We start from the raw sequence: 128,159 nt of genomic DNA on the forward strand, positions 1-128,159 counted from the left end.
GCGAGCGGCAGCTTCCGGCGCGGGCGCAAAAATCCTCCACGCCGCCGCGCGTCGACATGCGAAGCAGCCTCCACGCCTGACGCCGTACGCGCTCAAGCTGGAACGGCATGGCGCGTTGCGGCCGCGTACCTGAGCGTACGTCTGGTTGGGGCCGCTTACAGCGTACACTGTGTGCACCAGGCGGGTTTTGGCAGTCAGCCAAAACATGCACTCGCGGTATCTCGCACGCTGTTGACAAGCGAATAATGGAGGTGTAAGTCTGCAGCCTACAACAAAGGTTGTAGGCTGCAATCTCAGTACGCGTTAGCACTTTAGGGAGCGGCAGCCGTCCCACCCCAGCACATGCTAGACGCAAATAAAATCTAACTTCGTTGAAAACAAGCTGCCAGAGTGAAGTTCTGAAGCAGCAAAGAAATTAGAATTAGATTTGCGTACAATGCAAACTGATAGACAACCAGCAAAGGTACTGAAGCCAGCACACTCAACATGGGTCACCTTGGCCCGTTATATCTTGTGAATAAAGCAAATGAGGAAACATATAGTAGCACCCACGTTTTTGTCAACATAAGCGGACTTCCATCCAAATCTTTTTCAAAAATTGAACCCGGAGTTTTTGTTATTTCTTGAAAATAGAAAAAAAGCTTATTTATTTAACTATTTCTTTCTTCTCTTGTTTTTCATGTAAGAAGATATTTTGCATAAATGTTGCAAAGAGAACGTTCTATGTTTGACTTTTTTTCAAATTTCTGTGTGAAATAGAAAACGCATCAAGACGCATCAAAGCTGCAAAATTTTTCTGATTTGGGCCATGTTTGGAACTTTTTTACATTTTTCTTTTTTTGTGTACAGAATAAAAAAAACTAATTGAACTAATTTACTGAGCAGCGCATAAAAATGAACAAAAAAGAGTTTCGGCACAACGTTTTTAGTTTGCATTTAATTCGGCCGTGAAATCGGAAAATATTGTAGTAAGCAATTGGAGGACGCTCGCGCCGCCACCTTCAGATATGTTTCTGGCTTGCTGGGAACACTTTCAGGAATAAAATTTTCGGTTCCGTGCAATTTGAATATTCTTACATGACATATAAGAAGACAGACAAAACAAAAATATCAAGCGGACATGCATGTTTGATCTCGTGTTGCAATTGACGACGTGTGCTCCAGTTCAGCTAGCGTGACCTCGGGCGAATCCACAGGGGTCGATTCTGGGGTCATTATTTTTCCCTAATTTTAATTAAGAATATTGTTCATGAAATACCCTATAATATCGGGCTGTTAACAGACGACTTCATATCATATTACAAAAGTTGGAACCATATTGACCAAGTACACTTCAATAATTATTTCGTACATTTGGAAAGAAAGTGCGACAAATGGAAGATGAGAAAGAAAACTGGTGCAATGAAAAGTAACAGAAAGCGTATTTCATTGCGTTTCTCCTATAGTATTAATGGCTCTCCTTATACCAAATACAAATACCTTTATTTCAACATCAGGGATGTTCGGGGTGCACCCAAAAAGCCTATGACTGGCTTTACAGAGGGGCGCACCCCCGTAGAGTCAACTTTGTCACTGCGACTTTGTCAACAGTGGACAACTACAAATACTTAGCTGTAACCTTCCCGGATCTGAGATGGTATAAGCACTTATCCTACATTAAAATAAAGTCGCAGTATCGTCCGAAAGGTGAAGCATAAATCGCGATAGCAAATTAGTGGTCATATAGCTATACAAAGTAAGGAGAGTAATTTTATCCGCCGTGAACTTGCCAACATAGGCATACTAACTAAATTAACAAGTACGATGTCACGCGCGCACAAGCAAACATAACACATCTCAGAGTGAGGAAACGCGGCAGCAGCAGCGAGCGAATTGACCGTCGTGCTGCGTCTCGCATCAACGCGAACTAAGCCGCGAAAACACAGCGCGCGGCGGACGCTGTCCCAGACACAAATGGCTTTCAAGATACAGCGGCCCGGAGGCGTATTTCCAACTGCTTGTAGGTACAGCGGGGCGTGGAACTTGCGGAGACGACGGACGTTAGCGCGCATGCGCGAGTAAGAGCGGGTGCGAGAGAGGAAATGTGGGGAGTTTCGCTCCTTGAAAATACGACTCTGCCTAGGTACTACGGAGGAGTTTCTTGGCGCGCGGTGTATGCGCTTGTCCCTAGGAGTGCCGGCAGAAGTCTTGGGGCGCGGTTGTGCTGAACTTAGCATCGCAAGTTGGCGACTCGACGCAATCATATTTATTCGATCATGTTTTTACTAATGAAAACAATGTGTCATTATTTCGCATTATTGGCGGCGCCTCCAGGACACCAAAGCGGCAACGGGGACATCAAAGCTAGAAGCCGGACTGGTCCGTGGGTTGGGGCTCGCCGAGTCCTGCGCGTGCCAGAGGTGTATTAGATCGGCTGTCCGCTGCGCGGCAGCCAATTCTTTATGCGGACACCCCCTGGCACGATTCGGCCTCTGCTGCCCCAACCCACGGGCCGCCCGGCTTCCAGCTTTGATCCCCCCGCTTGGGTGCCCCGGAGATCCTGCGCCGCCTGCTTTAATATAACCTCAGGTGCTCTCCTGAGGCCTCCGTTTGCCGGTTACATGTGCCCTCCTGGAGCAGTGCTTGTAAAAAATCCGATCTATCGTCGCGACGAAAAAAGCGACCCGCGACTTATACAACACCAGTCAGAACATTGTCCCTTCAGACACAGCGATCACCAAGCGGCGTCCGCACCCACTGCCTCACCGCGCGGGCAGCCAGCGGCGGAGCGTATAAACCAACTCGACCGCACTCTGCGGCATGTCTAGGGGACAAACGAATACAACGCGCTTAAGGAACCTCTTCCGTAGTGCCTAGGCTGAGTCATATATTCAAGGAGCAAAAGCCCCCAGATTTTCTCTCTCGCGCCTGCTCTTACTCGCGCCTGCGCAGAAACGTCGAGTTCCGTCAAAAGTGCCACGCCCTGCTGTACCTACTATCAATTCTAAAAACGCGGCCCGGAGTAGAACGCTACCCCCCCCCTCCTACCCTCACTCTGGATCCTTGCGCGCGATGGAAGACGGCACACTTTCTCCCCGCTTTCCTCGCTAGCGTGCGCGAGATCGAGCCGCGATCGCCGGCTCACCCTCGCACGCTTTCACTCGCACATATAGCACACGGCGAGCGGCGACGATTTTATCGCCCTTGGAGTTTACACGGAACCTCACGGCGATGGCAGAAATGCACCTGGAGTGTCCATATAATTGCTATCGCAATAAAAATAAGACCATGTGTAAATTAAGCTACTTAAGTGTTTCCTTCCGCAGTCACCACAAGGCATTACGTTATTAGCTTATAAAAAATTTGTTCAGCCTATTCTCGAATATGTGTCTGTAGTATGGGACCCATCCACGAAGGACAATGTTGCAAAGGTTGATAGCGTTCAAAGAAAAGTCGTTAGATTTGTTTGCCTTTCTTGCAGTCAGCTAACACGTTAGTAAAAATGTCGCAGTTTCGCCCGAAAGGCGCAGCATCTATTGCGTTAGCAAATTAGTAGGCAGCTATACGAAGTAAGGATAGTAGTTTTATCGGCCGTATAAACTTGTAAGCATTCGCTTACTAAGTGAATTAACAAGCACGGTGTCAGCACGCACAAACAAGAACACATCACACTCGATGAGCGCGGACACTCGCTGTCAAAACGCCGGTGTGAACAAGCGCGGCAGCAGCAGCGAGCATTTCGTGCGGTCATGTTAATTTGAGCGATCGCCCTACGTTAGTGTGCAGGCGCGAGAAAGACAACACGAACGCCGGACCGGCGTTCATGTTGTCTTTCTCTTCTCGTCCGTGTTCAGTTGTGCGCTGGAACGATGTTTCATAATGCTAATCACCACCAACTAGCCCAGCTGTCCATACTTAGCGACATACTTTCTAGTACATTGGGCCCTTTCTCCCCTCCTCCTTTATGTGCAAACCCTTCCTCGACCCTTGTCAACCCTTTAGCAGTGACCACATGCCGTGCAAGAGAACTCACATTTGCTCTGGACCACCGTCTTGTCCTACCTGGTGTTCATCCCCTGTTTGCGCCGTGCTTCCCATCTGCCCGACATTCAAGAAGGATAATGAAGATTATGCGCTCCGAGCTGTGGCGACAGATCAGACACCTGCAGAACTGCCTGCGCACCTACTCCGCTTCGTTAGTGCCTGGATAGAATGGTGACCCACTTTTCCGAACGCTGAACCGTGAGGCTACAAGGACTTCCGAATTTTTGTGGAGCATGTGTCTTACAAATCTGTGTGCGTTGAAGAAAGCGCAAGTGCGACAGCAAGTTGCACCAAAGCAAGTTACCCGCATCGGTGAGTGTGACTTGCCTGAAAGGGTTGTTGCAGTGCTAAGCCGTGATCCTAAGTTTTGTATTGAGCCTAAAGAAGAACCGGTACGAATGCTGTCTATAGTCAGAAATGTGGCCGCGGCAGCCAGTTCAGATGAACACGAGCGATGTATAGCTGAAGGCGTAGAGTCACTGCAACATAGAGGTGCGCCTTTTGCTCCAAGATTACCTGTAAGATTCACTGTTAACTACTTGAAGAGCAAGGATCTTAACCTATTAGTTGGGGACAAAGAGGGCGGCTTTGTTGTGATGCCAAAGGTTCTGTTCCTACAGAAGGGAAATGAGGCTATCGCAAAAAACTTTGTCCCAGTGAATGTGTCGTTAGCTAAAGTGAAGAAAAAGGCTATTGCTTTATGTGAAAAGCTCAACCTAGAAAAATTAAGAAAGAGCATCAACGCTGCTGACATTGTGTCTTTGAGTGTTTTCTTTACTGTAAAGACCCACAAGGAATCTGTTCCGTTCAGGGCTATTGTCACTGAGAAGGGCTCCTGGCAGGGCATCTTGTCAAGGTATCTGCAGAAGCACCTTAGTACCATTCCGTTAGAAGACCCTTTTCTGGTAAAACATTCTACAGAGGTTATCGAATATTTTTTTGGCTGTGAAACCTCGTGTCAAAAGAGGTTTGCATTTTCTATCGATGTAGAATATTTGTTCTACTCATTGCCTCATCCTGAGCTTTTACGCGCGGTTAGAAGCCACATTGAAGACATGGCACCAGTGGCCTTCCAAAACATGACGGGGTTATCAACCGACAATTTTTTAGAGCTAATATCCTTTTATCTCTCATCCACCATTATCACTTTGAATGACAGCTGCTTTATCCAAAAAGAAGCAGTGTGCATCGGCTCTTGCCTAGCACCACTTTTAAGCGATATTTTCTTAGCAAGTATTGACAAGCGCATTCAAGCGTCCCTTTACAACGCAGGCGTGCAGAAAGTTTTTAGATATGTCGACGATTACCTCGTGGTAATGAATACCACTGATGCTCAGGATAGAGGCAATAGTATAAGCAACGTTCTCGATATTTTTGCTAGTAACGCCTTTGGAATGAAGTTCACGCACGAATTGCCGCAAGATGGTCGCATCCAGTACCTCGACTTGTGTCTTATTTTTCATGGAGCGCGTGTGTACTGGCAGTACAAGCCACGGTCGAAAAAACAAATTCTTAATTATCAATCGGCCCACTCCAAGCTCGTAAAAAGAGCTATAGCAAAAAACTGCATCCGCTCTGCTCTAGAGAAGTCATGCGAACTTCAAGTTCGTGACAGCGTCGACGCCCAGCTAAGGCGTCTGGAGAAGGCTGGGTTCCACGGAGAAATCGTGGCCTCGGTGGTAGAGAGCCAGATTCGCGAGGTAAAGGTTGGTGGGAGGCGCAGGCTGAAAAAAGACGCACGCCCGCTAAAGCGCCCTGTCGTAGTGCCCTATTGACACCAGGTTTCTCACCGCCTCAAGAAGGTTGGCGACAGGTGCGGGGTGCGTGTTGTGTTTTCAACACCGGAAAAGCTGGGACGAATGTGTCGCCTAGTAAACGAATCCCAGAAGAAGCCAGCCTGCAAAATAAAGCACACCAAAGCCCTCGTTGAATGTGACGTCGGTGTTGTGTATAGTATTCCCCTCACCTGTGGGAAATGCTATATTGGCCAAACCGGGCGCTGTCTGAATGAACGCTTGCTAGAGCATCGCAGGAATGCTACTTCACTAAGTGGCTCTGGTCATTTAGCCGACCACATTCGCCGTTGCTCGCACAAGCCAGCATGCAAGGCGTTTTTCGAACGAACACGTGTGTTGCGCAAATATAGCAATCAGAAAAACCGGGAAATTTTTGAAGCATTTTGTATCTCCAACGAAAACGATTACTGTGTCAGTGCTCCTTCTGTTGTACTCGGGAAAAAAGAACTTGATTATCCCAGGACAAACGGGTGTGTCGAATCAGCTATATAGGTAGGGCGGGAGATGAGCAAGATATTGCTACGGAACAATATATGCGATCACGAAAAGGCGAGCAGTGTGAAGACGACGACGACGATTAGAAGCTAGCGCGGGCTGTTGCCTCTTGGCCAAGCGCAGCGTATCTTCTTGTAAATATACTTGTACATAGCTTTTCGTCTGCGTCTTCCTACGTAACATATCTGGTGGAGGTGGACGTTTCCTGTACCTCATCACGGAGCTTCGCAGTGGACGGTACGCCGAGCCTTCCTTCATGGCTCCCGGCGACGACAACCCGACTCCGCCGGCTCCGACACCTGCTGCCACTTCGACGACCTACATCACTCTTCCCGCTCCCCGTGATCCTGGCGTATTCTCGGGCAAAGATGGGGAAGACGTCGATGACTGGATCAGCCTGTATGAACACGTCAGCCGCAATAACCGGTGGGACCCTACTATTATGCTCGCCAACGTAGTCTTTTACCTCGGTGGCACACCTAGAGTTTGGTATCGCACGCACGAAGATGAGCTCACCAGTTGGGATTCACTTAAGACACAGCTTCGAGACTTGTTCGGCAACCCCTACGGTCAACAACTTGCCGCGCAGAAGGCGCTTTCCGGCCGTGTGCAGACCTCAACAGAGCCCTATGTCACGTACATTCAGGACGTCTTGGCTCTGTGCCACAAAGTTGACACCCACATGACCGAGTCAGACAAGGTTGCCCGCATCCTCAAAGGCATTGCCGATGACGCCTTCAACTTGCTCGTTTGCAACAACGTAGCGACGGTGGATGCTGTTATAAAAGAGTGCCGCCGCCTGGAACTCGCTAAAAGCCGACGTATTGACCAGCAGTTTGCCCGTCGGCCCAACACCCCAGCGACATCTTCCTGTGCCGACACTCCTCGTCCCAACAACACTGCCGATGTTACCAGGATCGTCCGGCGTAAGATCGAGGCCGCCTATCCGGCTGCCTTCGACTCCAGTCACACGAACACATCTGCAGTCACGGTCTCACTGATCCAGGTAGTTGTCCGCCAAGAGTTCGAAAACATGGGTCTTCACACCATCTGCTCGGCCCATCGTCCTGATACCCGCCCGCCTTCTTCGATTCCGCCCCGTCCCGCACCTTCTTACCCACCACGTTTCCGCAACCCATCTGAATGGCGCACTGCTGACGACAAGCCCATTTGTTTCCACTGCCATCGAATCGGGCACATTTCTCGGCACTGTCGCAGTCGCTGGAGTTCCCCGACCCGGTCTACTTATACCGCCTACTCTCGCCCCCCAGGTGGCCCTTCTCGTCCCTATGCCGCACGCTCCGATAACGCCGCCGCTGATTCTCCTGCACCGAACCGCTCCTATTCTCGTTCGCCTTCGCCCCAACGACGACAATCTCGCTCTCACCAGCCCCGTCGCTCCTATTCGCCGACTCCCTTCGGACGCCGCTCCCAGCCGGAAAACTAGACGATGCAGCGCCTCGAGGTGACGCTGCATTGCTCCCTACGCCGCCAAATCCTCTACTGACGTTGCCCACTCATCTGAACCTTCTTGACGTGCAAGTCGACGGTGTTTCTGTGTCTGCACTCATAGACACTGGGGCGCATTTGTCCGTAATGAGCGTTGACCTTCGTAACCGGCTCAAGAAAATTATCACGCCCGCCACGACGCCTGTTGTCCGTGTCGCCGATGGCGGAACAGCCCCCGTAATTGGTATGTGTACCGCCCGCGTCTCCTTTGCCGATCGCTCAAGAATCGTGCTATTCACAGTCATCGCCCACTGTCCCCATGACATCATCCTCGGCTTAGACTTCCTCTCCGCACATTCTGCTCTCATCGATTGTTCCGCCAGTACTCTCCGCCTTGACCTGCCTGTTCTGGATCCTGTTGAACCACACCCCAGTCGCCTCAGTTCCGTCGACTTCGTTCGCTTGCCACCTTCGGCACTGACCTACGTTGACCTAGTGTCATCCCCACCAGTCCCCGACGGTCACTACATCGCGGCTCCTATGCAAGACGTCCTCCTTACACACGGGATCACAGTACCTCATACAGTTTTATCTATTACAGAGAATTGCGTCTGCCTGCCAGTGGTCAACTTTGGCTTGACGACACAAGTGCTGCCACGCGGGATGTCTCTGGCCCAGCTTTGCTCATTCGAGGATCACTCAGTAGCATCCATTGCAGTAGACGACACTTCATCCGATACTCCTCTACCATCGCAGTCGGCAAATTGTACCATCGCTGACTTACGGAAAATGATTGCCCCCGACTTGCCCTCCGAGCACGCTCGTGAACTCTACCGCGTTCTGTTTTCCTACCACGATATTTTTGACTTTAACGATCGTCCTTTAGCCCAAACTACAGCTGTCAAACATCGCATTAATACCGGCGATGCCCCTCCTATTCATCGCCGCCCGTATCGAGTGTCACCAGCTGAGCGTCAAGTTATTCACGCAGAAGTTCGCAAAATGCTTGCCAAGAACATTATTGAACCATCATATAGTCCATGGGCGTCACCTGTAGTACTGGTCAAAAAGAAGGATGGCTCATGGCGCTTTTGCGTGGATTATCGGCACCTTAACAGGGTTACCAAAAAGGACGTGTATCCCCTACCTCGGATTGATGACGCCCTTGACTGCCTCCACGGTGCTCGCTATTTCTCTTCTATTGACCTTCGCTCCGGCTACTGGCAGATTGCCGTGGACGATCTCGACCGCGAGAAGACTGCTTTTGTCACACCCGACGGTCTTTATCAATTCAAAGTGATGCCGTTCGGTCTATGTAACGCCCCTGCCACTTTTGAACGCATGATGGACTCCCTTCTTCACGGTTTCAAATGGTCCACGTGCCTGTGCTACTTGGACGACGTTATCGTATTCTCCCCAACGTTCGCTACGCACCTCGAGCGCCTCTCACCAGTCCTGGACGTTTTTCGTCGAGCCGGTCTGCAACTCAACGCATCGAAGTGTCAATTCGGCCGTCGCCAGATTACCGTCCTTGGACATCTCGTTGACGCGAACGCAGTGCAACCGGACCCAGGCAAGATCCATGCTGTTGCGCACTTCCCTGTTCTGAAGTGTGTCAAGGATGTGCGCAGCTTCATCGGCCTTTGTTCGTACTTCCGCCGTTTCGTGAGAAATTTCGCCGCCATAGCACGACCACTAACCGAGCTTTTGAAAAAAGACGCCCCTTTCCAGTGGGGCGATAATGAGGCCTCTGCATTCTCACATCTAATCGACATTCTCACAACGCCTCCCGTTCTGGCCCATTTCGATTCTTCTGCGCCTACCGAAGTCCGTACGGTCACGGAATTGGCGCAGTACTGGCACAACGCCAGCGTGGCCACGACCGTGTTATCGCTTACGCCAGCAGGCTCCTCTCACCCGCGGAGCGCAACTATTCCATCACTGAGCGTGAGTGTCTGGCCCTAGTTTGGGCGGTTGCGAAATTCCGCCCATGCTTATATGGCCGACCCTTTTTCGTTGTCACAGACCATCACGCGCTTTGCTGGTTATGCTCGCTGAAAGATCCTACAGGAAGACTTGGTCGCTGGGCCTTACGCCTCCAAGAATATTCGTATATTGTCACCTATAAATCTGGCCGACTACACAAGGACGCTGACTGCCTGTCTCGCTACCCGGTCGACGAGCCTGACGACGCCGACAGTAGTAGCGCCAACGGCATCTTCTCTGTGTCTGCCTTCGCTAACATCGCCGATGAGCAGTACCGAGACCTATCGCTGCGAGCACTTATAGAGCGTCTGCGCTCTACACCTACTGACGCGTCCGTTCGCCGATATGTCCTCCAGGGCGGCATTCTGTATCGAAGGAACTTCCTCTCTGACGGCTCTGATCTTCTTCTTGTCCCAAAAGGACTTCTTCTTGGGCAAGTTGGTGCTTAGATTTCCTAGGTATACTTTGTGGCGCAAAATACATTTCTGGAAAAGGGACAGAAGAAAGGGAGACAGACTGTCTCCCTTTCTTCTGTCCCTTTTCCAGAAATGTATTTTGCGCCACAAAGTATACCTAGGAAACTTCTTCTTGTCGTGCCAAAACAGCTACGACAGACTGTGCTCTTTGAGATGCATGACGCACCCACTGCAGGACATCTTGGGGTAACCCGCACGTACGACCGCGTCCGTCGCCGCTTCTATTGGCCTGGTCTCGATCGCTCCGTTCGACGCTATGTTGCTGCCTGTGATCCCTGCCAGCGTCGGAAAACACCTCAGGTGCTACCTGCCGGTTATCTCCAGCCGATCACCGTCCCTGTGGAACCGTTCTTTCGTGTTGGATTAGACCTGCTCGGTCCCTTTCCCACGTCATCCTCTGGGAACAAATGGGTAGCCGTCGCGACTGATTACGCCACCCGATACGCTATCACTCGGGCTCTCCCTACCAGTTGCGCCACTGACGTCGCGGACTTTCTCTTGCGTGACATTATCTTGCTTCATGGCGCCCCGCGACAGCTGCTTACTGACAGTGGTCGAAACTTCCTCTCGAAAGTTATCGCTGACATTGTGCGTTCCTGCTCCATTCAACACAAACTGACTACCTCATACCATCCTCAAACCAATGGCCTGACAGAGCGGTTAAACCGTACTCTTACCGATATGCTGTCCAAGTACGTTTCCAAAGACCACCACGACTGGGACATTGCCCTTCCTTACGTAACATTTGCGTACAATTCTTCCCGGCACAACACCGCCGGATTTTCTCCATTTTATCTATTGTACGGTCGCGAACCTACCTTGCCCCTAGACACGGAACTTCCTCCTGCTGCGATCTCAACAAGCCAGTATGCGCGCGACGCCATCGCCCTCGCCGACCATGCACGCCAGCTTGCCCGTGCTCGACTGACGGCCTCACAAACCACTCAGCAGTGTCAGTACAACGCCCGCCATCGTGACGCACAGTTTTCGCCTGGTGCGCTCGTGCTCCTGTGGTAGCCCTCTCGTCACGTCGGACTTTCCGAGAAGCTCCTTTCGCGATACACAGGGCCCTACCGCGTGCTCCGCCAGGTGACGCCTGTGACTTACGAAATTGCTCCTGTGGGTTCAACCTCGTCTTCTCCTCTGGCATCTAGTGATGTCGTGCATGTCAGTAGGCTCAAGGCCTACTACACTGCTTCCGAGTCCGATCTTTAGTCGCTCCGGGACGGCGCTTTTGCAGCCGGGGGTAGTGCTACGGAACAATATATGCGATCACGAAAAGGCGAGCAGTGTGAAGACGATGACGACGATTAGAAGCTAGCGCGGGCTGTTGCCTCTTGGCCAAGCGCAGCGTATCTTCTTGTAAATGTACTTGTACATAGCTTTTCGTCTGCGTCTTCCTACGTAACAATATTGTACCGAGTGATGTACTTTTTGATTTACTTTTCACTTTTTGCTTTTATTCCTTTCTTCTTTTGGTTTGACATTTCTGATGACTGTTGCCTAGACCAAGGAAATATTTTTGGGTGGTCCTGCGCACTAGCAGCCCCCCCTCCCTTCCCCTGTGTGCATAAAGCCCTGTTATCCATGAATAAAATTCAGTTGAAGTCCGGCGTTCGTGTTGTCTTTCTCTTCTCGTCCGTGTTCAATTGTGCGCTGGAATGATGTTTCATAATGCTAGTAAGGGCGGGCACCAGAGTGAAAATCTGGGTGCTTTTGCTCCTTGAATATGCGACTCTGCCTAGGCACTACGGAGGAGGTTTGTTAGCGCGCGCTGTATGCGTTTGTCCCTAGGCGTGCCGGCATTGCGTAGTGGGGTCGAGCTTGTTTACGCTCGGACGCTGGCTGCCGGCGCGGTGAAATAGGTGAAGCAGCGGGCACTAACCCGCCATTAGGCGACCGCTGTGTCAAACAGACTGTCTCGCACCTGCGGCGCTCGTGCTATGCAATTCAGTCGTGCCGGACTATAGCTTTCTCGCGCCTTACGGCGATGTACCATGGAAATAACATTACAGATGTTTCCGTGGAAGCAGTAGGGACCGTAGTAGAGGCCGGGCCGCGTGTATTGAAAATCTAGAAGTCAGAGCGCCTTAGCAACTGCGTTTGAACGCACGTGGCTGAAAGGCTACCGGTGACGCTCGACGCCCAAGCTAGTACTATGAGAATACGTCGTCCTACCCTAACGCCCCTTACGCTAACCTAACCTAGCCTAACGTTAACCTTTGCAAACGTAGCCGAGGAGAAAAGACAATAATCCTCACGGCGTAACCTCTGCGAGAATACGCCGCGCCATCCTAACGCCTTTTACGCTAACATAACCTAAGGTAGGAGGTGCAGCGGTGGCGTAGAGGTAGAGCATTCGCCTCGCGTGCAAGAGGACCGTGGTTCGAATCCCGGTGCCGCGCAATTTTCCACCGGATTATACAAAAATAATCCGCGTGTTGATAAAATTGCATAAACAGGCCTGCAGTGCGGCCTGGTCCCGGTGACCAGAACCGGTAACGTACTCCCTCACCAGAGCAGGATTGGCCAATCTGGTGCAGTACTTGGCCACAACCTCCTATATGAATACAACAATCAAACCCCGGCCCCTCAGTCCCCAGCAGCTGCGAAGCAACTGACCACGGCGGCGGTCAGAACTGTGACGCAGCAGAGGGTGCTAAGAATCCCTGGATCCGGACAGGCCGCCATTGGAATCTGAGCCTGGCAACGCTTAATGCTAGAACGTTATCTAGTGAGGCGAGTCTAGCAGTGCTATTGGAGGAATTAGGGGGCAGTAAATGGGAAATAATATAAGGCTCGGTGAAGTTAGGGCAAATGAAGCATATACAGTGCTAAAAAGTGGGCACGTCCTGTGCTACCGGGGCTTAACAGAGAGACGAGAAGTAGGAGTCGGATTCCTGATTAAAAAGGATATAGCTGGATATAAGAGACAAAGCCGGCACTATCATTACTAATATGGATGAGATAGTTCAAGTGGCTGAGGAGTTCTATTGAGATTTGTACAGTACCAGTGGCACCCATGACGATAATGGAACAGAGGATAGTCTAGAGGAATTTGAAATCACACATGTAACGCCGGAGGAAGTAAACAAAGCCTTGGGAGCTTGGCAGCTGGGGAGGATCAGGTAACACCAGATTTGTTGGAGGATGGTGGGCAGATTGTTCTAGAAAAACTGGCCACCCTCTATATGCAATGCCTCATGACTTCGAGCGTACCGGAATCTTGGAAGAACGCTAACATAATCCTAATCCATAAGAAATTTAAGGGGACACCAATGACTTGAAAAATTATAGACCGATCAGCTTACTGTCCGTTGCCTACAAAGTATTTACTAAGGTAATCGCCAACAGAATCAGGAACACCTTAGACTTCTGACAACCAAAGGAGCAGGCAGGATTCCGTAAAGGCTACTCAACAATAGACCATATTCACATTATCAGGTGACAGAGAAATGCGCGGAATATAACCAACTCTTATATATAGCTTTCATTGATTACGAGAAAGCGTTCGATTCAGTCGAAACCTCAGCAGTCATGGAGGCATTACGGAATCAGGGTGTAGATGAGCCGTATGTAAAATACTGAAAGATATCTATAGCGACTCCACAGCCACCGTAGTCCTCCAGAAAGAAACAAAATCCCAATAAAGAAAGGCGTCAGGTAGGGGGATACGATCTCTCCATTGATATTCACAACGTGTTTACAGGAGGTATTTAGAGACCTGGATTGGGAAGAATTGGGGATAAGAGTTAATGGAGAATACGTTAGTAACTTGCGATTCGCTGATGATATTGCCTTGCTTAGTAACTCAGGAGACCATTTGCAATGCATGCTCACTGACCTGGAGAGGCAAAGCAGAAGGGTGGGTCTAAAAATTAATCTGCAGAAAACTAAAGTAATGTTTAACAGCTTCGGAAGACAACAGCAGTTTACGCACTGGAAGTGGTAAGGGAATACATCTACTTAAGGCAGGTAGTGACCGCGGATCCGGATCATGAGACTGAAATAATCAGAAGAATAAGAATGGGCTGGGGTGCGTTTGGCAGGCATTCTCAGATCATGAACAGCAGGTTGCCTTTATCCCTCAAGAGAAAAGTGTATAACAGCTGTGTCTTACCAGTACTCACCTACGGGGCAGAAACCTGGAGGCTTACGAAAAGGGTTCTACTTAAATTGAGGACGACGCAACGAGCTATGGAAAGAAGAATGATGGGTGTAACGTTAAGGGATAAGAAAAGAGCAGATTTGGTGAGGGAACAAACGCGAGTTAATGACATCTTAGTCGAAATCAAGAAAAAGAAATGGGCATGGGCAGGACATGTAACGAGGAGGGAAGATAACCGATGGTCATTAAGGGTTACGGACTGGATTCCAAGGGAAGGGAAGCGTAGCAGGGGGCGGCAGAAAGTTAGGTGGGCGGATGAGATTAAGAAGTTTGCAGGGACGACATAGCCACAATTAGTACATGACCGGGTAGTTGGAGAAGTATGGGAGAGGCCTTTGCCCTGCAGTGGGCGTAACCAGGCTGATGATGATGATGAACCTAAGGTAACCTAAACCTGACCTAAGGTGGGCGAGACGCAAAGCCAATAATCTTTACGGCGCGACATCAGGCAGTGGCGTTTAACCGCGGTTGCTAAGGCGCTGTTCATTTTCACTCAAAGGGGACCACTAAAAAAATATGCAGATCCCACGCACTGTGGGAATCGATGTAAGCGAAGCTTTCCGTGCTGGATGCTTTGATTGACGATGATTAGGGGTGATGTTGACGGCTAAAGCTTAATTTCTTCAACGTTTTGTCTAACATGAGAGTGGTGACTTGATGTTAAACGTTACCTTGCGTGTACCAGTGCTGTTTGTCTACGTACAGTACATAGCACACACAGGGAGAGGTGTTTTCTTCAGGCGTTGTTGTGCGCCATATTTCATAACATCCGAGAGGGTTGAGAATAGTCATTGCCTCACATGGCACATCGCATTCTGGCAGTATTAAACTGGAATTGGATTATGGGGCTGTACGTGCCAAAACCACAATCGGATTATGAGGCACGCCGTAGTGGCGGATTCCGGATTAATATTGACACCGTGATGTTCTTTAACGTGTCCCAAAATCTAAGTTCACGTGCGTTTTCTATTTTGCCCCCGTCGAAATGCGGCTGCCGCGGTTGGGATCAAATCCACCGCCTCTAGCAATGCCATAGCCGCAAAGCTAGCGCGGCGGGCACAGAAGTGTTGATTTGACGGTCGACCGCTTCCGTAGTGTCGCCTGGACCCTGTGGTGCGCTTTAAGTAATGCGGCTCTGCTTATGCACGCCCTGCGTAGTTTGTCCGCTTGACATATTTGTATGGTGTTTATTTTTCAGAAATAGCAGCAACGTACTGTACCGTACCTTGAGCTTATCCAGTTTTCCCGCAACCGCTGTCGTATAGTGGTCGGGTTTCTTTGCCTTCTCACGTCACCCCCCCCCCCCCTTGTATGGTGCTGCTTGTATGGGAACCGCCTCTTCTCCTCCCTCCTTCCTACAGTTCATGAACATCGGGGTGACGTGAGAAGGCAAGGTTGCGGGGAAACTGGATAAGCTTAAGTTTAAGGTACGGTACAGTAAGTTTCTGCTATTTCTGAAAAATGAACACCATGCAAATACGTCAAACGGTCAAACTACCAACAAACCTTCGACTGGGGCTGGTTGGTATGGCATCGTTCTGCTTGCTGCGCTATACTGCTTATACGAAGGACAAAAACGAGACAGACACACATGTGCGCAAACTTTCAACTGTTTATCATTCACTAGCGCACGTCAAATATATACACAAAGGGTGACTGTAACTAAAAAGAAAACGAGATGAAAGACGAAAGAGAAGCCAATCTACGCACATCTTTGACAATGACAAGCATGGTTTGATCTAACATCCGTCTATGAATTTAAAAGCTGCTTCTCCCAGCGCCACAGAAGGTGTGCTAACGCGGTCTCCCGAGTCATTTTTGCGCATAAAATACGCTTCCAAAATTTCACGTGCTTTTTTAGATCTGCATCTAGCCAACGCCTTGGTTTCTTTGAATCGCGGCCGCATCGTGCGCAATGCGTCGCCAAATGTCCTGGTGACTGTAGCATTTTTGTTGCATGCGTGTGTTCTCTTAGCCTAATATTAATACATCTGCCTGTCTGGCCTATGAATGAATTTGGTTTCAAAGTGTTTTTTTCAGCTCCTTTAAAGATGAAAGGCTTATCTAAAAAATTAAATGACCAAACAAAATCTGACAAAAACAAATGCAAAATAAAGCACGCAAAAGAAAACAGATTTTTGGATTGTGTAGACAACCTTGCGTACAAGATACCTTTCACGTGTGGAAAATCTACTAGCAATTGTAAATACGCCGCCACCCGCCGCGGTGGCATAGCAGTTAAGGTGTTGCGCTGCTAAGCACGAGGTCGCGAGATCCAAACCCAGCCGCATTTCGATATGGGCGAAATGTAAGAACGCCCGTGTCCCTTGCATTGGAGGCAGGTTAAAGATACCCTGGTTGTCAAAATTAATCCGGAGTCCCCCACTACGGCGTGCCTCATAACCAAATCGTGGTTTCGGCACGTATTTACTCCAACCGGGTCGTCTGCTATGCTGCTACATTGACCCTCACAACTAAAGCACCTCCATCCACTACTCAGAACGAGTAGCAGCATAGGAGGCGACAGAGTACACGGCAGCATGTCAAAACATCTGCATGTCCTGCTCACACGTGACCACTTTCCGAATCATAACACAGTAGCCTCCAGAGACGAAATTGGCTGTAGAAAAGCCATCGTACATTATTTAGGTCGCTCTGAGGTCGCTCTTTGTGTCAGGGGGCTAGATGTCCAGGACCTACATTTAATGCAAACAAGTCAAAATTGTCAGTACTTATTCCTTGAAGTCTTTTTCTTTTATTGCGAAGCAATACTACTTTAGGTCGCACTTCAGCCCGTTCCGTGGCGAGGCGGTGGTAGGCACCATTGACCTTTAGCGTCACCTTGCTGCGTGACGTCACACCACGTGACCTAGAGTGACGTCACATAAATAACGTCATTTCATAAATAAAAACATCTTGTAAGCTGGGCTGGTGGGAATCGTACCAGGGTCTCCGGAGTGTGAAACGGAGACGCTACCACTCAGCCACGAGTTCGCTACTTCAAAACGGGACAAAATCGCCTCTAGTGAATGCGGTGTTGCCTTAGAAACTTGCCGTAGAAAGTTATACTGCGGTATAAATCGGTAATTATGACCACGTAACTTACAGAAGTCGCAGTTTCACGAGTAGCGAAGTACCTTTCCACTACATTTCTTGTGCGCTCTGCGCACACGCAGAGCCATCTTGGGGCAAACACAGAAGACACCCTCCTCGCAATGTACGGAGCTGCCCCGACACGTGACGCACCACTCGCCCCATGATCGCGTCCGCCTTCATGGCGCGTTGGGGCCCGGCTATCTTTGCCGATCGCGACGTTTGGCTGGCGTCGCGCGTTTGAGTAGGCGGTGCGAACGGGGTGCGATAACGCTATCGCGTTCCACTCTTGAAGGCGGCCTAACTCCCGAACAAGGCAGCTCGGCAGAATGCAAAGAGGAAGCATCAGCGAGCTACGGAGACGGAAGAACGAGAAGAACGACTTTCTAAGCGGCGTGCCCAGGCTCGGCGACACACTATTGCTTCGCAATCACCAGGCTTAACCAAGTTAAGCCACGGCCGTATTTTTTTTTTTTTTTCACATCTTTCAGATTATTGTGATGCAGTGCCACGTTCTACGCATGTCAGAAACGTACATTGTAAACAAAATTTATACAAGTGCATATCGCTGGCTTCATGCTTTTCAACTTCAGCCAGACTTTTTGTAATGTCTTTTCGATGCCGTGTCATTATATACATTTTTCTACTCGCGCTCCTGCTCAGCTTTAAGGCGAGTAGTGCTGCGCAAACAAATAATATCGTTAAATAGTGCCAAACGAATGTTTCCATTCTTTCAGTACCATCATATCGCTTATCATTTTTGACTGTGGCATAGTTCCATTTTCACGACGTCGGTGCTCACATAGGTGCCTGGACGCTAAAAGCGAATCGCTTTTCTTCACAAATGAGTCTTCGTTCTACGGAAACAGGATCGAGCGCGCTACAAATTGACGCACATGTGTGGTCTTTTTTTTTCATATTTTGCAGGCTTGCTTTACAGCACAAAAAAAAAAAGCACCTAAGTTCATTCAGTGGTGCCTAGCTGGTTTTCCACCAACATTGTGAGGATTATAGCCGGGCAGGCTCCACTACCACTAGTTTGCCCCACCGCACGCTTTTGTTTTTCGTTGCTGCTTCGGCATTTCTTCACTAATATTCAACATGCTGACCAACACGTTGCTAAATAATTATATTCTGGGGTCTTGCGAGCCATAACTACTATCCGATTATGATGCACGCCGCGGCTGGGATCGAACCCACGACCGCGTGCCTAGCAGCGCAAGCTATGTCATAATGCAGACACCAAATCAGGCGTCAGCGAGATGTCGAAGCAGCGATACCGGAAGACGGGGGCGTTATGCGATGCTAGTGCACGACTATCTAAATATATGCAAGAAATATATACCTCTGGTGTCACTTTCCATTCTGCAGGACTGGCTAAGACCGGGCACATACCCAGTCGCCGAAGAATGGGGCACCGCAAATATAAAAAAGATCAAAGCTGCCACTCAATATCTGCAATTCCCTCTGTGCGCTCTAGATACGAGCTGACATATGAACGTTCCATGTCGTGATTTATTTGATTACGCTCATTTGCACTATGCCAACGGGCAGTGCTATTTAAACACGATTTGCTGGAGCCTGGCGCAGACGCCTATCAGGCAAAAAAAAAAAAAAAAACGTACGTTGGGCTGGTAAATTATTTTAAAGTGAAACTTTCTTTGCCTAACTTCGGGTGACCTTGCCGTTTTGAAAAAAAAAAAAACTTTATTCAAGCTTAGTGAAGCACCCAGTTACAGAAACTATAGCACAAAACAACCCAAATATAGAAGTGTCCAAATAAATTACCCCTGCCACCTCTACATCCCAAGCAGCGAAAACACGAGGCTCAAGCAAAACGTTTGATTTGGTTTATTTGGCGGAAGAGTTGGGTTATTAGAGGCAAAAATGGACAAATGTTCATTTCAAAAGTTGCACCTAACCTGAAGCTCCAGTATGTATGACGTCCTTGGTTCCAATATCTTTCCTATTGGGCCACTTCTCATGGAAAAAAATTATTGAAACTCACTAGATTGAGTCTGGCTGCTTGAGGATGCAACGCTATGTCAGGGCTTACACAAAAAGAGCAGACTCGCACCAATCCTCTGTAATCCATTGCTGTGAATGATACAGCACAGAACTATTCAAAACTTGCTCCAACAAAATTTAAATACATTGCCAGCACAGTTTGAACCTATCTCAGTCATGCATGGGGATTGTTCTCTTGTTTGCTTAATGGAAATGAGGGTAGAGTTACTTGTGTGATGTCAGTTTGTCTATATCCTCTGATAAGATGCACTTCCATGAATTAAAAAATATGCCAATGCTAAAACGTCACTTGCTTATGGCACAATATGGCCTTGTTCTACATGGCAGTTTTAATTCATACACACAAAATGCGACAACACTAATATACAATTTTATTTGGATGTCAGAAGGCAGCATTGCAAATACAAATCAAAGTTCGTCAATGAAGCTGCTCTGGCATGCATCAGGAATGGCCAAAGACTAACAAAGATACCATTAGAGCAGTGGCTTTTCTTTTGACGACACTACAGTACAAATATTAACAGGATTCAATGGCTACATGGATATAGCAACAAAACTGGCACTAATATCCTTACTGTACAGTCATGCTCCAATAAAACGGCAGTCACCAGGTAAAATAAAAAATTTCAACACAAGCACTAACATACAGAAAGTCTACTTTCCACAGTGTGCAATGCCCAAGAGCCGCTAGCCTATTATACAAGTCATTGTAACCAAGGATATCAAGGTACAATGATCCATATGGTACTCATGAAATAGACCTATCACTGATGAGATGCTTTCACATCATGGCAGTTTCACCACCACAATATGCACCGAGTCACAGTCACTGTTCAGTTCTTTTCTTCTTTCTTCTCAGCGCTCTCTTGGCTGCTACTGTCACTGGAGCCTGAAGACTCAGAACTGGCCCTCTCTGATGCCATCTGCAATGTGCATCATTTTGAACACATGGTATCAGAGCACAACTTCAATTCCACAATTCCAAAAAATTACAGGCAGAACAAGCATGAGGAAGAGATTAACATTTCTGTCACACTCAATCACATGGTTCCTTGACAATGTAAAGCCTTTGTAAAGCAGGTACTTTAAAATTAAAATGAAATTATGGGGTTTTATGTGCCTAAATGTAAATCTAAGTGCACTGGTGTTTTCGTATTTCGCCCCCATCGAAATGCAGCCACCATGGCCGGGATTCGATCCCGCAACCTCGTGCTTAGCAGCTTAACACCATAGCCACTGAGCAACCACGGCGGGTAAAGCACATACTCTGCGTGTGCATTTGTGCAGTGAAATGGCTTTGCAGAGGCAGTCCATACGACCTTGTGTTCTTCAGCTCGCAGTTTTTTACTCTGCTGCCAATGCAGGCTACCCGTTTGTGTAAGGCATGCAAGGTCTAGGCTGTGCTCAAGGATGAGCTCATCTTTGAAGAATCAGCTTCTTGAAGAAGTTCACAAATGTGGGAAAAGTGCAGCCCTTACACAGAACTCGGCAATATACAACTAATTATTTCAATTGAAATGCTGCACCTGCAGAAAAGCTATCAATGTCAAGCATATACAGTAGCTCTCTGCCAGATAATCTAACGAAAACAGCTTGCAACAGCCGAATTTCCTTTCTTTCATTTTAGATGGCAATACCAGTACATTTTATAAAATTCATTGCATTAAAATGCACGTGACATGCAGAAATGGTATAATTAGGTAACAGCTGGGCCAATTTGAATGAAATTTGTTGCACTCAACACTTTTTTTATTCTAGTGCTGTACGGTGTTCAGAGTTAAATATTTCCGTAAATACTCGTCACAATTGGAGAATGTTTTTTTTTTTTTTTTTTTAATAGACAGCTTTCACCACATTCAGAGCACAGCGCAGCAGCCTTGTTGGTACCAAGATGACAGTTGTCCTTGCGGCTTTTCCACTGTACTTTGGGTTCATGGCAACATTGACTACAATGCTACAGACAATGCCATTGTAGATTCTTCCCAATAAATTTTAGGGTAAGTTGAAGAATGCATCTCCTAAACCCCACTTCTATTGTAGAATATTTTTATTCTCGCCTGCGTAGCTTTTGATTCATAGTACAGATGTGACATGCTGCTTACCATAGTTGCCTTTAAACCCGCTTAGGTATACTACTTCCGACATGTTTAGCAGCAGCAGTGGCATAGTGAAACTCATCATGAAATTAGTCCATTAATAATTATATGTCTCTGAATTATTTTAGAGCCAGGTACACTATGATCTTACACAAAAGAAATAGCAAATCAGTATTCTAGCCCTGATCGCATTCAAGTTTTGATACAAAGGTGTCCAGAATTATTTGTCAGTAGGTGTCTACCGTACTTATTACTTTATAAAGCAGTCATGATTATAAGGCAAGGTGGTACATCAGCTTGAATCCCATGAAGAGTGAAGCATTTTGTACTATCAATGTAAATTGAAACACAAACAACTTCAAACAGACCAGAAAGTAGTTTGTTGGTTCTGGGTTCAATACCTTGTCACATTGGCGTGAACTAAAGTATGGCATGCACCTTTGGGGTACACAATATTCAGTTGCAGGATAAGGAATGGCACAGTGCTGCTTTTTCATAGTTTCATATCCAATGTCTTCTAGTTATCAGCTCCAATCACACTTCGATATACGATAACAGTACAGTCCATACGTTACGAAGGATCCCCATACAACATACTTTTGGATATAACAGACCACACTGTTTGCTTAGTTTGGTCTACCAATATTATTCCTGTAATGAATTCCACCTATAACAGACCTGGATATAATAGACTAGCACAAAAGACAAAATCTGACAGATTTTGTCTAGACAAGGCATATATAATTTATTTTGCTGCAGTGATATGTGCTTGTGAGCAGTGCACTGCACACTTTTTGTGGCAGCACCAATAAGGACATATAATGGCTGCCCGAAGCCCATGAACTGATATGGAAGCAATACCTTTGCATTAATACCGTATTTAATATAATCTAGGTTGATAACTTTTTAAAAATAATCATACCAAATACAGCGCATAGCTAGCGCCATCTAGAAAAAGTATCGCAGCCGCTACTAGCTGTGCCAGTAGCAAATTAAGTACACGAGCAATGTCATTATGTTGACCTGTGTCATATCGGCGTGCAGCGTGGCGTTATCGTAGTGGAACCAAATAGGCGATGCCACTAAGCTGCCACTTTCAAATGAAAAGCTGTGCTAGCTGCAGAGGCATTGTCAAACGTTCAAGCCGGGCGGTACTGGAATGATAAGCAGGAAAAATGCCTGTTGTTAGAGGGGCAACGGGAGACGCTTTTTGCGTGTGCCGGCCGCAACGAGGAGATGACAATGATAAGGAAGATAGCGACGTAGAATGGGCTCGGCATGTTCATGTTCAATAAAGGCTGTTTTCATTTTGCGAACAATGTTCTCGCTTTTTTTGTTCGGCCTACCTCCGAGGCAATTCTTTTCGCCTCTCGCGCTCTCTCTGGTTTTGACTTTCAGGGGTCGGCTTAGAATCGGGGCCGGCCTAGATTTGAGCAAATACGATAATTGTTTGGTGTCAGTGAATAAATGTATGCTTGTCAAGACGCGACGGCTTGTCCAACAGGTCGCTTCATTAGTAGTGTCCCTGTAGGAAATTACACTGCCCCTTTCGCAAATAGTAATACCATTATTAAAGTGCAATGAATGTACACGACAGCCACACAACCTGTGGCTAACATATTTGAAAACACTCTTCAAATGTTTACTTCACTTACCTTCTTATATGCCATTTCGAAAAGTTTGAGAGAGGCTTGTTGAAGATCATTTGTGGCCTGCTTTATAGATTCGGCCGATTCCTTGTCCTTGTTGCTAAGAATCTCTCGTACCTTAGTGATCTTTTCTTTCAACTTGTTGCACTGCAACAAAAAATATCAATTTCATTATGCCCTCCTTCCAAACAAAACTTTATTTCCTCAATAATACTGAGTATATGTTACCATCTAGCTATATGTTTAAATGAAAACATCCTTGTGTTTACCCACAGTTCCAAAACACCTCCCCTGGGCAAATCCACTAGCCCGGCATACAGCAGCACTGTATGCAGGACTCATTAGAGAGACGCATGCATTCAATTCAACCTCATGTAAAGTACAAGATTTTAGGAAGGAACACATGCTACCACAATGCAAGTTCTTTAGCTTCCCGTTTACTAATAGCTCCAGTATTTAGCAATGTTCAGACTAGTGTAACAGCAGCCACACCTTCCAATTTAAATAAAAAGTTCTCGAAACAGTATTATTAGAGTTCACCAATGCATCTTGAAGTTTACCCCAGCTTTAAGTCATCAAGTGAAAACAGTCATCCTTGGGTGAGAAAGCAGAAATTTGTGGTTATTACAGCATAGTCATATACAGTAAAACCTTGTTAATTCGGATTTCATGGGACCTAACTGAGTGTCAAATTACAGAGAGTATCAAGAAAAACAAACGCTAGCTACATCAACACACTTTTACCTACTCAACGAATCAGTAAATCCCATTTCTAGTTTGCACAAAAGCAGTGCGGAAGCTGCAATTCTCTTTATCTCGTGAAATGACAAGCGCTTACAGCGGCGAAGCCCTTGCGACTTCCTTCACCACGCGGCCGCGGCGTGAGTCATCCGAGACATGCTTTTAAACTGCATGCACGTCCCAATTATTTTTTAGCCAATGAGCTGACCATTAACACATCAGTCCATCACAATGTAGCCAGTGCTCTTTATCCTCCACAGCTTTGCACAGAATTAAAACGGAACTACTGCCTGCCACAACCGCAGTTATGAAGGCACACGGCCGACGCAGTGTTATGTGCGGCAGTAAACTCAAGAATAAAGGTTTTAAAGGCACAGATAGGGACGAAGCATTCCGGTGTTGCTATCATTCATGTACGATTTCCGCTTATTGTACGATTTTCGTGATACGGACTCTGCCACTTCATTTCCATTGGACGCTGGTGCCGTTTTTGCTGTCTTACATCTTACATTTGTGTTGCTCTATGCTCGCCATGCTCCAAGAGTTGTCCAAATTAACCGATGTACGGCCAAATAAGCCCAAATTAATGTGAGTTTGATTGCACTATACAATGCATACGCCTGCTGAGATCAGAAGGGTCCAAATTATCAGATATACTGAATTAATGAGGGTCGAATTTTACATATTATAGTTGCCCATTTCATCAACATGCACAGTGGTGGCGACAAGCTTGGAAATGATGCAGGGCAATCGGTCGGTTTTGCTCGTACTGTCGGTTGTCTGGCTGCCCAGAAATTGTCACTTTTTCCACAAAATTTTGCGCAATGGTTACCATCAGTTATTGTAATTGTGCAACATGGCAGCACCTAGGCACCCCAGTTTGATCAAAATTCACCCTTGCTGCTTGCTCTTTATCGTAGCAGCAAGAAACAAATGAAAAATGTTTCCCTTCTCTTAGTATCACCTCAAGCTCAACTTACGTTTTGTCATTAGTGATATCAGCTATGTTGAGCCGAAGAGACTATCAAGGAGCATAATTGGTAATTTATACCTGCCAGACGGCATCACAGCATTTAGAATTTGTCATGCAATGGCACTGCAAAACGCTCCTCGACTGCATCATTAATTTGTTTTTCCCCTTAAGCGAAGTATCCGATGACGGTATAATAAAACTGGATTAAGTCTTGAAAACTCAATTTTTTCATGCAGCCTTACTTGCACAAGCCTACCACCTCACAGTAACATATCAACCTAAAGCTAAAACATTAATCTGAAATGTTCTTTAAGAATTCAGTAATCCAGTAACCCCCTTCCCTGTAAATCTAAAGCAATTCTTGTAACAGATGGCTCGGAACTATGAGAAGAGACCGACATGCACCTGTAAACAGCATACGAGACTATAGGCTGCCATGCAGTGTATCAGACAAATAGCATCTGCGAACAATGTTGGTGCCAAAACTTTCTCCAGTTCGCAAGGTGGTTTGTTGGCTGTCGTAGCGTTGCGAGGCCGCTGAAAATACAACTGCACGAGTGAATGCATCAATCTGGATACGGAGGACTTAGAGAGTATCGGACACATGTCTTGGATACACTGCGTTTCGGTGGCTAACTGGTCCAAGCTTCGCACTTTTAATGTAAAAGCATTATATGCCCCATTACGAGAAAATCCAGTGTCCTAGTCGGCAGCGTGACTGAATGATGGTACAAAAATGGCCGATGGCATAGTGTAAAACCACATAATAAAATACTCAAATTGATGCCAAATTTCTCTGGGAGGTTCCCGTAAGAAAATGCTAATTAATGCAGTTGAAAACAATATTAGGTAAATTTCGGTCTGGGTGGGAATTGAGCTCGGTCGTCCAGGGTGCGAAACGAGCATGCTTCCCCGATGCGACGGCGGCTCCACAGTTCTGGTCAACTAAACGTGTGCCTAGTGCATGCGTCATTGTGCACGTCACGTCAGAGCACCCTGGCTAAACGTGTGGCCTAATACATGCGTCTTTGGGCACACGACGACACAGCCAATGGGTAGGAGGTGGCACCATGTCACGAGTGTACAAAATTAGTGTTTAAATAAAAAGCATTAATGTCCAACTGAATGCCGCTGAGCAGTCGTTCAAGTTATGAACTCCTCGTGGACAAGCGAACGCAATGCGATGCCTGGCGCATTTTCAATTGGCCTTACCAAGGCACAGTTAAAACACAGGCAAGGGCTTGTGCAGACAAGTGCACCAAAAAACATTTCACCAAAGCAACTATAATTCTTTCGCATTCCCCACAAGTGTCTGAGAAATTTTTTCTTGCTTTCAATACAGTAAAACCTCGTTAATTAGGATTTCACGACAGACAAAAATGTCCGAATTAACCAAATGTCGAATTATTGAGGCTATCAAGAAAACAATAACAAATGCTTACGACATCAACACGCTTTTATTTACTGAATGAATGCGCCAATCATGCTTCTATTTTGCACAAAAGCAGTGCAGAAGCTGCAATTATCGTCATCTTGTGGCCGATTAGCGCTCGCACCAGCGAAGGCCACACAACTTTTTTTACAACTGCGCGCACATCCTGACTATTTTTTCGCCAGAGCTAATCGCCATCCATTACTTTGTAGCCAGTGCTCTTCATCCTGGAAAGCCTGTAATAACGAAACTGTTTTCCGCAATTGCTGTGGACGAAACCGTGGCCTCTGTCGACGGCAATCTTGCAATCTTGCAGTATTGATGGCACGCGGCCGACACACACAGTAAGTCAAGGTGAAACTACTGTTTCCTGCAATTGCGGCCGAAACCACGGTTATGAAGGTACGTGACCGACGCACGTACAGTCAAAATGAAACTATTGTTTGCCGCAACCACTGAGGGTGAAACTACGGCCGCTATCGAAGCGATCATAGATGGTGACTACGCAGTCATGAAGGCACGCGGCCGACACGTGCACGGAGTCAAAGTGAAACTACTATTTGCCACTGCAGCAGAGGACGAAACTGAGGCCATCATCGATGCGATCATGTATGGCAACTACGCAGTAATGAAAGCATGCAGCCAACACGATGCTGTGCACGGCAGTAAACACGAAAATAAAAGCTTTAAAGGGATAGTGAATAAAAAATTTGTCGCCGAGATTTCTGTCTCCAGTGATAGCTGTCGCACCGCGAGCGACCAAAACAATACTCTTTCTGAGGAGAAGTGAGCGAAAAGTAATTATTTTAGTGAATATTTCTCAAATCACAGCACCTACCGGCCTCCTCCGAAAGCTCTGGCAAAACCGGATATCACGTCACGCTTACCCACCTCGAGGCCCACTGCGAGCGATCGTCCACACTGAGCGCGCGAAGGGGCGAGTTGACGTTTGCAGCAACGCACTTTCGTTGTTCGACCGTCCTATTCGTACCGCTTCCTCGTGTGAGCTGTTCGAAAACCTAGTCTTTCATCTCATGGATTTGTGGTTTGATGTGTGGAGCAGCCGTGTCAACGCCGCAAAATGCCGAGGGTCTGGTGTGCGCATGTGAAAACGGCAGGCAGCGGTAGTCTTTTTCTCGCGTACTTGTTCACGCTGTAGTTTTGCGCACAGGTGCCGTTTGACCGTAATCTGTCGTTTGTACGACGTTCTGAGCCAGATGTTTGGCCAATTCTGCCAGAATGAATCGAAATCCGCATCGTCTGAAGCGACAACTGACGAAAAAAAAATTCGCAGACATGAGACTGGTGGCGCCATCTCGTGTGCACCAAGGGAAGGAGTGCTCGGCTGCGATGAAACAACGGCACGCTGAAACCGCTGAGCATGTACTCGTTCACTCCGTGAATAACAAGAGGTTCCCTGCTCACAGAGGCGCATTTCAGTCACTGCACATGCCTGGATTCAATCCTCACCCGTTGCTTCATCGCATCTATTGTCAAAACAGCTACTTGCGCGCATCAAACACCTGCCGCGCGAGAGTCGGCAGCCGACTGTTATGCTCACGCCGCCGGCCACACCTGCTCCGATGGCGTAGGTACAGGGAGGTCTACACGCGTCAATATCTTCAACGATTTCTACGTTTTTTTTTTTTTTGTACAGTGTGTACTCACGGCACCTGTATTGTGCATTGGTGGCTTTCATGTTTTACGCGCTAGCAGCTACCCATCCAAGCGGGCGGAGCAAGCCGCTTTGCGCAAAACGAAGAGTAAATTCCTTACGTCGCCTGACATTGCATAGCCTGAGGCATAAGCGTCCTCGCTCTGTTGAAGCCAAACATGGCAAAGCGTTTGCGTGAGTGAATCATGCTGGGCGCATCGCCACGGATGCAACACTGTCAATGAGGCGTGCGCCTTTCGTCTCGCTAACTCATTCGTGACAGGTGCGAGCTTGCGATCCAAGCCGCAGGAACCGTGTTTATATCTGGTTTCCACCTATGATGCCGCCCCTGATCTCTCGAGGCGAACGCGTGTACATGGAATGCACAGTATAAACACCACTTTGCTGGTCCAGACTCTCTTGGCACCGCGGAGGGGGACTGCTGCGGCGGGTCGTCGTCAATTTCGCTTGACGACGCGGACGGATCGTAGGCATACGCCTTTATCGTTCGTGGTTGTTCAGTTGGCCGCTCATCCAAGTCGCAAAGTTCCGCTCATGCTATCGCTCTCACTAGAACTTTGCATTTTGCACTGTGCAGCACGAGGAAAACAAAACTGCGCAGCCGGCCAGCTCGCTCCGCGGCTGCTGAGGGTAGGTGTGACGTCAGATCCGCCGGCTTGTTGTCGGGAGCGCTTTGCGAGTGAGGCGGTGGCCGCTCATAGAGAGTCAAAAATAAAGCCATCCGCTCAAAAGTAACCCGACTAATGACTATATACTGTAGCAATCGTGTCTTAGGAATGCAATTGTGGGGCTTCCTCTATATTCTTCCGATTTTTATTCTGTATCCCTTTAAGGGCACAAACAGGCACAAAGCGTTCTGGCGTTGCTGTCAATCACGCAAGCTTTCCACTGATGACTATGGCGATGCGGACGAGCAATGCACTAATGCCATTTTTGGTCTTTTGCATCACACGTTTGCGGTGCTCCAGCGCTAGCCGAGCTCCAAGAATTGTCCAAATTAACCGTTGTGCGACCAAGTACATCCATATTAACGAGAGTTTAATTGCATAAAAAAATGCATATGCCTGCCTGGACCAAAGGACGAGTACGAATTATACGATTTGACGAGGGTCAAATTAAAGACTTTTTACTGTACATGCCGTTTTTTTTGCATCATTCCCTGTCTGCGCTGAATTGTTTCACTCAGTTCTGTCGACCTGCACAAACCTTGCGCCAAAAAAAGACCGCCACGAAACGGCTGCACGACGTGCAAAGTCAACGACTTCACCCAGGTTTTTTTCAATACGTACACATATAGCGAATAGTAGATATTTGCTTTACAAATCGAATTATTCGAACGATCACTACTGGATTTGCATTTTGAGTATCTGCACACCCCTAAAAATACAATAAACATGAATGACAGCATCCAGACCAGAGGGGCTTACAAAACTGCAGACCTATTTTAGCCTCCATACAACAACAGCCTTTTCCACCATTTCAGGGAACAACGCAACTGCGATTTTTCTTCGTGAACACTGACAAATTCAGCAATACTGCATTAACAGAGAATGAGATTATTTTTTCCAAGCATTCTGAGGCTGAAAGGCACTGTAAAACCCAAAGCAGCAAATTGATTAACTGTTTTAGTATAACCAAATTCCCCTAACATTAATTAGATGCACTTGTATCTGGTTACAATGAAGTTGTAAGGGGTTTGCCCTTTACTGCAACACACCAAATGATGTGCACAACTTCTAACAAGCAATGAAGATTACGGCTCTATGGCCTACCAAACCCCTACACGGCCACGTATGCTATGAAATTTTAATTAAGCAGCAAGAGAATCTCCAGTGTGTGCAACACAATTTTTTAGCACCTCACGTGACAGCCTTTACGACAGCCTCCTCCTGTCCCAATGCGACGGGTCATTCGCTTCTTTTTTCCACTTGGCTCGCTCATATTGTCATGAAACCAGCAAAATAGCGATGCGGTTGAAGCGAACAGCTAGCATGGTATGACATGAATAAGGTCTGTTGTGTTTCAGCAGCATGAGGCACACAACACACTGAGCAGACTATGCAGTTGAGGCAGTATTCTCGGGCAATCTCCATGACTTTCAGAAATAGCTTCACTATCGAATCAAGTACTAATCCATTCAAATTGAATATTTGCATGTGCCTAATATTTAGGTGACAAATGATGACATCTTTAGTCCTGCATTTACCTTCATGTTGGAAAGTTACAAATACAGTCAAACCTCGATATAACAAAGTTCTACTTGCAGCAAAAAACTTTTGTTCATTCAAGGTTTTAAAGTTTCAGCACTAAAATGAACTTCACAATTTCCCAGCGCATTTCTGATGGATAATACCTTGTCAGGCACTTACAAACAAATCGCTAGGTCAGGACATAATAGCACGGTTATAAATGCCAGCCTGTGCAGTGCAAATCACGCCCAAAGCACTGCATCCATGTGGCTCATGGCATCAAAGATTGGCGTGTGTTGCATCACGCAGCGGCGTAAATCTTGGACACCGCAGCTGCCCACGCTTAGTGCCCACAGTGATGCCCATAAATTAAATACGAAAATGTACAGAGATACAGAATTTCGTCCCGAGCACAAAAAAAGAAAGAAAAAGAAAGAAAGAGAGTCACTTTCGAAGGCATTGTAATTTTGTCAGAAAATTTTAAAAGCAATGTTTAGCCTTAGTGCATCCACTATTAAGACCCCTTGCCCCTCATCTAGCTAAACAAATGCAGGATTACCAAAAGCAAATTCCAATGCAAGAAATGGCCGTCCTTAAATTCAGCATTCTAGATAAGCATTCACAAACATGCTGGCAAGTGTTCAGACTTTATACATTTATACAGTCGACTTCCATTTATTTGATCCCGAGAGGACCGATGAAATGAATTATCTGGTGGGACGAATTAAACAAGATAAAAACGCCATAATACACTGATCATTCATTTGGCAGCATATGCCCAATTCTAACATGCCCTGAATCAAGTGCATGCCCGCTTTCCATGTGAAGAAAGTAAAAAACGACCAAGAATAACATTAAAGCTCATAAACACAGCATAAATCTTACATGCACCCAATTTTTTTAGGGAGACAAAAATGGGCAAGGGCCAAATATGTACAGCACAATGGCAGCCGTTTTCCTGAAGTCAGCTTCGCTACAATAGAGCAACGTTATGAAATTGGTTTTGGTTTTATATTCAATTACACCACGCAGGCAATTTTCATTTAAATTTTCAAGTAAAAAATCAGGCAAATGTAATCGGACCTTGCGAGTTACATTATTGTTTGAAAAATCTTCCTAAGGCAGCTAAAGATAGGCACTTTGAACATGAGATGCGTGTTCAATACATTTGCCATCTCTCACTCTCCGCTAAGAATGCTACCACTAAAGGGGCCGCTATTCGGGTCACCATAGGACATTACACATGTGCATGCTGAGAGGTCAAGTTAAATAACATTAGGATCCAAATAACTAGCGTTTGGGCTCGTAGAAATGCAATGGCGCTGGCCAGGACCTTCGCTTGGGATCAATTTATCTGAAAAATCTAATTATTCGGAGTCTAATTAACAGAAGTCAACTAAGCATTTACACACACTTTCACCACGAAGGAATACTGACGTAATAAATGGAAAGTGCTACGGACACAGATGGTCAAATGATTCAATTACATGAGGCTGCTTGCGAACGCAGAAGAGCATAACTACGACAACATGCATTACAGTAGCCGACCGATTTTCCGGACCTGGAGGGGACCGAAAACTTGAGTAAAAACAGTCCTAAAAAATTGTGAGTCGTAAAACCAAACTTCATTCCAGCTAAACTGCACTGAAAAAGCAGCTGACGGCCACTTATTTTAAATTCCTGCTTTTTCTAACGACGTCTGCTTGCATCTGTGCAAGCGTCATATTCGCATCGTACACACTAGACAACAATATTAGAGCGTTGATAACATCTTGCGTTAATGGCTGCGGGCAGCCAGAAATGTCGTCGTCAGAGTCCGAGTCGCTTTGCAGCAGTGCAGTCACCTGGTGCACACTCTGTCCATCGCGGCAAACTCGTGAAAAGTAACAGCGGCAGGAAGGTCCATTCCACTGCTGCACACATCGGCAATCAGCTGCTCGCTGGTGTCTATGTCTTCAGCGGTGCCATTTGCCTCTCTGGTTACGGGCTCTTCCGAGTTGCAAAATGCAGCATGCCTAAAACAATTTGCAACCATCGAAGGCTGAACAGCTTTCCAGGCATCCCATAGCATACCGAGTGCGGAGACAGGTTAACAGAGTACATCTTCCCATTGTCAAAGCACGAGTGTGCAGCCAAGTAAACAGGCCCGGTAGTGCACCTTGAGGTTTTTAATGACCCCTTGGTCCATTGGCTAGAGCACACTCGTATTCGGCGGCAAGAATTCAAGACGAATAGCTTGCAGGTTGTTAAGGCACTGCGCGCACCGCAGTTGTCTATATGACTATTACCACTTCTCTCTTCTGGAGCTCAAACATACGGTCCAGACGACGGACGTAATCTTCAAACAAGCCTTTTGTAATCAAGGCCTTTGGATTGCTGCTGTACCATACAGGCAGGTTCTTTGCACCATTAAAGCAACGTGAGTTTTTCGCCTTCCTTATCACTAGAAGGGGCAGCTTCTCGGTGCCCACCTCATTTGCCCAGAGTTACCCTCTCCTTACAATGCTTCCCACCAGCGCAGGCCTCATTAGTAAAGGAAAGTGACCAGTCCAGCAGCATTTTGAATATGCCTGTCTCGTCACAATTAAAAATGCCTGCAGGAGCATACTCTTGTAGCAGAGCCTTCAACTTGCTCGTCTGTTAATCCATGACAGTAGATTAATCCACGGCACCACAAACTTTCTTGAAAGAGACTCCATGCCTTTTCTTAAAGCCACGGATCCACCCATCGGTAAACTTGAAGTCCTGAATGCCCGTTTTTAATACGAGCATCTCGGCTTTCTGCTTGAGCCCGAAACGGAGAGGTTCTTTGCTAGGACTCCTTTCAAGCTTTAGATGTCGGCCTTTCCGGTCATTTTTTTGTAGTTTTGCAGCGCAACTGATTGACTGGAGACAAGATCTTTTCTTTGTTTTTCCCATAATCAGACAAGGTCTGTTTAGATACATTAAACTCCTACGGGGCGTCAACTCGGGTCTGTCCTTGCTCGATAAGCCTGATGATGGCGGCCTTCTTGTCCAGCATCATGGTCGAATATTTTCCACACTTCGACACATTCGGTGGAGGCGGGTGAAGAGCAGGGACCATCGCATCAAAAACACGTCAGCGTTGCGCTGAATGAACGGCCACAACACACTGAAGTAGCGATGATTTGTTGTATGGCGGCTAGTGGTGGCAGGCGATGATTTGAATTGCATTGTACAGGATAAAAGCTCGTGGATCACTGCTGGACGAAAACTTGCACGACAACACCTATGACACAGAAGCAAAACTGATGATAATGATGGTTATCGTGAGCATCACCTGATGTTTATAGGTGGTGTCCAAAACTGGCCGCGCATGACCGGTTTCCGTATCTCAAAACTGCTCCCGCCGCAGGCTACAGGCAAAAGCATGGCATAGATCGCCGTTGCTTACAACAGGCGCCACTGTTGCCGCATGTATTTGGATGCCTCCTATACTTGCTAATCAAATTACTGTACTGATACAAGCCACTTCACATTCGATCCAAAGCTAGTCAGGCCGCTCAAGAGTCAAATTGGCGTCCTCGCCTACTCGTAGCGCTGGTCCGTCGAGGCAAATTTTGTCCAGAAAATCGAAGTTCTGGCTTTATGTTGTCCGAAAAATCGGTCGCGAAAATGAATGAGCTCTATGGGAACCCTGATGGTGCATTTATGAAGTCCGGAATATCCATCAAGTCTGAATTTTTGGAATCCGAAAATTCGGTTGGCTACTGTAGTCACTACAATGTACTTTGGCTTTAGAAATAGCACACCCAAGTGCCTTTGCATACCTTTGCAAGTCACATGCCCTGCTTGAATTTTTCTGAACCCACTTTGATTTCTTTTGTACAGTTGAACCTCACAATAACGAAATCGGCGAGGAAGGCAAAAAAAATTCACTTTCACGAGAATTTTGTTCTTGCAAAATGACAGCACAAACAGAATGCATTGTGGAATGAAACTTTACTGTCAAAATTCTGTTAGCCTACTTTGGCAAGCCTTGCGCAAGGATATAGAACCACACTGCCAAGAGCACCGAGTGCGCCTCCATGCATTGACCAGCAGTGGTGACACTGCCGTGGAGCAGCATTCTTGGTCGATTGCTTTAGGAGATGCAATCACTTTTGCAAGATCTTGCACGACTTGGCACCGGACACAGAGCAACAGTGAACCATGCAAACAGCAACGTTTCTCCAGCGCACGCTGTTGCCCTTAGACGCCGACACGTTCGGAGCCGAGAACGGAAGTGATTATAATGCATATCTGCAAAGGCGTTCGATAGAGATTTCAGCCCCTTCACGCAAATCTACATCCAGCGCCGAATCTGCACGCGATGCCTGCCAGGTCCCACCAAAACCAGTGTTCTTGAAACAAGGGTCGCATATTCCCAGTTGATCGCTCGATGACAGCTTGATGCATGGCAGTTCACACCAGTGGGACGTGATTTATTTGTTTTTGCTGCACTTTTCTCAACAAGCCACACATTATGCACTGTACTAGGTCTGCAAAAACGGTCGTCGCATGGCGGTCTCTATATTCATGCCACTTGAAATGAGCTATCAACAAACAATATGGCGGCCATGATATGTTTCTGGTGCATGCGATGGCTTCCTGCACTTGGTGGTTATTGTGAACAAAAATGGTGGCGTCTATGTAAGCGTAATGCGGTGGCATTTTACACAATTTTAGTGCAAAGCAAACACACTTGAGCACATTCTGGAGGAGCCTATTAGCTTTGCTTAGGTAGGTAATATGCAGGGTTATGTTCTGGCAAATTTCGTTGATGCGGGATTGTAGTTCAGCGACATTTCATTGTCGAGAGATACAAAATGCATTGAATCCTATGGGTGTTCGCAGGGGATACACAAATACAGTCGAATCTCATTAATTCGAACATGCTTAATTCAAACTTCCGGCTTATTCGAAGTGACACCGTGGTCCCGTCAATGTGGCAATTCAAACGCGCAAGCATTTGCAACAGTTAGTACGAACATGCCGCGCTCCGACAATGCTCTCAACAGCGTGCCAAATCACACGGTGGTGCCTACAACCAGCATTGCTCTGACCCCACCATAGAGGAAAGCCTTAGGAGAAACCCCTCAATGCTGCATGCGAAGAAAAAAAAATACCTGCGGTGGAAATTTCATCCTCTCTCAAATGGCAAGGTCACCGTTTCTGTGTTGCGCCTTAATGCCCCAGCCACACTAGCGGCAAAATGCACGCCACAGGAGGGATCAGCCCTGGGACGATTTTTCGTGGCTCACCGCCGCGGCAAGCGAGCCACGAGCGGAGGAGATTAATTAAAGAGTGGCCCCTACAGTGACGTATGTGCGGGAAATTGGTACCATGTGGACCCGCCAGACATATCTATTCGTACTTGTGTCTGGTTGAGCTGGACTGCTTGTACCGCACTATCATCTGCTCGCGTCAGCTCTCGCTCACGCTTGCTTTGGTTAGCTTTGTTCGTCTTGTTCGCACTTGTTTATTAACAATGATGCGTCTAAACCGAGACGTCCAGATGGAAAGGTTGTTGGAGACAGTGCGCCATATCCTATTCTGTACGACAAAACAGACCCTGAATACAAGGATGCAAAGGTGACACCCTGTACCTCATTTTCCTCGTCTTTTGAATGCGGTGATGCTGCAACAGAGAGAGCACACCAACATGATTACGATCAGCGGCGACGACTTCATTATTTTCATAAGACATGACGAGTTGAGAACGCTGGACGAAGAAGGTAAGCACAGCACCATCTGGCAGCAGACGAAAAAAACACATGAGCATGTAAAGGGAAGCAGCCGCGGAGGCCCGGCCCCACCGGCCTGGCACCAGCTTAGCCTGCTCCTTGAAGTTTCGTTTTCTGCCGTTATAGGGAAGCGAATGTTGGCCGGCATTGGCAGTTTCGTGGCCCTCGCTCGCTGTGTGCTTGCGCGCCGCAATATTTCACAACTCGCACCATTCGTGCATCGTGTTATGGTGCAAGAATACTTCAAAAACAAGTCTTTTTAATTAAACAAATTTTCAGGCCCCTTAGAGTTTGTTATCGTGGGTTTCAACTGTATACCTTTTTGCATTTTGTACGCCTGGCAGTTTGCATCCTCTAACTTGGTGCGCAAATCCTAGAACGCATAATGCACAACTTACCTCTTCCTCTGGCAACTGATCCTTGAACTCATCCATTTTTGACTCAGTGTCATGAATGATACCCTCAGCCTGGTTCACAGCTTCAACTGTTTCTTTCTTCTGTCTGTCAGCTTCAGCATAACGCTCCGCATTCTTGATCATGTTCTCTATCTCCTCTTTGCTCAAGCCACCAGAAGATTGGATGACGATTTGCTGCTCCTTGCCTGTGCCCTTGTCCCGTGCTGACACGTGAACAATACCGTTGGCATCAATGTCAAATGTTACTTCTATCTGAGGCACTCCACGAGGAGCTGGTGGAATCCCAACCTGCAAGATACAAGATACATAGCTGATTATTGTCTAACACAACCAGCAGGCTTGGTCTCCTTTACACTTTCTCAAAACCTGGAAATTAAGTGAATTGCAAGTACTGAACTAGCAAACACATTGCAGGCACTTAATTGCAGGTACTATACCATTCTTACGCAAGTCTACTGCATACCTCTAGAAAAAACAGTTCGCTGCAGCACATGCACTACCGTGAATGCGCATAAAATACAGTAGAATCTCATTACCGTATTTACTCGAATCTAACGGGCACATTTTTTCCGATAAACAGGTCCAAAAAATTGTGTTCGTGTTAGAATCGAGTATGACCCTAAATCTACGTTACCATATCACCATCGGCATTTCAAAATGGCCGCTTTGTACACGCTTCGAGTCTAGCTGCCGTAGCTTCCTCCATGTGCTGTAGTATGTGTGCTTAGGTTAGTACACCGTCCGTCTTCTCATTTTCGGTTTGCTCTGTCAGCATGAAAGTGCTGACTGCGAAGACACACGATGCCGCAATTAAAAGGAAAGTGATCATGTCTGCGGAGACTGACGGAAATCAGGTCGCATCATGGGCGTTCGGAGTTCCCAAAATTTGCGTGCAGGACTGGCACAAACAGAAGAGGCGCCCTACTCTGGTAGCTGCTGCGCATGGCACAGCCACGCGGCCCCTATCTTGAAATCAATGTGCAATGGAGACAGCGTCTACCCATCTAGGCGCCCTGCGCTGCATTTTCGTCGCTTAGTTCGCATTGAAGCGAGAGGCCGCACAAAGGTCAATTCGCTCACTCCTGCTACAGCGCTTCCTTACTCCAGTGTTTTGTTAAGAGTTTCTGCGGTCACTCAGTGATACGCATTAAGTGTTTGCTTGTGCGTGCATGCTGCCACGCTTGTTAATTTAGTTTAAGCGAACGTTTAAAAGTTTATACAGCCTATTCTTACTACTACTATCCTTACTTTTCATATAGCTGTCAACTAATTTGCTATCGCAATCGATGCTTCACCTCTAGGGCGAATCTGCGGCTTTTTCTATTTATCACAACTTAAGTGTATTGGGAGCAAATCTGTTTTTCCAAATGAGAGAAAGCTGTATTTCTGTATGGAAGAGCGAGGTGCGGGGTAAAGGACTTCTTTTATTTAGGTCACGGCAAACGGGTGCGCGTTACAATTGAGGACCCTTTTTTTTTCGCCCCCCCTTTTTTTGGTCACGTAAAACAGGTGAACGTTACAATTGAGTAAATACGGTAATTCATATTTCATTAGATGGGTAAAAATGCATGAATTATCGACTAAAATAAGAAAACAAATTTGTAATGCATGAAAGTCCCATTATTTAATGAAGCAATACTGAAATTTGCTGAAGCTACCATTGCCAATGGAATCAGCCATTAGGCACAACACATAATTGAAAATGAAATGCTACAATATACAGGCCTGGGTCTAAATATTGAGGTTTACATTTTATTACAGATGAAATGCTTTTTCACATAACGGTCACCAAACGATTTTGCAGACATAAACACGGCCTAAATAATGTGACTAATGGGGCAGTACAGAAAAGCCAATTCTGATGGTAAAATCAATTTCGCTGTTTTTCCAAAATGTCAGCAAAGCCAAAAATTTTTTACTGACTCTTACTCAGTGTTAAGACTTAATTGAAATAATATCTACTTAAGATTTCCTGGCAGTTGAGGCTGTGGGTGTGTCATGGTTTCCCATCACACAGTTCAATGTGCATTGACACAAAATTTAGATCAATGCATGTGACCTTACTTCCACAACACTCGGTATAGGCGGTGCTGCACGAAATCAGTTTGGAGATTTATTGCAGGCCCAGCCCTAAGCCCACAAGGAAGCTTACACCAATAGGTCCAGCAAGCACATACACAAACGTGGTAGACGTTTGCATGGCAGTTACCAGCTAACCGCCCACGAATCAAACTCCGCCTCACACGGCTGGCTGCCCGTTTAGTCCATGCAAGTAATCTCCAATGTAGTCTACAGGTATACTGCTTGTCACAAGCCCCCACTGCCTGTCAGGTCTAACCAGAGCTGTTTTGTTAAAGTCTGAAGTGGGAGTTTGACACCAAATTGATAGAACTGTGTCAAGACAAGGTGCCCAAAATTTCGATCGTCCTTACACATTCCTATCAGGCCAGTGGCAATGTTGGGATGATGATGATGTGTGGTGTTTTATGGCGCAAGGGCCAGGTTTGGCCAAAGAGCGCCATGACATGTGGTAATGTTAACGATGTATTGTGGATGGTATGCATAATGAATTCCTCATGGTAGATGTGACATGGCTGTAAAAGGACCTAAAACCTGTCGCTGTAAGTGGCGTAGAACATATAGGCACTAAAATAACGACGCTGACTAGGTAGTGATGTGGGCTATGGCAATGGGCTTTCGTTAAAAACATGATGCAACAAAACTTAACAGTCACACCATAGTTTCAAGAGAGCCCTTGAAAGCAGGGCTTTTAGTCATGTGCTAAAAGTTGCCTGGCCAAATGATTTTCAGGGTGTCAGTTTCGGCTAAGAAATCTAAGACTATTTGAAGATTAAAAAGCGGTTCATCGCTAAGAAAAAAATGCAGGGTGAAGACGTATATTTTCGCGATATGCAGAAGAATATGCAGAAGAGAAATACTTTTTTCTCACCATTTATATTGCAGGGCACTGAATAAGAATATGGAGGACTATCGAGTATTGCCTCACTTACTACAAGTTGGAAGATCGCCCCCAGTCAAGAGATAAGAGCGAGTACCATACGTTTGGCCTATCCTTAATCAGCAAAGTACTTCTTGTACCGTGCTGTTTTCCCACTTATCCAGTTCCCCAGTTTTGGTTGTATTATGAGAAGCTTATTGATTGCTTGTGTATCCCAATCGCCTTGCCAATGATTCCTCAATTTACGACGTAGAAAAGGCTTTAGGTCTGTGGCAGGCAGGGGGATATTTCCATCTATGTCGCTAAAAGTTACTGACGTAGCGCTTTCATCAGCAGCTTCGTGGCCTTTTATACCTTTGTGATCAGCTACCCAGCATATGACAATCACTTGATAGGGAGCACAACAGACTACAGTTCACTAAAAACTGAGTTCTTATATTTTCTCCGACTACACTTAATGAATCTGTAAACAAAATAGCCCTAGCAAGGTTTGGGAGCCTTATGTTTTGAATAGCCGAGAGTATAGCGTAGGCTTCTGCTGTAAAGATACGTGTGTGGATTAGTGCTCCGGATACCGAAAATGAAGGCCCAGAGCTGCGTAGCAAACTCCATTAGAGGACTTGGAAGCGTCTGGTTAGCATTCTGTACAGGAGTTCTTCACTTGAAGTTCATGAAAATGGAATTGTATATGTGCTTCTGGCGCCCGCTTAGATATTTCTACAAAAGAGATGTCGCATTCAATGATCTGCTATTCCCACTGCGAGGGCAGGCGAGTGGGTACCATTAGGACATTCCCTGGGACTAAGACACCTGTTTCTTCAAACAAAGGTTCTCAGTCAAACAAAGGTTCAACGGAGCCCTAATAGCTGGGCGGTTACGAAATAGCCTGGCAGTAGACACGTCACGATTAGACGAGTGACATGCATGCTGCACGTCTGATTTAACCTTGAGTGCATAGGAAAAACTTAAATATGTCCTTTGGAGATGTAAGGACCATTCATTACACTCCACATACAGGCTTTCTACGGGACTTGTCCTAAAAGCACCTGTAGCCAGGCGTCTACCTAAGTGGTGAATCGGATCTAGCATCTTCAAAGCACTAGGCACAGCAGAGCTATATACTAGATCTCCATAGTCAAGGCGGGACCGTATAAGGCGTTTGTAGAGGCTTAAAAGGCATCTCCTGTCACTTCCCCAAGATGTGCGGGACAAGAGCTTCAGTAAATTCATTGTCTTCAGACATCTCGCTCTCAGATACCTAAGGTGAGGGACAAATGTTAGTTTTGAGTCTAAGATCATTCCTAAAAATTTATGTTCGCGGCTGACAGATAGCTGCTGTCCATTTAGATAGCAGGTTCAGGTAATACACCTCTTTTTTGAGACCCATACAATATTTCTATCTGTACGTCGTCCACATACATTGAATAAAACATTGTTCGTGGTATGACCCTACATAGGGAATTCATTTTTACGATGAATAGGGTGCAGCTCAGCACACCACCTTGTGGCACACCTGTTTCCTGCGTAAATGGACGAGATAACACATTACCAACCCCGACACAGAACGCACGATTCGAGAGGTAGCTTTGAATCACGTTCAAGAGGTTGCCTCTGACACCCATACTATTCAGATCACGAAGAATTCCAAAACGCCAAGTTGTGCTGTATGCCTTCTCCATATCTAAATATACATACCTGCCAACCTGGCGAGATCAAAAAATCTGGAGACTTTTTATTCGTGCCGGGGGGGTGTTGCATTTACTGTTTCAACTTCCAGTGGGACCGGGGGGGGGGGGGGGGGGGGGGGGGTCATTCAAACTTTCGGGCAGTGTTCAGCGCGTCCTTTTGCAGGGACCTTGCAGTAGCAGACTTTGCTCGCTTCAAAAATTTATCAGAGTAGCTTTGCTCAAAACATGATCCAGACTAACGGCCCTTCACTAGCAGCAGGTGTTGGAGGGTTGTGTTGCACACTGATGCGCAGAATTCAGTCCTAGTTTTTCGTGCCATGCTAAAAATCCTCTCACACTCTGCCTTGCTATGTGGTATCACAAGTAAATCGAGCATCACCTTGGCAACTCGGTGAAACATGTTTTTCATCAGTGTTTTCATTTTTCCAACCATAGACCACTGCACGTCCCACCTTTCTTCATTCAAAATGTCCTCTTGAAGACTGTACGCCTGTAGTGTGGCAAACTCAGCTTCGAGAGCATCTAAAGCGTATTCAGCAGATTCATTGGAATCTCGGGGCAGCAGTTGAGGGAAACTCTGAATAAAAAAACAAAGAATCGAGAGCGATGCCTGTGAAATAATTTCAGGATGGCCACCTCCGCATTCTTCAGAGTTGCGTTTCAGAATTGCGTCCACATCAACGCTTTGCCTAGTCGCATTTCGGAAACATTTTCCGTAGAAAAGGCCCAACGTGGTCACTGACACGAAGGGGTAGGTTGTGTTCGGCAAGGAATCCCGTAAACAGGCACTCCACACGGTATGACACTGTCGTCGCAGTTGTTCCAGAGAAAGTTCACTACGTTGTCTTGCTGCTCAGCGGTGCGAACATAGCTTTGATGCTTTGCCATAGAAACGTGCAGTTTGAAGTCGCTTTTGCCACCATGAGGCACGCTGACGTCGCATCCACACACTGTACAAAATGAAAAATGTTCTCCTTTTCTCGATGCCAAAAAGCATGGAAATTCAGAAGTGCAAGATCGCTAAAATTTCTGCTAATACCTTTTCTTGGGCTTTGATAGCGCCATGGCATCAAGCACTTCGAGGTTCCTAACTTTACATGGTGCACCGCAAACACGGCCTAGCCAACACTAATACACACAAACAGCAGTAACAATGCACCATGGAGGAAGGCATGCATGAAATGCAAGAGCTACATTGGCTCTGGCTTTGGTCGGCTTACTAAGTGCCGTAGTCAGCTGCTTAGTCGATGATACCGATGGCGCTAGTGCACCTGTTGTTGGTGATGCTGACGATTACGATGTGGCTGCAGATTCCGCGGTGCCGGTTTCGCAAAAACCATTACTGCGCGAACAGAGACAACTTTTCAAGAGATATAAGAAAGTGATCGTACAATCACTTTCAGTTCAGTCAAAAATCGGGAGTCTCCTGTGCGAATCGGGAGGGTTGGCAGGTATGAAAATACCGCTAATAAAAACTGCTTGTACACGAAGGCATCTCGGATATTCGCCTCCATGCGGACAAGGTGATCTGTCATCTACCCTCCCTAAAACCACACTGCAGGGGGTCTAGTATTTTGTTGCTTTCAAGATAATGAATAAGGCATCTGTTTACCATTTTCTCAAAGAGTTTGCATAGGCAGCTTGTCAGGGCTATAGGCCTGTAGCTGCTGGCCAAAGTTGGATCCTTGCCCTCTTTGAGAATAGGAATTATGACTGCTTGCTTCCAGGCAGACGGAATATAACTGGCAGAGAATATGGCCTTAACCCTTTCGCTGTCGGACCTTTCTGGCCATGACGCACCCCCAGTGTCGGCTTGGTTTCAGGGAATGAGCATAACAGGGAATGAACATAGCAATTTATTTTTGATTATGATTGGTATACAAATAACATAGTCAATGCAATATGCACATTTCAGTGTTCTGCAGCTGTTAGTAAACATCATCATCAGCAGCAGCCTGACTAAAATCCGTTCAACATCCGAATCTGACGATGCGCAACCCTCTTCCTCGCATGAGACTCTCTCCGAGTCCGAGCTCGGCTCGTATTCTGAATCGGAATTGAGCCACCGCTCCAATGAGCAGACGAAGGTCCCGCACGCGCAGGGAGGATGCGCTTTCAGTCGCCCGCACAACGGAGAGAAATGGGACGTTGCGTGATCAAGAAGACAGAGGGAGATGGAAAAAGGCTAAAACAAAGTTCGAAGGGCTTTACGTTTACTGCTGCAAGTCGGAAGCGAGGGGGCGGCGAGAGAGCGAAAGCAGCAATAGAGTCACTCTTTTCCGAGAGGCAACGGCGCGTGCCCCTGAACTTGACGCGCCCTAGCAAACACACCAACAGAAGAAAAATAAAAACCTTCAAACCAGCCGAGATGGCAGAACAACCCTTGAACCCATAACCACACGCTTGCGACGCATGATCCAGCGAACGCGGAGCCACCACGCCACTCAGCAAAGAGAGAAGGGCGAGTGGCAGTCCCACAGTACTCTTCAATACATGTATAACACAGGTCAGGCGCGAAATTACTAACTTGTAGAAAGAGGCAACAGATGGTGTGGCCAGTCCAGGAGCGCCAGCTTTGCGCTCAGGTGCAAAATTTTGAACGCACGATAGAGAACGTACCGGTACGTCAGTGACACTGTGGGGGGGAAGCGCGAAGACGTACCGGTACGCCCGTGACAGCGACAGGGTTAAAAAGTGGCAGTAGTTTTGTGTGTTTTGGCGTGTAGGTATTCGATCATCTCAAACTATTCGATCGTCTCCAGGAGCCGATTTATTGCAACAGTTCAATGCAGCCTTAAATTGCACCATGTTAAATGATCGGTTGTAAGGTTCATCTTCATCTCCTTTTTGATCCAGAGGCTGTCATTCCGCCTTTCGCTGATATCTTAGGAATGTATCTGAGTAATGGGATGAACTAGAAATGTACTGAAAATGTGCCCCTAGAGAATCAGCTTGGTCCTCAATAGTGTCTCCTTGTGTGTTTACTAAAGGTAGAGGATGAGTTTCGCTGCCTTTTATTTTGTTCACCCTGTTCCAGGCTTTCCATTTGTCTGTATATGAATTGATGCTACTGATGTATTTTTCCCAACTTTCCTGTTTAGCACGGCGGCGTGTTCTTGTACCTAGTGACTTTATTTTATTGAAATTCATCAGGTTCTCAGCAGTTTGAGATTCGCGAAGGTGACTCCAAGCCTCATTTTGATTTCTACGAGCTTCCTTACACTCCACATTCCCCCAAGGAACAGGTCGTTTGGAGGGCGGTCCATTTGATTCCAGCACCAACCATAAATGCTGTCAGATATGCCACTGCATCATCAATAAGAAGTGTAGAGATGTCTTCCCAAGTCATGCGGGTGAGTTCTTTATAAAGTTTCCAGTTGGCTGACTCTACTTTCCAGTGGGGGATGCATGGAGAGCATTCATCACGTTTTATTGATTTTATGACAATCCGAAAATGGTCGCTCCCATATGGATTTTTAAGCACGTTCCACTCTATACGGTACAAGTGTACCAGATGCAATGCTTAAGGGGGGCCATGGCAATTAGACATATCATACTTATTTTTAGACCACATTCAATTAACGTACATAGACTTGTTCAGGTTTTCAAGCTGATTTCAAAAGTGCAATTATATATTTATAGGTCAAGTAATTATGAAGGTAATTAAAAGTACACTACTATTATTTGTGGAGACAATAGGTAAAAAAAATCTGGACAGAATGTTATAATTAATACATGAGTGAACAGCTGAACGTTTAAGGAGTGAAATGTTGCAAGCAGTTTTCAAATCCAACAATAATCAGCAATTTAGCAGTTCATCAAAGTCCACTGTTTACACCATGGCTACTAGGTTACAAGAACAAAAGGGAAAAAAATTTTAGGAAAATGAAAAACAAAGATATGCTTGCAGCACTTCAAGCTTTATGCATTTAGCTTTATATTAAAAAAAGATTACAGCTCTAGCTGTCCTATATCTCGAGATATTGTTGCCACAAACAAGCAAGGTGAATGAAAAGCTCGTTTTGAGAAAATTGCAAAAAACACACACAACATTTATTCAGGAATATCACGAAATACCAACCATAACAGGCTAGTATGCCTGTTATGGTTGAACAGTTCCCAGCTTGGGAACTGTTCAACCATAACAGGTTGAACAGTTCATAACAGGTTGAACAGGTTATTATGAACAGTTCCCAGCTTGGGAACTGTTCCCTGTGTGGTGCTTTTTCAAGGCTCGATTCATGTTTTCGACAGATCCATGCTTTCGAGCTGAAGCCTTCATTCGCCGCTGGTCTTTCTCATTCATGTGATCATTGCTTACTCTGCTGGGGTTGAGGCTCACTTCTTCGAGTATAGACGCCGACACTCTGAAGTTGCCTGCATTAAACTTCAGCAGTGCCTCCGCCACAGCTGCCTCCACAGTGAAGAGAGAGGCATGGCGCTCCTTCATTGAGTGCAAGCTCTCGTTGCTGTTTTGGGTCTTTTCCCGTTGGCACCTTTCAAGCAGTTTTTCATCACTCAAGCGCTCGTATATGGGGAGTAAGGCCTGGCAAACATGAGGAGGCAAGTTACGAGGATGTTTCGGTGCAAGCTCGCACCTGGCCTGTGCAGCATTTTGACGGCACCAGGAGTTGGGGGCCTGTTAGGCAAAGTGTATGGTTTGCAACAGTGTCGTTCGAGGTGATGTGATGGCACGTAGCCATCACTGCCTTCTGCATGCCATCCACATCTCCTTTGTGCATTTTCAGCACCCACCCGTAGTACGTGCTCAGCCTTGTGATAAGGTCTGCTGTCAGTCGTCCCTTGCCACCAAGGCTCTGAAAGCCCGGTGCTTTGTGCTTCGTTACAAGATTGCGCAAAGCTGTGCCCATGCACTTTTGCACTTGATTTACGCAATCCTCCTTGTCAATCTCTATGTATACATACAACTTTTTCTCTTGCAAGGCAAGGTATGTGCGACTGTCCCCATCACTGAGCACAGTGGTGTAGCGAAGGTTGTGCCGTTTGAGAGACCTCCTGAAAAGAATAAGAGCGGCTTCCACTTCCATTTCTCCCGACTTCTTGTCAGTGTTGTTCTGGCACTGTGACTGGCCTTCCAATCTTTAAGGGGGGACGCGGGGATCAGATCGCGAAAATCGCAAAAAAGATCGATTTTTGGCAACGACGCGTTTCGGCATCTGCAATGCCTAATCTACATTGTATCAAAATGGTTTGACTGAAAACGCGCTAAAAGTGCCCGAAAAAAATTAATTTATCAGTGCGTAGGGCGAGAAAACAGCTTTAAATCGCGTAAAATCACCGCAGTTCGCGGAGCCCTAACTCGTCTTTCCCGCCACCGAACGCCGCCATCTTGGTATCGTTCGAAAGCTCGCAGTTTCGCCATTCCGTTTCTGAATTCTTCGGTCGTCGCCATCTTGTAACAAACACACAAACACAAAAGAAGCGCGGGTCTGCTAGAGGCGGTCACACGGGCCCTGCGATGAAAGCGGGCCTACGATTGGTTGTCGTACTGAAAGGCGTCTCGCCATTGGTTGCTGCTACAGCAGCGGGCAAGCTGGCAACCACAGCGGACCGCAGTTGTCTGCTTTGAAAACCACGCCGGCGTCGTTCTTCGTTTGACACTCGCAGAATTCGGATTTATGAAAGCTCCCAGGTCAGTGATGGATCGTCGCTCATTCGAAAAGAACTTTTAAATGAAGCATGCCTTCGGAAAACGGAAGCGCAAGCCTCCTACGGTGAGAAAAAGACGGCGGCCAACGGGGGAAGCGGAGAACCCGACTGAACACGCGGATAACGTGCCGCGTTATCTTGCACCGTGCGATTCCAGCAGCGATGCCGACAATCGCCCTGTGACATCGACACTGATAACCAAGCCACCGGAAGACGTGCCAACGGAGGCTCTCGCACCTGTGCGTACGTCCGCGCGAGTCGGCAACCGAGATCGCGTTGTTGGAGGCGATGCGGATCGAAGGTCTCCATCGCCGGCAGAGACGGTGTGCGTTTCCGATGCATCGTGCGACAGGGACACGCAGCCTGCGAGTAAGCTTCAACCGTCGACGAGCTACATACTGTTACATCGACAGCTACATACCAGACGAATCGTCGCACGATTCAGACGCGCCTTGGGCCGCGTTTTGTGCCAGCGGTGACTGCAGAAGCGCAGGCATGCAGTGTTCGCGACTCCCTTCGCGCAGTGTCCGCGACTGAGCGGAAGCAGCAATGCCAAGAACAAATTTCGGCCCCTTGTGACTGAATTCATTATTATGCCTGTTTCCGCGATGAACTCTTTGATCGCTAAAACTCTGTGCCCAAGATGCCAACAGCGTTCTGTGGGTGTGCAGTGCGATACCAGGCTCGGTCTGGCAGTGAAAATGGTGGTCATGCATTACTCAAGACGGCGCAAGAAAAGGATAAAGAACGCCTGAAGAAGGCATCCAAAGCCCACCAAACAATGAGGCAAAGGTGTAAGATGCCTGACAGCAATGATTCAAAATATTACAGCCCTGGTGCTTTTTAATAAATTTGCAGTGCTTTTAAAACTTTGCAGCCAGTTTTCTCAATTTCATTTTTTTGTCAATCACCTCGCTCGTGGAAAGCGTAGCACAACAATGGCTGGACCGATTTTGGCCCAGTTTGTTTTGCTGTGATCCACAAGCTGTGCTGCACTTAAAGACAGTCCTGAAATGTTTCTTTATCTTTCCATTATTTAATTATTTCACAATTACTACATGGCTCCATGCAGTGAAGCACAGTCATGTGCATGTTATGTTGAGCAAAAAATTATTAGCGTACTAAAAAAAAAAATCGAACACTGTCTTGATGTAGATTAGACACCTGGGCAAACATGCAAAGTATTCCCAGCTCCCTATCATGTTTCGTTACTGTGCCAGGCTTTCCACAAGCAGGGAACTTATAAATTCTTATAAAACAAAAACTAATTAAGATATCCTAATGAAATTTTAGATTTGTCTCTTTATTGCAATGTGCAGTGTGTGTGCCAAATTTCAGCCCTTTCTGTCAAGAAACAAAAAAGTTAATTCTGATCCCCTCCTCCCCCCTTAAGGGGGGACGCGGGTTTTAGATCGCGAAAAATGGCCAGAAAACAGATTTTTTGAAAATCACATTTTCAGTTTCTATAACCCTTTTTCTGTGTGATACCCAAATATCATCCCTGTAAACCACCTAGAAGTGCTCTAAAAAATTCGTTTCATTAGCCAAGGTAGCGAAAAATCTCGCGGAAATCAAGAAAGAACAGCGTTTTTCACGCCACAATACCTCCGGAACGGCGCGACCGAGCGCCGCCATCTTGGTCTCGTTGGAAAGCACATTTCTCAGTCTTCAAATTTGCCGCTTCAGCGATCTCCTCGATACAGAAACAAGCGCACAAAAAGCAAATGATTGAAGGTCGTGCCGGAGTCTGCGATTGGCCGCGCCCACCACGTGACTCCAGCGCGGTTCGCCATTGGTCCGGCGCTCGCGTCGTCTGCTCGGCTCTTTGCACCTCGCGAGTTTGGTGTCTCCACTCGCCGTAATCTCGACGTGTGAAAACGGGCGCTACGCGGACATCGCAGTAGCGTGGCCAATCCCTACGCTCGTGGACGTTTCAGACTCGCGGCTAAGCATTCCGAGTGTCAGCGACGCGGACTTCGCGACCAAGATTCACGCGCGGAATCCTCGGACATGCGGCTAAGCCTTTCAGCACTCGGTGTTTCGAATTCGTGACAAATTCGTATCGCGCACGCAATCCTCGGAAACGCGGCTAAACATTTCGCGTATACAGAGCCTCCGACTCGGCGATCATGCACATCGCGCGCGGACTTCTCGGACCGTCACCTAATCATTTTGTGCATCGGCGCCTCCGACTGCGCGAACCAGCGCATCGAGTGTCGACTCCTCGAGCCCGCGGCTAGGAATTTCGCGCGTCGGCACGTAGGACAGCGCGAATGAGCGCGTCGAGTGTCGACTCCTCGAGCCCGCGACTAGGCATTTCGCGCGTCGGCAATTCGGACTGCGCGAATAAGCGCATCGAGTGTCGACTCCTCTAGCCGCGGGAATTTCGCGCGTCGGCACGTAGGACAGCGCGAATGAGCGCGTCGAGTGTCGACTCCTCGAGCCCGCGACTAGGCATTTCGCGCGTCGGCAATTCGGACTGCGCGAATAAGCGCATCGAGGGTCGAGTCCTCGAGCCCGCGACTAGGCATTTCGCGCGTTGACTCCTTGTATCTGCAGCTATGCATTTCGGACATCGGCACTTCGGACTCGCAACCAAGCACATTGCGCGTTCACTCTATTATCATATTGTCACGATAGCTCGTAACAATATCTATCATACCACCCCTTCATAAAGAGAACCTCATCATGAGCTCTGTTCACTAGGCCCCTTGGGCTGGTACACACCTGGCTGCAGAAGTGATCGAGGCATCATACAAAAGTAAAATTCTGGAAAGCACCTAGCAGCTGCATATCTATCACTGACTCTCTGATCCTAAGTTCCACAGCCACTGTCAGGTGAAGATGACTTGGAAGGCTACTTACACTCGGAGCCTTCATTCAGTAACATGGTCAATTCTACCAAATGAAAAAAAAGTGCCTCACTGATTGTAATGGAGACTGCTATCAATCAGGCAGCCTGCATGTACAACACTGGAACTATATTCATGCCCACACATAGTTCTACACTTCGGTTTGAAACCCAGGCACCATGCTCTTTGTAGAGCGTGGTGCCTAATAAAGTTTCTTGTGCTAGTTCAGTGGCCAGTGTGCTATTATTTTGAGAGTGTGCAGTCACATTTAGTATGGCCATTCTTACAAAACACAGCTTCGAAAGGGTGCCATTTGTATAGCTGTAGATTTACTTCAGCAAAAGCTACATTTGTTTGAAACTTCAAATGCGTTTATTTCAGTTCGATGTTTTTGCACACTGTACTCCGCCTTACGGGTGTTTTATCTGGGTTGTTTTTGGCCAAAAATGACAAGGGTGGTATCATTTTATTCGTATTGAAATGATCTGGGGGGTGATGCTATTTTTATTACTCTTGCGCCGTCATGAAAATTACATACAGGTATAGTAATCGCTGCTAATTAGAAAAAAATTTTCATAATAAATGCAAGATTGTTTTCTTGTCCGCAAAATGCTTCCAAATGAATAAAAATAGCATCACCCCCTACAGTAGGTCATTAGCAATGGTGTCATGCATTTAGTTTTTGGTTTAGCAAGACGGAATCATCAAAAAGCCCCGTAAAGAGTTTGAAATTAATTTGACTTCAGACCTCAATATTTTTTGAACTGCTACAGCTATCAGAAATCTAATTACAGATCTGAAATCAGCACGAAAAATTACCCCAGACAGTGGAGTTTATTAAAGATTCACCCAAAAATAAGAAAAAACTTTTAAGACCCACCTCCCCCCTTAAAAGAAGGATTATCTTCTTTGGGGCCCCGCTCGCATGCACCGCAGAAATTGCTCAAGACAACATAGTCAATAACAAAACCAGTGAACAGTTCAATCACGGTGCCGACGCCGATGTGCGAGGAATGTCCGCGGGTCCTCCATGATCCACTGTATGACACCGCAATGTTTCCAGGATTGCTAAGGAACAATTCAGTGTAAAGATCGCGAACCGACCGCGCACACTCGCTTGTCAGGTTGCGGGCCGCGCGATCGGCTGCAGGTGCCAGCTTTCCCTTGACATAGCTTTGCCATGTCTTCATGTGGAGTCGGCGAAGGCTTATGTTCATTATTGAGAACACATCATTCAGGGCTGTTTGGCGATTTCCAGTTGCCTGCATAGCACGAGCGGCGAGCTCCACTTCGATGACACCACACCGCAGTTCACGCACGTAAGCAGCAACTTCACAGCAAGTCCGTATTCATGCTCCTCTCTCACTATATTTAAGCCCCCAATACGTATGTTGCAATTGGCCACCGCAATCATAGTGTTCACTGTATCTAAACCGACAACGGTAAACACAGTCCCGTCAACGAGGTGCACCGCGGTATCGGTGCTATCACCTAGTAAATCTCTCTTCCTCTCCATCAAGGGAGTTGATGAGGCGCTGCAGTTTTTCTTGCATTTTCCTTTTGCCCTCTTCCAATATTGCGGGCTGCAGAAACTTTGTGTCGTGACGCACGCTACCTCCGGTACCTCTGGCAGGCGAAGAGGGTGAAGGGTTTGTTAGGCCTAGGCCTACATCGAAGTTATCGGCGATCGGATCGGCGATAGCGTCGGCGGGCGCCACGATTTCGACGCTGTGCTGGGTTGCGGAGCGCTTCTTGCAGTTCTGAATCAATGTACATCGCACTTTTCTTTTACCAAACTTGTTCCTCGTGTGGAATTTTCTTCCCAAATGGGCCATCGCACAGCAGACACTGACGCTAGGGCAATATGGTGGATGGCGCACGGCCAACTGGAGTGGGGAGCAGACGACGAGAAAGAAATTCCGCCGATCATATGGCGCCCTCAAGTCAAGTGCGCTCAACAACGAATAAGAGAACGGGCTGGGACCCTTCTTTGGCGGTAACTGAAGGAATCCAATGGCTGCATAGAGCCTGCGTTGGCGGGAAATTGAAGAAAAAAAGACCGCTCTTTGAAATGAGACCAAGATGTCCACACTACGATGCGTCAAACAGCAGCTGCGTTTCGCAGAAGTGCCCTTTTAGTATTAATTTCAGCTTAAATATTGCTAGTATCAATGAAATGAAGCAATGCTACGGCTAAAATACTGATAGAATAGTTTATAAATTCGGTCTGGTTGTGTAAAAAGGGCTGTAGATTTCAGTAACACCATTTTCAAAAAGTCAGTTTTTTCGCTATTTTTTCGTCCCAAAGACCCATGTCCCCCCTTAAATCGATCGATGAAAATGTTTTGTTTGCCATGCTATAGAATGTAGGCTCTTTATTGTTTAGTAAGCATGCACATGTAGTGAAGAGGAAGTTTTCTACTAAGCGTCCCCTGGCATCACAACGATAACCTCCCCAAAGGGTGTTGTGTGCATCAAAATCTCCCATGACAATATAAAGTTCAGGCAGTTCATAAATAAAGCTTTGAAATTCTGTTTTTGAAAGATGGTAGTTCGGGGGGATGTATAGGAAGGTAATTGTTACCAGTTTATTAAACAGTACTGCACGTACAGCAACTGCTTCTAGGGGTGTTTTAAGCTGTAGTTGCCAGTAAGCACCATCCTTATTTACAATTATTGCCACACCGCCCGACGAGGCAAGGGCCTCGTTGCAGTCTTTTTGGAAAATGGCATACTGCCAGAGAAAGTTTGTGAAGGTTTAAGGGGAGACACTGGTGTTTGATACATTTTTTTCATTTTTGTCAGATACAAATGAAATTTTCAGGCAAGGTATACTTTAGCCTGCTAGAAGCATATCTGCAATCTATTTCTTTCTTATTTTAAGTCGTTTTTGAGATAATTAATACCTTCTCAAAATCAATTTGCCCAACTTTTCAACAATTTTACCACTGAATATCAGAGAAAAATTTACATGTACACATTCTAGAACAATCAGAGATCACAATTAGACGACCATCACTGTAATTTTAGCTCTATTGTTACAAAAGTTATTGCCATATCAAATGTGGTGGTTATGAAGCTCAAAATTCTTATCTGCTGAACTGCTGTGCTGCCTTGGCTCAAGTGTAGCCCCTTCAAGATGGCCTCAAAGGCATGTTTCTCCCCAGCATTAAACCTGGTGACTGCTTCAGCAACAGCAGTTTCCACTGTGAAAAGCGAGGCATGTTTGCTTTTAGGCACAAGCGACCAGATTACAGAATAGAGGCCCTCATTTGCGTTTTGAGTTTTCCCTCTTTGACAGCGATTCAACAACTCTGTCGCTGCAAATGGCACAGTTCACCACTAGTTTCACGGCCACTACATATTACCAGTCGCCCTTTAACACGTTCAAAGGGCCACGGCAGAATTCGCATTTCGCGCACCGAAGCAGATGATTTAGAGCCGCTAGGCTTAGAATCGTAAACACGGTCCCGATCTCCGCCGCTTCTGAGGAATCTCCGATAAGTAACTGCTTTCGGCGGATAGCTGATAACGAAGGCAGGTTCTGTCGTTCCTCCTCCGCGCGACGTTCAATTGCCACTTGTTCGGCTTCTGTGATGAGAAGCGTGTCGACACGCATTGCCCTCGACGTGTTGCTGGCCGCAGGCATCGCATGCGTGGTAGTAGCTTCGGTAGCTGCTGTATGCTCGCTGGCGCATGTCGCTATGCTGGTCGCCATCACTGCCAATTCATCCGATGCCACTTGGGGTATCCGAGAACGTCGCTTGCGTTTTTTCCCGAAAGCATGAGCCGTCGCGAACTTCCGTCGACCGCCAGCCATCGTCGCGTCGCTACGACGCACTAGACTGTGTCCAAACCACGTCTAACATGGCGTCTCGCATTGTTGGAGAAACTCCCGGTCGTCCAATCAGAGATCAGGATTTATCCCACGTGATACAAAGGCGCCAATGCCGTGCGAGTATTGCCCTTTTTCGAAAGTGTGTATCTTCATAGTAGCCAGACTTGGTGCCCTTTTCCCACTAAAAACGGAATGTAGAAGAATCCAGCTTTCGAATGATTCCAAAATGGCCGCGCTGCGGGTAACGGTTGGCGCAGACGAAGGCATTGAATTCGCCTCTTTTCGAGGGGCGTTTGCAAGCGAAAGCGGTGATGAAGCTGACTTTAGAGCGCAATAACAAAATAAGTACTCATCAGAACGCGTTATTATTGCAGCAATAGCTTCTCTAGGAGGTCTAGATGGCGAAAAAAATTGTTACAAGTCGATTTTTTAAAGATTTTTTGGGCCAGAAGACCCGTGTCTCCCCTTAAGATGTGTTTCTTGGACACACAGTACCTTTGGAGTGTACCTATGTAAAAGTTCCTTAATGTCGTCTAGGTTGTGGAGTAAACCCCTGACATTCCACTGTAATATCTATGTGTCCATATTATATGTGTTTTGTGCTGTGTCTAAGAGATACAGCTTAGATAGCACATGAGACATTTCCAGGCCCCGTGATACGGGATTTTTCTTTCTTCCCGGTGCACTCAAGGGAGCTGCGCTATTCCTTGGGAGTCTCAGACACCGGAGTTGTACCGTATTTACTCGCATAATGCTCACACTCGTGTAATGCTCGCACCCCCCACATTGGCTATCAAAAATTGGAAAATTTTTTTCCCCGCATAATCATCGCACCCCCAAAATTACTGCCGCGAGCCGTCTGCTTGTCGTAGCGATCGCCATGGTTGGGCGCGCATGCTACTAGGCGGCGGTACTGTGCTATCATCCGCTGCCACCGCCGCTACCGCTCATCCACTCACCACCGCTACGCCATTTTGCGAAGGTGTCTCCAGCTCTCCGGTGTCTCGTAGGCCTCGTTTGCTTTGTTCGCGTGTTGCACCGTGCTCTTTGTGCCACTTCGCCATGGGACGCTACGCAAGCTACACAGCTGCTTTTGAGCTAAAAGCTATTGAGTATGCGTTGGAACATGGCAACCGCGCCGCCAGCAGACACTTCGGCGTCAACGAGTTTTGCATCCGGTATTGGAGACGGCAGCACGACGAACTCAAGACGACTGGTAAGACACGCCGGGCCTTCCGTGAACCGAAGACGGGGAAATTTCCTGCCGTCGAATCCTCTTTACTGGAATATATCAAGGCTCGACGAGCGGATGGGTGTGCTGTGTCGTTTGATTTAATACGGAACCAGGCGCTCGTAATCGCAAGAAATGAGGGCATCCCGGTGCAAGACTTCCGCGCTAGTAACGGGTGGGCCACACAACTTATGCGGCGCAATGGGCTCTCGCTCAGGAGGCGAACGACGCTTTGCCAGCGCCTGCCCGCAGCCTATGAAGAGAAAATAGTGGACTTCCATCGATTCGTTATCAGGATCCGGCAGGAGAAAAACTTCTTGCTCTCCCAGATAGGGAACGCGGACCAAACTCCGGTGAATTTCGATATGCCCAGCAGCAGGACAGTCGAACAGACAGGCGCTCGGACTGTGCACGTCAGGACTACAGGTGCCGAAAAACAGAGGTGCACGGTCATGCTAGGCATGACGGCGGACGGACGGAAGCTCCCACCGTACGTCATTTTCAAGCGGAAGACCCTCCCGAAAGGAAAGCTCCCTCCTGGTGTACACGTGCGCGTCCAAGAAAAGGGGTGGATGACCGCGGACCTTATGGTGGACTGGGTGAAGACTGTGTGAGGGCGGCGACCGGGAGCGCTTCTTTTTCCGTCGCTCCTCGTGCTTGATAACTTTCGGGGCGATCTTCAAGAGGCGGTTCGGGCGAACTTCAAGGAACTGCGCACGGACCTGGCTGTTATACCCGGCGGCCTCACATCAATGCTACAGCCTCTTGACGTACCTTTGAACAAGCCATTTAAAGATAATGTCCAGAGGCTGTACACAGAATGGATGGCCGAAGGTGAACATGCTCCGACGCCGGGCGGCAAGATCAAAAGACCGTCCGTGGAGCTGCTGTGCAGCTGGGTATCAGAGGCATGGGGGATGATTGATGTAAACATGGTGGCCAGAAGCTTCAAGAAAACAGGAATTTCGAACGCCCTGGATGCGACCGAGGACCACCTGGTGTGGTACGACGAAGAAGCATCGGAAGATGAAGAAACCATCGATTCCAGTGTCGACACGGACTCTGATGAAGAGTACAATTGCCTGCAGGACGTACGCAACGCGAGTAGTGACGGGGAGGTTGCGCGCGGCAAATAAAGTGCTTTAGCAGCTTGAGCTTACGTTCACCCTGTACTTTCATAACGAAGGTAAGTTACGCTTGAAAGTAATGTTTTCGTTATATTTACAATTGCGGACCTGACAATCCTGATCTTGCACCCATTCACCTTTGCGTTTAACACTCCGAAACATTTGCTTGAAAATTTTCCCCGCATAATTATCGCACCCCCAAACTTCGCGTTGATTTTCAGGGAAAAAAAGTGCGAGGATTACGCGAGTAAATACAGTATTCGTTGTGTCCATCACCTCGTCCGAGGTGGTGGATAGTGCCCGCCCAGTGGGCACATTCGCGGGGATTTATGGCCTATCTGCACAGGCAGTGCCCTGGGACCAGCAGGCCTGGGGGTCTGCTAGCCCTCTTTGGCGGGGGGTGGAACAGCGCTGGCTTTTCTAGCCGGCAGGGGGTGGGCTGATGGCGTGACCGCCGTCACACTCCATGTGACTTGGGATGTGGCTTGGGCGGCCGCCGAATGATGTAGCGCTGCCTCCCGGCGCGCCACATCGGTGTAGGAAGGACTGGACTGATTGTGGAGAGCAAAACGCTTACGTGCCTTAGAAAAGATAGGTTTAGTTTGAATTGCAGTTATATGATTTGTTTCTCTTTTTTCCACGAGGGGGCACGATCGCAAGTAGGATGGGTGATCTCCTTCACAGTTGGCACAGCGCATTGCTGATGTCTGAAGCGTGTTCTGTTGAAATAAGCACAATTATCACACCCTTTGCAGGTTTGTGACCCATGCCCAAAACGCTGACACTTGAAGCACCGACGCAGATTTGGGATGTATTGTCTCACACGAAGCTTGCAGTAGCCGGTTTCTATTGTTTCAGGTAGGTTGCTGGTTCCGAAAGTAATGATTGTGTGTTTGGTCGGTATTCGCTTGTCATCTCGCCTTAATGTTATCCTGTGCACTTTTACTACATTCTGGTCTTGACATCCTTCTAGTAGTTCGCTTTCACTCAGTTTGAGAAGGCCATCTTCTGAGATGACCCGGTGCACTGTGTTCATGGATCTGTGTGGCCCCACTGAGACTGGAATTTCCCCAAATGCTACTAGTTTCGGGAGTTTGCCATATTGTACTTTGTCGTGAAGTTCGAGAAGAAGCTCACCACTTCCCCTCTTCATTACTTTATAGCCTGGGCCAATTGCTTCCGTGAGACATTTCGCAACAACAAATACCGAGATCAATTTAGCGTGCTGACTGTGTACAATGTGGTACTTGGGAAAAGATTGTTTTGGTTTCATGAAAAATGTGACAGTTTTATCGGTGCGCCCTCTCTTGAGGGAGTGATGAAGTAATGGTGGAAAGTCGCTTGCCATATAGCGTCAAAAATTTCGGCGGCGATGGTGGCTACCCACCACCAAGCCCAACAAGGGGATGCTACAAGGTTAGAAGAATAACTGAAGACGCCAGCCATGCTTTGCCACTATAACCCAATATAATATATCCAAGGTTGGATAATTACATCAGGTTAAGGGGGTACACGGCTCTTTGCGGCGAAAAAATTGCGAAAAAAATCGATTTTTTGAAAACGAAATTTTCGACATCTACAGCTAATATTCCTTTAATTCACCAAGTTTCGAATCTCGGGTAAGAGTATTTCGTCCGCAATATCAATTTATAACATCACTGCGAGCTGAATTCCGCGCAAAAACAGCCCTTTTTATCGCGGCGCGTAGCTCTTTTTCTACGCGCGCGATCGCAGCCATCTTGGTCTCGTTGGAAAGAGGAGCCTTCCTTCTTTAATTTCCCGCCAAAAGTGACTCCGTCGGTACGCCAGTGACGTTGAAATCTGGGGAGAAAAAAAGCCCGAACGCGCGATCCGATTCGTTGACTAGCGCACGTGACCAAAAACGCGCGCTGTGGTTGGCTGCGCGAGGTTCCCATCGTCTGCTCCACTCCGCAGGCGACGCGACTGCGCGTCTCGTAGGTTTGTTGGCACCATGCCCAACGATGTCCGATCCACCGGGAAAGTTCGCCACGAGGCACAAGTTCGGCAAAAAGAAGAAGCGATCAGCTTATAACTTTCAAAAGCGCTCCATTCCTTCTGAAAGCATCGAGAGTAGCTCGCCGCCAACCGCAAATGATGCCGAAACCGCGGACAATGCCGAAGTAGGCCTAGCCAGCTCACAAATGAAATCGTTACGGACAGCGGCCGCGTTCGGCGTGACACTGCAATGTTGCAGCGTGCGGATTTGTTGCAGAGGGAGATGAATGCTCAAAAAAAAACTTCGAGTTCTTGCGTCAACGCCAGCAACAAAGCGGGTGTTGGATTTGCTCACTCGCGCCGACGGCGTTGCAGCCGCGCCAGTCGACGCCGAGGCAGGCTTCGCTTTTCTCAGTAGGACTCCGTGAGCGGACTGATGTCGTCAAGTGCAAGGTGTGCGGCGGCAGCGTCGCAGTAGGCAAAAGCGAACGGTAATCTGGCCTCGCCATAAAGATCGTTATCACGTGCGCGTGTCGCGGCGATATCGCGTCGGCATGGAGCTCGACCCTCGTGAACAACCTTGCCGCGCGCGCGATGCAAGTCACCGGGAATCAGCGAACGGCGCTAAACGATGTTTTTGCCGCATTTGGGTGGCCGTGGTCAGAGCGACTACATTCCTGGTGGCTTTTAGCCACTTTCACTGCAAAGTAATGCAAAATTATTTCTGCACTTTTGATTAAAAGTGAATGTATTCCTTTTTTCTCGTTTTCTCAAAACACCGACTTTTCACTTGTACACAATGTAGGGTCAGATTTTGGAATTTATGCTTTAAAAATTTTCAATTCTGCTTTAGATCAGACAGTAGGGTAGCCACAATTCGAACAGTAAAGATTGAATTGCTATAAAATTAATATTTGATATATCAAAATAGTATTCCTACCATTATGTTCCTTATGTTTTATAGTACCCAGGCATGTGCCAATACGAATTTCGTAGCGCATTCCCCCCCCCCCCTATTGTTTCTGCAAATTATGAACAATGAATTTCATTTATCTTCAGAACTAAATGGCCTATTCGAAAAATAATTACATATTTGAAATCAACACAAAAGTCTTAACAAGAATGGAAGGTTTCATGAATATTGATGGAAAACATCATGAACATTATTTGAATTAGTGTCCCCCTTAAAGAAGGGAAAGTTTCATTCTTGCCTGGTTGGACCCCTGTATCATCCTTGATCAATTTAGTTTTCAAGCATTTGCCATAATCACTATGAACATGTCCTGAAATGTTTTTCTTGTTTTCTCAAAACGACATTTTTGATGGTAGTGTAGTTTTGGAGTGACGATATCTCTGGTTCTACTCATCTTATTGCAATAATTCTTTTTTCATCAGAAAGGTGGACAAATTGGGAGTGCAGTAGGCCTAAAATGTGAACAAATATCATTACAGAAATTTTGAAAAAGTAATAATTTCTCCAGGGTTTCACTAATGCCTTCTGCTTACAAAAGTTTGACATGCTGTAACTTCGGCATAAATCAGTTTAGAACATTCATTCTTGTAGCACTGCAACCTCTGATCATTCAACATCATTTTGATGTGCCAGTCTCCTTCATTAACAGCCAGCATTGTAGAGAGAACTTGCCTCCAAATTAGTCCATACAAAAAAACATGAATTGCTTATATTTTGAAAAGTACTTGTTGCATGGGAAAACCAATTGAATATTTGAAATCAGCATGTCAAAATACATAAGTGATGGAAGTTTTATCAAATTGTGGCCAGAAATAAAAAATAAAAATTTAAGTAGGGTGCCCCCCCTTAACCCTTGCCGCCCAGAATACGGAAGTGAGGAGAAGTGATAAGAAGACAGGAAAAAAAGAAACAGCGAGGGAGAAAGCAAAAGATTGAAGAGGGGGACAGAAAAAGGCGACTGCCAATTTCCTCCAGGTGGGTCAGTCTGGAGGTGCCATCTATGTGAAGCAGAGGCCAAAGAGGCCCCCTCAGCCAGCGGGCTTAAAGGTCCAAACACCCAGCATCGGCTCAACCCCCAGGATACCCCTTTCCCCGGACACGGCTAAGCCATGCACGGCTACACGCGAGAGGGTCCAACCCTCGTGTGCTCGGGTATGTGGTGTCACAACACACGAAATGCCTGCCGACGCAGGCGCCCCTGCGAGAGGCAATGTTAGGAAGCTGTCCGAATTATCAGTCAGTGAGTGTAATAACAAGTGATTTCACAAGATTTTCTGGCTAAAGAACTTTGTGCCACTGTCGTCCAAGATTGCAAGGACAAAGATTACTCACCAAGCTGAATTGGCCGAGAAGCTTGTTGTCACAGGCCATTTCACGTTCACCTTGGTGCACCTTGATTTCCACCTGCGTCTGCCCATCAGCAGCTGTAGAGAAGACCTGCAACAGCACAAACACTTGCCATGGTAAACATACCATGCAGGCACCACAGACCATTGGGCACATCAGTCAATGAATCTGAGCTCAGTCAATTTTCTCCTCAAGGGAGTTATACCCATTAGGAGACGAAAAATTGCACATCACTGCTCGGAAACACATTATACACTAAGCTATTATGTGCCTTATATCAAGCATCAAAAACTCAGAGAAAAATCTGCCAAAACATAGCACCAATTTTACACGAGCTCACATAAGAAAAGCTTCTGACAATTACTCAAAAACTGCATAATCCGACCAAAACCTGCGTTTATGCAGTATGTGGTTCCATATATATTAACAAGATTAACTATGCCATACACAACTTTATGGTCAGAAGGTGCAAGGTAGATTTCAAGGATACCGAGGTTTGTCTTGCACAAAAAAAGTTGACTGCCTACTAATGATCACATATAAATGACTCGGCTATTGGTACTAGAAATACCGTAATACTCTTTTTAAAATCAAGACAAGGGTACAAGAAAACACAAGGCTGTCACCTTTTCATATAAAGCTAAAATTTGTCAAACGTGGTGTTAGCCAGGAAACAGCAATTGAGCAAGTCACCAACCTGACTCTTCTTAGTAGGAATGGTTGTGTTTCGGTTGATTAACTTGGTGAACACGCCTCCCAAAGTTTCAATTCCAAGCGAAAGTGGGGTTACATCCAGCAGTAGGACGTCTGTCACATCTCCAGCTAACACGCCACCCTGAAAAACAAAAAGAAGATTAACTACAGGGTGTCTACCAAGTTGACATTTCCAAATTCCCGGAGTTCTCCAGGTTTTTCCTGGGTGCCTTTGCAAAATTCCCTGAGTGACGCAGAACTGTTTTATGTCGAGACGGGCTGAAACCATGTCGCCCAATGCTGTCACTCTAGTAAGCATGTGAAAAAAAAAAAAAAAACGACTTGATACTAAGGAGTAGTGTTTATTTTATTCAAAAAGAGAACAGAAGGGAGGGGTTAGTAAAATTCACAGCAAATAAAATGTTTTCGAAAAAATTGCAAATAGAGTCGAACATTCTCAAATACAAATAAAAAGGAGATGCACAAAGAAGCAAATATTTTCGAATATGAGCTATTTCTATCAACTGATAGTAAGCTTAGTGGTACGAGGCCTGAACTTTGTCACAATTGAGATTCTCTCTCAACAACTTGTAAGTCAACCTCAACTGTCCTGACATACTCTCAGCCCGCACACGATGCCTCAGTGTTGTGTTTCACTGCTTTAAGGGGGGAGGCTATCCTGGAGACCGAACTTTTTTATTTTTTAAGATATCCAGATGAAACTTTCAGGGTATGTTCACACCACCGAACTATGAGGAACTGCGAAGTTTCATGAAGATAGGTTTATTAGTTCCAGAGTTATTGAGGTCTAACTAGGTGATTCATGTATATGCCTGAGGAAGAGCCTTGAGAAATGCCAGGACATCGTAGGAAGCTGAAATTCACTGTGATGATCCCTTGATAGATATCCCAGGGGGCTAAAGAGCCCTTTTCTTTAATTTCCGCTCCAAAAAATTTTAAGACAACTTTGAATTTGATGTAGCCAGTAATGACCACATTCATCAAAAATTAATTGCTTATTATAAATTAACTGCGCCAACTTTCAAAAAAAGAAGCCTGTTACCCCCTGGCAAAGTCATTAAGGAACAGAATAAAAAAAACGGCATACAAATCTGAAGAGCGGTTCTTGAGATATCGCCTTCCCCAGCACCACTACTAGCGAAAAAATACATTCCGAGAAAACAGGCCTTAAAGTTGAACACATGTGTTTTTTTATTAGAAAGCTCCTGCGGAGCTTCTAATTAGCTCTTGGGGCTCCAGGCACACTCAGTGTGTCGGATTTTCGACTGGCGACAGCCGAAAGCACAGTTTCGCCGCTGAAAAGCGTCTACGCAATCGGCACTCGCTGCGGAGGATCGGAAGTTCGATGCTCGTACAAGACGCATATCGCGCTCCCGCGCACCGAACATCTGCACTGTCTTGGGCTTTGCCGGCATCGCGTGCAGCGAAGAACTAGCGAAAAAAAAAAAAAAAAGGCTGAGCAAATAATCTAAAAGATAGCGCTAGGCGGTGAACAGCTCGAAAGCAGGCGAGCAAGGGACGCGAGCGCGGCGGGCGCGGCATCAAAAGGAGCAGCCGCCGCCGCCCGCGCAGCAGCCAATGGCAGGCGCGCTTTAGCCCGCGGGATTTGAGCAGCCGCTGCCACCCGCGCAGCAGCCAATGGTAGGCGCGCTTTACCCCGCGGGATTTGAACGCGCTGCTCCGGCCAATCAGCGCTCCGCATCACATCGCGGGAAAACGCCAATAGCGCCTCAACCGCGCCGACGATGCCACTTTGTAAGGCGGCAAAATAGAGACACAAGAATCCACGGTCAAAACGACACCAAGATGGCGAGGGCAGGCCGCATGGTCCGGGAATGGCGCGCGCGCGAAGTTTGACTTCATTTCGGCATTTGCGCGTGTTTTGTGGGCCGCGGTGGCCTCAAAAGTAGCGTTTTTTTTTTTGTACTTTACGGTTGAATTAGGTGCTGATAATTACAGAACAGGTAGTTTATGAGACATACAACCCAAAAATATGGTTTTTCAAAAATCGACTTTTTCGCGATTTTTCGGTTTTCAAGGGCCGCGTCCCCCCTTAAAGTTTATTTTGGCTTGGATGAGGGACAACTGCATCTCGGCATCAGCCAACACTGTTTTTTGAGCTCAAGCTCCTTCAAAACAGTGGCAGCACGCTTCCTTTCCTGTTCATTCCTCAATGCGTAGGTCCTTTCTGTTCTCGACCCTTCTGCCGCAGCTCGTTTTCCCCACGGACCATTTGAAGCATCTTTTTGGTTAGTTGTACAGTCAACGTCCGAAACTCCAGAGGGGCCAAGAAAACGTCCGAAAGATCGGCCAGTAGGAAAAGAATGCATGTCTTTTACTATCCTTAAATGACTCCAACTGCCACGGGCACATTCGAAAAAGCTCTGACGGCCTGTCGGTACACGTATTAGTCATATCGGTGCTCGGACTGTGACAGATATCTAACCGCCATGGGCACATTCGAAAAAGCTCTGAAGGCCTGCCGGTACACGTATTAGTCATATCGGTGCTCGGAATGTTACAGGAGATACCGGGTGCACGCGTATATAATTAAGGAACACATACTGTGTCCCATGGCAATAGCCCCTTCCCACACTTGTTATGCTTCACCGCAATACTTTTGCATACGCTTCACGAAGTAACATTTTTGTACGGAGGCGAAGCCGACTTTCGGGAACCGGCATTATGCAACGCACCATTTCTTCCGACCTTCAAAGCCAATCGTGAGGACCTGTTCGTGGCCAATCGTAGAACTCTGTTGATACGTTCCTCACTGCTGTGTTTTCCCAGATGCTACGTCACGTTTTCGCAGTCCCAACCTAGATCCCATTGCTTTATGTGTATTATGTTCCCCTTGATGCCGTCGCCAATCTGTAATGTTGCAGCATCTTATGTTGCATTTGAATGTGGTGGTCATGTAACTTTAGCGGTGCAGCCAGCTTGCATGCTGCAACAAGTGACCGGTGCATTGCAACTAGCCTCTGGCTCATTGCAACAAGCTGCCAAAGTTTGCAGTAAGTGACCACTATTTGCAATAAGCCATCGAAGTTGCGCAAGTCAGGTGCTGCACACGTGCACAGATCAGTTGGCAAAGTACCCAAAGCGAAGTGTGCATCCGGGAACCATGCACACTGGGCCAGATCCACAGAGTGCAACGTTTCACTTATTTTAGAGCCAGCAAGGGTCACATGCTTAGCATAATCACTAGATCTATTAAGTCAGCTCCGCCGCAATGGAGCTGTGTTATGCGGTGAAGCATAAGCAAAATATTGCGGCATATTAGGAGTTGAAAGGGGCCACTGTCGCAAAACACTGTACATGTCCCGGTCTGCTCGATGGGGCCCAATGAGAGATTGCACAGCCGCATGACATAGCTGGTTGCTTGGAGACTATCGATCCCACCTAGATCCCACTGGGCCAGCTTGTCTGCCAGCCGCTAGGCTGGCTCAGTCACCACCGCCGCCACCACTGGTCCTCACGCTTTTCGTATGATCCGCAGCGGTGCAGCAACGCGTCTCAAACAGCCTACGTTTTTCCTGTTGTAAGCAATGTATTTTGGCCAGGGAATGTTACGAATTCGTATCACACCGAAATTCGTACCAGCCATGATAGTATCACCGGGGTTTTACTGTAGTTTTCACAGTGTCAGCTTTGCGCACGTCACTATTATATGGTACAGTCGCCGACTGATTTTCCGGACCCCAAAAATTCGGACATGCTCGATTGTTCGGTCTGCTTCGCGGCACCGCCATTCTCCCCATAGACCATAATGTATAACAACTGCCGAAAGTTCGGACACCTTGCAACCTCTCGTCCGATTTTTCGTGCACTCCTTGAGCCAACTCGATCGAGAGCACCATGCACCGACTCCGACCGGTGCATGGTTCGACTTGCTGAACGCCATTTTTGTTTTGAACGGAGCCTCCTTGCTGCCCCCTGAAGTGGCGCTGCTGCAAATCCCCGCTCATCATCGTTTCTGCCTGGTTTTCCTGGCTCGATAGAGTGGCTCTACGGCAGTTCTGGTTTAAGCTTAGTAAGCCATGTCAAGACAATCCAGCAGTTGATTTGTAGTAGGCCACGTTTTTCGTTTGTGCGACTGGTGTTTGCTTTGTGTGCTGTGTCGAGGTTCCAGCGATCCAACGCGGCATACGGAAACATCGCGTCAAGTGTCTAATGGCGCCGACAGTGCCTGCGCAGACTGCGCTGGGGAATGCTGGCAAGCGGGTGCCGGGAAGCCTAAGATTTGTCGCCGTCCGATGTGCTCCCTACTGACGTGAAAAATGTTCTGCCGAGACGTGCGCAGTGGTTGCATTGCAATTTCGGACACCGTCTCATTTCACAGTTTCACAGGTGCTGACACAGCTGTACTGACATGCGCAGAACTCGATGACGGCGAGATCATTCGTCAGGTTTCTCCTGCACCGCCGGACGATGACGCACCATGTGCTACGCTGCCGTCGCATGCAATGCGTGTACAAGCAGTGACTGTGCTTTCAGCCGCCTATAGTGACTGTACGACCCTCTCAGAGATTCAGGCTTATCTGACTGCGCGTAAACGGAACAGCGTGCAACGGCGCATTCACGGTTTCTTCAAGCCTGCGGCCGAGCCCGAATAAGTGAGTGGAAATAAAGGATTTCATGTTTTTTTTCTTAATCTGCTTTTTCGGACACCTGTTTATTCGGACATTTCCGCAGACCCCGTGAGGTCCGAATAAACGGTTGGCGACTGGTATTTCGGTGGTGCGTGGCGGCAGAATCTATGGAAAATGGCAACAGTGCAAACCAAGAGCCAACAGTGACGATTTCGTGGATAGCTCAAGCGGTGGCCACTTATGAACTGATGGGCGCAATGGTTAATTTAAGGGCTTTCAATATAACGACCTTTCAGAATAGTGAACGACTTCTGGCGGTCCTGCGTGATTTGTTATATTGAGATTTGATTATTTCCTCACCTGAATTGCAGCACCTACAGCAACAGCTTCATCGGGATTTACTGCTTTGCTCGGCTGTTTTCCGAAGATTTCCTGGACTGTTTCTTGAACCTGAGAAGCAGTACAGACATAGAGAACACCATCTGTGAGAATTTGATTTTGCAAACTGAGAGGCTAGATGTAACAAAACAGCTTGACACAATACAAACCACATTGCATCAGAAAGCTCAGTTCACTTTCTCTGCAAGGAACATTATGTTCCAATTAAGAGACGAAAAATATTAACATCACAGCTTGCTGCTTGCAATATGAAGCTAAGGACAGCATAGAGGAAGTTATCTGTAGTTTTTAATTGAAATGTAGAAATTATAAGATAAAGGGAAATGAAAGTGAACAATAACTGGCCACCAGTGGGTGCCGAACCCACAACCTCCACATTATGCATGTTTTGCACAGATTCCGCAAGAAGCAGAAGCGATGCTTGACTATTTAAAATGACGTCGCACTTTATCACATCACGTTAAGGGCGATTGAGCTGTGACACCAAATGGCTTAGTGATGTCAGAAGGTGAAGTCTTCACAGCACACACAGCATGGGAAGTCAACAGCCCCCACAATACAGTGACGCTACAGCCTTCTGATAAACAGCAAAAGAGAATTGCTGAAAAAGAAAAGTATGGGAACTCGCATCAACGGCAGCAAAAAAGTAGCAGTCAGATTGATTTGATTACGGCAGCGGTCTGGTCAACTGCCTGTTTGATGACCCATGCTTTCCGATTGTCAACTTGATTAGATAAACTAGCATTTGGACATAAACAGGCAGTTCAGACTAAATTTCTAGCTGTTTGAAGTATAGCACTTTGCAAATACAGTCAATCCTGGATATATCGAACTCGAAGGGGATCGCTAAATAGTTTGATATATCGATAATTCGAAATATAAAATATGCATGTCAAAAGCTTCTCTAACAACTCTAAACATCTCAAGGCAGTTTCCCGATGTCATGACTAATGGGAACTTACCAATCTGTGCCTCCAAGGCGCGTAAAAAAAAAAAAAAAACACAGCGCGATGACCAGAGCACTTTATTTCGGAAGAAAAGAATTGTGACCTTTGCTCGCTTTTTCTTCTGCACCATCAAGTTCATTAAGCTGTCCTCAAACTTGACGACAGTGTCCAAATGAGAAAGGCCAGCTCCTTCCATTGTGCCACAACAGCGGTGAATGACGCTGAAAGCTGATGCAAGTTCAGCTGCAGTGCATGGTGGTTGGTCCTCTTCGTTGGAACCTTCGCTGCTGCTCAAGTCTGCGTGCTCGTCACCCATGATGTCAGCCAAAATCTCCGCATCAGCTCGATCCGCTACAGCTTGCACGCCATCGTCAGCGCTGACTAAATCGCATGCTGTAACACCGCCTGGGAATGCCAAGAGCTCGCGAAATTCGCTGTCCAGGCATCCAGCGTCATCGTCTTCACTGTCACTGCTGCCAACCAGTGCCACGAGTGAAGCTTTCTTCCCCGAAGGCCACAGCAAACCATTTAGCCTTCTCCATGAGCATTGGGCTGTCAACAGGTATGTGCTTAGCACGTGTCTCAAAAAACCAGGCGTACAATGCCTTCTTGACCTTGTCAAAGGTTGGGACGCGCACACGACATGCTCCAGGGCGACTGGACTGCACTGCCTTCACCTTAACATCGGCTTTGAACTTGAGGATCGTACTCAGGGTGCTGCGAGGAATTCCGAACACCGCGGCGACTGACTACTTTTTCTCGCCAGCCTCCACCCGTCGAATGATGCCCGCCTTTGTTGAAAAATCCAAATTCTTGCATTTTTTCGCGGCCATGGCTCCGGAACGAAAGACGCACTGCTCTGCGTCTCCGCACTACCACAAACCCAAGCTGCACTGACCTCGTTCATCACACTGCGCCAGCGTGGTTTCTCCCTCCCGCTTCCCTTTCACACCCAATTGCGCTCCAAGTGCTCCTCGTCATGTGCCTTTTACCCACACGCCCCTTCCTCAGAGTGCGGGGCGGCACGCGTGAGATCACGGGAACATCGCGAGAGCTTCACGAGGAGAAGCGCACTTGCCGGGGCGCAGCTCAACACGAAGTTCGATACATCGATATGCCGGTGCACGGGAGTTCTATATACGCGAACAATAGCGCTATACTTTTGCATGAGATTCCCAAGGAGATTTTTCAACTGTTCGATATAGGCAATAATTCGATATATCCGGGTTCGATATACCCGGGATCGACTGTACATGCATAACATTTGTTCATTTTTTATTAAATTTCATGCTGTTAGTTTTTTTGCACTTTTCTCAAAACACATTTTTTGGTTCCATTCAGTTTGAAGGCCTAATATATCAACACCTAAAACAGATCGAACTAAAATTATTTTTTCTGCCTTTATATTTGTCTCATACTAATAATAATAAAACTTGGCATATGTACTCTTGAAGGTATGTAGGACACCGATACAGTGAAATCTCAATTATACGTCCCCCACTCATGCAACGACCTGCATTTCACAACGAATTGGCTTGGTTTGGGCAATATCCCCATAGAAATCATGTTTAAAAACCTTGATTCTAAGACAATTTTACGTTGAACCTAACTCGTACGACGCCTCTCTGGTATAACTTCAGAAAAAAAAAAAGCCCTAAGCAGACACAGCCTGGCACGTGAGACCGCTGTAACCTGCTGATAACGGGTTTCCTTCGTGTTGCATTCAAATAACAGCAAAATTCAAAATTTTACAACAAATGTCCTAAATACCATGGTCTTTAGCTTTACGTTGGCAGCCTGTAACTAAGTCTCGATCCAATCTACAGACAAGTCGATCAAAGTCGAAACTTGTTTTTGGTTGGAATCTGCGCCATTACTTGTGTTACGGTTACAGGGCCGCAGTACGGTTTTGAGTGCTTCGACTCCCACTCATTCGCGACATTACGGCAATGCAGCGCATTCGAAATGATGACCACTTGAGAGATGAGCAATTCTGATGGCTGAGAAGGAGGGAAACCCCGCCGGGCTCAGCGGCTCAACGTCAACGATTCGTAGATGGCAGGGCCAGCGGGAGGCTCTCATTAAATGCGAGGCCGGTCGGAAGGGCCCTGGACCTCTTAGTGGCCTGGTACCAACCCCGAATAAGATGGTTGTGTGGCCTCTTAAAAGTACTTAATCTTAAACAAGACCGAATGCAACATGATCTCGTGCCATCACTGACAGAGAGTTTCGCTTTCGCGAGACTCTGCTCGGCTGTAACAGACATGTCCCAGCTCTGAAGCCCTCGGAGTATACGGCCGATAGTGCACTTTTTAAATTGACTGAATGGTTCCAGATCTAATTACAATAATCACCTATTGTTTATCGGAACAATTGCAATAAGAGTATCAGCCAGAATGTTTATAAAGACATATGGCTGGATACTACAAAGCACAAGCAACAGAACTGTAGGACTACTTTTTTTATATTGCAAGTATTACTAATTTTACAGCAATTTGAAGTTCAATCTCCAGACATGGCAATAATGTGGTCCAATTAGTAGCCAGATTTTAAAATTTACAAAAGCGAAATTAAAGAACCTGCTTCTAGCATTGTGTAGTACACACATGTAGCTACATGCGGCTGCTAAAATTATGGTTCTATGTGCCCTGAAGATCGATATATTGCTTCGGCAAGTTTAAAAAACACCAAAAATTAGTGAGAACTTCAAAAAACGAAATAAGCTTACTTTTATAACAGAATACCTCGAAATATTTCTATATATATACAAGTGCTATTGCATTAGCAGCCTCCAGGAATGTAGTCTGTCTGGCCAGTGTCACTACGGTAATGCCTTCTGAGCACCCGCTACAAGTTTTCAGCAGACGCATGCTCCGCAGATATAGCCACCTCGTTTGTCCCAGCAGCAGTGAAAACACTATCTAGTAGTTCCGATTTTCAGCCAGTAACAGGAGTTCATGCTAAGGCTTGAAGTTGTCCTTGAGATTCATTGTCAATACACCACAAAAATTCTGGCTGCAGAATACTAACGTGCTGAAACATCGATGAAATGCGGCCATTGTCGGGAGCGCTTTGGGAGACTAGGCCAAACATGTGATCGGCATCTCCGGCATCACTCGACTGCAGGAGCGGGCTGTTGTTGATGTCATCAGGAAGCGACGAAGTGTCGTTTCTCGAAGTTGTACGCCAACTTCCTCTTCCTTTAGTCTTTTTTTTAATCGGTACTTTACAGCGAACTTCGTAGTCGAGGTTGGCATCGCTGTCAGTGTGGAAAACCTCCTTGGCACGCACGACTTGTGCGCAGCAGCCACGGAGTGATGCAGACGACGCTCTTCTAGCCAACGGCGTGACTAGCTGAGGGTCACATGCCTTTGTCAACCAATTACAGCACGCATTGGGTCTTCTTTTTGAGGCAGAATTTCTTCACTGCCAATGTGCGGACGAAGCCGGTGGTCGCGGGAAAATGAAGACGAGAGACTGCTCTTTCAAAAGACATACAGGTAGCGCAACCAAACGACTGCGGGAGCCCATCACGCGCCATGGAAAAAGCACTTTTTTACGGAAACCCTGGCTTACATTTAGTCGACACTGGTGTCAAAAATTCATATTACAGCTAAAATATTGATTTAAAATGCAGAAAATTTGGCGAAGTGGTAGAACAATAGTTGGAAATTCTGAAAATATCATTTTCAAAATATTGATTTTTTTTTTCAGGATTTAGTCTTCTCTAAAACCCGTGCCCCCCCTCCCCTTAAAGGGACACTAAAGGTTAATATTAAGTCAACGTGGACCGTTGAAATGCCATCCCAGAAACCTCAAAACGCTTGTTTCGTGCGAAGAAGAGACTTATTTTAAGAGAAAATGCGTTCTGAAGCGTCCGCGTACCTCTAGCGCAGTTCAAATCACCTGCCCTCCGATCGAGGAGTATTGACGTCATGGTCTCATAGTGATGTTGCACCATCGTTGAGTAAAACGGCTCCCACAGACGGCGCTACGGCTTTTCTGCACAAAACGCAAACGCGTGGCCGGAAACAGAGCCAAGACAGAGCCGACAGCAGCGCAAAAGCGGAACAATGGTGGCTAGCAGAAGAGAAAGCGCACGGCGATAAGCTGGTTCTTCATTTTATGATGCCAACTTCGACGATCGTTGCAATGGATGACACTGACAACGACACATTAGCTCGCGATGCTGGGCTCGAGTTCAGCGATTTAAGCACTGATGAAAGTGACCTGCTGTTGAGGGCTCGCACTGCCGACGTCGTTGCGCACTACAGTCGCCGACCGATTTTCCAGACTCCAAAAATTCGGACATGCCCGATTATTCGGTCAGCTTCGCGGCACCGCCGTTCTCCCCATAGACCATAATGTATAACAACTGCCGAAAGTTCGGACGCCTTGCAACCTCTCGTCTGATTTTTCGGACACTCCTTGAGCCAACTCGATCGAGGGCATCATGCACCGACTCTGACCGGCGCATAGTTCGACTTGCTGAACGCCATTTTTTTTTTACGGAGCCTCTTTGATGCCCCACGAAGTGGCGCTACTGGAAATCCCCGCTCATCATCATCGTTTCTGCCTGGTTCGATAGAGTGGCCGTACAGCAGTTCCGGTTTCAGCTTAGTAAGCCATGTCAAGACAATCCAGCAGCTGATTTCTTTCTTTCGCGCACGACGCTACGAGCAGGCCGCGTTTTTCGTTTGTGCGACTGGTGTCGGCACGGTGGTGTTTGCTTTGTGTGCTGTGTCGAGGTTTCGGTGTTCCAACGCGGCGTACGGAAACATCGCGTCGAGTGTCTAATGGCGCCGACAGTGCCCGCGCAGACTGCGCTGGGGAATGCCGGCAAGCGGGTGCCGGGAGGCGTAAGATTTGTCGCCTTCCGATGTGCTCCCTACTGACGCGGAAAATGTTCTGCCGAGACCTGCGCAGTGGTTGCATTGCGATTCCGGACACCGTCTCATTTGACAGTTTCACAGGTGCTGACACTGCTGTACTGACATGCGCAGAGCTCGACGACGATGAGATCATTCGTCAGGTTTCTGCTGCACCCATTCTCTATGCTGCACCGCCGGACGATGACACTCGGAAGATGACGCACCATGTGCTACGCTGCCGTCGCATGCAGAGCGTGCACAAGCAGTGACTGTGCTTTCAGCCGCCTATAGTGACCGTGCGACCCTCTCCGAGATTCAGGCTTATCTGATTGCGCGTAAACGGAACAGCGTGCAACGGCGCACTCACGATTTCTTCAAGCCTAATGCCGAGCCCGAATAAGTGCGTGGAAATAAAGGATTTCATTTTTTTTTTCTTAATCTGCTTTTTCGGACACCTGTTTATTCGGACATTTCCGCAGTCCCCGTGAGGTCCGAATAAACGGTCGGCGACTGTACTACGACGACGGCCTGCTTTGAAAGGCACTTCACGCGACTTCAGTAAGTCGGCGTTGAACTCGTAATCCCCTGGACGAAAGTGCAGCGAGCACACTACGCGATTTTTCGGCTCTTTGCCAGCGCGCTGTGGCAGAGGTACGGCCCTTAACCACTTCAAACGGAGAGGTTCACTCGTTGGCACACAGTGATAAGTAACGTTGGATTCGCCGCTGCAACTGCCCTTGGCCAAGTTCTGCGGACCATACGCGCATCTCACGACATCACATGGACGTGGCACTCTCGCTGCTTGTTCCAAATGCAAGTTTCGCGCGCCAGCAGGACCACCGCAGCACGACACGATAAAGAAACAACTGAAACTCCAAAGCGCGCGCGGCACAAAGTCGAGCGTGCAGAGTCGAGCGAAAACAAAACCTTAAGGGTAAAGTCAAAATGTTATTTTTTCTTAGAATCGAATAGACGTAGACAAGTAGCATTTTCTTCTGTCTTATAATCTAATGAAATGATCTTTTTAATACGAGTAGTTGACTACTATGACATAAATTATGATGAGGAGTGCTTTCGTCATCCGGCTAGTACCGGAATGTCGCTGGGGGCTCTCAAATCGCGTCATGCATTTACCTCAATTTCTCGTTTTCTAAAGCTCTGTTCGCGATTATATTGACGCCTTAGACGTTCTAGAGTATTGCTTTATCACTGTAACTTGACTTTCTGGTAACCTTTAGTGTCCCTTTAAAGGGCTCCTCACCAGCCTACTAGCAAATTTTGGTTATACACTGGAAGTTGTTACATGCCCTCTAGGAAGCATTCTACCACAAGAATTTTTCAAGTTGGCTCATTAATGGCAGAGATAGAAATACATGAAGTGCCACGAGTCAATGATTTCAGGAGGCGCGCTTCACCACCAACTACCTGTCATGGTGGCGTAGTGGCTATGGTGTTGCGATGCTATGCACAAGATTGTAGGACCAAATCCCGGGTGCGGCGGCCACATTTCGATGAAGGCAAAATGCAAAAACGCCCGTGTCCCGTGTGTTGGGGTTACATTAAAGATGCCCTGGTGGTCAAAATTAATCCGGTGTCCCCCACTATGACGTGCCGGCAGAGCTGGGCAAAGAAACTTTGCAATTGTATCATGGTACGATACATGATATTCAGGCAACAAGTATTTGAGATACAGATATAAGATACTACCGAGATTATTGTATCAGATATGGTACTTTCCTTGTGTATCTTAAGGGGGGAGGTGGGGATCAGAATTAACTTTTTTGTTTCTTGACAGAAAGGGCTGAAATTTGGCACACACACTGCACATTGCAATAATGAGACAATTCTAAAATTTCATTAGGATATCTTAATTAGTTTTTGTTTTATAAGAATTTATAAGTTCCTTGCTTGTGGAAAGCCTGGCACAGTAACGAAACATGATAGGGAGCTGGAAATACTTTGCATGTTTGCCCAGATGTCTAATCTACATCAAGACAGTGTTCGATTTTTTTTTTAGTGCGCTAATAATTTTTTGCTCAACATGCACATGACTGTGCTTCACTGCATGGAGCCATGTAGTAATTGTGAAATAATTAAATAATGGAAAGATAAAGAAACATTTCAAGACTGTCTTTAAGTACAGCACAGCTTGTGGATCACAGCAAAACAAACTGGACCAAAATCAGTCAAGCCATTGTTGTGCTACGCTTTCCACGAGCGAGGTGATTGACAAAAAAAATGCAATTGAGAAAACTGGCTGCAAAGTTTGCAAAGTTTTAAAAGCACTGCAAATTTATTAAAATGCACCAGGGCTGTAATATTTTGAATCATTGCTGTCAGGCATCTTCTTACACCTTTGCCTCTTTATTTGGTGGGCTTTGGATGCCTTCTTCAGGCGTTCTTTATCCTTTTCTTGTGCCGTTTGGAGTAGTGCATGACCACCATTTTCACTGCCAGGCCGAGCCTGGTATCACAGTGTACACCCACAGAACGCTGTTGGCATCTTGGGCACAGAGCTTTAGCGATCAAAGAGTTCATCGCGGAAACAGGCATAATAATGAACTCGCAGTCGCAAGGGGCCTAAATTTGTTCGTGGCATTGCTGCTTCCGCTCAGTCGCTGACACTGCGCGAAGGGAGTCGCGAACGCTGCATGCCTGCGCTTCTGCAGTCACCGCTGACACAAAACGCGGCTCGAGGTGCGTCTGAATCGTGCGACGATTCGTCTGGTGAGCCTTGAGTCACCATACAGTATGTAGTTCGTCAGTCGACGGTTGGGGCTCACTCGCAGGCTGCGTGTCCCTGTCGCACGATGCATCGGAAACGCACACTGTCTCTGCCCGCGATGGAGACCTTCGACCCGCGTCGCCTCCAACAACGCGATCTCGGTTGCCGACTCGCGCGGCCGTACGCACAGGTGCGAGAGCCTCCATTGGCACGTCTTCCGGTGGCTTAGTTATCAGTATCGATGTCGCAGGGCGATTGTCGGCTTCGCTGCTGGAATAGCACGGTGCAAGATAACGCGGCACGTTATCCGCGTGTTCAGTCGGGTTCTCCGCTTCTCCCGCTGGCCGCAGTCTTTTTCTCGCCGTAGGAGGCTTGCGCTTCCGTTTTCCGAAGGCATGCTTCATTTAAAAGTTCTTTTCGAACAAGCGACGATCCATCACTGACCTGGGAGCTTTCATAAATCCGAATTCTGCGAGTGTCAAGCGAAGAACAACGCCGGCATGGTTTTCAAAGCAGACAACTGCCGTCCGCTGTGGTTGCCAGCTTGCCCGCTGCTGCAGCAGCAACCAATGGCGAGACGCCTTTCAGTACGGCAACCAATCGGAGGCCCGCTTTCATCGCAGGGCCCGTGTGACCGCCTTTAGCAGACCCGCGCTTCTTTTGTGTTTGTGCGTTTGTTACAAGATGGCGACGACCGAAGAATTCAGAAACGGAATGGCGAAACTTCGAGCGTTCGAACGATACCAAGATGGCGGCGTTCGGTGGCGGGAAAGACGAGTTAGGGCTCCGCGAACTACGGTGATTTTATGCGATTTAAAGCTGTTTTCTCGCCCTACGCACTGATAAATAAATTTTTTTCTGGCACTTTTAGTAAGTTTTCAGTCAAACCATATTGATACAATGTAGATTAGGCATTGCAGATACCGAAACGCGTCGTTGCCAAAAATCGATCTTTTTTGCGATTTTCGCGATCTGATCCCCGCGTCCCCCCTTAAGATACTTCGATACATTTGCAAATTTCTTATTCTATATTGACATGTGTACCTGTTTATCAGGTGCAAGTTCATACCCTGCATTGTGGGGGTCGTACACCGCATACCTCTCTCTTGTGGTAGATGCTAACGTGGGGCAGTCTGGCCGCTGCCTAAATGAACGGCTACGAGAGCACCGAACGCTGGTAGATTCATTAGCAGGGGGCGGCCGTTTGGCCAAGCATTGTAGGCGGTGCGGGTGCGTGCCTGCGTTTGATTCCACATGTGTGCTTGGTAGGGGAGGCATAAGGTGGGGGCGCGAGATTTGTGAGGCATATCACATTGACAGGGAAGGTGATAACTGTGTCAGCACGACATCACTTGCCTTGTCCAAAAAAGAAAAAATGTACTTACAGAATAGTTTGCCACATTTTGATTAGATTGTGCTTGTACTGTTTTAACCCTGTGTGCGCATGCACCACCGAAATGTATATATGTACCTTCTCTCGCAGTAAAACCTCAGTTGATGTTTAGCGCTCGTTCTGTCGTCTTCTCTGTCTGTGTCCCTGTTATTTGCGCTAGTCTTTTGAATAATGATGACACACCAACTAGCCCAGCTTTCTGCCTTGATCTGTCGTAGATGTTTTGGCACGACAAGAAGATCAGAGCCGTCAGGGAGGAAGTTCCTTCGGTACAGAATGCTGCCCTGGAGGACATATCGGCGAACGGATGCGTTGGTGGGTGTAGAGCGCAGACGCTCGAGTACTCGCAGCTATAAGTCTCGGTACTGCTCATCGGCGATGTTAGCGAAGGCAGACACAGAGAAAATGGCGTTGGTGGTACTACTGTCGGTGGCGCCAGGCTCGTCGACCGGGGTAGCGAGACAGGCAGTCAGCGTCCTTGTGTAGTCGGCCAGATTTGTAGGTGACAGTACGAATATTCTTGGAGGCGTAAGGCCCAGCGAACAAGTCTTTCTGTAGGATCTTTCTGTAGGATCTGGTCTGTGACAACGGAAAAGGGTCAGTCATATAAGTATGGGCTGAACTTCGCAACCGCCCAAACTAGGGCCAGACACTCACGCTCAGTGATGGAATAGTTGTGCTCTGCGGGCGAGTGGAGCTTGCTGGCATAAGCGATAACACGGCCGTGGCCACGCTGGCGTTGTGCCAGTACTGCGCCAATTCCGTGACCGCTGGCATCAGTACGTACTTCGGAAGGCGCAGAAGGATCAAAATGGGCCAGAACGGGAGGCGTTGTGAGAATGTCGATTAGAAGCGAGAATGCAGATGCCTCTTTATCGCCCCACTGGAAAGGGGCATCTTTTTTCAAAAGCTCGGTTAATGGTAGTGCTATGGCTGCGAAATTTTTCACGAAACGGCGGAAGTACGAGCTAAGGCCAATGAAGCTGCGCACATCCTTGACACACTTTGGAAAAGGGAAGTGCGCAACAGCATGGATCTTGCCCGGGTCCGGTTGCACTCCGTTGCGTCAACGAGATGTCCAAGGACAGTAATGTGGCGACGGCCAAATTGGAACTTCAATGCGTTGAGTTGCAGACCGTCTCGACGAAAAATGTCCAGGACTGCTGAGAAGCGCTCGAGGTGCGTAGCGAACATTGGGGAGAATACTATAACGTCGTCCAAGTAGCACAGGCACACGGACCATTTGAAACCGTAAAGAAGGGAGTCCATAATGCGCTCAAAAGTGGCAGGAGCGTTACATAGACCGAACGGCATCACTTTGAATTGATAAAGAGATATTTACAAGGCAATACGCCAATTGTAAGTCGACCACTTTTCTTAAATTTGAAAATCTGAAGTGGGGGGTCGAGTTACAATCGAAACCGAAACATGGCACCGCCAAAAAAGCGAGACCAACGGGAGCTACAACGTATCGTAAAAACCGGAATATAAGTCTAACTTTTCTTCAAAAAACCATTGCGAAAAGTTGACCGTCGTCTTATATACCGGACATTGGCGGAAAAACTATGGAAGTCTTGCAACAATGGGCGGATGAAGTAAAGAAGCGCCTTCGCCATCGCCATCAGCAGCAGTGCGTCGTGGCGACATTGTGGCACCGCCAATTTGCGTTTACATTGTCACAAAGTTATATTGGTTAAAGGCTGCTTTTTCACATTTTGTTTCAAAATAAGCGGAAGCAGACGACAAGTCACCATCGCCTTCAAGAAAAAGGCGATTGAGTGCACAGAAGGCCACGGCAACCTCGTGGCACAGCGCGAATTTAGAGTATCGGAAAAGATCATTAGGTACTGCCGGAGACAGAAGCAGCAAACCAACAGAAAACGTCATTAGGATAGGATAGGAATATCTTTAATAAAGTGCCGACAAACAACGATTTGACTAGTCTCGTGGGCGGACTGCAGCGGACCGTAATACTGGAAGACAAGGTTGCGGAGTTCGTCTGGGACCTGCGTGTAAGATCGCTGCCTGTGGCAGCCGAATGCATCCGTTTGAAATCGGTAGAGATCGCACGCGCCTCTGGACTGGGCAGCGAGACGCACTCATCATACGACTCTAGTTCGGAAAACTCTAATCAAACGCGTTGCTCTGATTCGGAGTAGCGCTTGCGCACTTCGTGCTTTTCTGCATACTGTACACCTGGCCAATTTTTAACAGTATTGCGCGACCAACGACCCGCGTGTTTGTCAGCACCTTATCACCACTACACGGAGCGGCGAAATAGCGAAAGTAAGCACATGTGTGCACATGCGCAGATCTCGTTTGTTTCGCCGCTCAGCGCCGTTCATAAAGTGCTGACAAGCACACGGGGCGATGGTCGCGCGATACTGTTAAAAATTGGCCGGGTGCACATGCGAGCAGCATTTAAATAAATACTTTCACTATTGTGCATGTGTCGCATTTGTTTCAAGGTAAGGGTGTCTTTTGGTACTTCTGCTATTGAAAAAGATTTTTTTCATTTTTAGAATTCGTTAGTTGGGGGATAGACCTATATTCCGGTCCGACCTATAGTCCGGTTTTTACGGTAGTTATAATTTTGTTTGCTATATGACCCTACCCATAGCTTTTCGCTATCCTGCGTGTTTGTTCGCTTTTCGGAAGGGTTTTTCAACATTTTTGAGAGTTTTACAGTGCACACGTGAGTGCACGCAACACTTATGGGGGGGGGGGGGCTCTGATAGTTGATGGAAGCGCTGCTGTTCCTATTCGCGGCAGCACCCTCAAAATGGCGCCGCTGGCGGGGAGTATAGCGGGTTTCACTTTCTCTGTTGCGCTTAGCTTTCTCTATAGTTTGAAGAAAGGCAGTGGTTTGACGTATTCCACTTGACTGCCGGCTACGTGCTACTTCTATGCTTCCTCAGTCGTCATGAGTGCTCCAGGCCCACTAATCATTTGGCACTCGTTCACAGGAGCGTTCAAGAGGGCTGCCATCTTTTACGCCGAAGAAGCAAATCGCTGCACAGCAACCGCAAGTTCAATGTTTCTGAACGAGTGGTGCGACAGTGGCGACTGCAGCGAAGCAAAATTTTCACCTGTGACGGCAAGTGAAAAATTTCCCATGTGCCGAAGTCTGGACGCTTTTCGGAGCTGTAGGGTAAGCTTGCGGCATACGTCGCTGAAATGAGTGATCGGTCCCTGCCAGTGAAGTGCGACATGGTCATGAAACAAGCCCTGACCTTCGCCTTTTAAGGACCTGCTCCGCCGTGAGTACAACGAGTGGCTGGCGGCAGAAGGCCGCAAAATTACGCCAACCAGACCTGTCAATAGAGCCTCCCTGATGGCTGCATGTGTTTGGGTGCATTCGGCGTGGGCTACTGTTCCACAAGATGTCGTGGTACAATCGTTTGCCAAATGTGGAATTTCGCTGGACGACGACGCACTGTGGGACCATAGCAGCGATGGCGATGGCAGCACTAGTGAAGACGAGTAGTCCAGTGACCATGTCAGCTACTAATGAATTTTCGTTATCGAATGCGCCCTTGGGTATATTCCTTTTTTTTTCCAGTCACACGATATGGGGGTTCGACTTACAATCGTGTAAGTACGGTACTATAACGTCGTCCAAGTAGCACGGGCACGTGGACCATTTGAAACCGTGAAGAAGGGAGTCCATCATGCGTTCAAAAGTGGCAGGAGCGTTACATAGACCTAACGGCATCACTTTGAATTGATGAAGAATTGATAAAAAGATATCTACAAGGCAATATGCCACACTTGGCCAAGAGGCAACAGCCCGCGCTAGCCTCTAATCGTCGTCTTTACCCTGCTCGCCTCTTTGTCATCGCAAATACTGTTCCGTAGCAATACTTCGCAGGCACAATTGTTAGTGCACATTGTACACACTGCACTTGTGAGCTCAAAATAACCAAACTTGGTGAGTCGCCCTTTAAGTCGAGCACATTATGCGACACGCACACAGCCTACCACTTGGAAAAGAGCAAATAGTTTGAGACTATGAGAGAGCAAATGAGAGTGTGTAAAAAAAGGCAGAAAGTGGAAGCTTGAAGCTATTCCAGGTTAACTACTCTGTTGGAATTTTCTAGTTCCCTAAATTTTCCCAGTTTTCCTTCATGGTTTTTGTGAAAATTACTTAGCGTTCCATGACAATGAATGTTAAAGCACAAGGAAAAATTGGTGGTTTATAGTTTGTCAAGTTACTATGCCCGCCCATAATTTTCAACAAATTCTGCCAGTTCGCTGTAAATCAGGCGAGATGCACTAACAGATTTGACTGAATGGTGTGTGTTATGATATGCCAACTACCTGGCCAGGGTCGCATTCACAAAATCAGCAAAAAAAAAAAAAAGATGAGAGTTGCATACATTTTAAAAACTTCCTCTAGGAGTACCACTACGTTCGCCCTAACTACAGGTAGCCATTTCCCCGATTCGAAGCAATGGGTGAAAATGCCCAATTTGTTTACAGAAGTTTTCAGAACTAAATTCCCTGAAAATTTCAGGTTTTCCCAATTTTTTCCTTGATAGCCACCCTGCATTCTCACAGACAAAAGCAGAATACAAGAAGAGAGCCCAACGTATGTTCCAGGCAATTTTAAGGGCCACAAGTACAAATAAAATAGCACTTACTCTGAATCTTTGAGGGTATTTGTCTCATTTTTCACTTTCTTAGCAATGTCATTTTTCAAAATTATCCTTTTCAGGGTGTCTACCATGTCCACATTTTTTAATTCCCTGCGTTTTCTAGGCTTTCCCAGAGTGCCCTTGCAAAATTCCCTGAATGACACAGAACTTTCTTTTATGTCAAGATGGGCTGAAACCATGTCGCCCGATGCTGTCACTCTCTAGAAGCATGTTAAAAACAAAAAAAGAAAGACTTAATCCAGTTTGAATAGCAAGTAGTGTTTACATTATTCAAAAAAGAAAACAGAAGCGAGGGGTTACTAAAATGCACAGCGAATAAATTATCTTAAAAAATATGGTAAAGCCCATTGCAAGTTGAGTCTAACATATTCAAATACAAATAAAAGGAGACGCATACCAAAGCAAATATTTTCGAAAACGAGCTATTTCCATCAAATGATTGCAAGCTCATTGGTACGAGGTCCAAACTTTGTCACAAAAATTCTCTCAGCAGCTGGAAAGTCAACCTTAACTGTCCTGACATACTCTCAGCCTACACACAATGCCTCAGTGTTGCGTTTCACTGCTTTAAAGAGTTTATTTTAGCTTGGATGAGGGACATCTGCATCTCGGCGTCAGCCAACACTGTTTTTTGAGCTCAAGCTCCTTCAAAGAAGTGGTAGCATGCTTCCTTTCCCGTTCACTCCTCAATGCATAGGTCCTTTCTGTTCTCGTCCTCCTCCTGCCGTGTGTTTGCCTCTCGGAGAAGCATGGTCAGTTGTACAGTCAACGTCCCTCCCTAGGGGCTGCGAAAACGTCCGAAAACAATGAATGCATGGCCTACCAGCATACTTATTAGACCTATCAGTGCTCGTACTGTGAAAGGAGATGGCGGTTGCACACATGGATAATTAAAGAATATATGCTGTGTCCCGCGTCAACTGCCCCTTCCCATGCTTGTTATGCTTCACTGCCTAAGATTGCTGTACTGAGGCGAAGCTGACTTTTGGGAACCGGCACTATGCAACAGGCCATGCTTTGCGAGCTTCGAAGCCAATCGCGAGGACCACAAAGGCAGAGTCAGTGCCATTGCTGACAGCAGCTAATTCTTCCAATGAAAAACACAGCACCGAACAGCAAGAAGCTTAATGACGAACGTCGAAATAGCTAGGCCAAGCGTTTGCCACGGTGGTGGCTACGGCTCGCAGCAGATCTGCGTGCGAGAGCACCCTTTCAAGGCGGAGAGGTAATGAAAGTGGCAGCGGTGGTGGCTTTCATTAATGCCGCTTTCGACTTACGGTCACGGCAAAAAGTTCCGAAAATCGGACGGCGAAGGGTTCTTGCATCCCATCTTTCAGACGTTCTTATGCATTGACGAACCGTCCTCATTATCAGGCATGTTCCAAAAATCAGGCTCCCAGAAAATTGGTTGTTGACTGCACACTGGTCAACTCCTCCAGCCGACAACACGGCGTCAAAGACGATTCCTTACAATTCCTCTTTTTTACTCAAGCCACCATTAGCACGACTTTCGTTCCCTTTCAATCAAATTACAGCTAATTTTTCCTGATAGAAGCAGAAATTCTAAGAGTATTTCCAGAATAATGAAAATCCCCGAGAAATCCCAGTTTTCACAGTTGGTAGACACCCTGCTTTTTATATTTGACGAGGCAGACTTGTTTGTATTTTCTGGGGTGGAATTTCATGCAGAATGAAACTCTGGACTGTTTTTTAACGTACAAACGCCGACTGATTTTCCGGACTCCAAAAATTCGGACATGCTCGATTATTCGGTCTGCTTCGCGGCACCGCCATTCTCCCCATAGATCATAATGTAAAACAACTGCCGAAAGTTCGGACACCTTGCAACCTCTCGTCTGATTTTTCGGACACTCCTTGAACCAACCTGATCGAGAGCACCATGCACCGACTCCGACCGGTGCATGGTTCGACTTGCTGAACGCCATTCTTGTTTTGAACGGAGCCTCCTTGCTGCCCCAAGAAGTGGCGCTGCTGCAAATCCCCGCTCATCATCACCGTTTCTGCCTGATTCGATAGAGTGGCTCTACAGCAGTTCCGGTTTCAGCTTCGTAAGCCATGTCAAGACAATCTTGCAGCCGATTTGTTTCTTCGCGCACGACGTTGCGAGTAGGCCACGTTTTTCGTTTGTGCGACTGGTGTCGGCATGGTGGTGTTTGTTTTGTGTGCTGTGTCGAGGTTCCGGTGATCCAACGCAGCATACGGAAACATCGCGTCAAGTGTCTAATGGCGCCGACAGTGCCTGCGCAGACTGCGCTGGGGAATGCCGGCAAGCGGGTGCTGGGAGGCCTAGGATTTGTCACCTTCCGATGTGCTCCCTACCGACGCGGAAAATGTTCTGCTGAGACCTGCGCAGTGGTTGCATTGCAATTCCGGGCACCGTCTCATTTGACAGCTTCACAGGTGCTGACACTGCTGTACTGACATGTGCAGAACTTGACGACGGCGAGATCATTCGTCAAGTTTCTGCTGCACCGCCGGACGACGACTCAGAGTCGGAAGATGACGCACCATATGCTACGCTGCCGTCGTATATGGAGCATGCACAAGCAGTGACTGTGCTTTCAGCCGCCTATAGTGACCGTACAACCTTCTCCGAGATTAAGGCTTATCTGATTGCGCGTAAACGGAACAGCGTACACCGGCGCATTCACGATTTCTTCAAGCCTACTGCCAAGCCCGAGTAAGTGCGTGGAAATAAAGGATTTCATTTTTTTATCTTAATCTGCTTTTTCGGACACCTGTTTATTCGGACATTTCCGCAGTCCCCGTGAGGTCCGAATAAACGGTCGGCGACTGTATTGCCTTCCTTCTAAAAAGTTTAAACTGAATGCAAGTTGGAAGTGCAATTGCAGTGGTTTCAGTAAATGTTTTTCCTGTGAAACAACTAAAATAAAAATATTGCTCCACAGTTATTTAGTTGGGGAACAGAGATGCTCCACCGTATTGTCATTCTGGGACGGTAGTTTTTGTGCATAACCCTAGTTAATTGAACCTTTCAAGAGTCATAACTCCAAAAAATTATTCTAGAATAACATTTGGCACCAAGCCTTATACTACTGCTCTAAACATACCTTCTGATTTTCATTAAAACTTGGCAAAAGGTCCAAAAGTTCCAATTTCATGGGTGACGCATCAAGAGGACTATTGCATTAGAGCACATAATTTTAAACAACCCTGGAAGTCTGTAGAGCTTACCTTTGGCATCCTTGTCATGCCACCAACGAGCAACACTTCCCCAATGTCGGTGCGCTTCACCTCTCCATCTTGCATGGCCTTCTTACACGGCTCCACAGTCCGCCGAATGAGGTCTCCCACAAGGCCTTCGAACTTGGACCTCGACAATTTCAGTGTCATGTGCTTGGGGCCAGACTGGTCCATGGTAAGGTAGGGTAGGTTGATGTCCGTCTGCAAGAGAAATTAGCAGCATGACACAGAATCCTTAAGTAATAGAACAACTGCCTATGGCAACATGTGAATGAGCTATGCAAGCACACAAATGTGATTAAGGTATAGAAGAGAACAATCATGAGCAAATGCTTAACTTATTAAGTGTGACATGATAGTCACACCACAATTGCAAACATGGCTGACCAAATCACACCAGCTCCACTTATAGGTGGAGTTGAATGTGTTGCTCTTGTCTAGACACTTGTAAGCTCCACACTTGGTGCCTTGCTTGCACTGGGACTTTCGTATTTAAAAACTTGATGAAAGTTCACGTATGTTGTTCTATTCATAAGCCCTTTCCCATGTCGTATTTCTAGGGAGCACGACTGTAATAAATGGCCTAAAAAAGGTTGACCAGGCCCCCCCCACCGCCGCCAAAGGGAAAAAAAAAAAGAAGAGCATACTTCATCTAAGTAAATTAGATATTTAAATAGTTCACTTAAATTAAAAGTCCTCCCAACCCCTTAAAGCTACCGTATTTATTCAATTGTGAATCAGGTTAAGTTTAAAGAATGGCAAAATTGCCCATTTAAAAACAGACATTCTAAATTGCACTTTTCTAGCATTACGTTGGCAGCCTGCATCTTTACACCTCGATCCAATCCATAGAAAAATTGACACAAGTCAAAACTTGTTCTTTGTTGTCAGTGTTGGTACAATGGTACAGTTATGGTGCTGCAATACCCTGTGGCCTTTCAAGCTTCAACTCCACTCAATCACAATGTCATGGCAACACAGCGCATTCGGTATGATGAGTAATTTCGATGGCAGAGGGGCATGAAAACTACGCCACAGCTCGGTGGCTTGACGTCAATGAGTCCATTCGCATGTGGCAGGGCGAGGCCGATCAGAAGGGCTTCCAGGGACCTTGTTGTCGCCGCCTGGTATGGCTTCCCAAATGAATTGGTTGTGCAGGCTTTTAAAAAATGCTGCATCTCCAATGAGCCCAATGGCACGGAAGCGACTTGATTGTAGATGAGAATAGCAACAAAGGAAGCTTTGCCTCTGATGACGATGATGACTTACGAGAACTCGTTTCCAATTGTTATTCCTTGAATAAAGGCACCATTTCTTTTTCCATTCACCTCAAGTTACATTAGTGTTTTTTTTCCCCATGACTGGAAAATCACCCCTCGTGTTACATTCCAGTAAATACTACAGTACATTATATTTCCAAACGATCTCCACCAACTATTTGAGCTTGTTTCTACGTGTACCAAAACAAAAAACTGGTAACACAAACAAACCCGTGAAAGTGCATAGATAAAAACTGCCACACCACCTGAACTGATGATGAAAGCTCTATTTTGGCTTTCTCAGCTGCCTCCTTCAAGCGTTGCATAGCCATGTTATCCTTGGTAACGTCAATACCTTGCTGTAAAACAAGATAATGCAATACTGATAAGCACAATTAACACTACAAAAATAGTTGCATCATATGAACCAGAAGAGGGATACCTCACGCTTGAATTCTTGGACAAGAAACTTGACAAGGGCATTATCGAAGTCTTCTCCACCAAGGAATGTGTCACCATTAGTTGACTTCACTTCAAACACACCCTTTTGGATTTCAAGCACAGAGATGTCGAAAGTGCCTCCTCCCAAGTCATAAACAGCAATGCTAGGGGAAAAGGAGCCATACTTCAACCAAAACTGCTCAAGTACACCGCATGTACACCAGCATTTAATAGTGGATGATGACCAGCAACAAAAATTCTTTAAATTAAGTCTTACTTTAGCCTTTGTAATGTTTTTTGCTTCTACATATAAGCCTTGTAATGAAATACTTTAATGCATTTTGAGCTCAGTCAGTATTTTCCTTAAGGATTGTTGTTCCATTAGGAGACGAAAAATTTGACATCACAGCTCAATATTAGGCAGATCCAAAAAACAAGAATAAAGAAAGTCGAGGACGATTTCTGGAAAAAAAGAAACTCACATTTTGTCATCAGTCTTGTCCATGCCATAAGCCAAGGCTGCAGCAGTTGGCTCATTGATGACTCTAAGGACATTAAGGCCTGCAATCTGGCCTGCATCTTTGGTTGCCTACAAAGTAGTTTCCACTTATGTAACTGACAAGTACAGTGTACTCAGATAGGCAAAGCACATACAAAAAAAATTACTGAACACTTGCCTGTCGTTGGGAATCATTGAAGTATGCAGGGACGGTAATGACTGCATTCTTGACATTATGGCCCAAGTAACCCTCTGAAACACAATGCATACTTTTATTGCAACTGAAGCCATACAATACAATATGCATGCAAAATGACAAATGATTGCCTAGAATTTCTAACCTGCTGTTTCTTTCATTTTCATCAGTACAAAAGCACCAATCTGGCTAGGGGAGTACATCTTTCCCTGCGCCTCTACCCAGGCATCTCCATTGGAAGCTCGCACAATTTTATACGACTGGGTTTGCCTTATATATGTAAAAAAAAAGAAGCCAGGTAAAATTTAGAACACGACATTGTTCAGCTCAAGTAATGTCACAGACACTCACATGTCTTTCTTGACCTCAGGGTCTTCAAACTTTCGACCAATCAGCCGCTTTGTAGCTGAAAGTGTGTTTGAAGCATTGGTCACAGCCTGACGCTTGGCTGGCATGCCTACTAGCCGTTCTCCATCAGCTGTAAATGCTACTACTGATGGTGTTGTCCGCGACCCCTCAGAGTTTTCAATGACCTTTGGCGTCTTTCCCTCCATGACTGCCACACACGAGTTGGTGGTGCCCAAGTCGATGCCAATAACAGCACCTTTAACTTGATCAGACCTGAAAACCACATGCATTTTACTATACATCAGTTTGGCATATAAAGATGACCATTAATACCATGAAAAAGTATGGTAAGAATAGAATTGAATGCTACACAATATGCAAAGTTCCACATTCAACATCATGCTAGCATAATAGCAAGCATGAAACGAAATGCATTAAAAAAGTAATGCTAGTGGGATGGACCAGTCACCCACCCGCACTACATTTTCCCAAGTGTGCACCAAGAAGTGTCAGCTTATTGGTACTTTTGTTACAGAAGGTTTAAGTCATACTTTGAAGACAGTCACCATGAAGTCCTATACCACTCTTCTCCAACACTATGTGAAACATTCTTATCACATATACAAGGCACTGCATCAAAAATTTCATAACAGCAACAATCTGAAAAGTTGGCAAAAGCAATGCAGCAGGTTACGACAGCCATAGAAAAAATTAGTGCCGTTGTCTTAAAGACAATAGCACAGATGGTTAACATTATCAGACTTTGCTGGCATAAGGTTGCCACTAGGACCGACCATAAGGTGGAATAAGGAAGCCATGAAAAATTTGTGCAGCATGAGACCAACATCTGGAGGCTGTGCTCACCTGCTTGCCTGTGCAAGTGCTCAAACTTCACACTGCTCACACCAGCTATTTATCATTAAGAACAAAGTAGGCTAATCTTTAAGCTGGATGAGAAGCATCTTGTATGCAAATCAGGTGTTGGAAATGGCACTGACATGCAATTTTTGTTCAACACAGTCACATAGGGGACAAAATAGTGTATCGCAGTGTTCTGCAAATATGTTTGGGCCACAAGTAAGCTTGAAAAATGCTTGAGAAATGTGACCATAAACAATTTAAAGGGACACTAAAGGCAAAAATATTTGAGCTGCATTTATAACCCTTCTACAAGGTCAGCAAAGCCACTCTTACCATGACACCTAGGCTTGGTAAACCCGAAAAGACGCAAAAACAAAAGACAGTTGGTGCTGCTGCCTTAAAGTTCTTGCACCAGCTTTCTATAATGTCACCGATTTTCACAGTGTCTGCTCAGACCAAGTCAGATTTTTTATTGGTAAACGTGGACTACATTATATTCCAAAAAAAGCTAAAGGCTGAACTAAACAAGTTTCAAGCGCTTTTACAGAGCCATAACGTTCCACTGATGTGTGGGCATACATGGTTATTGCAAAAAACAAAAAAATCCAAAATCCAAAAAATTCTTAAGAATAGTAAGAATGAAATTCGCAATGCCACTGACCAGGTGACGGAATTAAAAAAGTAATCATCTTGCCCTACCCACACAAGATTAGTCACAATCTGAAAAAGATTTGGAAACGTGTCGGTGTAGATATTGCATTCTCTGCTCCTTTGAAGCTGTCTAGTTTGTGCACGAGGGTAAATGCGGATATGCGCAAGACTCGTGGGTGCGAAAAGACCCACCCAAAACCATTTGTTCCTTGTATTGAAGGGGTGGTTTACTGCATCCCATTGGACTGTGGCAAAGATTATGTGGGACAGACGGCAGGTGCATCAACAAACGATTACGCGAGCACAGGTACAACATGAAAAAACAAGCCCTATCAGGCCACCTTGCTGCACATTGCACACGCTGCGAATGCAAGGCTGTTTTATCACACTCAATCACTGACCACACTCCCTGACCAGCTCACCAGAGAAATGGTAAGCTGCAGAGAATAGGTATAGGGATTGTGTTAGTTGCCCGTCAGTCTCCTCATCAGAGAAAGAAATGTTTTTGTTGCGTTAGTCGCCTGTGTTCCAGTTGTTCTTGCTGGGTTGATTTGTTTGCATCTTCCTTCTCCCTTCCTTTTGTGCAGCGATATATATATTTGCTCTCGTGCAACAAACACTTGGTTGTTAGCGCTGTGTACCCTCTTTTTTTTTTCAGCGTCCATGTGCTTCTGCACTACTGTGTAAAAAAAAATGGAAGTTTGGACTTCATTTTTTTTTCTAACAATCAAGCTATTGTGAAATTAAGAAAAATGGAGTTCTGAAAAATTACTTTGTTAGTTTAAAGTGAGTAAGTGCTTCTCTTTAAGGTCCTTTTAGTTTAAGCTTGGAGTTTGTGCCAGTTGAACTCAAGGCAATTCAGGAGAATCCCTAATTTGTGTACTTACAGCCATGAATGTTTTCGCTACGCGGTACAGTAGAACCTTGCACTATTTGAAGCAAAACTTTCTTTGCGAATCCTCCTGTACTTTCCTGAATGTGGCTGCTGCTGCTGTCTCGCCAAACATCTGACACTTTGAAAAAAAATTGAATTACGTGTCAATGGTGGTACCGAACCTCGGCTCCCGGCACAGCAGTCTAATCTAATGCTCTAACCATTAGGCCACAATCACACACATACTTCTATCGTGCCAATGCCGACTAGCTCTTTGAGATGATTACGACCTGTCATATTGCGTAGCACAGGTGCATGAGAGCACATGCATGCACAACAATTTCCTTTATACAAAAGATGCAGGAATAGAATGGGCAAAATTATAGCATTTTATTAATGCTTCACAAAAACTTCGCTTTACATGGATTCCAAGATGTGGGTTGAACCTCTACAATTTTTTATATCCAAAGCATGTACAGTGCTCAACGATTAAAACAACACTCAAAGCTAGTGGTTGTTGGCGCTGTTTGCACCACAAAGTAGCACTGGATGGTCGCAGGGGTGGCCAAATGCAGTCACGATGCATCACAAATGCTCTCACTTTCATTGTGTGTATACAACACTGGAGTTCGGTGTACCTAGTAGCAACCAGTAGCATAAAGAACACTGCGCTCAGAGTACCATTCTTCAATTGCGGAGCACTGTACCTTCAAAAACCACTGTCAACAGCAACTTTCCGAGCTCTCTGGACATGCACTGTTAACGGAGAGGTTGCTTTAGCCCATCAAAAACAAACAAAAGAGCATTACTGCCACTATTACGAAGGACGACCACATACTTCCAGCATTTGTGTTGGATGCAATACTGACTATCTAGGAATTACCACTACGATATTGCAAAGTGCTAAACTGGTAGTGACAATATGTCATGCTACTAGGAAGCATGTTGTACACGTCTATGTAAAGCCTATATTGCCATAACATGTAGATTTATATGGTGTTAGATACGGGACCTTTTCCTGAGCCTACTTCGAGTTCACCAGACCACATCGAATCGAGCCACAGCTAATTAAGGAGCGCAGAAGCAAGTCTACCCCGCGCCCGAGGCGCGCACGTGCAAATGAGTTGGCGTCCCCCACCACGTGCGCCGCAGGTGGAGCTATTCACTGCTTGACTCTTCCCGAAAGTGTAGCGGGAGCCTGGCACGGTTCCAGGTAACGCAGGGCCCGAGCAAAGCTGCTTTGTAGCACTGAAACGTCGCTCCCATCCGCCTTTGTGACTGCGCTTGCAAGTCAGAATGGCAATACCGCAGAGAGAAGTAAGCCCTCTGACAATTGGGTCCGAAGGAGCGACCCTGTGCGCCGGGTGTGACAATCGCACGGGCGCATACCATTGGCCGAAAATGACGACACCTGAGCGGGCTCGCCGATTGGCCGAAAATGGAGTCACCTGAGCGGGCTCGCTGATTGGCCGAACATGACGTGACTTTGAGACACCGAAGGGATTAAAAGCCAGAGACCGGGAGCAGCAAGGGAGCATTCCTTGATTCACCTCTTTCGAGCTTCTTGCCACAGGCCGCAGCGTCAGAGTTGCTGCCGGCCCGTAATGACTTTTATGATTTAATTTTTGTACTCTCACTGTAAATAATGTAAATAAACCTCCAGTTTTCATCTCAAAGTCCTCCTCAACCTCGGCCAACTCCCGCACCCAACGGCAAGGTCCAAATATCTAGGGGACAGCAATTGGGATTGTCCTCCAAATCCTACAATGGATAAACATGCAAACATGACGCATGTTATTTGCATCAAACATCCACATTACTTTCTCAGATTTCATATTTGTCACTTTGGGTGGGCTGTTGAAATTGGGCGGTTCAGCAATACAACGCCATGATAATCAATTATCACGCGCACAAGAATTTGCACATAAGAAAATTTAGTTTTGATTACCAGTAACATAAAGCACCCCTCACCTGGTCTGGCCATTTTGAGCTGTCAAGCGCAGTGCATACAATGCACGCTAATCACTGTCTGCTACACATTACATCTCTATGCGCCGCGCTTCCAGCCGGAGAGTCGACATCAATCGCACATGTGCACCTATGTACAGGCGCCGACGAAAGTGGTATACTCCACGCAGATTGCTACTGCAGCGGCGTCGCTCGCCATTTTGGCGAGCTGAAGCACGAAACACTGACACGAGTCAAGCGACATGCCTGCAGATAATAAAGGGCAGCCATTGGCTGTCCCGATCCCAGATGCTGCCTGTAGATGGCGTTGCGATGCAGTTTGCCGTTGCTCCGGCTCCCACTGCGTGGAGTATACCACTTTTGTCGGCACCTGTACATAGCAGTGCTCTGACGCCACCCACAGGGACGTGCGACTTCTGTGAATTCAAGGCACCATCAGTTACTTGTTTAATATGTTGCTTCGATAAACAAATTAAAGTTTGGAGATATAAAACATGCAGACCGAATGTCTGCACATTCGTCTGTGCATGTTTTACCTCGTACCATAGCAAGGGAGATGTACTTCTGTTCAGTCTGCTTGTTCCCAAGTCGTGCAGTCATGCATGCAGGCAACTAAACTCATTTTCTACCATGTTCCAGCAATGCGATCATGCTCTTTCATCCTTTTGCATCTGCCTCAGTGCTTGTGATTGTGGCACTGACTTATAGATTGTTTTTCATGGTCGCCACCATATTGCGCACGCGGTGGCACCATCTATGGGCAGTCGGCATGCTGGCTTGGGCGAGCGCTCCGTCTTGTATGTCAGGTATACGCTTGGCGCTAGCTTTTGGTGTTTGTTGTCGCGCTCGCGCTGTCTGTTTAGTGTGACGTGGCGTCTTCTACGTTCTGCGAGATGTACTGAAGTGGTTCAAGTAGGCATGGCCCAACTTTCTGCTGGCGTTGAGGTGGACAGAGCATGCAGTGCGATGTGTGCATGCATTTGAGCTTACAATCATCCCCGGAGATCAATGGTGTATTTCTGAAAATTCCATTCACTAATGTTACCTTGTATCAGTATTCTCCTTTAGTTCTAAGCTGCGGTTTAGGAGCTATTAAACATATGTGACAATCGTAACAGTGTGGGTACCATTCTGCTACAGTAGACATGCTGTTTTATTTAGAAGCGTTCACACTGTTAGCTGTAGATTACATTGCGCGACTACTTTGTTCAGTGGATGTGGTTTCCACCCATGAATAAAATAGTTTGGTTAGCAATACCAGCATACCTTACAGTGTGAATTACACTTCTCCAGCAAAGCGACAGTTTACGAACTGCGCAAGTGTCCAAAGCAGTGGTAGATGCTGAATTATAGATATCTTTGCTCTATATAGCGCACGGTCCAAGCATACAACATCATCGTTTATAGATCTATAAACGTGCAGCACAACCATGCAAGGTCTTATTACGGCATTAACCCGTTTTCTCTTTTTTTCTCAGGAAGAGGATGACAAACGCCTTTTTTTTAGTTTTGTTTGTCCCGTTATCTATGACGCATTCACCCATATCACGGCAATTCTGTCCTCACAAATAGCCGTCGCATTCTTTTTATGCGATCTCTTTCGGATATTACGGGTTTACAGCACAAAAAAGGCAATGCCAAAGCACATAGCTTATCAACGTATCATGCTGGTTCACAAACCACAGTGACCGCCGTGTTGAGCAGCGCCATCTGCCTCGCACAGGAGGCTAGCGTAGACAGTGATTTCAAGCCTACTAGACTTGAAATGCTTGAGAATGATGCCGGTGTATCACAAATATTTGACAGATGTTTCGGAGTTGCCTTAGGCTGGCCGTACACGAGCACGCGCTCTTACGTTTTAGTTCCTGCGCCAAGTGATTAGATATTGAGCAGGTTTTCCATTTTTTGGCAACACACAGACGCTGGTTCTCTTCAGTGAATTAAAACCAATGCACCCAAAATAGTTCACAACACGTACACACTACGGCTGATGATGCACATTACATGTTTGCACCCCCAAGAGATATATTTTCCACATATTGTAGTTACTGATGCACCCAAAGGCTACACACTGGTTCCCTGACAACTTGTACAAACGGACATTGCGTAAATTTCACCAGGTACAAGCTAAAAATCTCGAAATCGTCCCACAGCATGCGACTAATACTTTCAAGCAGCGCCGTGCCGGATCGCACAAGCCAGAGAGGAGGAAAGGCTCGCAGCGCGCTCTTTCCTCCTTGCCCGATGAAGAGGCCTATACCGCTAATCAGGTGTTCTCGTGCAGAGCATGCAAAATAATGCGCTGTGCAAAATGAGACAAACGGCAACAGCTAGTGTGTGAGACCATCATCGCAAGTGCGCCACTCTGCAAAAAAAGCGAGAGGAAAAATGAAAGGTGGGGCCCATGACATATTCGTCACGCAATCCTCTGGCTCCAGTATGGGAGAACGCAGGGAAGGAATTTTGCTTGCAGTGACTAGACGCAGCAAGTGGAGATAATGTGTACGTTTGTGGTGACACTCGCCTCCTGGAATCATGAATTCGCAGCACTTCAAATATTTCTACCCGAGCTATTAATGAACTAATCTGAAAGATTCTTGCGGTATAATGCTCCTTAAAGAGCACCAAACCACTTCGAGCATATAACCAAAATTACACTTAAAGGAATCCTGAACTACTTTTTTATCAAAATCGAGAAGTGCATTTGACTATTTCAGAAATACTTTACCATAAAAAGTACTTCAATGCGTTCAGCAGAAGCAGAGTTATTTGCAATCAAACGTTCCCTAGGTGATGCTTCCGCTCCTTCTTCAATGACTTGCACTGCGAAGGCTACGGCGGAACGGAGGGTGCCCACAACGCTCTGCCTACTGAACGTTGCTGTGGCACGCAGTTCAGATTTGATTTTGGATGTTCACGTAGACGCCACTAGTACTTCTGATTTTGGCACCTACGACACGCCAAACAAGGTTAAGGTTGTCCTCAGCAAGCCGCAGTGTGCTCAGTCAGCTGACTCTTTGCGGCACCCTGCAGTGTCTGCAGCATCTGCACTACCTAGCAGACCACAGTTACAAGCATCTGTAGTGCGTATGCACAGCGTTTGCTTTGTGCACAACAGGGCTAGAGTGCACATTAACCCTCATATGCTACGGTCTGGCCATGCAACATGAAGCGGACCGGCTTTGCCCTGCACCAGATTGACTGACTGATAGTAGCCACACCCAACTTGCGCATTTTGAAGCGATAACAATAGCTCAATACGAAGTGAAGGGTGCCAAGCCATCTAGCCAGGAGAGGCCAGGAGTGAGCATGCACTGGCAGGCGTGCAATGTGGTCTGACCTTAGGTTTCACTTGGCTCAAAGCTAGTTGCGTGATCAAAACTAGTCGAAATTAGCGAGACCCGATGGCTATGACATCGATAAGCAGGGTAGCCAAAGTTTAATTCCTATACAGGCAGCTGCGGCCGTGCATGAGCAGATGATAGCCTGCTTCTTCCGGAAGTTTGTAATTATTACAGAAATTCGAAAGCACATTTCCGCTTACTTCAGCCTGTTTATTAAACTCCATCAATAAATATACAGCAAAAGTAGGAAGAAGCGCACTGATCCAAACACTCTTCTTGATGTCGGCTATTGGCCAATAGCAGCTGCCTATGGGAATCTGCTATATCATGAAATAAAGCAGCCGAAAAAAGTGAGCAACAGGCTTCTGTTGAAAAGAGAGCACTTGAGAAAAAGGAGACTTTATGCTCTGCTTGCGAGCTCCACACGCCGCGCAAGTTCAGATGTTTGTGCTAATATGGAATCCGGAGGTGTTATATGAATAAGCTGCCTTACTCGAGTAGCACCTTGGACACAAGGTTGTCGAGCTACACGACTGCATTGCTGTCCTTTGGTTCATGCTTAGACAGCAGCTACAGACTTTCCAACCTTGGAATTTTAGAGAATACCATCAAAGCAAAAAAAAAAATACAGAAATGTGAAAAGCTACTAGCTTGTTTAATTACTCATGATGTTGACTATATTAAATATTTGCAGGCTTTGTTCTGTAAGGACGCTGTGAAGAGGCACTCTGTTCTATAGTTACAGCAGCAAGAATCTATACCACAAACAAGCAAAAATGTATATGAATTTCATTAATGAAATATTCATCTAACAGCAGCCAAGACACTGACACATCTAACTCCTCAAATTTTTGTAAGGGTCACAAATTTGAGCTCGTTTTACGAATCTTGGGCAAGTTTTACAAAAACGTAAGTTAAAGGTGCTGAGGAATGGGGCAGTGCCAGATGAAAAAAAAAGACACATACAAAAGGTAATTTTCATAGTGTCTCTATTGCTGTATTGGTTTGTGGCAGCACTAGTCTCCATATATTAGCGGGGTACTTGCTCTGAGCAACACTATTCAGAAAAAATCTTGAAGCATGTGAAATCGGCAGCAACAAAGTCACTGGAAATGTTACTGTGATCTGAAAATTATGTGCTGTGTGTAAGTCTGAAGGATAATTACGTTAACAAAGTGTGTACGTACCCCAAAAAAAGGTGTGTGCTCAGAGCAAACTTTAAAAGGACCGACAACTGCAGAGAAAGAGTGACGAGTTTTTGGTGGAAACGGTTTATGTAAGAATTTTAAATTGACATGGAAAGTTGTGAATAAGGGTATGTCGTGATGCTTTGCGGTGGAACTGTAGTACTAAGGCTGGATTATTACCATGTGACCACAGATTACTATACATAAGCCGGCTGTAATACACTCAAACATGCTGTTTATGGTTTAAGTAGGAATAAATTTTAAATTGAAATCGAAAGTCGCAAAGAAGGATGTGTCGTGATGCTTTGCAGTAGAACTGTGGTGCTAAGGCTGGATTATTACCGTACGACCACAGATTACTGTACATAAGTCAGCTGTTAAGAGCCCAAACATAATGTCTAATGCCACATTCTTTATATTATATAGGAATTAGCGCTTCTTTCTCTGCGTATTACTATTTAAGGAAAGTTCACGCTTAGAAGTGGCACAAGTGTGGCAGCTCTCATTTCTTGGCACCACACATTATGCTTTTTTACATGCTAGTTTATATGGATGTATCTTTTATCATGCATTCGAGCTAAAGTTGTTTGCTTCAGCTAACTCAGATTTTCAAAAGATGACATGCTTCCGAGCTACAAGCTGAACTGGACATCATTTGTAAAGTACAGTTCAATGCAAGGAAAATGGCATTTCATGTTCCAATCTTGGCTTTGATAGAAAGAACTTTGCTTGACTTTTAGTACATGACCAAAGCAGTTGGACAGGAAACCACAACAGCATGTAGCAGTTATTGCGTAAATAATTCAGCAGTTCAAGAAGCATGAACTGCATGAACGTCACTTTGATAAATAAAAGATTCATTACTGAGAGCTAGAGCCATATTTGTCTGCTTTCCACCACAGCCGGCCATACAATCGGTATCGTGCTCACCAATCACCATTTCCAGCACAGAATTCCTAAATGCGATCGCTACTGCAGATTGAAGAAGTGTGATGAAAAATGTTTCATGGCGTTTTCAACGTTACCACCACACTATTGGACAGCCGACTAATAAGCTTTCTGTTGAGAAAAATGAAAAAAGTTGGTACCATAAAGGTTATTGATCCCTTTAAATAAAATACGCCTACCATAAAATTCACACACATTTCACACATTTTCAGTATATGTATCACCTCGTCTTGATGCATCCATCTTATGTCACTCAACGAACATATTATAGAATTAGAGATGTGTCCCACGTGAGCGTCGACTAAAGAGGCCTGAAACATCTATTATTGAAACATGAGGAGCAAATGTGAATACCCAAAGGAATTTTGGAAAGGAAGTAGTCATCTATTCTTGAAACATGAGCAAATGTGAATACCCAAAGAAATTTCGGAAAGGAAGTAGCTATTCTGCCGGCAGTCAGGCCTCGCTGAACCCCAGAGCCATGGACCAGTCTGCGTTCGAGCTTTGGTGTCCTGGAGGCACCACCAAACTATACCAAATAATGACATTCTTTACTTAGTATAATAGAACTTCTTGGTCAAGTTGGTGGGATTTACTAAACATTGTTTTTAAGTTCTACATGGGACATACAGAAGGAAGGACACATATACACAATGCACCAAGTACCAATTTATTTAACGAAACAAAACAGAGCATAGCACAATTTTTGCCCATGCACCACATGAGATGATGGCATGACAGTACGAAAATAGGTAAACCATCAATGCCATGCCATCTATATTATGCTGCAAGCACACAAAAATTGTCCTCTGCTGCCTTGCTTCATTAAATCAGTCGGTAGTTGGAACTTCGCAAGTGTGCGTCTTTCTCTTCGAATGTCCCATCTAGAGCCAAGAACACTTTACACTTAGTAACTTGTACAAATTTATCAGAATTCCACACGCAAACCTAAGACATTTCTCCAAACCAACAGCAAAACTTCATTTGAAGGATTCTGGCAGCTGCCAGCAGAATATGCACACCCTTTTTCTAGAGGTTTAACATGAACAATTTGGTGTGAATGTTTGCCTAGTTGAACTCATCTACAACTCCCAATAAAATCAAGATTTCCATGTTAAGAAAGAGAAATGCCAGAAAGAATACAAACCTATAGACATGTTTTGCTAAATCTATGGGTTGTGTAGGAACATACAGCAGCAGTAGCATTAGCAAGTTAATGCTAATGATACTACTAAATAATATAATATCCTGTGTTGCTTAAACTATTCAAACACAAACTTGCATAAATAGAAACAGTGCAGTTAACAGCAAGTTGTCAGAACTGCAATATAATAATGCAGAAGAGTAGCAGGCATGTCACGAAAAGCATATCCTTACTTGTTCCTAGCTTGTTGAACATGACCATTCTTCTCTACAAGGTGGTCCTGCAAAGAAAATTACACTGACCTAAGTACTTGTGGATCATGATGCCAGTGCAGTTCTGCAGGCTAGCACTTTTTTTTTTATGTGAAACAGGTACGCCCTGTAAATAAACGCCAGCTGGTCATGCTTTGCAAAAGCATGGCTGGTGTCCTTTACTTTTTTGTTTTACAATGCCTGTGCTTCGTTTAGTTCTGTGCATGCCAGCATGTACTCCCCTGAGCATAAGCATATGGGCCAGGAATTTCGCAATACTGTTTTCCACCTATGAATGTAACTTGGAACTGAGGACTGCAGTCCAAACTTAACCTTGCGAACTTTCGAGTACACTCGACACTTTCAGTATGCACGCCTGAATTCCGTTTTTCTTCTCTTTTCAGCGAGCCAGTGGTCCGTATTTTTCACATGGCACTGTACTTCTGCACCATACAATAAAAGAACAGGTAACAAATGAAAATGTTGAAAATGCTACGAATCTCATTAAAACAAAAGTTGCTGCCGGGGCCTTCTGCATGCACTACCTGACCCTCAGCAATATTTGTTATACGAAGCAGGTCTAGTTTTGAAAATGTATGCCGCACAACAAGTAGCGCAATGTTTTAAACGCTATAAACGATTACGTTAAACAAAAATACAGTACATAGCCAGAAGGCATAACAAACATGTTACTAAGAACTATGCAGCTACAAAACTCTCTCTCTAAATATATATACATAACACCATTATTCGAAGCCGATTTGTTGGGCGTGTTCAATGAATGCAACATGCGTCAAATCTAAGGTGACTCGGTATGGCTAGGAATGCGGTACTAAAGTACTATACATTAATTACAGCCTGACAACAGAAACTAAAACTGCACGAGCATACAGACATCAAACTGGGCATTGAGGCATAACGGCTGTGTGTCAAGCAACATGCTGTCGCTGGACACTACTAATCAGAGCACGTGGTTATAAATAATTCGCCGCTTTCCACTAAATAATGAAGTTATTCTTTTTTTTTCTTTCTTTCTTTCTTTCAGAAAGCGCTCCGTCTATCTCCAACTCGCGAACATAGCACGCCGGCATACAACAGTCATTGCGTCATATTTTCACACTCGCTGGTGTTGGCTTAATAATGTACAAGGAACATCGACCAAGTAATTTTGAATGTTCGTCAAGTAATTAAACCTAGGCATTATCAACATACTTTAAACGAGATTTCCTTCGCACTTAGGTCTTCGCACTTAGGCCTACAGGCTTAGCCTTGCAGCACTCACCTTGGATGAAAGGGTGACAAAGCTACGTCGCAATATACATTCCGTGACAGAGTTAGAGCCTAGAACTGAACGGGACGATATTCTTGCTGCGTTAAGCATTTTGTCAATAAGAACTTTGGAAATCTACACAAATTATACTGCTAGGCAAGAGAGTCCTGCGCACCAAGCTCACCACACGTGCGTGCGTGCGTAGTGTGCAAGTCACGTGACGTCAAATGGCGATGTCGCTCAAGCTGCTCGGCTTGGGTAGGGTAGGGTCCCTAGAAATACTTGGGACTCGGGCAGGCATAGAGTTTCTCACCACATTACCTAGAGGGAAATCTGGCGCTGCTGCGCTGTGAGACAGGACACCTTGAAGACGCGCTTGGCAAGTACCGTTCCGTCTGTCACAATGATTCATTTTCTACTAAAACAGCACGTGAAAAGGTGTTTTAGGTTTAATATTACGCGAAAACATGTTTTGTTTAACTATGAGAACTTGTTATTGCGTGTACGACTATATGTTACGTAAAATGTATCAGCGGGCCGCTAAAGTTGGAAGACAGACGACAAGGTTCGCGCTCGCTTTGAAACAGTTTGTCGTCTGTTCTTGCTTTTCTTCGCTTGGTCATGTATTGTGGGTGAGTAAAGATGTAATATGCGTGAATGGAATCATTTTATGAAGATTTTACTTTGAGAACGCGTTATTTGCGTAGCCATATCCACGTTTTAGACGAAGCCTCTTACAACACCAGCCAACACGAGCCTCGCAGACACATATTGGCCTCGAGCTCCACCACTGGAAAAGCTGGCGCCACTGTCGGCGTGACGTGCTAGGAGGGATCACGTGGACATAGCGGCCGCGTCGGCTGCTTCGGTCGCGCCGAAGCGAGCTGAAAACGAGTTTAAATTCCCTCGTACGCTGCGGTCCTCATTTAGTGGCGAAATTTTCCCGCTTCGAGTGTCTCCTTTACAACGCTTGAAAGCACTACAATGGGTAGTGGCTGCCTTTGAAGGCGCGCAACATGGTACGCTACTGCTCGGTGCCGCAGGGCCGGACGCACGTAACGGAGGCCGGTGTCAGCCTTATTCACACGTAGCCGCAGGACAAGAAGCTGCGTGAAGCTTGGCTGGCGAAACATAAAACCGGCAAACAGTCATCGGCTACAACTCGGGTATGCAGCAAGCACAGACGCGAGGAAGATTTCTGCTACGGCGCCCGGTCTGCGATGTTCTGAAAACGCGCACTGAGACGCTCGCCCGAGTCCGCTGCTCGACTAATGTCGTGACGGTTTGGTCTATGAACTTGTCGATGCTATAGACCGTTTTTTCGTAGGCGCCGCCATATTGTGAACGCAGTGGCGCCGCCTATGAGCAGCGCCATACTGGCTTGGGTGAAAGCGGTCTTTTGCATGGCAGGTATACGCTCGGCGGTAGGTTCTGGCGTTTGTTTTCGCGGTCGTGCGGTTTGTTTAGTATGACGCGCGTATTCTACATGGTAAACGGTTCCTTGAGACGTGCTGAAGTGGTTTAAGGCATCATGGCCGGAATTTCTGCTGGCGTTGAGGTGGACGGAACACGCAGCACGATGTGCGCGCGCATATTTGAGCCTACAATCAGCCTCGGAGATCAATTGTGTATTTCTGAATGTTCCAATCATTATTGTGACCTTATTGCAGTATTATCCTCTATTTCTAAGCTGCGGTTTAGGAGCCATTAAACATACGCGATGATCGTAACAGCGTGCGTACCGTTCTGCTACGATAGGAGCTGTGATGTTATACTTTGACAAGCGTTCAAACTGTTCGCTGCAGGTTACATTGCCTGACTACTTGGTTCGATGGATGAGGTTTCCGCCCCTGAATAAAATAGTTTTGGCAAGTAATAGCAGCATACCTTACAGTCTGATTTAAGCTTGTCCAGCCAATGGACTGCTCACGAACTGCGCGAGCGTCCTAAGCAGCTAGTGGTAGGTGCTGGATTACATATATATCTTTGTTCTATATACCGCATGGTCCAAGCATACGGCATCAGTGGTTATATATTTATAAACGTTGTGCGGCGTGACTATGCGAGGTCCTGTTGCGGCGTTAGCCGGTTTTTTCTTGCTTTTTCGAGAAAGATGATGATAACCGAATTTTTTTCCCGGTTTTGTTCGTTCCGTTCTCTACGACAGACTCACACGTATTACGGAAATTTCGTCCTCAAAAATAGGCATCGCATTCTTTTTATGCGATCTCTCTCATATATTATGGCTGTGTGTAGGCCAAAAAGGCAATGCCGAAGCGCACAACTTACATATGTATCGTGCTGGTTCACCAACCGCAGTAATCGCTGTGTTGAGCAGCGCCATCGGCCTCATGCAGGAAGGCTAGCGTAGACATATGGTAATTTGAAGCCTACTAGACTTCAAATGCGCGAGAACGATGCCGGTGCATCACAAATATTTGATAGCGCCTGCCACTTTGATGTTTCGTGGTGGCCTTAGGTTGGCCGTGCACGAACATGCGCCCTTATGCTTTATGTTTTACTCCCTACGCCAAGCGATTCGATAGTGAGCAGATTTACGATTTCATGCTGCTAATACGGAGACACCGGTTTTCTTTGTTGAATTAAAACCGATATAAGCAGAATAGTTCACAACACATACACACACCGCGACTGATAATGTGCGTACACCGCGGCTGATAAAATGCGTCACATTTTTGCGCCCCCAAGAGATATTTCCGCCTACTGTAGTCACCGACGCACCGAAAGGCTTCCCTGACGACCTTATATGAACGGACATAGCGTAAATTTCACAAAGTACTATCTAAACCATTCCGAAATCGTTCCGCAGCACGCGACAGCAATTCGCAACTTTCACGTACGGTGGCGCCGTCGTGCGGCGGCGGCCGGAAACAATCGAAAGATTATACTCGCCGCTGGCTGCCGTCCGTTCGGGTGGCGTATTGGTGTTGTGTACGCTTTTCCTTCACTTTTGGTTGATGTTTTAACGCGTTCAAAGCTCCCGTGGGATACTGAAGGACACTTAACATGCTCAGAATGAGCAAACATAGAAGTAACCGTATTTGCTGCGTGCCGCAATGGGTGCCGAGAGGTAGTTATGCGGTGAGGTGAGCCTTCACTCATTCCCACCGGCTGCGTCCATGTGGAAGAAATTGATTATTAAGCTGCGGATTGGCAAAGCTGTCACAGAAGCGATGAAGGTTTGCAGTGCGCACTTCATGCCGGAGGACTTTTTTTGGAATACGACAGATGAGTGACGATTCCGAGCACTTGAAATCGCGAATAGACGCACCTCCATAAAGACAGAGATAGCTCTATATTACGTGCAGGGAAAGAAATAATGCGCAACTGAAATGTGTTGTAGGGTGATTGATGCTTGCGTTCTTGCCACTCACGCCTTTGCGGCTACGTTGGATCGCAAACATTCTCCGTGAAGCCTTGTACCTGCTTCAAAATTTCTTGTTCTCGTTCATGCATTCGTGCTCTGCAACGCCGGCTTGACATTCCACCATTTTGGAATACAGAGATTAGTTTCTCATTTGTGCATCGAAGCAAAGTGACGCAGGCGTAGAGGGACCTGGAATTCGTACCTCGTCTGCCACTTCGATGCGCGGCTGTAACGTGTGCACAGGCGCGCATGACTGCACTCGTAAGGTAACAAATCCTAGTCCAACAAACGTTAAACTACTGTGCAGTGTTCGCGTCGCGAAACCCCAGCTGATCTGCGTGCATATTATTTTATAAAGATAACTGGAAGAATGAAGCGAGCATTGCCGCGGACCCGTAAATATCGGCTATGTATTGCTCAAGACGCGGTAGGACTCACGCAGGATGTAAAACTACCGCAAGAGTGTAGCTTGCACAGCACGCATAAAGCGCAATAACCAAATTACAAGGGTGAATGGTTATCGTATTAGCTCGCAAAAGTGGTCAGATATGGTTTTTTGTTTACTTCTCGTGTTCAACATCCAGCTTTGCGAACACAGGCAGGCATAACTAGACAAATTTTCGCACACGAAACGCTGCTTTTCACGCCGTCGATGTAAAGGACTTCGGTCGCGCGACACCAGGAAGGTTTCTTTTTTCTCGGCACGGCGGCTTATTCAAGCGGTCTAAGTAACAACTTGCAGAGAGCACCACACCGTATAAAAGTTCATGGTACCCGTTCAAAGAGGTCAAATTAATAGAATAGCAAATAGAAAGCACGCTCACTTCAATTAATAACACCGTCGCGGCAAAACTGAAACCACAGCTCGTGTGGTTTGCTTCGAAGCCGCGAAGTTTGTATGCAAAGGCTTTCAACAGTCACGGACGTCGACGTGCACGCTTTTATGCCGCAACACACAAGATCACCAGTGTTTAGGACTTCCTCGCCTTCATGCAGGCTTCGAATCCAGAGTTCTGCTCGCCCAATATGAGCCACTACGCAGGCTAACGACAGCGGGCGTGTAAATTGAAGAGAGATTTAAACATGACGACGCGAAACAACATGCCACTGAGCAAGACGACCGCAGCACTGCACCGACTGCTCTAGTTCTTAATCTCTCGGACAGCCATGTTGGATTTAAGGTGGCGCCCCCTATAGGCCGTGAAAGTTGCGAATACTTTCAAGCAGCGCCGCGCCGGATCGCCCAAGCCAGAGAGGAGGAAAGGCTCTCCGCGCGTCCTATCCTCCTCGCCCGATGAAACGGTCTATAGATACTGGCAAGTTCAGTGGAGTGCAAAGGCAGCGGTAAGAAGCACATTTAAGGAAAGCATGGCATATGGTCATGTTTGTGTTATGAATTAATGCGCTAAATTACAAAAAAGGAGCAGCGGGAAATTGCACGCTGAGAACACCGATAAACATACAGTTGGACGCAACTCGAGAAATACTATTGAAAGGTCAAAGAATTTAGAAGAAAAAAAAAGATTGAATCGTCGCGACGGCACATCACAGTCCCCGTAGGCGTCGAAGTCTCTACAATGAAATTATTTTTGAACAGCTGTGATAGCGCCCACGCAACAATGGTTGCTTGTATACTGTCAAATGCTCATATTCTGCTGCCTAAATCTCATGGCACGGTGCGAAAACGCGCGCGCGGTGAAAACGAAACAGTGCGCGGACAAGCATGCAGACGCGCAGTCGGTCGCTGCGAATCTGCGCGATCGCTGCATTGAGGCTTCGTTCTATTACACTCCATTTAGTTATACAAACACTATAAGAACATATTTCACATAGTTTGCTCTCAGCGTTTACCTACCTTTCACGCAAGAAGCCGGTTCGGGAGACTCCATCGCGGCGACCGCGCGCAGTGGCGTTCACTGTACGTATTCGGTAAAGAGATAGCGTCTGTAAACGATTCTGTGCTTTCAGTTTGCCCAAGATTATTATTTAGACAGTAAAAAACTTCTCTCGTTTCGAAAGTACTTACAGAAATGTCTGGGAGAGCTCGCGCATGGTGTTTTCAGTGAGCGCTGACAGCAAAACCTATGAGGAGCGCGCCACGTGATCCCTCATAATACGCCAGCGAGGCGCTTCCGATAGATGGCGACTCCGTAACTCCTCGCCGCCAATACCGTCATTCCCATGACGGCACGGTGCCCCCTTAAGAAACTCCCATAGACGGTGGCGCCAGATTACCCTCTAGGTGTTATAGTGAGAAACTCTATGCGGGCAGGCCCATGGCTTGATAACTGTACTAGAATACGGTTGATGAGTCAGAGCAGAGCGCAGCACAGCCTGGCTCAGCATGCTAGAAGCTGGTAACCTTAAAGAAAGTTCGAGAAAATACATTTGGAAGACATCAACTGAAACCGCGCTGAAGAAAAAAATATACGCCACAAGAACAAGTAAACCTTTTCTCTTGCTCAAAATAGCACATCGTCTATTTGGACCTATTTGCCTTTTCTTTTTTTTTCCCCCGAATACGAAAATTGTATTATGTAATATGAAAGACGGTACCGAAAATCTCGGCATGCCAGTCCCCTTAGGAGATGATTTTGCGCGCTACTGCCACTCGAAGGCTTTCGAGAATGCTAGGCCCAAGTGCCGGCTTGTTTTTGGTGACCAGGTCATCATGATGGCCATTACTCTGTATTTCTGTACGCTTCCTCCCTTTCCTGCATCAGCGCTTCTGGCGTGATAACGAAGAAAGTTACTTTTTGCTGCCAGCTCCACCCACAGTCTCAAACTTCAAAAGGTATAGATTTTTTGCTTCGCTGTCTTGTAGTACTTTCCGAACGAAGACAACGTCTTGCAGTGCAACTTCCGGTATATAGCTGTGGCGCCGCTTGTCAAACAAACTTTTTAGCGAGGTTTTGCAACACTGTCATGCAGCTAGCTGCTTGCATGTTTGAAACACCAAGCTCTTTGTCTGCAGCCACATTTGGAACACAACAACAGGCAGCAAAATGTGGACAGCACTCAAGGCTACTTGTACGATCGAGCCCTAGCTGTACTCGTTATAAGAAGCCACTCCCGCTTGTAGGCAACATTTCCAGTAGCCTTTAAAACTTGGAAACAAACGTCATCCAGAAACATCGCTTCAGGACGTTGCACCAGCGATGTGCAGCGCAAATCGAGAGGCGAAATCGGTTCAGGAGGCGCCGGAATATATCGAGGCAGGAAAGAGGGCGAAAATAGCGATTCAAGCGGCCTTGACTGCAGACGGGACCCAGCACCATATGCGGCTGCACGAGCTCACTGGCGACCTAAACCTGGCCGCGCGTGCTCACTGTGGCCGTGTTGATGGGGTGCTTTCTCAATTGACTCCGCCTTCGTCGCCATCGGGGCCACGCGCGTGGCGTACCTAAAGACGCAGGCCACCTTGAGAAGCGCATCATCATCATCAGCCTGGTTACGCCCACTGCAGGGCAAACTCTCCCATACTTCTCCAACTACCCCGGTCATGTACTAATTGTGGCCATGTTGTCCCTGCAAACTTCTTAATCTCATCCGCCCACCTAACTTTCTGCCGCCCTCTGCTACGCTTCCCTTCCCTTGGAATCCATTCTGTAACTCTTAATGACCATCGGTTATCTTCCCTCCTCATTACGTGTCCTGCCCATGCCCATTTCTTTTTCTTGATTTCAGCTAAGATATCATTAACTCGCGTTTGTTCCCTCACCCTATCTGCTCTTTTCTTATCCCTTATCGTTACACCTATCATTCTTCTTTCCATAGCTCGTTGCGTCGTCCTCAATTTAAGTAGAACCCTTTTCGTAAGCCTCCAGGTTTCTGCCCCGTACGTGAGTACTGGTAAGACACAGCTGTTATAAACTTTTCTCTTGAGCGATAATGGCAACCTGCTGTTCATGATCTGAGAATGCCTGCCAAACGCACCCCAGCCCATTCTTATTCTTCTGATTATTTCAGTCTCATGATCCGGGTCCGTGGTCACTACCTGCCCTAAGTAGATGTATTCCCTTACCACTTCCAGTGCCTCGCTACCTATCGTAAACTGCTGTTCTCTTCCGAGACTGTTAAACATTACTTTAGTTTTCTGTAGATTAATTTTTAGACCCACCCTTCGGCTTTGCCTGTGCAGGTCAGTGAGCATGCATTGCAGTTGGTCCCCTGAGTTACTAAGCAAGGCAATATCATCAGTGAATCGCAAGTTACTAAGGTATTCTCCATTAACTCTTATCCCCAATTCACCCCAATCCAGGTCTCTGAATACCTCCTGTAAACACGCTGTGAATAGCATTGGAGAGATCGTATCTCCCTGCCTGACGCCTTTCTTTATTGGGATTTTGTTGCTTTCTTTATGGAGGACTACGGTGGCTGTGGAGCCGCTATAGATATTGTTACGTGTAGCTGACGTACGAGTCTATTTACAATATATTTACACGTAGACAAACGGTGGCAATGATGGCGACGCTATATCAAGCGGTGGCCACGTCGTCTTCCTTCTCCTCAGTGCAGCCACACTGTGGCGGCTGTTCCGTAGCATCACCCCCGGCAGTAGAAGCGCCGTCCCGGTGCTTAATCTACACATCCGCGACGAAAGGTGTGTGATATGGCTTTAGTCTCGCCACGTGAACGATGTCACTTGCAGCCGACGATGACGCTGAGAGGCTGGCGGGGGTGACTTCATACGTGACATCGGTCACTTGTCGCACCACTCGGTATGGGCCAGTGTAGCGCGACAGCAGCTTTTCGGAAAGGCCCACACGTCGAATGGGGGACCAGAGAAGCACCAGAGAACCCGGAGTAAATTAAAGAGTCCATCATTCGTTCGAAGGTGGCGGGCGCGTTACAGAGACCGAAAGGCATCACCTTGAACTGATAAAGGCCGTCAGGGGTAACAAATGCAGTCTTCTCTCTGTCCATGTCGTCGACGGATATCTGCCAGTATCCGGACCGTAAGTCGATAGAAGAAAAATAAGTGGCACCGTACAGGCAGTCTAGAGCGTCATCAATACGTGGCAAAGGGTACACGTCCTTTTTTGTGATTTTGTTCAGGTGGCGATAATCTACACAAAAACGCCACGTTCCATCCTTCTTTTTGACAAGTACGACGGGAGAAGCCCAGGGACTACAGGAAGGCTCGATAATGTCCTTTGCAAGCATCTTTTAGAGCGCAGCTCTTTGGCGTCCGTTCCTGGGTTTCGCGTCGTCGTCGGCGTTGTCGTCGGCCTCGTAACCAGCTCCGCCCCCCTTTCATCCCCCCAGCGCTAGCAGCGACCGACTGATACCGCTGGATGCCGCTGACGCCGCTAGAGAGTCAAGATAACGTGACTGCATAGAACACCGTCGCCGCCATGCAGAAAGAGGAGGAAAGGGTCCCCCCCCCCCCCCTGTTCTTGTGTGGCGGATAGGGTGCTCTTCAGTTGCCGACGCGCCGGTTATTTCACGTAGGCCCCGGCACGTCGACGAATACGTGACCACCTTCCCACGGCTAGACCTGGTTCTTAGCGCTGCGGAAGCGAGGGTATCATATTGTTTGTGTCGGCATCGGCGGCGTTGTCCCTGAAACCAACTCCGCAGCTGGGGTTGACTCACTATCGGCGTCAGCGGCATCAGTCAGTCGCTGCTATCTCTTCCCTCCTCCCTTTATCGTGTTGTCCGCTTGCTGCGCGCGCTTCTGCCCCCATCGTTTGCCGCTGGGTGTACACGCCGCCCCCCTCCCCCCTCTTCCTGCGAGTCTCCGGTTGTCAAAGCGCCGGCTCGAACTTAATTCCTTTCTTCGCTCCTCCTCCAATGCAACCCCTGTGCGGTGGCAATCAGAGAGCCAGATCGGTGGCGGCGGATCTGTATATGTGCACCGCCCGAGCCGAAATTGCCGCTGCCGTTCGCCCTGTGCGGTGGCAATCAGAGAGCCAGATCGGTGGCGGCGGATCTGTATATGTGCACCGCCCGAGCCGAAATTGCCGCTGCCGTTCGCCACTGCGAAATTATCTGCCAGTTCTTTCTGAGCCATGAGCGAGACGACCGATGGAAGTCCTCCGTCTGCTGCTGCTGCTGCTGCTGCTGCTGCTAAACGAGCAATACCAGTCGAAATGTTTGGCACGTCACATGAAGTTGGCGAACTGTGCGCCGCAAAGTTGCCCAACGGCTTGCTGGTAGTAGCTGCCTACTTCGCCCCTACCGCACTCACGAAAGACGTCGTGCACTTCCTGCAACTCGCATTAACCGTCCATCGATCCACACCGATGTTAGTAGTGGGGGACTTTAATGTTGACATAAAGACAAACAGCAATTTCCTAACACTTATGCGGGAGAACATCCCGTTCCTCTCGCTCGTAACGCGTCCCACGGCTGTGACAACCTCGCGAGGCACTTGTATAGATCTCGTCTTTGAGAATCAAGCATTGGTGTACCAAGTCGAACATATATCAGTCTATTTCTCCGACCACAAAGCTTCCTTCATGACTGTCAAGAACTGTTAGTGGAGTCTTTGTTAAAGGAATACGTGTGAAAAATAAAAAAAAAATTCTGTGATAGCGCATACATGTGTTGCTCGATTTCTTTGCCTCAATCTATCGAAAAGGTTAAACAGCTTATTTGCTGCGCTCAAATTTCGCATTAGGAAGTAACGTAATCGTCGGTAATTTTTTGACTTCCTGTTGGATAACAGCTCGTTCTGACGCAGAAACACGATATGGACGTCGGTGAATAGGGTTCGCATCGCCAGTGTTTATGCGATGGGTCACGACGGACGTTTGACCTAAGGGTCGATTGTCAAAGTCAAAAATGTCGCGATAGCCTTCAAGAAAGCGGCAAAGGGCTGCAGTTTGAGCATGTGTAAGGTCAGAGGAGACCATCTTCTTAATGTCGACCTCAGGACTGTGCGATGACGTCACGGTATGGGCTGAGCTGTAACGATCTTCCACTGTGAATGGCTCGACCTCATCATCCTGCAAAGCGCGAATTATAGCCAAGGAGATCCCCTGAGGCAGAACTTGCGCGGTTAGCGCGAAATTGACGAGTGGAAGGCAGGTGCGGTTGCCAGTAATTTTCAGCACAGTGTGCGGCACGATAACACCATGTGTAAGCATAACGGCCGGAATTGGTGCGGCCACGTAATTGCCGTCAGGTACAGCTGGTGAGGACAACAAGTCTACGTGTGTCATAGAGTGAGGTGGTAGGCGAATAAAATCTATGCAGCTCAGATGGCTGGGAGGCGGGTCCACAGGGTCGGCAAGAAGAGGCAAGTCAAGGCGAAGTGAGCCGGCCGAACAGTCAATGAGGGCAGAATGATGGGCAAGAAAATCCAGACCGAGGATGAGTTCGTGAGGGCAATGCTCGATGACGGTGAAGAGAACGAAGGTGTGCCTCTGAGCAATGGTGAGTCGGGCAGAGCACATGCCAACAATAGCGACAGTCCCTCCGTCGGCGACTTGTACAAATCGGTTCGGGGCAGGCGTCAGAACTTTCTTGAGCCGACGGCGAAGAGCAGCACTCATAATGGACACATGCGCCCCGGTGTCAATCAACGCGCACACAGGAACATTGTCGACGAGAACGTCCAAAAGATTCTTGTTCGTCGGTAAGGTGAAGCGAGGATTTTGAGCCAATGTCGTCTTTGCAGCTTCACCTCCAGAAGCTGCGCTGTCTAGTTTTCCGGTCGGGGGTGCGGCGAGTAGGTCGGAGAAGGAGCACGGCGAGACGGGGGCGAGCGAGATTGACGACGGGAGGGAGAAGGCGAGCGGGAGTAGCGGGGTTGTGTCAAAGGCGTCGCAGGGTCAGATTATGGGGTGGGCATAGAAGGGGCGAAGGAAAAGGACGCACTAGAGGGGCGAGGGTGGTAATTAGGAGAATAGCGTGTCGGGGAAGTCCAGCGGCTGCGGCAGTGGCGAGCGACATGTCCAATGCGTCGGCAGTTAAAACAGATCGGCTTGTCGTCCACGGTTCGCCATTCGGAGGGGTTGCGCTGTCCATAAGAGTAAGAAGGGCGCGGTGGGGCCGTGCGTGGAGAGAGAGGTTCCGAGTATGCGGAACGAATGGAGTGCAGGCCGACGTTGGATAACTCTTGACGGACGATGGCCTGGATCAAGGAGATTGTCACCGGAGAATGATCAGGTGACGGAAATGAAGGGGCCGCCGGTTGTGCCGCTTCGACCTCACAACGAATGATGCGGGTCAAGTTGTCACATCGCGACGGCTGGTGGAAGAGGTCGTCACACGATGACGTAGCAGCTGTGTTGGGAAGTCGCGTGATGTGCTGGGATACCCGGCGGCTTTTAGCATGCTCAAGACGGCGGCACTCCTTGAGGATCGTATCGATGCTGGTGACGTTGGTAAACACCAGTAAATTGAAGGCGTCGTCAGCAATCCCTTTGAGGACGTGATTTACCTTATCGTCCTCAGACATGGTCGGGTCAGCCTTGGCACAAAGGGCCAAGACGTCGAGAATGTAGGACACGTAGGACTCGGTCGACGTCATTACACATGTGGCTAGGGCTTTCTTGGCATTGACTTGACGACCGAAGGGATTGCCAAAAAGGTCGCGGAGCTTCTCTTTGAAGAGATCCCAGCTCGAGATCTCCTCTTCGTGAGTCTGGAACCATGCAAGTGGAGCTCCGTCGAGGTAGAAAAGAACGTTCGCGAGCATAATAGTCGAATCCCACCTGTGACTGGTGCTGACATGTTTGTATAAGCGGAGCCAGTCGTCAACATCAGGACTGCCGACTCCGTTGAAAACACCAGAATCCCGAGGTGGGGAAATGGCGACGTAGGTCGGGGCTGCAGGCGGAGACGGTTGCGTAGATGAAGTGCCGCCAGCAGGAGCCGAAGTTGCACTGTCGCCGTTGCGACCGCTGCGAAGCTCCATGACGGGTATGGGGACCGTCCACCTCCACCACATTAATGTTACGTGTAGCTGACGTACGAGTCTATTTAAAATATATTTACACGTAGACAAACGGTGGCAATGATGGCGACGCTATTGTTGTTGTTGTTGTTGTTGTAGCCTGCGATGCGAGTGGCTCCTACCCACGATGGGGGATTGGCCAAGAAATGGGTGGATTATTCTAAATTATTATGGAGCATAAATTTCCTAATAGCTATTGAAATAGCATTGAATAGCGCTTAATTACCTGTTAAATAAAATCAGGAAGGTCATATTGAATGAGTAATAATTAATTTAAAAGTAAAAACAAAAAGAAAGGAATTTAGCAGGGCATTCGTTTAGATTCCGTAAGAAATGTTCGGACAGTGAAGCATGCATCCCTGTGGCTGAATCCCAAAGTGGACGCTCCGAACGAAAGAATTGAAGGTTCTGTCAATTCCAGGCCAATTCTTCGAAAAGGTATTTCCAACCATCTTTTTCTTACCGCAGTAAAGCGGCGACAAGATAGAAGAAAGTGGTGTATCGTCTCTTCCTCATTACAAAAAGAGCAGAGCGGGGAGGGAACCAAACCCGACCTGTGTAAATAGAAATTCAGCGAGGGTACGCGGCAGCGTAATTTGGTGAGGCAGATCTCAAGCATCTTTGTGTCATAGGATTCGCTATGCCAGGGAAATGCCAGGTGCTTATACTCTGGAGAAGCAGTCAAATATGGGTTTGATAAGGCTAATCTTATTGATCGCATCCGAAATCTTGCCGCCGTGATCTGTGCTGTCACTGGTAGAATAGGAAGAACAGGGCCGGATAGTGATGCATTTGCCAGTGAATCAGCAGTTTCATTAAAAAACAAACCTTTATGCCCTGGCACCCAAATCAAGTGAACACATTGCACATGGGCTGGAACTAGTAAGTGGAATAGTTTTAGCATGGGTGACTCATTAGTAGCGGTAAGGCAAGAGCATACTGAAAGGGAGTCAGTCAGAATGGCAGCCGTTGTAATAATTGGGTCTAATTTACGTAAAGCTAGGATTACTGCTAACAACTCGGCCAGAAAAATAGGCACAAAATCAGGCAACCTTAAAGAAAAAGACCAGTCGAGTGCAGGACAAAATATTCCAATGCCAGCTTCTTCCTCGCACTGTGGGGCATCTGTTGCAATGATAACGTTTGTTTCTAGGCTGCTTAGGTGGTCTTGCAACATGGCGTTTAAGATGCCGTAAGGGAGTAGTTTCGCGTGGTTCGGGAAAATGTCATCGAACCTGATCTCTGGGTAATTTGAATGCGTATTATGATGAATCACCTCGCGAATTTGCACATTTAGTCGTTCAAGTAATGTTTGCACAAATATAATCTGTGGTCTATGAAACCTGGGCCAATGAATAGGAAAAAATAATTCTGGATCAGAGAGGAAAATAATTTGAAGGCGGTTTAATGGGGATTCATATAGCCTTAGGAAAGTCTGAACTGTCAGAAGGCGAAATCGGCATATTATGGGTGGGATTCTTGCCTCCAGGTATAATACGGCATTCGAAACGTATTTTGGGAGGCCTAAGCGCAGACGTAGCGCCTCTCGTTCCAACAAAACTAGCGGCCGAAGCTTGTATGCTGGATCACCGGAGAATAAAACGCATCCAAATTCTAACACCGGACGAACATACATCTTATATACCATCAAGAGGGATTTTCTTCGCATACCTGTTCCCCGGTTGCTCAACTTGCGCAAAATGCCCATTGAACGAGCTCCTTTTGTCGCAATATATTCAATATACGGCCGCCAGTTAAGAATTCCGTTGTAAATAACTCCAAGGTATTTTAGTGACTCTACTTGTGGGATATCTTCGAGATGATAGTTAAGCGATATGTATACTGGGTCTTTAACGGGAAACACAAGGATAGCACACTTATTAGCATTCAGTTTTAAGTGTAAGCTATCCAGCCAGCTTTCCAGTTCCCTTAGATACGACTGCAGTATTTCGTAAAGAGAGTATATGTCGCTAGCCATACCAAAAAAGGCAATGTCATCAGCATAAACGTATGTACTGACAGCTGGGTGAACGGGGATTCTGCTCAGTAAAATATTAAATAATACTGGTGAAAGTACCGATCCCTGAGGCACACCTCTTGCTTGCTTATATTTACTGGAAGAATAGCCGCTTCGAAAACAATAGAACTCCCTGTCTTTTAAAAATTCATGCACCCATGCTACAATATAGCCTGGAAAGCAATGGCTCTGTAACCGATTCGTTAAAATTGTATGTTCAATGCTGTCATAGGCTTTACATATATCTAAGGTAACTAGAGCCGCATATTGTTTTTTCTGTCTGGCGATGTTAATGCGACTTTCAAGGTCTACATGCGCGTACCATATTGAATAGCCAGATCGAAATCCAATTTGACACGGACTCAACAATCGATTGTCGTCAATAAACTCTAATATATGTACGAGAAGCACTCTTTCAATAAGTTTCACTATGTTTGATGTCAACGCAATTGGTCTGATGTTGTCGATAGTATACCCTGCCCCTTGTTTTTTAAGTAACGGAATAATTTTGGCGATCTTCCAATCTTGTGGAATCCATGCGTTACCAACAGAGTAGTTTAGCAACTTCCGAAGCTCACGTGGAGCTTCTTGAAAGAAAATCTTTAACATTGCATTTGTTATGCCGTCCGGGCCAGGCGCTGTAGTTGGCAACTGTAACATAACCTTTGCTACTTCCGAATAGGATATCTCCTTGTAGCCCGAGAATGCAGGAGAAAAAGCAGGAGTTTGGAGGCGCGTTGCGAACCGACTCTCCAGTCCTTTAGCCAGTAGTTCTAAGGACTCCTGCATTTCCTGTGAGGTATAGACGATTGAGTCTACATTAATGCTCATTGGGAGTTTGTTTCTAAAACGAAGGTAATTAAATAAAGCACGTTTATTTTTGGATTTAGATAGATAATCAAAATGGTTTTTATCGTACTCATCTTTTGCATGTTTAATAGTACGTTTGAAGGTTGCCGAAATAAATTGATAATCTTTCCAATTTTGTGGGCTCTGATTATGTAGAAGTTTTTTCCAAGCAGCTTTCCTTCTTCTATAAACTCGTGTGCACTCGCTGTTCCACCAGGGACTAGATGAGGAACGCTTAGCTGTCTGAATTACAAATTCTGACTTTTGTCGGGACGTCTGTAATGCTGAACAAATATTCAAGCTAATGTCTTCGTCATTACTATTACTTAGTGACGCAATGGTGGACCGCAAGCAGTCTTTAAATTTTTTACAATTCACAAATGTTCTGCCTTGTCGTTCAACTGATGTTAAAGGGCATGCAATTTCAAAGTATACCGGGAGATGATCACTGTTTGTACAGAAATCAATCGTTGGCCAAGATGTCACAGTGACACTTGTGCTAGAAAACGTCAAATCTAACACTGAGCGAGATTGTCCGCGGACAAATGTAGGTCCACTGGTATTAAGGCATGTAAGGTTTTTATCTAAGGTCCAGTTCCACAGACGTGTCCCAGCTGAATCTGTTTTATAACCCCAAGACACGTGATGCGAGTTGAAGTCACCAGTAAGAATGACTTCATTTTTGCAGCTGGCAAGCGCACTATCCAATTGGTATGTACTGTGTACGCCCGTAGGGAAATAAGCATTTATAATTGAAAATGTACGGTAGCCTGGGATACTAAGGTGCACTGCCAAAATTTCACATTCCGGAGACATTAACTTGAAAGCTATTTTCGCCTTATGACAGAATCTAGATGACAAAAAATCATTAAGCCACCTCCTTGTGAAAGGCGATCTAATCGAAAAGATCGAAAATCTTTAAATAGAAAATTTTTCTCAGGAGTAAGCCAGGTTTCTTGTAAGATTATGACGTCAGGATTAAGCTGAGTTGTTAAGCAATGTAAGTCTGTTGAAGCAGAAAACAGGGAACGACAGTTCCACTGTAGCACTTTTAAAGAAGCTATGGTGATGATCTAATTGGTATAGTTACTTCAGCGACTCCTCAGTGCAGCCACACTGTGGCGGCTGTTCCGTAGCAATACCTTTCAGTATTTTTACATACGGCTCGTCTACACCCCGATTTCGCAATGCCTCCATGACTGCTGAGGTTTCGACTGAATCAAACGCTTTCTCATAATCAATGAAAGCTATATATAAAGGCTGGTTATATTCCGCACATTTTTCTATCACCTGATTGATAGTGTGAATATGGTCTATTGTTGAGTAGCCTTTACGGAATCCTGCCTGGTCCTTTGGTTGACGGAAGTCTAAGGTGTTCCTGATTCTATTTGCAATTACCTTAGTAAATACTTTGTAGGCAACGGACAGTAAGCTGATCGGTCTATAATTTTTCAAGTCTTTGGAGTCCCCTTTCTTATGGATTAGGATTATGTTAGCGTTTTTCCAAGATTCCGGTACGCTCGAAGTCATGAGACATTGCGTATACAGGGTGGCCAGTTTCTCTAGAACAATCTGCCCACCATCCTTCAACAAATCTGCTGTTACCTGATCCTCCCCAGCTGCCTTCCCCCTTTGCATAGCTCCCAAGGCTTTCTTTACTTCTTCCGGCGTTACCTGTGGGATGTCGAATTCCTCTAGACTACTCTGTCTTCCATTATCATCGTGGGTGCCATTGGTACTGTATAAATCTCTATAGAACTCCTCAGCCACTTGAACTATCTCATCCATATTAGTAATTATATTGCCGGCTTTGTCTCTTGACGCATAGATCTGATTCTTGCCAATTCCTAGTTTCTTGTTCACTGCTTTTAGGCTTCCTCCGTCCCTGAGAGCATGTCCAATTCTATCCATATTATACTTCCTTATGTCAGCTGTCTTACGCTTGTTGATTAACTTCGAAAGTTCTGCCAGTTCTATTCTAGCTGTAGGGTTAGAGGCTTTCATACATTGGCGTTTCTTGATCAGATCTTTCGTCTCCTGCGATAGCTTACTGGTATCCTGTCTAACGGAGTTACCACCGACTTCTATTGCACACTCCTTAATGATGCTCACAAGATTGTCGTTCATTGCTTCAACACTAAGGTCATCTTCCTGAGTTAAAGCCGAATACCTGTTCTGTAGCTTGATCTGGAATTCCTCTATTTTTCCCTCTTGCCGCTAACCCGATCATTGATCGGCTTTTTATGTACCAGTTTCTTCCGTTCCCTCCTCAAATCTAGGCTAATTCGAGTTCTTACCATCCTATGGTCACTGCAGCGCACCTTGCTGGGCACGTCCACATCTTGTATGACGCCAGGGTTAGCGCAGAGTATGAAGTCTATTTCATTTCTAGTCTCGCCGTTCGGGCTCCTCCACGTCCACTTTCGGCTATCCCGCTTGCGGAAGAAGGTATTCATTATCCGCATATTATTCTGTTCCGCAAACTCTACTAATAACTCTCCCCTGCTAGTCCTAGTGTCTATGCCATATTCCCCCACTGCCTTGTCTCCAGCCTGCTTCTTGCCTACCTTGGCATTGAAGTCGCCCATCAGTATAGTGTATTTTGTTTTCACTCTACCCATCGCCGATTCCACGTCTTTATAGAAGCTTAACGTAGACGTGAAGCGCATAGCTTCACGCAACAACGTCTACCGATTCGCCTACGAGGCTGGTAGGGCGCGCAACGGCGAGCTGCGACGCTTTAAAATGCTTAGCGAACTTGCCGATTAAGTGGCTTAATTACGTCCAAAAGGCATTCACCTCGACTCAGGTTCCAGCCAGAGGACACCTTCCCGCGACTTGCGCATATCTACTAGTCGTGTGTGTGCATGGACTGGTTAGGTTCTTTCTTCGTTGATATAGCGCATACCAACTACGGGGGATCGGCCCAACCAGTCAAATGTCTCTAGAACTAAATGACCTGGTAACGAAGGATTATATCCCGGCCGAATTTCTCTATCTTTCATGTGTATTGTGGACGCCTCTACAACGAAGTCCATTACAACGAATTTGCCAATACAACGAATGAACTTAAGCGTCCCTGACGGTCGGTTTGTTGCTTTACAACGAACGCCACGTATATATCGCGCGGTGCCGCCATTGCCCTCCGTAGACGTAACCAAGGGGCGTATTTTGAAACGATCCACTTCGGCGAGTTTGCCGTCAGGCGCGCGCCGATTGCTTTAGCAAAATCGGATGATCTACGTCATCCGATTTTGGTCAACCAGCCAATCAGCGCGCGCCTGACGGCGAAGTATCACGGAAGTGTATCGTTTCAGAATACGGCCCCACGATGCGGTAATTAAGCGCTAGTGCAAACTATGCACTCGACGAATATACCCATGTCAGAAATAATTATGCCGCACTACTACTGAAATCGTTTAACTTGTACGCTGCTTACTGTAACGCATCAGTGTATGTGACAGCTGACGATCCGTCGCAGTCGATAAAGACGCGTTGTAATCGTAATTGACGATTGCCAACGTCTTCTAAGCCAAGCCAGAGCATGTAACCTCCTTTTTCGAAGCTATCTGGGGTGGGCAGGACGTGAAGATCAACGAAGACAAGGGAGGCATAGCGGCATTCGACGATTTTTTTTTTAAACTGTGCGTGGAGACGCTTGGCGCGTTGAGTCGTGCGGATGTGCTCCGCATGGGCTCCCGAGTTCTTGGTCTTTTCCGAGCGACTGTCTGTACCAGCAGACCCGGACCTGCTCCCACAAGGTCACAGAGAGTGCCTGGAACCCTGCCGCTGTTTTTCGAGGCCCGCAGGACCCCTTTTGCCCCTTTAGGGGCACTTTCGTTCACCGGCCGCAACTAGTCGAGCTGGGCCTACTTCAGGCCTAGCGCGATTAGAGGCGCTATCGGCGTCGCCGCCGGCCCCTCGAGCCTTGACCGGCGCTGTCGCAGTGGAGTACGCCGTAGACTGAGAACAAATCTCCCCGGAGGAATATGAAGACCGAAGCCTATGGATACAGGCTGCCATCAAAGCCCATGATCGAGCTCGCCCCAAGCATGGGGACGCCAATGCCCAACATGATGCAGCTATGACACCGACGGACGCCACCGGCAAGGCCGTCCAGACCAGTGGGGTGAACGCATCGATAAGACGCTGCCCATATAAAAAGAAGCCGCTCCCGCGTCTGCCAGAGAGCGACTACAAGATCGTACACCGGCCGAGAGGCGGACTTCGGCTCCGTGACCACACGGCCACTACACTACTGTACGCCCTGTGCCTGGACATCGGAGTGAACTTTGGGGAAATCAAGCAACACGACCAAGTAAGGGTCAATCCTTTTAACAACTCCTTTACCGCGAGCACCCCTTCTACGGAACGCGCAGGGAAACACGCGGAAGTACAACATATCAAAATCCTAGACCAAGTCTATTCGACGTGTGCCTACATAGCGGCACCGGACAACAGCATCAAGGGGATTGCGTATCACGTTCTAGAAGACCAAAGTCACGCCGAGATCATAGACGACATCGTTAAAGTCAACCCACAGCTAGAGATTGTGGACGCAAGAAGGATGGGAAAATCATCAAAAGTCCTGCTCATCACTTTCGCAAACACCAAGAGAGTCCCGGACTCCATTCGATTCGGCGGAGGAATCCACAACTGCTACCTCTTCAGACCCAAAGTGGAAGCATGCTACAACTGCAGAAGACCGGGACATCGCTCGGACGTGTGTCCGGAAGAACGAAGAAATCTCTGCTACAGGTGCGGCGATGAGCATCCGGTCCAAGACCAGCCCACGTGCACGCCGAGGTGCATCCTGTGCAAGGGAGAACACTTCACGGGATCCAACCAATGCAAGATCAGATATGAGAGACCGCCCGCCAAAGGAAAGAAGAAACTAAATGGCAAGCCTCAAGTGGAATTTCAGCGACCGGAGGGACAGGGAGCGCAACCTGCGCACCCGAAACAGCAGCAGCAACAGCCAGGCAGAAGCAGATCGAGAAACCGAGCCCAGGGTAACGACCGAGGAAAACGAGACCGCTCAGAGTTCTACCCGGCGCTACCGAACGCCTGGCGGGAAGGAGCACCACATCAGGTGAGCGGGACACCGCAATCCTCCCACGAGAGTAATGAAATTAAGGAACTTAAACCAATTATACAAAAACATGAAAGAATAACTCAGGAACTAATGAAGGCAATAACGCAACAGCAGCAAGAAAGTAAAACACATATTGCTCAACAATCCGCGATCATAACACAGGAACCGCGGAAGGCATCCCTCCCCCCGTCAAACGCATCCTCTAGGGCGCCCTCACCTGCAAGAGGACCACCGGCAAAAAAGAGGTTGATGGAAGATTCAGAGAATTACGAAAAACGGAATCACGAGGAAGTAATGAGCCTATTAAGAACAGTGGCAACGAGATTAGATAAAATTGAGGAAAGGCAAAACAATATTGAAGCAAACATAGAAGCACGCTTCACAGCTGTCAGAAACAAGACCAGGGAACAATATAAAACCTTAGCAGAACAAGTAAGAGTCCTTACAAACGCAGCAAAGGCTGCAAACGAGCTAGTACAGAAACATGACAAACAACTGGTTAAGGTTATGGGCAAACTCTTTCTGGCCCCAGGACCCACGGCCTCCACCACAGCGCAATCCATCTCCCTCCCTAAAGCCAATCATGGGGAAGGGCCAGACGGAGATAAGAATATGGCAATGGAACTGTAGGAGCTTCCGCGGAAAGCGGGAGAACCTAGAGCTCCACATTCAGAACCTTGAAAAAGAAAAAAATCCCCGATATCATAGCCCTACAAGAAACCAAGAAAAAAGTAAAGGTTCGGGATTATAAAACATATGAAAACGACAAGGAAGAAAAACCACTCACGGCCTTCTTGGTCCATAGAAACCTAACAGCAATAGAGCACGAAATTCAATCGAACGGTGCAGACTGCCTCCTGAGAGATCACACCGCTAAAAAGAAGTGAGGCCCCGCTCTTCATTCTAAACATATATAGCACCCCAAAGGCGGAATCCTCCCCCATAATAAAAGCCATGAACGAAGCCAGAAAAATTAGTAAAACGAATCCCCTAATAGTAGTCGGAGATATGAACGCACAACACATGGCATGGGGTTACAGAACAAATTTAAAGAAGGGAACTAGCCTCTGGCAACATGTTCAGGACGAAGGATACACGCTCCTGACAGATCCGCTGGTGCCAACTAGGATAGGGAACAATGTGCAAGCTAACACATGCCCTGACCTGACCCTATGCAAAAACATAGTAGACGCACAATGGCACAACACGAACGAAAACCTAGGGAGCGACCATTACATTATAGAGATCACTATACCCAGCAGTACGCTCAAGAAGGAAAAAAGAAGGGTGACACGAGTGGTAGACTGGGATAAATTCAGAGAAAGGAGACAGGGTAATGCAGGTGGCAAGAAGATTGAAAACCTAAATGAATGGATTCACAAACTCTTGAAAGACGCAGCGCACACCACCAAGACGATAGAGATAGCAGCCGAAAACAAAACCGCTGACAGCAGATTATTACACATGTGGCAGGCACATAATAGCTTACAAAAAAGACGGATGAAACAAAAACACAACAGAAAACTTAGAATTAGAATAGCCAAACTAGAAAGAGAAATCGAAACTCATTCTCAAAACTTAGTTAAACAACAATGGGGACGAACATGTGATCAAATGAGCGGAAAATTGGGGCTCAAAAACACATGGCAACTTCTGAGACATCTTTTAGACCCAGAAAACAGCAGAGCCGCTCACCAGAGGGATGTAGCACGCATAATTCATACAAGCCCACTTAATGACGAAGAAATGATAACGGAATTACAAAACAGATACCGATACCTATGCACAACGAAAAACCTGACGCTTCCTAACTACAGCGGCAACCCCAACCCTGAACTTGACGAAAACTTAACGGTAGCAGAGGTAAAGGCGGCCATGCAGAAACTTAGAACATCCTCCGCTCCAGGAGCGGATGGGGTGACGAACAAAATACTAAGAAATCTAGACGAGGACTCTATTCAAGGGATCCCGGAGTACTTTAACAAGTGCTGGAAGTATGGGTGGCTGCCAGAGACGTGGAAACACGCCAAGGTAACTCTCATACCCAAGCCAGCCAAGAAACTCGAAATAAGCAACCTCAGACCCATATCCCTAACATCATGCTTAGGGAAGCTATTGGAGCACGTGGCGCTATCTAGATTACAAGACCACATGGACAAGCACAATAATCTCTTTCCGCATACGATGATAGGCTTTCGGCCCAACCTGTCTACGCAAGATATAATGCTCATGCTTTCGGAAGAGGTAATAAACACACCGAATAACACCAACACTAAAGCAATAATGGCACTGGACCTCACCAAAGCCTTCGATAATGTCACCCACAATGCCATCATGAATGCCCTCTCCGACTTAAACGTGGGGGAGAGAATATACTCGTACATCAAGGCTTTTCTAACCGACAGAACGGCTCAAATAACATTCGGAAGCATCAAGTCGGATACACTACAATTAGGAAGCAAAGGCACACCGCAGGGGTCAGTGCTGTCACCCTTTCTGTTCAACATAACCCTCATACCCATGGCCAAGCTTCTCGCCGCCATACCAAACTTATCGTCGGCACTCTACGCAGACGACATCACACTCTGGACAGTAAGGGGAAACGAAGGTGATATCGAGAGCACGCTACAGACGGGAGCGAATATAGTGACCGGATGTGCCAGGAGAGTCGGACTAATGGGCTCGCCACAAAAATCCGAACTCCTAGTTATCAGACACAGACCTAAGAAAAACGATCCCCCGGCACAATTGGATGTTAGGGTTGACGGTATAAAAGTTCCACAAGTACAAACCTTGAGAATCCTGGGAATGCACATTCAAAACAACGGGAAAAACACAACTACACTAAACAAACTAGTCGCATGCGTTGGACAAACCAACAGGCTCATAAGACGAATAGCTAACAAACACCAGGGAATGAAAGAAACAGATTTGAGGAGGCTAGTGCAGGCTTTCGTGCTCAGCCGTATAGTATATTCTCTCCCCTATCTCAAACTTCAGGCAGCGGAAAAGAACAAGGTTGAATGCCTCATAAGACAATCGTACAAGGCAGCCCTTCATCTCCCTAAGTATACATCAACAGAAAGGCTGCTAATGTTAGGCATACACAACACGCTTCCCGAGCTAGTCGAGGCGCATAGAATCGCACAGTACGACAGGCTAACAAAAACACCCACGGGAAGACACATTCTAAGGACCTTGGATATCAGGCAAGAATGCATAGGGACGGATGCCGTGTAAATGCCTAGAGACATACACAAGTATCTGAGAATAGATCAAATCCCGAAAAACATGCAATTCGAACACCACGCAGAAAGGAGGAAGGCGAGAGCCAAAGCCCTCCACAGGCAATATTAAAACCATAAGGAGGCAGTCTGTACGGACGTTGCAGAGCTCTGTGATCACGATGCCTTTTCGATAGGCGTCGTGGGCATGGACCTAAAACCAATCTCAGGCGCCTCTGTGCGGAGCAAAATGCACACGAGGCGGAGGAAGCGGCCATCGCCCTAGCCATTATAAGCACTGAAGCCAACACGATTTTTAGCGACTCGAAGACCGCCGTTCGAAACTTTGCAAAAGGAAGGGTCCACAAACCCGCCAAACAAATCCTAAAACCGCAAAATTTCAACGCCAGACCCATTAGAATCATATGGGTTCCGGCCCACGCGTCGCATCCTGGGAACGAGGCGGCCCACAACTTAGCCCGAGGTTTCGTCAACCGGGCAGCGGGCGAGCCGGTCCTGAGGTCGGCCAGAGAGACCTTGACCACCTACCACGAAATAACATTATATTACAGAAACAACAGAAGGACGCTCCCGCCGCCGGACAAAAGCATTAATAAACATCAACAAGTGGCCTGGCGGAAGCTACAAACTAACACCTTCCCCAACCCCTATATATACTCCAAGGCCTACCCAGGAGTCTACACCCCCGAATGTAAGCTCTGCGGGGTCACAAAGACAGATTTAAAACACATTTTATTCGACTGCGACAATCTAAAACCGAAAAGAGAATGGCATCTCTCTAACGAGCAAGAGTGGGAGGATGCGGTGTCCAGCTCGGACCCGGCGGTTCAACTGCAGGCCGTCAGCTGGGCTTTGGAAGTTGCCGACAGACAGGGCCTCACGACCATAACAGATGGCACTAGAGGAACTCATCGGACGGCCACCTCACGCACCCTGGAAGCCCACTAAAGTCAACCAAATCCTTTCTGTTGACGAAATAAAGTTGTTACCACCGCCTTAAACTGTGCGTAGATCATGCGTTTCGCCGCGGATCGTGCCACGAACCTCGAGCGGTGGAATTAGCGGCTTTCTAATCCTCACGTTATGTTAAAGACCGTTTTTCAACGCGCTATTAGATCTTGCCGTTGAGTGCGGGAGTTGGCCGACATTGAGGAGGATTTTGAGAACTGAATGTTTATTTACAGTAGAGAGGTTTAGCTTGTCTGGTATTCCGGTAAAACGCAGGCGGACCGGGCGTTGGGGCGGAGGCGTAAACGTGAGCGGTCTAAAACCCCTTAAACTTCGTAAAGTACTGCCACCCTTTGAAGAATGCCGCCTCCTCCTCCTCCTCGCACGCTCTGGCCTACGCCGATGCCGCGTCGCTATTGGCCTAATAGCATCACGTGGGCCCTCGCGCCATGCATCAGTGCCATTTTTGCTCGAGAAGCGTCTACCGAGTGGCGAGGAGCGCATGTTGGCGCTGTTGCTACGCTCGAGCACTGTAGGCGGCGCCACGGTCGAGGAGGGAGCGTGAAAGAGTAGAAACGAGGAGGAGAGTGTCGCTACTTTACGAAGTTTAATGGGTTTTAGAGCAGTCTGCATGGTGCAGCCAACTGGTGGCGCAGTGCTCAGACAGAAACAGCTAATATTGCAGTAACCAAGTGTATTTTACTTTGTTGCGGGTGCAAATGTTTGGCAGCAACCAGATTACGCCAGTGCCGAAAATTTACACCATCAGCGAAGAAGAATACGCTCGATTAATGCCATATTAGCTATTTTTGTCTCTAGCTCAGCACCACCAGGTGGCTGCACACTGCTCACGTTTACGCCTCCGCCCCAACGCCCGGTACGCCTGTGTTTTACCGGAATAACGGACAAGCTAAACCTCTCTAATATTAACACAAAGAGATGAACAGTCATAGTCATCAACAGCCGGCAGCAAATCGGACGCTGCGGCCCGTTGCAAGAAGAACGAAAAACTCTTCTCGCTGCCCCTCACTTTTAACCCCTTCGGTCTCTCGGGGTCACGTCATTTTCGGCCACTTGTCGAGCCAGCTGAGGTGTCGTCATATTCCTCCAATGGTAGGCGCCCATGCAAGTGCCGTCACATTCTGGCAATGGACGTCTTGCGCTGAAGTTTGAGGTATAGTAGCGGCGCCTGGTGGTGGCGCGCGAAACGTTATCTGGGTAGTACCAGCTTGGGTAGTATTGAGCCGTGGCGAAGCACGTTTCTAGCACGAGTTTTGCGTCGATTCGCGCTTTTTTTCTACCCTATTGCGAGTGCCAAAAAGCTCGTCACTGCTCACAGACCACGCTGCGAGCTCGCCGCAGCCTATAGTTTAACGAAAACGGACTCTCCGTGAGATGTAATGCTGGAAGCAGAAGGAATCGGCGACGCCGATCCGGAGACCTAGCTCAGCCTCGAAGAACCGTCACCGTCGTTACTTCTGCGTCGTGGGCTGCCATGAAGGCCTGAATCCGAACATCAGATTCTACCGTTTTTCTTCAAGGCCTCACGAAGCGGATCGAGTGTCGGGCGCGCTGGATAGCTGCAGTTCGTCGCGCTGGGTAAGCGAAACTTCGCGCCATGCTGACTGTTTCGCATGTCTTGAAGCTTGCTTCATTATCTGCTTTCTAAAATTCGGTCTTCTGCACCTACAGTCCCGACGGCAGACCGACATAGCAGCAGCCATGGCTCGTGATTCACGATACGAGACCCGGCTAGAGCGACAAATAACGATTCGACCGGTGCGAAGTGGTGAAGTGACCAGGTCTGTGCAATGAGCACAAATGGTCGGGTTGATTCGGTGACAATTCACTACCCCACTACGAGCAGCACAGCAAGGTAGTATTAATTGCAGCACATCGATGTTCGAGAGCCGTTATTAAAAACTACATTAAGCGAGCAGCGCACGAGCTCGCGTTGCCGTGCGATTTACACGGACGTTACAGCGAGCTCATATGCATTGCATCAGTTATTTATCAGTTGCTAAAGGGACAGATGGCCGCTACTACAGTGCAGGCATAACTACTTGTCTAGCGGCATGCACTCAACAGATTGCAGGAGGCCCGCCGTTTCGCGGCATGTCGAAAGACCGCTGCCGTCGCGGCGCGTACAATCGTGCGCTCGAGCAGTTCGTACATCGCGGCGTGCTGAAAGACCGCTGCCGTCGCGGCGCGTACCGCCGTGCGCTCGAGCTGTTACGTACTGCTTATCGCTGCTGTGAATTAATTTATAGCAAGCATTTCCTCGCGTTTGTGCGCCTGAATCTAGCAGCGTGCAAACGTTACCTGAAGTTCAACTTCGTACGCGACTCGCTTCACTTGCGATTGACACCGTGCCAAAACTTCGCCGCCTAATTCTTGAACGGCGTACACGTATTCGGTACTGCATAATTTCTTGCGTTTACGCAGCGTGCCACCCCTGAAAAAATCTTCGGCGCCCGATGTTCGCTGCAGGCCGTGATACAACACAACCGAAAGTGGCGGGTACATATTGTAAACGTGCTTTCCGAAGCAGACGACCGAGCTTGGTACGACCCATTTTAGGACAGAGGGCGCTTTTTAGCACCTTTTTCGCAGCGCCCCCTGGGCAATGCATGGCATGGAGGCTCCAAGGACTCCATTGTCCGAGGGTCCTCCGGCGTCGCCTCCTCGCCTGGAAGCGCTCAGCTGCAGAAGACGGTTTGTTCTGACGTGCGGCGCATGAGGTGGGGGGTCGCCAATCTGTCTCACGGGTCCGGTACCGTGGTAGACGCGCTCCGGCGCACCATAATTGGAATGCGACGGCGATTGGATGTGGTCGGGGAACTTGAGTGATGCCAGGAAAAGCGTCCGTATCCAACAGCTCCTCCTCGCCCCGGAAGTTCGGAATGGGCGGTGAACTCAATTCGCTGGCCATGAGGAATGCTGATGGAACATGTAAAAACAAACGAAACATAGCGGCGCACCACATGCAAGCGCTGGCTCTTCACCCCGAGTCGCCAGGCTGCTACTATGTCAAAATCAACCCTGGTTTTTTTTTTTTTCTTTTCCCAATTGCGATAAAGCAGTTCCAACCACCTTTCTAAACAGCTCTCCATATCTCCCTGAATGCCGACAAGGCCAGAGTGATATTGTCGTTGCAAAAGAAACGGGAGAAAGTTAAACAATTAATGAAAACAACTTTTATAACTATATACAAACAAAGTTTTGAAACTACAAGTACGACTTCCAGCGCATAATAGCACTTCCTACCTCGTTAGTCAAAGGAAGGAAGGTAACACGCCAGTTTACCGAAACAACCGGCTCAAACCATCCGCATTCTCATTTAACTTTTCTAAACTTTTGTAACGGACGGTGAAGTTATATTCCTGGAGAATTGGACTCCATCTGAGCAAGCGTCCATTCTTAGGGGACGTGTCTGAACCAGGTCAGAGGACAGTGGTCGGTCTCGAAAGTGAATTTCGTTCTGTACAGATAACAAGATAATTTATGAACCACCCAAACTAAGCAGGCGAATTCTTTTTCGGAAGCGCTGTACACATTCTCTGCAAGTTTTCAGCTAGCATACCCAGTACCGGATGCTCCTCCGCGTCTTCGCCCACCTGGCTGAGGACGACTCCCAACCCCCTGTCACTAGCGTCGCACTGCACGATAAATTCCTTAAAATAATCGGGCGTCCGAAACACTGGTCCTCAGCTCAGAACCTCTTTCAGGTGCTGAAATGCGCTTTCTTTGGCCTCATCCTATTGACCTTTTTCGGGCTCTCCCTTAAAAGGAGAGTGTCCGTCAGAGGGGGCTTGCTACCTGTGAGAAATTTGGAATGTACCGCTGGTAATATCCCACGAGCCCCAGAAAGGCTCCGACATCAGTCTTAGTTCGCGGTTCAGGAAAGTTATTGAGAGGCCCTATCTTTAGTTTGGAGGGCTGCCGCGTTCCTTGTCCTACGAGATGCCCTAGGTAGGTAACTTGCGAACACTGGAAGTTGCACTTTTCGACCTTTACCGAGAGACCCGCGTCTCGTAGACGTGCCAACACCTTCCTTAAGTGCTCCATGTGATCGTTCCACCTGTTACAAAAGATGGCCACATCATCTCAGCAGGAGATCGCGTCATCTTGTAGGTCTTTGAAAACTATATCCATCAGCTTGGAAAAGCTAAACGATGTGTTCTTAAGCCCAAAACTTAACATTAGTGGCCGAAATGTGCCAAGCGGTGAAGTGAATGCTGCATAGCGACTTGAGCTTTCTAACTGGCACCTGCCAGTGCCCCCTGATAAGTCGATTGTTGAAATGGACTGGGCTACGCCCACCCGTTCAACTCATTCTTCTATGTTAGGTATAGGGTAAAGTTGATCCCTAGTAATCACATTCAATTTCCTATAGTCCACATATGGACGTGGCTTTCCCACTCGCCTCTGCGAGAATCATTGGGGAAGTGTAATCACTGTCTGCTGGCTCAATGATTCCCAACTCAAGCATTCGTTTGATCTCTACTTCCATTATTTCTCGCTGACGAGGTGAGACCCGGTACGGTTTGGATTGCACAGGCTCGTCTGGTGTCAACTCAATCTCGTGAGTAATGAGCGTCGTTTTCCCCAACCGGCTACTGAAGCATTGGTGAAATTCCTCAAAGAGTTTCCGGAGTTCGCTTACTTAATCAGCCTTGAGAGCCAGTCGGTTTACAGACAGATTCAGGTTGACCTCTATGGAGCGTTCCGCATCTGTCACGGTCGCTAAAACTGGATGTTCGACCGCTACTTCTTCAGACGCGTTTATCGTCATGTTCACACAGTCTTCCCTTCTGCAATAAGGTTTAATTAAATTGCAGTGGTAAATGATTCCTTTATTCCTTTTTCCG

The 128,159-nt window shown here is 46.9% G+C and overlaps 1 protein-coding gene across 1 annotated transcript; it reads right to left on the reverse strand.

The window, feature by feature from the left end:
- Nucleotides 1-19,862: 19,862 nt before the first annotated feature.
- Hsc70-5 (Heat shock protein 70 cognate 5) lies at nucleotides 19,863-99,058 on the reverse strand. Its single transcript, XM_050193492.3, has 15 exons — nucleotides 98,851-99,058; nucleotides 97,551-97,597; nucleotides 86,344-86,613; nucleotides 86,138-86,262; nucleotides 85,975-86,048; nucleotides 85,780-85,886; nucleotides 85,299-85,461; nucleotides 85,123-85,215; nucleotides 83,589-83,798; nucleotides 65,740-65,829; nucleotides 60,771-60,908; nucleotides 60,059-60,163; nucleotides 36,415-36,720; nucleotides 23,266-23,406; nucleotides 19,863-20,437 (listed from the first exon to the last, which is right to left on the reverse strand). The coding sequence occupies exons 1-15, from the start codon at nucleotides 98,947-98,949 to the stop codon at nucleotides 20,348-20,350; spliced, it is 2,058 nt and encodes a 685-aa protein (XP_050049449.1). The 5' UTR covers nucleotides 98,950-99,058; the 3' UTR covers nucleotides 19,863-20,347.
- Between the last annotated feature and the right edge of the window lie 29,101 nt (nucleotides 99,059-128,159).

Source organism: Dermacentor andersoni, chromosome 1, assembly GCF_023375885.2.
Source record: "Dermacentor andersoni chromosome 1, qqDerAnde1_hic_scaffold, whole genome shotgun sequence".
Lineage (NCBI taxonomy): Eukaryota > Metazoa > Arthropoda > Arachnida > Ixodida > Ixodidae > Dermacentor > Dermacentor andersoni.

Bases quoted from the DNA above. Each gene is read 5' to 3' on its own strand.
- Hsc70-5 (XM_050193492.3), bottom strand. From the start codon at position 98,949: ATGCTTAACGCAGCAAGAATATCGTCCCGTTCAGTTCTAGGCTCTAAC. The intron at 97,598-98,850 runs GTGAGTGCTGCA...TTTTCTTTGCAG, and splicing joins TTGTCACCCTTTCATCCAAG to GACCACCTTGTAGAGAAGAA. The intron at 86,049-86,137 runs GTTAGAAATTCT...ATTGTGTTTCAG, and splicing joins GAAAATGAAAGAAACAGCAG to AGGGTTACTTGGGCCATAAT.